Here is a 144,179-nt window from a genome sequence, read left to right on the forward strand (position 1 = left end):
AGAATAAACGTAGAGTAGTGGGCTGTCTAGATAGCTCAGCAGGTAAAAGCATTTGCTGCCAAGCCTGATGACTTGAACTGGAACCTACCTGATGGAAGGAGAGAACTGACCCCTGTAAGTTGTCTGCTGCCCTCCACACATGCTGTGGCACTCATGTGTCCACACACAAAAATAAGACAATATACAAAAAAAGTGAGGTAGTATATACAATTTCTCTTATTTTACTCCTTGTTCCCAAAACTTCACTCTTTCACATCTTTTTTAGGAAGCTCAACTGGACCACTTGCCTCCTTTCCCTACCTCACTGCATACTGACCCCTGTATGAAAACAGCAAAGCGGCCTTCTTTTTCTTTTCTTTCTTTCTTTCCTTCCTTCCTTCCTTCCTTCCTTCCTTCCTTCCTTCCTTCCTTCCTTCCTTCCTTCCTTCCTTCCTTCCTTCCTTTTCTTTCTTTCTCTCTCTCTCTCTCTCTCTCTCTCTCTCTCTCTCTCTCTCTCTCTCTCTCTCTCTCTGGCTAGGCCCACATTTCACTCTGATGTGATTTATACAAACATGTGCACACCAAGCCAGAAGCAGAGCAATACGTCTGTTACAGGAAAGCCAACTTTAAAACCAGCAAGTTATTTATTAAGAAAAATTTATTCATGTTACATACCAAAGATGCCCTCCAGCCTCGTCCTTCCAACCCACCCCCCATTCCCTCCTACAAGAAGGTAAGGCCTCCCATGGGGAGGTACATTAATAGAGGCAGGCCCAAGCCCCTCCCCGTGCCTGAAGGCTGTGCGAGAGGTCTCATCATAGAAGTGGGCTCCAAAAGGCCTGCTGCTCACGCACCAAGGATGGATTCTGATCCTACTGCCAGGGGGCCCTTGAGCAAATCATGCTACACAACTGTTTCCCTATGCAGAGGGCCTCGTCCAGTCCCAGGCAGGCTCCACAGTTGTTGATCTAAATTTTAGAGTTCCCACTAGTTTGGTCTGGTTGTCTCTGTAGGTTTCTCCATCATGATCTTGATGCCCTTGCTCATAGAATCCCTCTTCTCTCTCTTTAACTGGACTCCTCAATCTTGGCCTGGTGTTTGGCTGGGGATCTCTGCATCTGTTTCCATCAGTTACTGGAGAAAGGCTCTCTGATTAACAGTTAGGGTATTCACTGATGTGATTACTGGGGTAAGTCAGTTCAGGCACCCTCTCCACTATTGCTAGTAGTCTAAGCTGGGGTCATCCTTGTAGATTCCTGGGAACTTCCCTAGCACCCGATTTCTCCCTATCCCCATGATGTCTCCCTCTATCATGGTATCTCTTTCATTGCTCTCCCATTCCATCTCTGTTACATGTTAGTTTTTAACTGTGTGTGTGGCATGGATGTCTGAAAATTTCCTCACTAGTACCCAGCTAAGCCTTTGAGAGGTTCTTTCACTGAACCTGGAGCTCACTGAGTCACCTAGACTGGCTGGCCAGCAAGCTCCAGTGACCTTCCTGTCTCCATGTGTCTGTAACACCCCCCAGTACTGGTGTTACAGACACATGGTTCCAGGCCTAGCTTTTACTTGGGAGCTGGGGATCCAAACCCGGGACCTCATGCTTGCACAGAGCACTTTCTGACTGAGCATCTTCACAGTCCCCTAAATGGCATCTTACTCCTTTTATACCTTTCTTGAGATTCAACAATTCATAGCTGAACCATAGTTGCACAAAGGTCGTTTGCACAGACCTAAGTTCAAGTCTTTAACAGAAGACTTGTTTCCTGAAAAGCATGTTTGGGACCAACCAGAAGTTTCAAGCGCTTTCAGTTTTCGTGGCCAGTTTCACAACTGTTGCCCAAATTCCCAGCTCTGACAGCATTATTAGTGAACTAACGGCAATGGTGTTAGGGTTCTTAGACTGGGTCTAATTTCCTTTCTCTGTGCAGACAGCCTCCCCTTTCCACATCAGAGCTAACAACAGAGTAACACAGAGTTCTTCCTTATTATACATAACCCCAAAGAGCAGCCTTTGTTTCTAGAACATTTGGGAGGACCACTTGACAGTTTATCATGAAGAACCATTTATTCGAGGAAAACTGTAGGGCAGGAAACCTATCGAGAACACAGAATTTAGTGAAGGTTGTTTGCATTTTTCTATTTTAATAATAGCTCCTGTAACATTGTAATAATAGTTAAGAATGCCTGGCCTTGGAAAAGTTTTGAACTAATGCAAAATTAACTGACTCTTTGATTAAAAAAAAAAAAAAACCAGTTCATTCACAAATAGAAAGTCCTAGGTAAACATAAAAATGTGTAATTTTAAAAAAGAGCAATCAGAGTTATTTATAATTTATTTTTGAGTGTATCAGTGTATATTTACATGGATGTCCTTGAAGGCCAAAAAAAGGGGGTTGGATCCCTTAAAATTAGCATTATAGGCAGCTTACAAGAGCCTGACATGGGTGCTAGGAACTAAATTTAGATCTTCTGCAAGAGCAGCAAGTACTTTTACCTGCTGAGCTATCTCTCCAGCCTCCCCCCTTCCCTCCCTCTTTCCCTCCCTCCCTCCCTCCATGTGTGTGTGTGTGTGTGTGTGTGTGTGTGTGTATGTGTGTGTGTGTGTGTGTGTGTGTGTGTGTGTGTGTGTGTGTGATGGGCAGGCCTGTGTGTGGAAGTCAGAGAGCAACTTGCAGGAGGCTCCTTCCACCATCTAAGTTGCAGGGTTGAACCCAAGTCATCAGGTGTGGCAGCAGGTAAGTACCTTTCCCAGATGAGCCATCTTCTCTGCCCTAGAACGCACTGCATTAGAATGTTTGATTTTAAAAACTGCTGTTTGGGGGCTGGACAGATGGCTCAGCTGTCAAAAAAGCACTTGCCACTCATCCTGAGGACTTGGGTTTGGTTCCCAGAACCCACATACGGCTCACAACCATTCCTTACTCTAGCTCCAGGGGATGTCGTGCCCTTTCCTGGACTCTGGGGCCACTAGGCACACACATAGTGCATGTGTACACACATAGGCAAAACACTCACATCATTAAATAACTAAATCTTAAAAAACCAAGCAATTTAAATGCTGTTTGATGCTGGGCATGCCTACAATCCCTGCACTAGAGAAGCAGGAGGCTCAGTTCAAAGATACCTTTGACTACACAGCAAGTTCAAGGTCAGGTGGGACCTCATGAGCCCCTATCCCCCAACACCAGAAAGTACAAATAATAAAATAAAATAAAACGGCTGTTTGCAGTTTCAGACAAAGAAGCATTAGATGAATTTTGGGATTATTAGGACAGAATTTCCTACAATTTCTGAAATGTCCCTAAACATATTTCAGCCATTTTATACTCATGCCTATACGAAGCTGTATGCTTGGCATTAACAACTGATTAGAAAATCAAAATACTGATCAGTTCTGAAAAATGAAGATGCTATTCCATAGCATTGGATGTTCAGCTCTCTTCTGTTAAAAATAAGCAAGCAGAGCCGTCTTATTACCATATCAATTTGTACCCATCTTCGATAAACCGTAAAATCATATGTAATACCAAAGAACTGTTTTAAATTAGATGTTATGATTTATCAGTAAATGTTTGGTTTGTATCCTTATTTCATCTGCCTTGGCTTGGGCTCATCAGCTTCTCAGGTGAAAAGGGTGGTGAGCAGAAAAAGCTAGAGAGACACAGCTGGATGTTCTAGCACTGCTGACTTCTCAAAACCACCCACCATCTCTATGGCCTTAGATCTCACTCATTTTCTCTCACCAGTTTAGTAGTTTTCAGTGTACATGTCCAGATTTTCTTATTTTTCTTATTTTTTATTTTTTACATGTCCAGATTTTATTAGAAGTATTCTATAACTTTGGTGGGTTTTATTAGCATTATGAAAGATACTTCTGAAACTTCAAATTTTATGGGTAATATATGAGATGGAAAACATGGTATCCTACAAAACAGCAAAACCCATTGTCTAGTTCAGGTGGGTTCTGGTGCTTTCTGTGGAATTTCCTCTGTAGACAATGGTGTGCCTGGACAGATACTGTTTACTTCTTCATTTGCTATCAGTCTGGCCTTCATTTCTTTTTCTCGGTAGTATCGCACTGTAATACCCAATTGTGTTGATGCAGAACAGCATTGCTAACGACATACATTCTTTCATTATGTACAACGTTAAACATAAAGTGTTCAATCTGACACTAGTATTAATTCATCTACAGATTTTCAATAGGAAATTTTCAATTCTTATTTTATGGAGTTTTTTGCTCATGAATAAATGTTAGGAAGGAAGAAAGGGAAAGAGGGAGGGAGGGAGGGAGGGAGGGAGGGAGGGAGGGAGGGAGGGGAAGAGGGAGGGAGGGAGGGAGGGAGGAAGGAAGGAAGGGAGGGGAAGAGGGAGGGAGGGAGGGGGGGAAGAGGGAGGGAGGGAGGGAGGGAGGAAGGCAGCCATGTACATGATGTTAATATGGTTTGCCCATTGCGGGGGACACCTTAAAGAAGTCAAGGTCTTTTCCAGATTGCTCCTGCAGGTTTGGGGTCCTTCCTAGACTCTATTGAAAAGAACAGGGCTGGGGGGCGGCACAGCGGGTCGAGCACGGGATGCCCGGCGGACTCGCAGCACTCAGCCTGAGACGGGGAGAAGACAAAAGAATGGGCCAACTGGCTAGATAGCCAGGAGCAGAGCTTGCCACGCCAGTTCCTTCAGTGTGTGTTTTCCTTGGATAATTTCTATTTTAATGTGAGAAAAGCCATCCCTCCACTGTCCCGAGGCACCACATCCCCAAACTCTCGGATCTTGTCTATCTATCTTCTAGACAGCAGTTCCCTTTCCAACCGTAACACCCACAATGTGACTCCTGCTGATTCAAGAATCACTTCACTTTCTACATTCTGGCTCAGTTCCCACATATGCTCCCGGAGGTGGAAATGGGTACATTCCCTCTTGAAAGCAAATCAGCAATACAGAACCATCTTTAAAGTGTGTATGCACTCCGAGGGCCTGTCTTCTCTTCTAGCTATAGATCCTAAGGGTAACAAGCCGGCTGAACATTCACACCGAGTTCTTCGTACTAACAGCCTGGCAACTCAGACACCTAACTTCAGGTCTGCCCTGTGACTCCCTGCAGATGGCATGGGAGTGACTACCTTCTACTTGCTGAACTTTTCTTTCTCTACAGTGTCAGGGGTAGCCTGGGCAACAAAGTGAACACACTACTGTCTAGCATAAGGTTACACTTACTTCTTTTGCACATGTGCTCACTATTTAGAAATCATCATTACTTTTAGCTTTTCTGAAAAAAAAATTAATCCATGAGTCTAATAACATTTAGCTCTTTTGCTATAATTGTTGTTAAACTGTGGTGAGATTGGGCATGTTCAGTTCCTAAGAGATTCAGATTGAGAAAAAAGAATGACTCGCAGAACATGACAAATTAAGTAACAGAAGCACCATTTCTTTTTTAAAATCAGGGGAAAAAGTATATTCTCTGAAGCTCCAAATAGTTACTTCTTATTTAAAATGTATGAGATCAGGGCAATAAGATAATGTAGCACAGACTTTAATAAGAGTACAAAGTTCACCCCAGAGGCACACTCTGGGGAGTGTAAATAACCACACAAGTGGCTTTCTGCTTGAAGAATAAAATAAGGCTCTCTCAGAGTACAAATATACAGAAGGAATGATTTAAAACGGGTGCATGACTTACAATCACATTACAGTGTATTAAGCACTCAAAACAGGCATATTAATAAAAAAAGCCAGCTAAAAGGCATTTGGACATACATAACACATTGTACAGTCCACAAAGTTCACGTACAACAGTAATTTTAAGTACTTCATTTCAACACAATAGAAATGAACAGGTAAAGTGATATCTCTCCAAATACTCATTTATATGTATGACAAAAATCAAAGAAACTTTACATTTAAACAAGATTACCTCACTGAGGAAACCCCCACAGTGGACAGGCCAACTGTATGTATACCTAAGACCAACAGCACCGCATAAATAAAACACTGGCCTTTCCCTTCCTATGACCTCCGCGCTACACAATCTTTTCATTACCCAAGTAGGAAAAATTCTCCCACAGTCCCATTCTTCAAAAGGAATCAAGAGAAACCAAACAAAAGGCTCCAAAGTTGGTTTCCCCATCCACCTCAAGTATGGTTTGATGAGGACATAGAATCCCAGCATTTACTGTGCTCCTTTCCAAAGAACAGACACATCAATCGTGATCCACGGGGTTTCTTCATGGGTTCTGTACAGCGGTTGGACAAGAATTACTGCATTTGAGAAGGCACAGATCTGTGATTTAAGGCTTAACTGGTACAGTCACACATGGAACTCTACAAACATGGTCTGGAAATTCTCTTCTATCAAAATGGAATTTACCCCCAAACTAGCTTTCCAATCTACAAATTTCTACTCTAGAAACCACTAAGAGTTTCCATTCCTATGTCCACATGTAGAAAAAAACAAACAAAACAAAACAAAAAACTCCGCCTCTCTTAAGCAGATTTCATTATAAATCAAAATTGCTAACACAAGTGTCAAATTCATAAGTTTAAACATGTCATAGAAATTATGACAGTGTGACTCCCAGGTCTTTAAAAATACCTAAACAAAATTACAGTGGTACAGATTAATTTTTAAAAGATATCTACCACAAACTATGAGCCAATCAGTCATTCATTTGAGTTGCCCCTCTGTGGACACTGCAGGACGCTATATAACTTACTCTGCAAAATAGCTTTTCTTCTTTAAGATAATACACGAACATGAACTTCTTAAAGATGTTGATATATTCATATATAAAATATCTGACATTGATACAAATCATATAAACCTCCCTTGGAAAATTACAGCTGGTCCTCATTTCTAGGACCAAAAGCCTTGAAATTTTATCTTATCAGTGCAAATCTATATTAAATATTTCAAATTATAGAAATAGCCATCAACCCTGAAAATACAAAAAGGATTCCTCAAAAAGGAAAATTACTGTATTTAGAATTATAGAAATGATGTTTCCATACAAACCACCCACCTTCTCATCAAATTTAACAGCTCAATTGTTAGGGTATGAAAAGGGAAAATAAAAGCTATCTGTGCAAGAGCCTCTCCAGGTCGGTCACCTCCCCACTCCCCACTACTTCACTCTCACTAGGTGATCAGTTGTTTAACACTACACTCTCCCTTCTTTTCCAGGTGAGTTTACTGCTCTTCAAGCCAAGACGGGGCGTCCACTCCAGGGGTTTTCAACTTGACATGGAACTGCTTAAGTGTCAGTTCAAGCTGCTTCTGATTGCCGGCAAAGTAGGCAGCCACAGCACTGTGGAACAGGACCAGCTGATTGCGCAACACTTTAACCTGTGGACAGGGCAGAGCGACAGGTCAAGCATTATACCACAGGCAGCAGACCGACCACATGGTGAGATTTCCTCCATCCCTCATTCAGGTGTCACCAAAGAGGCCATTCCAATAATGACAATATCCACATCAAGTACATGATGTCTGTTGAGGTCACCAAGCTCTTAGTGACTTTTTCATTACCTAAAGGGGGCAGGTCCGCTTAAGATGTCTTGTTTTTGCATTGCTGAGGATAGAATCCAAGGACCTGCATTTGGTTAGGGGAGTGCTCTACCAAGGAGCTAATATTCAGGCCCATTAATCATTTCCAAACAACATTATTGAGAATATTAACTAAAAGCACCATTGTATTCCGTCTGGGACTAAGAATATTTAAAACTATGTGAGATACAGAAAGGGAACCATATCTACAAGTACCACACTACAGTACACCAGCTCCAGGGAGAGGCAGCATTAAGACTAAGTTTGGGTAGTGGTACCACAAACCTCTAATCCCAGCACTCAGGAGGCAGAGGCAGGCAGGTTTCTATGAGTTCAAGGCCAGCCTGTTCTACAAAGATAAAGTTCCAGGACAGTCACGACTGCTACAGAGAGAAACCCTGTCTCAAAAAAAAAAAAAAAAAAAAAAAAAGGACTACATTTTACATAAATCTGGGTAGGCTGAATAATTTTAAATGCTACGTTTTTTTTTTTTTGTTGTTTTAAAGAAATCAAAGAACAGCAAATGTTGCCCAGAAAGTCAGTTTATTTGAACGCCATCTCACTTTCCATATACTTCCAACTACTTATTAGTTGTAGTGACACCAAGAACACATCAAAACTGTTTGTAGATTTATTTTTTACCTGTGTGTGTGCATGGGTTTAGTGTGTGCACCTGTGCATGTGGCATGTGGCCACCCTGGGGTGGGGAGGTCAGAAGAGGACTACAGATCCCCTGGTACTGGAGTTACAGGCAGCTCCACTCTTCCAAGAAGAGCAGCAGTACTCCTAACTGCCGAGCCACCCCCAGATCCCAGGAGCTCATTTTAACCCAGTAACACTACACTCAGGAATCTTTCTTGATGAAATACCTTAGGTGTCATAAAGGTTTATGAATTACATTGTTTCCTTCCCTGAAGTTTTATTTATAAAATTCATTCTGATTTACACATCCAGTGTAATATTCACCCAAACTGAAATTCAATAATCTTAATGATGTAAAAGCACCTAAAATATGACCCTAAGTGCAGAAATAGAATATAAAATTTCAAATGTGATATGATAGCTGCATCTTATTATCTGTTTCAGATTTAATCTGATCTGCTCTCAATTAAATCTACTACCACTATGGCTGATAGGTTTCTAGCAGGTGTGCTGTCTGGATTTGATCCCCAGCATCACACACACACACACACACACACACACACACACACACACACACACACACACACCTTTTATGAAAATGAAAGGTAAACATGTAAAGAGCTTGATTAGAGAATATATAAAGAATTCAGTAAGATGTTAACACCCCTACACTCAATAGGCAGAAGACTGAATAGATATTTTATCATATAATACATAAAAAGGCTAAGCACATCGCATGAGTTTGTAAAATGGTAAAGTTTGTCAGTTTCTTAACAGTTAAACATATGATTAACCTGTAATCCAACTAATCCACTCCTAGGCATTTAGCTGAGGGAATGAAAACCTAGGTGCACATGGAAACTTACACAGGGATGCTCAGGGTCAGGCTGGTTAGAATTAGAGTCAGGGGTTGAGTTCTTGTGATAGCTTCACAGTAAAAACAACTCAAATGTCAACCAATAGTAATGAGATGAACTGGAATATTCCCATAAAAAGGAGTAATGTTCAACAGAAAGAACTGAGTATGAAAGAAACCACAAGGGAAGCACACAGGTCGCTTGGGTCCATTTCTATAAACTTTACAAAGCACAGTCTCCCTCTTCGTAAGTAAGGCTTTCACTCCAGTGACCCACCAAGGGCTCTTTAACTCTCCACCCTGCTCTGCTACCCGAAGTACTACTTGGCCTATGTTTCGCATTTTTATTTTGGACGATCCGTGAATTACACAGCAAATCCAGGACTGATGTATTGTGAAAGTCCACTTTCTACAAGGAAGTTCTAACTGGTCACTTTACTGTTGTCCAGGCCACAAGTATTTCTTGTCTTGGAATTTAACTCCTAATACTTTTCAGTCAAAGAGACTGGGGGAAGAGCATGGAACTTAATTCATATACCGAACCTGTAAAGAGCTGTACCAATGGCACCAGGGCAAGGGAACCACACCTGCAGATGTCTAGCTAAGCCAGTGTCCCACGGGTCAGCTCCTTGCCCCAGCCACGGTGACAACAAACTGAGCACACACAGACAGCTGGAGAAGAGAGGGCAGCTCACAAGGCCCCGACCGGGGCATCTGCTGGGTTGAAACCACCTCCCACCCACAGTGGAGCTTAATCCACACAGCCGCAGGGAGCTAGGCTTTGGGGGACCGGACTCTACTTGTGTTTTCACAACAAAACAACAGAATACCCACAACCGCGAAAACAGTCTCCAGAACCGAGGAGGTTGATGTGCGTGCGCCATCTAAAGACAGTGCTCAGCTGTCCCTGCTAAAGACAGTGACAACAGCGCAAAGCTCTGAAGCCGCAATGGAAACGCAACACAAGGCAAAAAGCCTCCCAAATGTAACAAAGGATCGACTTCCATCCTCCTTTACACCACAAACCACTTTTCCCTCCACCACAGTTGTAACCTTTTTGTATGCCAAAACAGGTCAAATTTTTCTGTCAACACTGAGTATTGTAACTTAGATATGTTTAGTTTTGGTAGTAAAGTCTTAAAAATCAGACACAAATTTAAATAAGAACATTAACTCATTTATCCACTCAAAAATTAGTAAATCAAAGTCAAAGCTCAACACATCTATGATTTAAAACACGATGGTTTGCCTTTCTGCTTATCGTTGGCTCTGCATTATGGTACATACTCATACGGTGTACGTTCATATGACGGATATGGCACAGCTGTGTCTGCCATGCTGCAGATGACTCTGGTTATTAGACAAAGAGAGACTGGGCTGGGAAGGTGGCTCAGTGGGAAGAGTGCTCGCTGTGCAAGCATGAAGACATGCATTCAAAACCCAGCACGTATACGAAAAAGAAAGAAAAGGAAAGAAGCAGGGCATGGTGGCATGTACACCTATATATAACCCAATCCTGCGGGCAGTGAGACAGGAGGACTCTGGGGTCTGCTACCCCCAGCCTTGCTTCACTCAGTGAAGAGACCTGTGTTACAAGAACAAGGTAGAGAGCATACAGCAGGACACCCAAGGGCTTCCTCTGGCCGTTGCACGCATGGGCAGCACCACTCCCCACGCCACGCGCACATAAAGAAAAACCACAATCACGTAAAAATAGTAATTAAGGAGTATTAGAAAAGTAGTTGCTAAACAATTTTAAAATAATTAACTTTTACAAAATTTTATTGCAGGCTGAACAACCCATTTTGAAAACAAAAATCCCAAACACTACAACATCTACATTTAAGTGCTGATTATGACACCAGTGAAAAGTCCCATGCTGGACCTCATGTATGATCCAGAGGCAGGGCCACTGAAAGTGGCAGATGAAGTCACCTTCAGGCTACCTGTATAAAGGTATATATGTATGTTTAGAACTGGGTTCCTCCAGCATAACAACTCATATGTATGTATGTATTTACGCGCGCGCGCGCGCGCGCGCACACACACACACACGTAATTATCTCAAAATACAAGAAAATCTAATATCCAAAATACTCTGGTCCAAGCAGATACTAGGAGATGGTATCCACATGGGATATTGGCCTTGTAATGAGTGCACTATAACCATACAACACATTCTAACACTACATGGAAGTAGTAATTTTACATACTATTGTGTTAGTTGAGTAAATTTATTAAATACATTTTGTATTACTTTACTTAACCTGTTTCTTGGGGAGGGGGTGAGCATTGGGGAGTGAACCCAGGGTCTTATGGGTTTTGAGCTAAGCACTCTACCACCGGGTCATGTCTCCAGCCCCTTGAATCTTTCAAAGAAAGAAAAACAAAATGAAAACATCCCAGCTCATAAAGTCAAGAAATGCCTAAGGCTAGACCTCCTGAAGACAGACTGGAGTGTGAAGAACTTGGAAATGTCACACTCCTGGATGGTTGCATGCTCTACACCTACACCTAGTGTAGCCTGCCAGCACTCACGAGACAAGAAGCATTTTAGAAATCTTCTGAGCAAAACTTCAAAGCAGAGCCTGGTGGCGGAGCACGCTCAGGAAGAGCGGAGACACCGGGCCAAGGGTTGCGTAAGGGTTGAAGCACACACAGGCAACTTCCTAACATTATGAGGTAGTACAATATTAACCTGTACGTGCATGTGTAGGTACCCGTGCAGGTATGTACATTTGTGTGTCTGTGTGTGTGCATGTGTGCATGCTTGCATTGCTAGGGATGGAACCCATAGCCTGTGCATGAAGCAAGCCACTGTCTCTAAATTATACCTCATGCCCCAACATTAAAGCTTTTGTAAGTCTTTCCGTACATATAAAGAAGAAGAAAAAATCCACAACTACTTATATCTTTAGAAAAACAGTGGTTAAAAGAATAAACAAAGCAACAAAAGCAGAGACTTAAGAACAAGAATAACTATTACAGGCAAAAAGGAGATGACAAATCTGACCAACTTTTAAAACTTAGCACCAGAAAGAAAGCAATTTAAAACGAATATACTAAATCACTGTGTGCTCAATTACAAGGAACTTTCATGAAGATTTGCTAGTGAACAAACCAGATCAGATCTACACAGAACCACCACAGCACCATCTGCCAGTGACCTAAACATACCATACAATGCTCTGATTGTTAAAGGCCAAAACACACCCAACAGCGACTCCTAAGGCAGAGACCAACCAGGCTCTTAAAGAGCATGCTCAGAGATGAGGCCGAGTGGATAACACCGCCTCCCACTTACAAAGCATCCCGGGAAGATGGACACCATGAGGCTACTGACGTCCTACAGGTGAGTGCTGCCCTGTAGTCAGCAAGGCTGTGAGACCACAGGCCTCAGGCACACCGGGCAGCTGCTCAGCCTGTGAGCTATGCCTCCAGTCTTACACACGCCCCCTCCTTCAGAGAATCAGTTCAACAACAGGTTTCACAGTCAGAGTAAGCTATTAGTCTTAATCAACAGTCCCATTGTGAGGCGCTTCAGAGTCATTACTGGCTCTCCCAGGGAGTCTCGGAAACAGGACTTACATTAAATATACCCAGCTCCTGGGGCAACAGACTAGCGTGAGCATATGCAGAAAGGGTGCAGTAGGCCATTCTGTAAGAGGGACCCAACTACTAGGACACCAATATTAACAACGCCTTTCTCCACACCCCACTATTTCAAAATTGATATCTGTGTTTCCCTTGTCTGTCACCGATCTTTCCAGGAAGACACCAGAAGAACAGGCAGAAGAAGGAAGCCCCCACTTGGCCCTCCACTAGGTTCCAGAAACAACATCATTAGTTCACACGCCTGTCAGGTCAAAGCAACTCTGGGCAGAGAAGGAGAAGTACTATCAAGACATGGGCATGGCACTGGGAAGGGGTGAGAGCAAGGAGACAGTATGATCAAGTGGTGGCAGAAGAGATCATCTCAGTTTTTTGATTCATCGGGTTTAGATGCAGCCTGTAACGACCGATGAGTAGAAGGTTAAAGCTGGAATCTTAGGAGACGGTGGTGGAAGGCCAGTGAAACACTGCCAAAGAGCACCCTGGAAAGAAAGTAACTGAAGGCACCGACGGAAAAGCCCGAGAAGGCCGGACTTCCAATCTGCGAAGGCACATTCTGAGTAGTTTGATCTCGTGCATGTGCGTGCACGCACACACCCCCACACATGTACACAACACACATCCACACACACACATACATCCACACACACATACCACACATCCACACACATGTACACAACACACATCCACACACATCCACACACACATACATCCACACACACACACCACACACACACATACATCCACACACACATGTACCACACACATACATCCACATACATACATCCACACACACACATACCACACATATGTACGTGTACACACACACACACACACACACACACACACACACACACACACGCACACACACGCACACACACACACTTTTGAGTGCTGGCTGGGCATCTGCAGCTCCAGCTTCTCCGGTTGTGGCAGAGCAACTCAAGAGCTCCTATTTTTGAAGCCAGCAATACAACACAGTCAGAACACATCTCAACCAACAAACAAAACCCTGATGAGGAGGTTTTCTCTCCTCGGGCAAAAATGTCTGCTGCCTTCTACACTGTGACTTGCACTGTGAGTGCCCTTCCCTCCCTTCTGACTGCTCTCTGTTGGATGTGATCACATGGATTCTGCCTCCCAAGGTTATCTTCCCGTCTTCTCCCACTATTCTTTCAGGAGCTGTACCCTGAGCAGCACTGAAACGCTGTACTCAACCAAAAGCAGGGCTCTGGAGCCAGTTAGGAGGTTTCAATTCTAGTTTAGCTCTGAGACGTCAGACCAGCCACTAGACCTCTCTTGTCCTAACACAGACCAAGGATAGAGTGTGTGAAGAGACTTCTGAATGCCTCTGAGAAAACTCCAGGAAACGGACAGGAGTCTTGTGACCTCAGTTTAAACACAGAAGTGTTCTTGGAGTGTGCTTTCGTGCCCCTTCCAGGCGTAGTGGCTAGCAATGAGTTTATTTTAGATTAATCATTAAAACTGGCTACTGTTATTTGTTTATATGCCTCCATGGAAAAACATGGTTTTGCCACATACGGCTTAGCTACCAAGTGCAGCTCGCCCTTGTGATTGGACACTTTACTCATGTGACTCCTCTGAATCCTCAGAGTATAAATCATCAGATGCTCTGAATAAAGTTGGCTGTTGCATAAGACTTCAGTCCGCTTCATTTATTGGCTCCGTCCTCCCAGGTTCCACTGCCTCTAGAGCAGCAGACACTCTTTGAAACATGAAAATTGCAGATTACATATACAGAAACATAACATACAAAGCCCTTGTTAACTAGTGTCCTTTGGGCCCAGCGTCCACTGACTGAAAGCTTAGCACTTCACAGACTCACTCACAGAGTATCTCTCTGAGGGCAAAGGAGACCAATAGCCGTGACAACACAACACAAAGCCCTTTAACCAAAGAAGGGCCTGTGACACACGGGGAGGGGGCAGGTGGGGAGGAGGGAAGTGTGCAAGTTGTTACAGGAAATGAAGTTGCGTAAGCCATTCACACGAGCTTCGGAGCTTTTAAAGTTAATTTTCAAGAGGAGTTGGGAGAGTTAGCAGCAGCCTACTAGAGGAATTTGACAATCATAGGCTTGAGAGCACTGGAGTGCTCAGAGGTCCAGAGAGACTGCAGCAGAAATTTCCCAGAAATGATCAGGAAACGCAGTGAAGAGAATCCACTCATCCTTGCTCTATTCCTGACCTCATGTTCAGAATTAATCCTGCCCCTTCAGGTGTTCCTGAATCCAGAATGGAAAACATGTGTGCTGAGGGGTGTCGGCAGGTGCTAAAGGAAGTTAACTCACTCAAGTTCTCGACCAGACAACAGAGCTCACTGAACTACGGACAACACGGGGTGACGAACACACAGAAGGTCTTCCAGAGGAGAAAGCCTGTGCTTCCTGGCGTTTGGACACGCGGCAATACAGAGCCAAGTGAAACAATGGTCCATTCAATTTCACCATTACAGTCACAAAACAGTTTTCCTGAATAGAACATATTATAACATCATGGAAAACTAACTTTAAGAAAAATTATGAACCTGAAGTCTTATAGAAATTACAAAATTCTGATCTCATTTATTGAATGTTTTAATGAAATTTATATTCTTTAAAAGCTGCAAGCAGTTTTATTAAGGAAGAAGTGCTGGAGGCAAAACTCATTGGTAGAGTGCTTGCCTAGCTTGTATAGGGCAGAGAGAGAGAGAGAGAGAGAGAGAGAGAGAGAGAGAGAGAGAGAGAGAGAGAGAGAGAGAGAGAATTAGGATTTATTCATTCTTTCTTTTCTTCTTTTTTTCCCCTCTTGTTTTGTATTAGTTCTGTCTGCATGTGTGCCTATTATATATAGATGGTTGAGTTGCTGGGAACTGGACTCAGGACCTCTGGAAGAACAGCCAGTGCTCTTAACTGCCAAGCCAACTCTCCAGGCCCAGGATTTTAAGTTTATTTGGACAGAAAACCAGAATGCCTTTTAAGTTTAAGAATGTTTTAAAAATCACCCTCATTATCAAGTGACTTTTTGGTCATGCCCAACAAAGCACAGATGAGTCACGGCAGGAGTGCAATGTCAGCATGAAAGTCCCAAGTCACAGCAAGGACCCAGAAAGCTCCCAAGGAGCAAAGTGTCATGAAATGCCACTCTGAAACCCTCACTGGAGATAGGCAACCCAAGAGACAGGAACTAGGAAGACTTGGTCAAGGGCACAGTATCAGTGCTGCCCACCAGCCCCACCGCAGCCCTGACACTGTGGCTCACACTGACCACTTAAATACAACACAGACCACAAAACCTGGCGAGCCAACTTGGGAGATGCTCAAGGCTAGCGGTGTCGGTGAAAAGGGGAGCCGAGGAGCCCACAGACACCGGCCACTTAGACAACAGGTACAGTGCAGCACCATGGTTAAGCAGCATGCACTCTCGTAAGTGAATGCTTTTTCAAGTGGAAAGCTGGAACTACTTCTTCTTCTCTAACATATCCAACAGAAATCTGAAATTCTAACCCCTACCCCACTTCTAAACAAGAAGGATTAGAAGACATACATGTCAATGCATTCCTAGCATTTCAGAGGTGGAGGCAGGAGGGTCAGAAACTCAAGGTCACCCTCCGCTTTATAGACTATGAATTCAAGTTCATGTAGCCACTTGGGCTACATGAGACACTGTCTCAGAAAACCAAACCCCAAATCCTCAGCTCCCAAACCAACCAAACAAAACGCGATGTCCTTGGAAAACATCACTTTATTGGAAATCTGAGCACAGCTGACAAACTGAACTGGTCAGCCGGGGGTGCCGCCACGGCCACAGCTTGCTGTCGTTCCTTCTCATCTTCTACCAACTGCTCTAAGTGGTTCTGGGTAGGTGAGACTTGGCTAAGTCTAATTTCAAAATCAACACACGGCTCACGGTTCATTTTGCTAATGGTTTACAGTCAATTTTGTCTGGTTTCTGAAGAGAGGAGGCGATACCACAACCACACCCCCCACCACTACTTGGGTTTAGAAGAAAAAGCAGTAATGTGGAAGGCATTTAACCACTAACAGAAAACACTACCGCATGTGCAAAGTTTCCTCCATCACACGATTCCTACTTTGTCCTTTAAGAATGACTGAGGTAACTCATGTGCTCGCATCAGCTTACTTTCTATTCTTAGCAAAGAACTGATCAGCAGGTTTTAAAGCAAAGCAGGGAATCACAGGCTCAGGCTATATTTGAAAAATAGAACTCTATTTTTTCAAAATAGACTGATTTTTGAGAAATGGAGCATGTCAGTTACAAGATTTTCTAGCTGTGTATATTTTCCTTTCTCCTTACAAGTAAACTTGCTTTATTTTAAACATCTATGTGTGTGCACACAGCTGCTCCAAGGTAAGGACAACCTACAGGAGTTAATTCTCCTTCCACCATGTGGTCAGTCTCCAGGACTAAACTTTGGTCATTAGGTTTGGATGCCAGCATCCTGACCTGCTGGAACATCTCACCAGCCTAGTACCTACTTTTGAATAGCAGGACTGATATTTTGTTTCTGTGGTTCTTTAGGTGGAATCTCATCATCTCACCACATTGCCCACCCTGGTCTAGAACTCAGGATCCTCCTGCTTCAGCCTCTTGAGTGACTGAGATTATAGCTATACTTGGCTTAGGTAAAACATTTATATGGATTAAAAATTTTAATGGCTGGACATGCTAGCACACACCTTTAATCCCAGCACTTGGGAGGCAGAGGCAGGTGGATCTCTGAATTCAAAACCAGCTTGATCTACAGGGTTAGTTCCAGGACAGCCAGGGCTACACAGAGAAAGTCTGTCTCAATACCCCCACCCCCCACCCCCAATTTAATATGTATCATTTTCACTCCTGTTTCCATCATAGTTTCCCTTTTAAGTAATTGATTCTATTAATATTTCTATTTTTCCTTTATGCAAACAAATAAAACATGATTATGTATTCTTCCTTTGTTTCTTACATTAAGTTATAGTACCAGCCTGGTACAATGGTATACACCTACAATCCAGAAGCATAAGGATCATGAACTGAGGCCAGTCTGAGCTACAACAGGAAGACCCTGAAGGTACCAAGTACAATGGTATTTATACTTAACTCAAGTATGTTCTGGGGCCTTTCCATCAATAGAATCCTTCTTTGTTTCTTATAGTTGTAAAATACTCTAATATTTGAATGAGCTAGTCCTTTACTGGTGGTCTGTCTCTCTCTCTCTCTCTCTCTCTCTCTCTCTCTCTCTCTCTCTCTCTCTCTCTCTCTTCCCCCCTCCCTCCCTCCCTCAGTCTTTTTTTGTTTTGTTTTTTCGAGACAGTGTTCCTCTGTGTAATACTCCTGGCTGTCCTGGAATTCACTCTGTAGACCAGGTTGGCCTCAAACTCACAGAGATCCTCCTGCTCTGCCTCCCGAGTGCTGGGATTAAAAATGTGCATCACTATGCCCAGCTTGGTGATTCTTATCTTTTCAAGTCACAAATAATGCTGCAACAGGCTGGTCCCCTTCCTCCTCCCACCGACAGTCCCGGTTTCATGTCGTGTGGATTCCATCACCTCTTGCAAACACTTATGTTTAGGCCTGTAAATTACTGCTGCTGTCAGCTTTTGTCGGCAGGTTTCTCTATGCAGGGGCTGTAGTTATTACGGAAATTCAAAGAAGGAGAAAATAATCATACAGCTCAGGAAACACCGTGGAAGAAGGGACACAGGAATGCATAAGAACCCAGAAAGGTGTGGATGAGTGTTGTACAGCTACACCCTTCCAGAATGAAAAATTCCTTCCTAGAGAGAGTTCAGAAGGCTCGGGAGGCCCCCAAAAAAGCTACAAGTATTTTAAGTCACTAAACCTTACCACAGAGATATCTGTCTGCATTCACATTCACTGCTTCACTATTCACGACAGCTAAGTACCTAGTGCCCATCAACAGATGAACAGATAAAGAAAATATCATCCTGAGTGAGGTAACCCAAACCCAGAAGGACAAACACGGTATGTACTCACTCATGAGTGGATACTAGATATAAAGCAAAGAACAATCAGACTGCAACCCACAGAACCAGGGAGGCTACATAGCAGGGGGGACCCTAGGATGACTGTGGCTTATAATAAGTTTTGGTTTTACTCAATTACTGGGCAAGCCTCAGTGAAACATTTCACTATTAAGAATTTGTACTGTATCAAGCTGATAATAGAAAAAAAAAAAAAGAAAAAAGAAAAAACAACAACAAAAAAGAAAGATAATGTGGTACCTATATTTGACGGAATTTTATTCAGCTCTAAAAAAAATGGGATCATAATACTTGTAAGACAATGGATGAAAAACCAGAAATCATTAGGTTAAGTAAAACAAGGCAGACTAAGACAAACATTGCATATTCTGTTTTAAGAGGAAGCTAGACTGTAATGTGTGTATACACACACACACACATATATATATATATATGTATATACACACAGGTATAGATACACGTATATACAAATATATGTATACATATATGTATTTACATACATACTTTTAGACTAAGTTGTTTTCTAACACTAGACTATAAGCTCTAAGGAGAGGATTTATATTTATTTTTCATTTACTGGTGACATCAGTATCTGGAACACTACATACTTGAGCAGCATATATTTGCTGTTTGTTCAATGAACAGCGAAGAATAACAGCAACACAAAATTACAAATTACATGATAACATGTGCTCAGAAGGTAAAGATGTATGGATAAGGGAATGTTCGCAGGATCTAAATGTAGGTACATCATTTTTTGACACTTGATGGGTCCTTTTGTGCTCAGCATCACACACTAGTTTGTCTACTGTATTCAGGAATCTTAACTTATTTACTTTTTTACACTCTTTTTTTTTTTTTTTTTTTTTTTTTTTTTTTCCGAGACAGGGTTTCTCTTGTGTAGCTTTGCGCCTTTCCTGGAGCTCACTTGGTAGCCCAGGCTGGCCTCGAACTCACAGAGATCCGCCTGGCTCTGCCTCCCAACTTATTTACTTTTATTTAGAACAAAAAGATTCTTCATCTCCATTTCTTTCTTTTTTTTTTTTTTTTGGTTTTTCGAGACAGGGTTTCTCTGTATAGTTTTGGAGCCTGTCCTGGAACTCGCTCTGTAGACCAGGCTGGCTTCAAACTCACAGAGATCTGCCTGCCTCTGCCTCCCGAGTGCTGGGATTAAAGGTGTGCGCCGCCGCTGCCACCACCACCACCGCCGGCCATCATCTCACTTGACCTATGTGTAAATATACCAAGTATGCATAGTCCAGTTGTAGAAAACAATTTCACAGCGAATAACTGACACAGACACTTTGAAACACTACAAGCTGAAGTTTTTTCTTTCTTTCTCTTTTTTGACAATAGGAAAAACATTCCAAGAATGTACTTGTAGAGTGCTTGCGCAACACGCACCAAGTCCTGGATGCACTCTCCAGTACCACACAAACTCGGGTCAGTGGCACATGCCTAACATCTGACACTCAAGAGGTGAAGGCCTGAGAATCAAAAGGTCAGAGTTACTGTCAACTACATGAATTTGAGGCTTCATTTGGTACTAGTACATACTAGGTAACGGTAAATATGTTCCTAAACTCTGGCTTATATAATCATCATTTTCAATTCAGAAGTCTAGGCTGGAAGCAGACCGTGGCTTAGCAGCAAGAATCTGGCTTTGGATCCTAGCACTGTAAGAAAAAAAATCCAACTAACTAAATCAGAGTATGGCATTCCCCTTCACAGGTATGTGTATTAAGCAAGGGATACACGGTCCCCTAACTTTTCCAGATCCTAAGTTTCACAAGTGCTGCACTTCCTGCCGCCGCCTGGATGTGTCAAGTCAGAGCCGCGCAGTCCCACAGGTGCCGCCTCACACCGTGTGCATTTTCTACTCCGTCAGACACTTTCTAGTTTCCATGCAGTCTTTCTTCTGCCCAACCATTTTATTTGGCCCTCTGAATTTTTCTCTAAAAATTTAAATTCATAATACACAATGAAAAAAGGTGGTAATGTATTAGAAATGAAAGAATATTTTAGTACTAGAAAGGAAATTCTTCCCAGCACTTGGGAGGCAAAGGCAGATGGATCTCTGTGTTTGAGGGCAACCTTGTCTAAGGAGCTAGTTCCAGGACAGCTGGGGCTATGCAGAGAAACCCAGTCTTGAAACACACACACACACACACACACACACACACACACACACACACACACACACACGGAAGGAAGGAAGGAAGGAAGGAAGGAAGGGAGGGAGGGAGGGAGGGAGGGAGGGAGGGAGGGAGGGAGGGAGGGAAGGAAAGAAGGAAGGAAGGAAGGGAGGGAAGGAAAGAAGGAAGGAAGGAAAGAAAAAAGGAAGAGTAATTTTACTTTTCTTAAAAATAAATAAACCCTTACTTTCTGGTTTATACCCCAAACTGTTTTACTGGATTATTTTTCACATTTAACCCCACCCTCAATATAGTCATAGCCTTAAAACACCTATCATGTAAGTGGGATTACTCTTTACCTTCTTCCTCCTAGTGCTGGATTCGGCCTCCAGGGCCTCAAGCACACTAGACAGGCTCTCTACCACTAGCCCCATTCCCAGCCTCACATTACCTTACACCACGTAGCTCACATTCTCAGTGGTTCCAGTGCAGAGTTGTTTAAAACAAACTTAAAGAGTTGCTAGAGCTAATCTGCTTCTTTCCCCAGCAACAGTAGGCTGGGGAGACAGACACAGCCGGAGTGTTCCGAGACAGTAAGCGGTAAGGACACACTCTCTTCTCTCCTGGTGACTCACCTCCTTCCATGGCTCTCCAGTTCCTGCAGTGGACTTCCAATCCAGGGAAGAATGCACACACACGGGGCTGGAGAGATGGCTCAGAGGTTAAGAGCACTGACTGCTGCTCTTCCAGAGGTCCTGAGTTCAATTCCCAGCAACCACATGGTGGCTCACAACCATCTGAAATGAGATCTGGTGCCCTCTTCTGGCCTGCAGTCATACATGCTGTATACATAATAAATAAATAAATCTTAAAAAAAAAAATGCACACACTGTGTTGGTGAATGCCTGCACCATCTCTGAATATCATGAGGGCCTAAAGGAGGGTACAGTACCTATTTCACAGACTTTACAAAGCACCAGAAATGTTGGCTTTCTTTCTGTTTTACTAAAGTGGCCTAATGTTTGGTTTTGAGCTGTGAAAGATAAATGATGGGTAAAGAAGCTGCTTGAGGTCACAAATATCTCAAACTGTGTTAATTAACGTCCAAGAGGAGAGATGCTGATGAGAAGTGAGACACTGCAAGAGTCTAGTGAACTCGGTTCTTCCTGCTATGAACCTGGTGTAGTTAGCAGACCAAAGGCACCACAGAGACCAATACGATTGTGTATGATCTGCGTCATAGGGTGGGAAGGCAGAAACACACACGAAAGTGGAACACAGCTTCTTACTAAAGGCGAATAACGAGCTCAGATGTCTTTTATTACTCTATATTAAGGCATGCACAAATACAGAAGTGTGCAGCAGTACACACTTGTAGTAAGGGATGAGATGGAACACAGGAAGTGAAACCAGGATCTAGTTTGGTTTCCCCTGGGCCAAGAGTGAACAAACTTCAACATAACTGAGTCCAGGAGATCTCTGAACAAGAGCTAAAGGCAACAAATGGACTGTGCTTACTTAGGGCCACAGTGCCTGTGACCTTTGAGCTGAACACATCAGCACTTCTCTCTTGCCCTTAAATCTGAACAATGTACCTCACAGACTCACCTCACAATTTCATTTACAAGTAGACAATTCTTTAAGATAAGCAAACCAGCTTGTATTTTTATTTAATTTTTAAACTTTGTTTAATCTTTTAACCTAGTTGTAGATTATATTCTTTGAGCAGTGTAACTTCAAAAGACAACAAAATTGTTAGGATACTTAAGATGTGCCTCTCTCTTTCCTGATAATCCCACACCCAAGTAGTCTCACATCTTAAATTCCCCTGCCATCCCACACCTGATAAAACCCAAAGTGCGTGCTTCTTTTATCTCTGACAACTACACTTGCTATCTTGACTCACTTCAGCCCTGAATTCATTTTGTTTGTCTGAGATACGGTCTCATGTTGTAGCTCAGACAAACCTTGGACTGAGTATGTGGTACAGACTGACCTTCATGGCCAATCCTCTTGCATCTCGAGGCCCCTCAAACGCTGGAACTGCAGGCGTGTCCAGGTAAATCTTTCCTCTCCTCTGTGCTGGGGATTAGATCCAGGGCCCCAGACTTGCTAGGCAAGCACTCTATTGGTCCTGAAATTCTTTTCAGGTGTGATAATTGAGGACCACTTTATCTGAGTGGTGGTCCCTAAGAGACAAAGCTCCTCAGCTACAGGCTTAGTGTCACTCTGCTGCTGCTCACATACCTATCTGTTCTGTCTTGCCAAAGCACAGCAAGGCTAGACTAAGAGCATACTGTAAATATCTTCATTTCTAAAACAGAGCAAAGAACCTAACCCGGGGCCAGGCTCACAAACACTAACACTAAAACTTAATACCAAGCCACTGGGCTGACTCTCAGTTCCATACTCAAGGACTTTCTGCCTTGGCTTTAAGAACCATTCTAACACCTTACTGTTTGGCCTCTCATTTTAGAAGAGCAGTTGGCTGGGGATGTAACTCAGTTTCAGAGTGCTTGCTTACTGAGAACTATTAGCATAGAAAGCTACAAGCCACAAGAACCAGTAGAGAACGCCCCCCCCCCCCAACCCCGTAGAGAACTACAAAACAAGTCCTTATAACATCAAATTATAAAGCAGCACATTTAGTGATACTGTTCTCTAAAAACACACTGAAGAAATAAAAACCTGCAGTATGTTTTGTTAAAATCCATCTCTTAAATAGATGGTTTACATCTGTGTATAAAAGACCAATTAACCCAGAAGCAGTTTACCAGAAGAACAGAACCGAAGTGAAAGCTGTCACGGAGGCAAACTGCAGGAGAGACAGTCCTTAGGCCTCCCTTTGTTTTCTCACTATTCCAAATAAAAAGGGTGAGAGCCGTCCAACCATACAGCCCTGAGAAGTTCTCTCATGGATCTAAGTCCTATAGATAATGATTACATTAACAGTTTGCTGTGGGATGGTCTGTATGTCAAATCTGTTGCTTTGATTGGTCAATAAATAAAACACTGATTGGCCAGTGGCCAGGCAGGAAGTAGGTGGGACAAGGAGAGAAGAGAATTCTGGGAAGCAGAAGGCTGAGGCAGGGAGACACTGTCAGCTGCCGCCATGACCAGCAGCATGTGAAGATGCCGGTAAGCCACCAGCCACGTGGCAAGGTATAGATTTATGGAAATGGATTAATTTAAGCTATAAGAACAGTTAGCAAGAAGCCTGCCACAGCCATACAGTTTGTAAGCAATATAAGTCTCTGTGTTTACTTGGTTGGGTCTGAGCGGCTGTGGGACTGGCGGGTGACAAAGATTTGTCCTGACTGTGGGCAAGGCAGGAAAACTCTAGCTACAACAGTTTGATAGTACTGCAGTTCACTCTGAAATCTAGCTGATGATAACCATGCTGCTGTGGCCTGAATGTTCTGCCCCTACATTCATTTTGAAATCCTCACCCCAAGGAGATGGCAGGACAGAGGTGCCTCTGGTGGTGTTTGGTCCCAAGTCCACATGAATGAATTAATGCCCTCCTCAAAGAGGCCTGAGACTCCTTCCTCTTCCTACTGGGTAAGGGTGTAACAAGAAAGAGCCATCCGTGAGCCAGAGGCAGGACCTCACCAGACATCAAGTCTGTGGATGCCTTCACCTCAGACCTTCAAGTCTCTAGAGACCAGAGAAACACATTTCTGTTTATAAACTATGTGTCTATGGTGATTGTTCTAAGAGCCTCCAAAGACTAAGACATAATCTCAGAACACAAAACCCATGAGAAGAGGGATAATTTTCTATTATATTTTACAGTAAAAAAGAATGACATTATTCTCCACTAATGCCCAAACCTTTGCCACGGAAGCCCCAACTCTGTTTCTAAACTCTGAACACACAATGGTCAACTTCCTATCATCTCCCCTTCAATATTCCATCCCTGCTTCAAGTTGAACACTGGGTTAAACGAAGGTCCACCTGCACCTTCATCCTACCTGGTTCCCAACCCCATCATGCTGCCACAGAAATGCCCCTATTGACAGCTGGGCTCATGTTACTCAGTATTCCACTTGGCTATAAAAGCTTCCTTACAAGATGGTAAATATCTACTTTATTTTTAAAATTACCTAATTTATCTTTGAGACATGGTCTCTACACAGCTTTGGCTGGCCTTGCTCTGCAGATCATGCTGGCCTCGAATCCACAGGTCCTTCTGCTCTGCTACCCCAGTGCTGGGATTAAGGCATGCACCATGGCCACACCCACATTCTTCCTTAACAAAGTGCTGACTGAGTGCCTAAACTATAACTATCTTTCTGTCACTCCCATCATGAAAATTTTTTCGGTGCTTACAAAATAAAGGCACATTAGTAAGATCCATCTGACTGGCATTTAAAATTTAGAGATGAGCTGGCTGGCTGTGAAGGTGTCAATATACATATTCCTGTAGAGCATGCCTCTTTTTAAGTACTATACCACACAGTAGTAATGTCAACAAATATGCAAATACTGACATAATAGTATCTACCAAAATACTAAACAATGCAAGTGATTCATATGTCTGAGATGGAAATGAACATAATCTTATGAGCCTTAGCTAATGAATGCCTTAAAAGGCTGTGCAATCATGTTGGGCAATCTGCCTGACAATCTACTTAGGTTTCTTTTTCTACCATTGTATTGTTTCCAGGTGAGTATTTTCATCCACAGTTTCTTCAAAAACTGGAGTAACACTTCTAGACTTGGTAGATTCCAAAGAAATATATCATTACTCTGTGGGCTTTATGGTAGCTGTGAGTTTCTAAGGAAACATTAAAGGAAACAAGAAGATAGTAATTCAATATAGCCCTTTGATGTCATGAGGGAGAATATAAATATTAGTTTTCTAGGAGAAGTAAAGAAAAATAATTGCTACAATTTGAATCTTTAATGCCCCCAAAGGACCATGTGTTAGAAGACTGCCAACCTATGTCACTATTGGGGGCTAGAGTGGGGCCTACAGCCAGGCATGGGGCACAAGCCTGCTTAGCTAAAAACTCAGGCACAGAGTTCATCATGAATACAAGGCCAGCTTTTTTTTACACACCAAAACTCTGTCTCATAAATAAAAGCAACAGCTGGGTGTGGTGGCAGATGCATAGGCACGCAGATCTCTGTAAGTTCAAGGCCAGCCTGGTCTATATAGCAAGTTCCAGGACAGCCAGGGCTACACAGTGAGCCCTTATCTCAAACAACAACAAAGTAGAACAAAAACAACCCTACCACAAACAAAGGAAGAAGAACCAATGTGGTGGGGCCTCGTAAGGAAGGAGGATCACCCTGGCTACCACAGGGTGAGCAGTTTTGTTTGCTACGTGCTCCTGCTGGATACACTACCTTATTACTGAAACCTCGGCAACTGTGAGCCAAGGCAACCTTTTCTCTTGAGCGAGCAGCTGTCTCGGGTACACACCACATAACAGACTGACTACATAGCCATTGTAAGAGGGCACCTGGAAGAAGATGGTTGAAGGCCTGTCAAGACTTCAAAGGATGCAAACAGCACTCGAAGAGAACTGTTGCCACGCAAGATCCACCTTCCCAGTGCTGAGCAACACCAACTGTACTATGCTCGTTACTGGCTCTCTCATTTGCAACTACACTCTTCCACATAAAACTCAGAAGACATGTTGAACACAGGAACTCATCTTTCACACAAAGGAAAACTCAAGGGCGGAGGACACAGCTCGGCAGCAGACCACTGACCCACCATGCTCAGGGCTTGGATTCAATCCCTAGCACCCAAGGAAAACAAGCACACAACAAAACCAGGACTGCCTGCTGCCTCCTAAAGCTGGGACTAGAGGCATGGGCCACCAAGCCCGGTAACAGCTCCATTATTTAACTACTTAAAGTACTCGCTACCAACATCAATCTCAATAACGAAGTTTAACACAAGCATTTTTGACTCCCAGTTGTTATATACGAAAGCACAAGATAGTATGGTTGATGATTTTTTTTTTTTTTATTTTGGTTTTTCGAGACAGGGTTTCTCTGTATAGCTTTGCGCCTTTCCTGGAGCTCACTCTGTAGACCAGGCTGGCCTCGAACTCACAAAGATCCGCCTGCCTCTGCCTTCCTAGTGCTGGGATTAAAGGCGTGCGCCACCACTGCCCAGCAATGATTTTTATAAAAGAAAGATAAGTTTATTTTTATTGTACCTATAAACTCAAACTGATTATAAACAAAGTTCCTTCATGCAATTGTCATGAAAAAGTTATTAGAAATAAATACTTTCTACTGATTTTTGTTTTAAGTGATCATTTTAAAATCCATGGAAAGCTGCCAGAAAGCAAAGAAAAACTTTACCTTATTTTCTTCAAGAAATTTCAATTTGACAGAAACATCACTGCGCATTTTATCGTATTTTTCCTTATGTATTTGGAATAGATGCTGTGACTGCTCAATTTTTGGCAGAGTGTTTGCATCACGTGGTCCAAGATTCAGTTCTTCCAAATCAGTTCGATATGCATCATATTCAATTCTGAAAAGAAGAAAATAAATAATGCATACCAGAAAACACTGAAACAGTCTGGAGATGGGCTGGAAAACAGCACTCAGTCTCATATTAATAGTAATACATACGATACACACACACACAGTCTCTACTCGATGTATCTGAAACTAGCACTTCTCTAAAAATAAAGAGCTATTAAGATATAAAAGGGGTGGGGGACCTCAGTGCTAGAGTGCTTCTTTCGAATGTGTGAGATCCTGGCTTTGTTCTCCAGCACTGTCAAATACATGCATGCATACATGTGTAAGTACACAATGCATGCACACACACAGCCCCGAAAGAAGAGCTACTTCTTAATCTCATAGACTATTTCTCCCCAAATACAGTATTAACTGACAAAATTTTCAACATTTAGCAACCACTTAAAAAAAAATGCGACTTCAACTGATGTCAAACCAAGTTCAAAGGTTCCTTAATGCAAACTGGTTAATACTGATGAGACAAAGTCGGTGAGACCAGCCACCTTCAGAATGCCCTAGCAAAACCAGTAAGAAAAGTTACACTGAGGGTTTCCAATGCATGTGGTACATGCACTTTAAAATGTTCCAGGAAAGGCGCAAAGCTACACAGAGAAACCCTGTCTCGAAAAACCAGAAAAAAAAAAGTTCTAATAACTATTTTTAGATAATAAATATTAATTTATTTTACCCAGAACACTGAAAATCCTAGTGCTGCAACCTGTGAAGAATGTAGACAATTGCTAACGAGCTACTTCACATCTGGACACTGAGTCTCGGGAAGCCACCGTGTACGTTTTAGAATCACACTCTATTCACACAGGCCACACTTCAGTGTTTAACAGGCACAGGTGACAGCACAATGCTGGGGTGTTTTGTGTCACAGCAGCCTTTAGAAGGTGACAGTAGCATCTCCTACAGAGCACGATGGCCTGTCTGTGAGATGCTCTGCCTGAATGACTTGGAAACAGCGACCCCGTCAGCCTCACTCCATGATCTCACTAGTGATCTGCACCGCACCTGTCATAGCCCTGTGGAAGTAGAGCGCTGCTGTGGTAAGCAGCGACTGGCCCCGCTGCCTCTGAAGTAGTCAGTACTCAACTGAGAAGGAGCAAGTCACCTCTAATTTAGTTTAAAAAAAAAATCAGAATCACAAAGTTTATGTCCGACAATTAAAGGTCTTTACTCAGATATCAACAGGGTGAGTCACATCTCCCAGTCCAAGAATGAAGAATACTTTTAAGTAATGAACTACATTATATAGCTAACTTGAGAAAGACTATGTCAGTCCCTCACACTAAGCCCAGTTTGTTTATTTATTTTTGGGTTTTTGAGACGGAGTCTCACTGTGTAGCTCTGGCTGTCTTGGAACTTACTATATGTAGTCCAGGATGGCCTTGAACTCACAGAGACCTTGCTTGGGGAAAATAAATTAATGTACTACATACATATGTATGATGTACTAGATAATTTTATGTACAGAAAGCAAGTGTACAAGAGGTAGCTTAACAGAATATCAGCTTTGGGTGTTGATGGTGGGAGACTGGGCCTGCCCAGACTCTGCCTCCCAAGTGCTGGGATTAAAGGCATGCACTACCACACCCAGCCCAAGCCCAGTGTGTTTGTTTGGTTTGGTTTGGTGTTTTAAATTTTTCTAGAGACAGGATTTCTCTGTGTAGGATTTCCTGGCTGTCTTGGAACTCATTCCATAAACCAGGCTGGCCTCAAACTCAGCTAACTGTCTCTCCCTCCCAGGGGCTGGGATTAAAGGCATGTGCTACCATGCCCAGTGTTCAAGCCCAGTTTATTTCTAACGTGTACTAAATTTAACAAACCAGATCTTGCAGGGCCAGTGAGGATCATGTCTGTTCCCTAATAGGCTGACCCATGCAACAATTATCAAGTCAGAACCTTCTGTGTTTTGGGGGAGCTGATAAGTTAATCCTCAAGAAGCTGGTACCCAATTACAACAAAATGTCATGATGCAAATTATCATTACCGACAAGGGGGTTGACTAGATATTTGAGAAAGCATTTCTGAGAACAAAAACACGACATAATTAAAATTTGAAGAATGGTAAAAGCTTATTAGGTTGATGAAATTGGTAGAACGTTCCAAAAAGAGAACAGTGTGGGCACTGGGAGATATTTGTGAATTAATTCTGTGAATTATAATCCAAAATTAGTACACAACAATGGAAGAAATTTCAGTCAAGACAGAAGGTAGGTAGCCCCATGGTCCCTGATGTACAACAGCAAGAACAAGCAGTAAAAAGGCACGGAAGAGCTGCGATTTGCCCTGATTCCACTGTTGAGGGTTCAAGCTGGTTTTCTAATGGTAAGGAAGGGACATGGACTGGAGCAGACTGAAAACTGGGCCAGCCCAGGACTATGGGCAGTAAGAAATGAGTCTGGAAACTAGAATAAAGATAATGGAGGTTAAGACAGACAGAAAAAGTCAATGGGGCAAGACAAACTTGGTAACAATAACAAGTTAGTTAAAGCCAGGGGTTTAGAAGCCAACTACCTTTCACTTGCTCTCATGTCTTTAGTTAGTATTGCATTTTTTTTGTGGTCCCATTTTCCATCTATGAATGGGAACAATTACCACAAAATTTCATACACATATGTATTATATGACATTGGGCAATAATTAAAACCTTTAGAATGCTTAGTAACAGAAAAGGAAGAGCTAAAAGCAAACACAAACAAAAAAGTAGAACCAATCTTGTTAGCATTTAGGCATCTGTACTGGCTTACCCTTAGGGTCCTGACAGGATAGACCTCAGCTGCCAACACTAAGAGCACCCCCGTGCGCATTTGCTGTTTCCTTATGAAAGGTGGGCCTTGCACATCTCCCATCTCTCTCTGTCTCTCTCTCTTCCTCGTCCCCGACTGGTCCTTGCCCCCTTCTCTGCCCCTTCCCCCTCAATAAACCTCCTACATGGGCACTGTTGTATGGTGTGACTCCTTCCTTCCCGCCCTTTTTAAAATACAACAAAACCCCCTTCAAATCCCGGCAGCACTTTTTAAAACAGTAACGATGAACTGAAATATAAGCAAAGTTACACTATTGACCTTGCAGTCTTTACTGTGACACTCATTTTGTAGATGACATCAAAGCAGAAGCTCTTCCCAGCAACTCTCCTCTAAGAGCACTCCTACACCCAAGGGAGGGCAGCCAGCCCTCCAGAGCAACCTGCACTTCCAGATGGCCAGCCTCCGCCTGTTACTCTACGGAGAGCAGGTGTCCACCCTGAAAAGCCTTCATCACAACGGCCTGCCTTCCTGGTGCTGCTGTGGGGAACTGCTGAATGGGCTGTTGGCAGAGGGCTAGGAAGTGCTTGTACACAACGCATATCAGGGGTTAACAGACCACCCAGCATGTGCCTTAATGACCACTTCTAATGCTGATCCAATGGTTGACCCTCGCCGTAAAAGTCAGTAAATTGTGGGTTTAACAAAGAAGAAAACTCTGCTACTTAAAACTTTGTAGTTTGGACTCTTCATCATTAGAAGCCAATGTCCCATTAAGCAAGCCCTCGGCTAAATGATAAACAGAAATCAAACCCCAAGCTAAACTTAAAGAATTTGCTAGTGTAATTTGAATAAAAAAGGATGATTATGGGATGATCTTTGTTGGTTTGTCAAGCACACAAATGAGGTTGTCTGAAAGTTTCCAAATAAGCCAATATACTGTATAATACTGAGATGTGATACCACATTATCCTTTAAGTTACGGTTCTCATTATAATATGTAAAAACTGCTTTTCATTATGAGACAGTGTTGCACGAATCTTAAATGGTCTTATAATTAAAAACCCGGATCCAGATATTAGGGTAAATGATGAAAGATCAGAGAGACAAAGGAACAAGCCACAGCCACTTCTCACCTCACCAACTCCACGAATCCTCTGACTGAATGTCTGAGTCCTCAACCAAAAGGCTTCTGTTTCTGTCTCCTCACGCCTTATAATGCCTTTCTCTGGCCAGCCATATCACTTCCTGTCTCAACCTTCCTAGTGCTGGGATTAAAGGCATGTGACTCCCAAGTCCTGGGGTTACAGGTGTGTGTCACCATTGCCTGGCTCTGTTTTTCTCCTCGAGTGGATCAATTATGTAGCCCAGTGTGGTTTTGAACTCACAGAGATCCACATGGATCTCTGCCTCCCGAGTGCTAGGATTAAAAGTGTGTGCCACCACTGCCTGGCCTCTATGTTTAATCTAGTGGCTGGCTCTGTCCTCTGATCTTCAGGCAAATTTTATTAGAGCACAACAAATTATCACCACAAAACATGAAAATTTTTATGTTTTTAAAAATTACATTATTGTTTTGTTGTGCTAGGAACTGAACTGATGACTGTAAGAGTGCTTGGCAAGACACGATCTTTGAACTACACGTTCTGCCCCGAATTTTACATGAAAAGCTAGAAAGCCAAATGGGCATCTGAAACTACAGGTAAGCACGCCATTCATGCTCTGTGGACTTACTTTCCCCCTCTGTAAATCCAATGTGTTTTCTGTACTTATCTGTGCATGGTGGCACCTGCTAGGAACCCCGGCACTTAGGGGGAGACACGTAAAACAAGAAAATTCTTATTTTCTTAAGTACTAGAAAAGCTGAAAAGACTGAAAATCATCTTAAAATGTTTAAAGATAGAAGAGCGTGCACTGTGAATGATTATGATAGACAATTCAGCAAAGACTGATTAAAGAAGTTAGACAAATGAAGTTTTTATTCATATGCATAATGAATCCTTTGAAAAATACAATGTCTCTGAAAGGATTTAAACAGACTGGAAAATCAATTGCTGTAGATGTTGTTGAAGGGAATTCCATTAAAAGATATATTACTGATAAATGGTTTCAATGTTAGTGAAGGGAGGATAGGTAGATTGCTTCCAATTCTTTTTTCACCATCTGATTTTACCATGTTAATAAATTAAGTTTTATGTTCAAAACTTAAGTGTTCCACATATCTGTTTTTGCCCTGTGTAAAGTATAGACAATGCATACTTAAGGATAAGCACCCAACTACAGAATGGCAAGGTGCTTCGGGAGTTCTCAAAGCACTCCATTAAGCTAGAGCAAGAGGTCAAAAGGTCAAGTTCTCCTACAAGGTAAAACTTAGCACCATCTTGAACCCTACTATGAAAATGGAACAGAAAGTCAGCATTCTAAATACTCAGCGAACACTACCAGAAAATTGGGCTGATAATAAATAATAGTGTCAGGACATAGGGAAAAACCTAGACGTGAAGTTGAAAATGTCATTATGGGTGTGTTACTTTTTAAAGAATTTTTTAGATATTTAAAAGTATTTATTACTACACATTTTGTTCACTTAACAAAACCATGAGATAGGGATATATGTATAAAACAGTACATTGGGAAAATCTGTATTGTAAACAACTACTAAGATAAAGGGAAATATTTATGATAAGGTCAAGTGTGAAAGCATGTGGTAGAGTTTGAACCTGGACAAATGAAAATCAGGAATTGGTACTATGGAAGCAGCATGATGCATCCCAGTGCACGCACAGTGGGATGAACCAATAATATAGTTACAGGTTCACATTAGGTCAGATTCCAGAGTATATACTTGGCAGGACATAGGAAGCTAAAATTGAGAACTCCTCTCTTTCCTCATTTCTAAGTAAATAAGGTTGAGGTATACGACTAAGGCCCGACTGGACATTCCCAATACGAAGTGTTCAGGGCCTTTTGAAAATACTTCTGGAGAAGTGGCTGCACTGAATAACTAGGGCACCGGACCCATATGCTAATTAGACACTTCTGAAGCACTGTTTGGCTTTGGTTCTTGACTATCTTCAAAATCTTGTTCTCCCACTTTGTTATTTCTGAGGACTACCTTCTAACATTCCAGTACCTTCTTTTGTGGAAGTCAAAGAACATTGCTCTGTGGAGGCGGTTTTCTCCTTCCACCTTTACATGGGTCTCAGTACTGAACCAACACAAGGCTTATGTAACAAACACCTTTGTTCACTGAGCCATCTAGCCATCTTTTTTTTCCCCCTAGTACATTCTTTATCTTCCCATATTGCACAGTAGGTTTCTCTTGTTTACAATAAAAAAACTTTAACTAAATACAAGTCATCTGTGAAATGGACAATATAGAAAAAGTCGATACCCACCTGGCATTTTCATACTGTTTTACAGTCATTAGTGTATCTTCAATTGTTTTATTCACCAAGGTGTTCACACTAGCAATGAAAAAATTAATGGCCCCAAGAAGAGTCTCTCCATTTTTAGCCAGCAGCTTCTGGGTATCTGCATTATAGCCAAATTCTTCCTAAAACAAAGATGACATCTTAACTAGTCCACTAATAAATCAGTGGACATGACTTTGAAATCATAAACATATTACCAATGGGGAGAATGTTTGACTCAGAAATCTAGTAAAAGAAGTTTTACTTTTTCTGCTAATCTTTAGATTTCTAAGAATCTAAATCATTGCTAGCTACATAATTACTAAAATCGTAGTAAACCAAAATTATCATTAGCCCAGACACACAGCTAAATCTAAATAATTTTAAAAGCTAAACTATTTTGCACTATAAAGAATATTTTTGTTTCTACATTTTGTTTCTATTACACTGTAAGCACAGCTGTTCGGGAAAATACAGCAGCTTATTAATCAGAGAAGTTAGAACTTTCAGGACCAAATTAGGTAACAATTGGTTAAAACTTTCAGACATAAAATAGATTGCATTCTTTTGTGTGTTTTGATTGAATTTCCTCAAAGTATAAATACAGACAAGACACATTTCTTTGTAAACTTAGGGACCAGGTGCCTTTCAAGCTCAGGTCTATCTGGGCCCACAGCTGAGGGAGATTCACTCAACACCAGCTTCAGTTCATTCTAATAAACTATTTTCAGCTCAGCCAACATTTCAGACAGTTCTTTCATATGTGGCAAGAACACACTCTTCATGCTCAGCAGTCTACGCTTCCCAGTCCACATGGATTACTCAGGAGCACATCTGACCAAATAAAGTAATCCTATTTTACTGTGAGATTATCATTCAACTTGAATTCTCCAGTCTGTTATAAAACACTTCAATTTTGGCTATAAAAAAAAAGGAATATAAAGTTAACTAGAAGATGAAAATTTAATGTAGTACTACAGTTATAATTACATTTCCAGATGATAAATTATTTAATAATTCAGTAAGTATTGGGGGAGTAAAGTTACATTATGCTAAAAAATATTTTCCATTTAAGACAGGTTCATGTACTTTATTCCAGACTCAGTCTTCTAAATTGTGTAGACTGATTACAAATGTAGGAATGTGTAAAAAGAACATTGCACACTTGTTATACTAACATTCAAGTGTCTGAAACAATAGACATATTTCAAGTTCTATTCAAAAGTTCAAGCCAATTGGAGCTAAAGGGCAAGACCCTGTCTCAAAAGAGTCAATCAATGGGGAGACCATCAATCATTCTACCATCACTATAGCATTTCTACAATGAAAGGTAGGACAGCAGGATGCTTCTGACATTTTTACAAACCAAATTATGTATGAAGTATACATAAATGTTACTGCATATAAAACAGTATGGGATAGAACACTTTAACTTCTAGGAAGTGTTAAAATATTATAATTGAATGTACTTATTTTTTGACATTTATAAAGAGGTAAAAGCCCAAATTAAAAATAAATCAGCAAACAAGAGGAAGAGTACTATAAAAACTAGATGGCCAGGCAGGCAGGATGGCATACACCTTTAAGCCCAGCTCTTGGGAGGCAGAGGAGGTTGGATCTCTATGAATTTGGGTCTAGCCTCGTTTACAGAGCTAGTTCTAGGATAGCCAGGGCTACACGGAGAAACCCTGTCTCAAAAAACCCCCAAACGCTACATTTACATAAACCTAATCATTAATCAAAACTAAAGAGCCGTCTTACTTACCGTATAACAGAGCTTGGGACAACACCACCAGGCATGCCAACATGAATGTGGATAGGGGACATGGGCATGGGTGCCAGCATGGAGAGGACATGGATGAGGGACACAGCGGTGGACAAGGATGTGGAGGGGTGGGGTACAGGAACAGGATGATGAAGGGAGAGAAGGTACACATGGCCTCAACCCTACACAAAGAACTACAGGCAACTAAGGAATACAGAGAGAGGGCGGAACAGTCTTCCCCAGGGAAAAGCACCCTAAGTAGTTATCCAAAACCAAATGGCCTGCCCCCAAAACATACATACAAGTAACATTATACAGACAGAACAGGTTATATTTATGTATTTAGGAATACACACACACACACACACACACACACACACACACACAACAACAACAACAACAACAACAACAATTAATGAAAACTGAGGCCATGTCTCTTCACAGCAATAAAAATTCTAACTAAGACACCACCAAAACTCATACATAGTTATGATTCTCTGTAGACTTGAGCAGGCTGGGTAATCTTTTCCCTTCTCTCTCACCAAGAACTTTCTTCTAGAACCTCCAGCTGCATCCATTCCAGGCACAAATAGATCTTTGCATTGACAGAGTCATTTGGGTCTTCTTAAAGATTATATGATAAAAGAATGCCTCAAAATCCCATTTACATTGGGGTTTGAGGATAAAGCTCAGTGTACAGCACATGCCATTGGGTTCAATGTCCAGCCCAAACAAACACAACAATGACAATTTTACTAAGAGTTTAGCCAGTCACATATGGAAAAATTACCTCTCAGAATACTTCTATTAGCACCCTCACACCCATAACCCCTAAGAGTTATTTTAAATAATCTTACGTGGAGTTCTAGAGACTTCAAACTCAGGTCAGCAAATGCATCTCCAAGTTGCTTTTGAGTATGCACCATCTGGAAGAGCTGTGTTGCCAATGTCTGAGCCAGTTTCAGAATGTTTTCATATTTTTTCTTATTGTCTCTTAATATATCAATCTGAGCTTCAAGTTCAAGGTCCACAGTTCTTGAGCCACGGCCTAGTTTCTCAGATATAATTTGTCGGGTACACTAAAAGTAGAAAGATGTACTTTGTTTAGGAAGAAAAAAGAGAACAATAATACAGCAATGCAAAGGACATTACATTGCACGTTCCAGCTCTAAACCTCAAGTGAGCTAGTTTTCAGGCTTGAATACTGTTCCCCTTCCCAGGACCTAGGAAGTACATTTATAAGCGCGTACACACACACACACACACACACACACACACACAATGTTCACAAGCAGGCACTTGGGTCCAGATCTAATAAAGAAATGCTTTTTTTTTTTTTTTTTTAATTTCCCACAACTACAGCAGTAGAAAGAATAAGATACTAATTATGAGGCAAGCTAAGTTTGGATACATTAAATAAACTTTGAAACTAAATTTACAAAGCCTACATGAGGTAACTGTATATTTTTTAAGGAAAATCTAAATAATCAAATAAGAGGACTAGAGGATGTCTCAGTTTTTAAAGAAAGTATACAGTTGTTCCCCATTCCTCCAATATTTGGCCCCAGGAAGTTTCTTAGATAATTCCCGAAACGTTCTGAAGTTAAGACGCACAACTGAAGAGGAGGACACACCACAGCAAGTTTACGGAGGATCTAATTCCTCTGCCTTCCCTCAAAGGCCCAGAAATGGAAGCTACTTATAGTCAGAGGATCAAAGTTTCCCATATAAGAATTCACTTAGGGCATGGGGGTGCGCACCTTTAGTCCTGGCACTATGAGGCAGGGGCAGGCAGAGCTCTGAATCTGAGACCAGCTGATCTATCTACATAGCACGTCCCAACCTACCTACCAAGATCTTGTCCTCCTCACCCCTCAAAAAAATAATTCAGCAGATAATGGCCTCCAAATGAAGCTAACCTGCTAACGAGCTGGAAAGTCTGAAAACAAAAAGGAAACGCTGACCTATGCAGATCTCTAAAGTGAGGAGGGTGGATGAAATGGAATGACACCCAGTCCACAGCACACCAGGAGGCCATACTCTAAACTGAGGAGGGTGGATGAAATGGAATGACACCCAGTCCACAGCACACCAGGAGGCCATACTCTAAACTGAGGAGGGTGGATGAAATGGAACGATACCCAGTCCACGCATACCAGGAGGCCATACTCTGGCTCCTGAGCTGACAAGACAGCCCTGCACTCTGATTACTGAAATGTCACCAGAGCTCTGCTGTGGTGACAAAACAAACACTAGAGGACAGACAAAGAAAGGTTATTAAGACAAAACACAGAAGGAAGCCGAACAGCGAACCAACAGGGGAAAGCGGCCAGCAATGAACGGATGGGGCAATCCCAACAAGAAAAACGGGCCAGAAAGCTGAGAGTCTGGCCTAAAGACAGAAGTGATGGGAGAATGCTAATGGAACTGAGGCAGAGTTTAAAGAAGGACTTTAAAATAGTCTTTCCTAGTCAGGAAAGGTGTCAACTCTGAAAGCTTGAAACTGAGAGAGTCTGTTCATGGGGGGTGGGCAGGGCGCAAATGAAAAAGAAAAATATCTCAAACAGGGCAATACAGCAAAAACCTGCCTCAAAGAGGCAGGAGAGCAGGCAGGATGGACAGATAGACTAAACACACACACCAGAAGGAACTTCCAGTTTAGGTCTCGAACCCATCTTCTCGAATTAATTTCCAGTTACTTACTTTCACCTGAAGAAATAGTTGATATTAGGTTAATAAATACAGGTTAATATCTTTTTTTTTTTTTTTGGTTTTTTTTGAGACAGGGTTTCTCTGTGTAGCTTTGCGCCTTTCCTGGAGCTCACTTGGTAGCCTAGGCTGGCCTCGAACTCACAGAGATCCGCCTGCCTCTGCCTCCCAAGTGCTGGGATTAAAGGCGTGCGCCACCACCGCCCGGCTAACAGGTTAATATCTTTAAAAACAGGTTAATACCCTGTTTTAATTAATTTATTTTTATTAGCCGGTTTTTGTTTCTTTTCCTAGTGTGTAATAGAATGTTTTTGTGAAAATGTCCTTGTTTGTTCTTAAGGAATGAAGCTCGGTGTGGTCGGACAATTACACAAGTGAAAAGAACGGGGATTCCAAAGAGCTGGCCGCACCCTCCCGCAGCTACAGAAGCGCAGGAGACAGACTACTCAGGAGACTCCGGGGAGTTTGGTGTGGAGGGGACCTGCAGACACAAGCCGTAAGGTAATAAAGTCGGTAAGGCAGGAAGGGCATCCCATTCTAGAGACATCGGGGATCTGCTGAGGGAGTTTAAAGGAACAACGACCCACCACACCCGTCCAAGAGAATCGGTGGTGTCCTGTACCAATAGTCAAATAGTAATAAAGATATGGACGAGGACTGTGAGAGCTGGAACAGGAAAGGAAAAGAAAACAAAGGGAGAATCCAGAGGATTTAATGACTGATTAGATATGGAAGATCAACAAGAGGAAGGGATGAGTATTTGCAATTAATAAATAGTTGTATTATGAGAGAACATAAGGCAAGAATCATACACCCCTTCCCTTGAGAACAATGAGGCAAAGACTTTCAAGAAATGCCCTGTGTGAGACGAATGTAGGCATCACTATTGCAGACACCACCAGCATTTCTTAGTTCCTGCGATGACATGCACTAAAAGGACTTTTGGAAAGATTCATACAGCAGATTTGGGGCTGGACAGACGGTTCAGTAGTTAAGAACTCTTGCAGTGGACACCCATATGGTGGCTCATATCCATCTATAACTCCAATTATCTAAGGTCTTCTCCTGACAGGCACATGGCATACACATGGTGCACATATTTATATATAGGCAAAACACTCATACACAAAAAATAAAGTAAATAAATCTAAAACAAATTAAGAAAACTTGTTACAGAGTGCTGGCCTAGCATACACAAGTTCAACTCCCCATAATTCAAGAAAGCTTATATTTTTAACAAAGGGTTTCAGATTGTATTTTAAAAGTATTAATTGGAAGAATAATCTCACCCTGCTTTAGTCTTGAGAAGACATGTTAGAGAAAACTGCTGTGTGTAAAAGTGTAGACAATTTTGACTTGCCAACCTCTAGACCCATAGCCAATTCTAGACACAAAGTATTGTGGCTCATACTGTGGCCTGAGCTGTTGGGATTTTTCATCTTAAGTAAAGTAGTCCATGACTTGTAGCATCTGATCCCCAGTAAAATTCAAAAGTACTAAGTGGATTTGGAGATTGGACAGTCTGAAATGTATTCAATGTGCCATAGACTTAAAAATTGGCTTTTTATTTTACTGAGACCATTAGGGAAATAACCACCAATTACTCCAAAGCAATGCAAACAGCCATATTGAATTTATAATCTGGTGCTGCCTTTATAGTTAAGAATGATTACAAGATCACAGAGTTTCAGACTTTGGAAAACTATTGTGTTATAAAGTATCAAGAAAAGGTCATATTTAAGGGCATGAGCCTGTAGTCCAGGTAACTCAGGAGGCTGAAGTCAAAGGATCCCTTGATCCCAGAAGGGGAGCCCAGACTAGCTAATAAAGTGAGACTGTGTCTCTTAAGAAGAAAATTAATTATCAAAAAAGGAGAGAAATAAGTACATCTAATATAGCTCTGTAGTTAAAGGTATTCTATGAACTCTCATTTGTATGTGTGTGAGACAGAGTCTCCATATACTAGCCTGGAAGTGAGAGAGAGAGAGGGTGAGGGAGAGGGGAGGAGAGGGGGAGGGAGGGAGGGAGGGAGGGAGGGAGGGAGGGAGAGAGGGAGGGAGGGAGGGAGGGAGGGAGGGAGGGAGGGAGGGAGGGAGGGAGGGAGGGAGGGAGAGAGAGAGAGAGAGAGAGAGAGAGAGAGAGAGAGAGAGAGAGAGAGAGAGAGCGCACACGTGAGAGTGTGAGACAGAATCTCCATATGTAGCCTGAAAGTTGCAACAATCCTGCCTTGGCCTCCTAAGTGCTGGAATTATAGGCATGCATGCAGGTTGGGTTTTTTGTTTTCTTTTAAACATGTGTATTTTTTTTTTGTCAGAGTTAAGTGTTTTAGTAAGTCTTTTTTAAATTCTTTTGTACTAAATTTTAAATTATATGTAAAGATAAATAATGGAACAAATATTTATGGAACAAAATTGTATTTCCAAATTGCACATCCATGTTTAGATGGTATTATTTTTCATATCTGTATAAGCTTGATAAATATGATAACGGGAATAACATAAATGAAAAGTCTTAGATACAGTTAGGAATAACATAAATGAAAAGTCTTAGGTACAGTTAGGGTGGAAATATTTAAAAATCACAAACCTTGTATGTGTTGAGACTCCACTTTCTAACAAGTTCTAACTTTTCCATTGCAGGATTTTTAATTTCATCTGCTAGAATAACTGGTCCACCTTTTGTGTGTGTCCTCTGGCCACCTGCATGAACAGAACAAAAGACAAAAGCACAACCCAGATAAACCTAGGGCATGAGAGAAGAAGTGAAACCTGAAAGTGATACGTAAACATAAGGAAACACAAAGGTTCCTACTGCAGGAAGGACTACAGCCTCTAGAATCGTGCAGGCTAATTTCCTAATCACTTACAGATACTTCTGTCCATTAAACAAACATGAGGTTTGTCTCAAAGGAACAAATTCTGCTGCAAACTTACCTGAAAAAAAAAAACAAAAAACAAAGACAACAATGTCTGGTTGGTCTGAGGAGACTGCTTACTCTGTAAAGTACCCGCTGCACAAGATCTGGGACTCATGTTCAGATCCCTAGCACCCACATAAAAAGCTGGGTGTGGTGGTGCAGGTCGGTAACCCCAGCACAGATGGAGGCGAGGGGCTCCCTGGAGCTCACTGGTCAGCTAGCCTAGCTGATTTGATAGGCTATAGGCATAATGAAAGACACTGGCCTCAAAAAGTAAAGAGAGTGACGGTGAAAGACAACCAAGCCTGACCTTGGGACGGCACACGCACACCAAAAATCAGGGTGAGTATAAATTTTCTTCTCCCACTTTAGCTTTTGGTATAGCTTAACAACAGACATAAGAATCAGAGCAATGCAAAAATAAATAAAATAAAATGTTAATGCCATACAAAAAGAAATGTTGAGCTTGTTTTTCTGTTTCTTTTTGTTTCATGTTTTGATTTTGGGAGTGTCTCCTTATGTGGCTCAGGTTAGCCTTGACCTCTATAGCCTCAACCTTCCTAATGCTGAGATTACAGGCAAGCACTACTAAATCCAGCTTCCTTTTCAGTATTTTGTTGCAATCTACAAACTATCTGTATGTGGAGGCTGACAAGGATACACAAGCTTTTCACTTGACCCATTCTCAATAATAACATGGCTGTCAGAGCTCCCTTTCCATTTGCAAAGAGGGCAGAGCTGCAGAGCTGAGAGGTCAGAATCAAACAAGTGGACCTGTACCAACCAGAGAAAACAGAGAATGAGTGAAAACAAGGTGTACTGTTTTAACCTTTAAAAATCATGAAATTTCAGGTTTGAGATGCAACCTAACTGCTTTGAAATGACAAATGATTTTGATTTCTAGAAAATTGATTTATTGTTAGAGAAAGCAGCAGCAGCAGCAGCCATTAACAGCCAGAAGAGCACACGCCTACAAACACAGAGTGAGCAATTAGGAAATGGAGTTAGGCTGGCTTCAGCAGGAGGAGAGGCCCAGTCAGTCAGTCAGTGCAGTGACTACCTGCAGGAACGGTCAGATCACCTCCTGGCTGGGCCAGCTGACTCGCTGCAACCCTGCTGGGAGACAGGACAGATGGCAAGGGCGGCGCCGAGGGACCTGGAAAGGCAGACATTACTGTGAAGATCCACTCCTCCTCCACGTCAGAACAGAGATCTACTGACAATTCCTTTAACATGGTCACACACTGCAATTAAGACTACAATTAATACGCTTGCTCTCCTGCAGGAAAAGACCAATAATAAGACAATGCCAGGGGCTGAGTTCTATGGAAACTTATTATTAACCTATCAAAACTAAACAAAGCACTTCACTATGTCAAAGAACTGGCAAGATCATATCTAAACAAATTTCCCTGGAGTCTGGTATTTTCAAAACCAAATCATGTAAAATCTGGGAGTTAAATGATTCATAGTTTAAGTATATATCTCATAACTTCTCAGTCTTTACTATGAAAAAAAGGCTTAGGTACAGAAAGGAATACAGAAGCATATTTTAATACTTTTTACAAAAATGTGAATGAAGTATGTCCTTCCTAATAATTACAACCTTCATAGGAACTGTTGCCAAATTTTTCCAAACATAAACCAAGTCTGATACAGTGCAGACTACTGCTCTTTGTGTTGGGAATGTTGGGAGCCCACAGCAACTCAGCCACCCTGAGGCATGTTGAAAGGCAGAGGCTCAGGCCCACTGAGCCAGGAACTGCAGTACCACAAGATCCATGGTGAACTCTAGGTACTGGGAAGTTCAAGAACTGGTGCTGTCATGGTTCCCAAGTGATCACGAGAATCATTCCTGGAACTTTAAGAACATATCTGGGACTCTCTCAAGATCTATTGCTTGTCAGTGTGAATGCACCTGCTGTTTTGAAGGCTATTGTGAGATTTTCAAACAGTCGAGTTTGAGAATAAGAGGAAAGAGAGCAATTTTTAAGTAAAACACAACCAAGCTTTAAATTCTAATTCTGGGTATGAAATTCTGGTTCTGTCTATCACATAGTGACAGGAACACTCTGACAATTTACTTACATCTCTGAGGCTCTGTAGTCCTCTACAAAGTAAAAACTGTTCCCTATCAGGCTGATGAGGTGACTCAGCAGGTAGAGGCACTTGCTCCTAAACCTGATGGCCCGAGTTTGGTCCCTGGAATCCATTGAGAAGTAGAAAGCTGAGTCTCACAAACTGTCTTCTGACTTTCACATGCATACACTGTAGCATGCACACCCACACACATATACACACAAAACAAATAAATGCAATTTTTAAAAAGGAATGCTACCGTATATCATTGTTCCTAAGGCAACTATTAAATCAGGCAAAAATAATAATCATTAAAAACATGAGAAATTCTTTCAACATTTAGCCGAGACTATTTTTCTCTACTAATCTGCATATGTGTATCTCTGAGTGTCAACGTGGTAAATTTGCAAACACGCATGCATGAGAGCTGCAGGAGGAACCAGCTCGATCCCTCTGAGCTTTTTTCTCTCACTGAACCTGGAGCCAGGCTGGCAGCCTGCAAGCCCCAGGGACCTTGTCTCTATGCACCATTCCCCCATCTCCCCAGCACTGGAATTACAGGCACCAGAAGCCATGCCTGGCTTTTCACGGGTGCTAGATATTCAAATTTAAATTCTCATGTTTGCAAAGCAAGTGCTCTTACTCACTGATCATCCCTCCAGCTCTAGCTGAGAATATTTTAATGCCTATAATGAACTGTTATTTCAATTACAATCTTCTCCAGTTTTCTGGAAAAAAATGTATATCAAATGTATTCATGACAGGAAAGAATCAATACCCGCTTTACATATAATTAACAAGAGATGTATATATCCCATACACACATAAACAAGATTCTGATGAAGACAGCCTTCAGTTGTAATAGTAAGAAAACCTGCTTACATTGAATTCAAGCATATGACGGACCTAAATAGACTACCACTATCATTTAAAGTAGAGAAATCTGTCTCTTTAAATCTACTGAATTACAAAACTTAAAACTAGACTGGCTGATAGAAATCAACTGGCTTGAACACTCACAATAAAATTTATGAGAAATGAGGCTCAGGAGGTTAAACAGTTTCATATGGGGAAGTTCACAATCTACACTACAAGATCTCCATTATCAAATTAAATACAAAAGCTCTATCTACAAGTTACTTGCTGAGTTGAAAGACATTTCAATAGGCTATCCAGTCTAAAAACCATGTTATACAAAGACCATATCTCTATTATCCAAGGCACCGGGTTCCTATCATAAGGAAGTAGTAAACACAAGGAAACAATGGCTAGAGTTCCATGTCTGATGACCTCAAGAACAGAGCTCCGTTGTTCTGGTTATTACAGTCAGTTCATTAATCTCTGTAAGAAATGATGTCACAACACAACATGACATGTGTATAATATATGTAGCAAATGATACAGCTTCCATACTAAAATGGCAACTGATGAGGTAGGATTTCAACTTGTTCTAGCATGGGCTCTAGAGATCAAACTCAGGTCTCCATCTTATACATCCAGCACTTAACCAACCACATCATCTTCCAAGCCTTAAGACTGTACTTTTTAGTTTAGATTAAACACACACACACACACACACACACACACACACACACACACACACACACACACTTATTTATTGTAGGAGGGATAGGCAATCATGGTGCACATGAGGAGGTCAGAAGAGAGCTTGCAGAAGTTAGCTCTCTCACATCTTCCATGATGTGGGTCTCAGATACAGAACTCAGGGTGTCAGGCTTGGTGGCAAGTGCCTTTACCTGCCGAGACATTTCATTGGCCTCAGACTCTATTTTTTAACAGCCATGTCTTGATTTTTGTTTTCAAGATCTTTACAAATATATACTGCTAAGATGCTGACATATCTCAGGAGGCACAGGCAGGAGGATCGCTGAGTTTGAGGCAAGCCTGGTCTACAGAGCAACAGGACAGTCAGGTTTACATAGAGAAGTCCTGTCTGGTCTTGAGAAGCCAAACACCAAGAACAAAGAAGACACTGCCACGTTTGCTTCCTTTGTACAGAGGAAGGGAAACAGGTCGCTAAGCAGATCGTTCACCCCTCGGCTTACAGTGCGGAATGCACACTGGGTCACTCAGAAGGTCTTTTTCCAAGACCCATGCAGCCAAGAATATATTCAAAATCCAAACTGCTCTTGAATAAAGAGATGGGCGTGGTCTCCTATTCCTTGTTCTCCCTCTCTGTTCTTGATCCAGCTGGGATCTCCTGCTCTCTTTCCCTCAACCCTTGCCGTTCATTGCTCCCACTCATGTCCAGGTTGCTCATGTAGATCTCAGCCATTTCTCCATCATTGGGTGATCCCCGTGTCTTTCTTGGGGTCCTGTTTTCTAGGTAGCCTCCCTGGTGATGTGAGTAGCAGTCCAGTCATCCTTGTTCCACATCTAGTATCCTCCTATGAGTGAGTACATACCATATTTATCTTTCTGAGTCTGGGTTACCTCACTCAGGATGATTTTTTCTAGATCCATCCATTTGCCTGCAAACCTCATGATGTCATTGTTTTTCTCTGCTGAGTAGTATTCCATTTTTTATATGTGCCACAATTTATTTATCCATTTTTCAGTTGAAGGGCATCTAGGTTGTTTCCAGGTTTTGGCTATTACAAACAATGCTGATATAAACATAGCTGAGCAAGTGCTCTTGTAGTATGATTGAGCATTTCTTGGGTATATGCCCAAGAGTGGTATAGCTGGATCTTGGGGAGATTGATTCCCAATTTTCTAAGAAAGCACCATATTGATTTCCAAAGTGGTTGTACAAGCTTGCATTCCCACCAGCAGTGGAGGAGAGTTCCCCGAGTTCTATATCCTCTCCAGCATAATGAGACCATGGTAAATGAAGACCACATGAGAAAAGGAAGAAACAAAGTGCTAAAGAGGCCCACAGAAATCCACAAAGATACCCCCACAAAAGACTGCTGGCAATGGCCGAGAGACAGCCGGGACTGACCTACTCTGGTGATGGGATGGCCAAACACCCTAATAGTTGTGCCAGAAACCCCATCCAAGGACTGAGGAATCTGGATGCAGACAACCACGGCTAGGCCCCGGTGGAGCTCCGGGAGTCTAATTAGCGAGAAAGAGGAGGGTTTATATGAGCGAGAATTGTTGAAACCAAGGTTGGATAAAGCACAGGGACAAATAGCCAAACGAATGGAAACACATGAACTATGAACCAAAGGCTGAGGGGCCCCCAACTGGATCAGGCCCTCTGAATAGGTGAGACAGTTGATTGGCTTGATCTGTTTGGGAGGCATCTAGGCAGTGGTACCAGGTCCTGGGCGCGCTGCATGAGATAGCTGTTTGAAACCTGAGACTTATACAGGGACGCTTGGCTCAATCTGGGAGGAGAGGACTGGACCTGCCCGGACTGAGTCTATCAGGTCGATCTCAGTCCTTGGGGGTGGCCTTGATCTGGAGGTGGTGGGAATGGGGGGTGTGCTGGGGGGAAGGGGAGGGGTGCAGGAAGTGGGAGAACAAGGGAATCTGTGGCTGTTATGTAGAACTGAATAGTATTGTAAAATAAAAGAAAAAAAAAGAGATGAGCAATCATATAAAAAGATAGATTAATGTTATCTGCAAGAGGACTAAGTACTGTCAAGACAAGGAGATCTACTATATGAAACCACAACATTAAAAAAGTTAATACAGTTCACACTAAACATTAACTATAGCTACTTAATTACAGCTCTAGATCCAAATGTCTGGTGGTTTTCTTCTACTCACTTAAAAAAAAATTCTCAGGGAACATCACAGAAGAGTGGGGTGAGGACCAGGGTAAAACAGTACCTTCTGGATAGGACAGGATCGGGACACTCATCAACTCTGGCAGCCAACATTTCAGCTTGAAGGGGAGGAGCTCATGAGCTCTAACCCCTAGCTATGGGCGGTTGATGCTGGGGAAGGGACAGTCCAAATTCTTCAGACCGTGGGCCCTGGCAGGTTGACCATGCACCAGTGGATGGTCCCACACCCATGTGAATATGAGCAGCACATTCTGGACTAAGTGTTTTGTTTGTTTGTTTGTTTGTTTTTATAAAGGCGAAGTTGGGAGAGGGTGAAGGGAATCTGGGAAAGTTAGGATAAGGAGTAAGGGAGAAGATGATCAAAATCTATTGTATGCATGTATGAAATATCAAAGAATTAATGAAAGTATTACACTAAAAACCCACTGAAAATGTTATAGGCAAGGTCATGAACAAAAGATTTTCCCTTTGCATTAAATATAGATACATATTTGCATATACATGTGCATATATACTTCTCAGATTATGTTCAGGAAAAAGTTATGGCAGGTCTAATTGCCTGTCCTTAAAAAGGCTGTTTATAAGACTGGCCTTTGTCCAGATCCTGGCAAGCTGACTTAAAAAAAAAATTTTCCTCCAGAAGTCTTGGGCCCAGGTCCTAAATTGTTCACACAAACAGTGTGGTTGAGGTTGAATGTCTACAGACTTCTGTTAAGTCTAGAATATTGATGGTGCTCACAGGAAGTCTGTGTGTGGAGTCCTAATAAAAGTCCTGTACACTAAGTGCTCAATGAGCTTCCCTCAGTAGCCACACTTTAGGTACGTTGTCACAACTCACAATGAAAGAGCTAAGTAGTCCTTGTGCACTGGCACTAGAAGACCCTTTGAAGATGTTGCCTTACTGACTGCTTGTAGTTGTCCCTGGAATAAGCCACAATGTAAGTATCGGCCGAGACTGAACATCAAGATGATCTTGGAGATCTCCTACATGCCAGGCACAGGAAAATAAAAGCTCCATTTTCTTATTGTTTTTTTTTTTTTTTTTTTTGAAATATGTAGTCTGCATTTATATAAATCAATACAGTTATAATTTTTGTGGTTACAACCAAAAGTATCTAAGTTAACCTCTTGAAATAATTTTAGAGCTTGATTTCACAATATTTTAAAGTGATTACTAGAAAGTGTTCCCAAGTAGTAACCTGAAGGAAGGGGTGCGCATGAGTGGCAGGACATGTGCCTAGTGTGTGAGGCACAGGCTGCCCTTGGAACGGTAAGAGTAAAAGTATACTGATACAGTCATATAAAGACTGGTGAAATCATTCTTAAATTATTTAAACTGAAGAGAAAGATGATTGTTTATGATCGCTTTTCATCACAGATTTAAAGAGCTCAAGGCTTGTCTTCTTTAACAGAAGCTGCACTTAGTGAACCTCCCCTCTTCCACTTCAGCCGTCTTTACAATGTGTGGGATCTTACCTTGCGATGCTCCTGCTTCAATAACCCCCTCTTTGGTACTGTCAAAGCCATGGGATGTAATTTGAGTTTCTGAGAGTCCAAGTCCAGACGGTAATGAACGCTTCAAATCCTTAGTAACATTGGAATAAAAGAAGAAAAAAAAACTTGGTAAAAGATCTCACATCACATAATATTTCAGAATTGTACCTTTAACTACATTTTATGATCTTTTTCTCTTTCTACAGATTATCCTTAAATTGACATGGCATTCTGTGATGATCAAATACAACACACCTTTACACTGATCACAGTTTAAGGTATATGGACACAGAAGGTTGGAGAGATGGGAATGAGGGTAAAGCAGGATGCATCTCAGTCTAACTAACAAAGACCCTTGTGGAGGAGGAGCGGGAAACTCTGGGCAGTCATGATCACGTTATTGTCAAAGCAGGAGGGCAGCAAGGAAGCTTCCAGGATCAAATGCAGCTGAAGTCTGCACTGAGAGATGGGTGAGCAGGAAGAAGAAGAACAGACAAAATAGGACATTTACTTCTAATTGAATTAAAAAAGGAGTTCTGACGAGTAGATGTGCTTGATTTGGTGAAAGAACTAATTTAAGAATATTAATGTGACACATGTAAGGACAGCTTAAAAGAATTAGAAGCTGAAGTCAACACCAATCATAAACTAGAGACCATTATATCTCATCTAAGGCTAACCTAAAGATAGAGAAGTAGAACAACCTCCCCCACAAAATGAAATTCAGGAATAAGTAAAATTAAAACATGATGAAAATCTGCCCCACATTCAGTATCACAGTAAGTGGGATGGATATCTGCTATATACAAGTGGCATCACAGACCATTTAGAAGTTAATTTTCATGAACACAACATGACAGGCAGGAGTGATATAAGTCAGTGGTAAACCCACAGCTGATTTTCAGCAACTCTCTCTACTCTGCTACTGGAATAAAAATACTGTAGCACAGGTTCAGTGACATCTGTGACAACAACATGATTTGCAGACAGCACTTGGAATGCTTGCTGAAGAACTTTCTGAATCTTGAGATTCCTCTAGCCCTTAAATGTACCCACTAAGTTTTTCTCGCTCAAGGCATTAGCAAGTCTCAACTCATTTTCTTGAATTTTTCCACTGTTACCAATGTGGAACTTGGCAACATATACAAAGTGTCCAAAATATAATTAATATGCTAAGTTTATCATCCTTACACTGCTGGGGAAAAGCATTTGCTCCACATCTATTTTGAGAACTAAAAACATTTCCTGAGGACAGACTTCTATGGAACTCTCTTCTCTGGTGACCAAGCATGAACTCGTGCCTTTCTCTACATTGAGATCACCTCTCAAAGAATCCTGGGATTCCATTAAGATTGAGTACCGGGTCTAAAACCTGACTGGCTATACCACTAATGTCCTTAGTGTAACCCTAAGCATTTAAAGAAATACAAGATTTAAAATTTATTTTTATTCTAGAGACAGGACTTTGCTACTCCACCTCATGTTGACCTTGAACCTGCAACCCTTCTACTTCAGCCTCTGGAGTGCTGGAGCTATACCTGTGTCACTATATCTGGCTTACCATACATGATTTGTAACTAAACACACAGGAATTGAAGCTATTCCCAACTGGGGATATTCCTGCTTTAGTATTGCTTATGATTATCCTTTTATACTCTGCTAAACCAATTTAATAACTGAAATATTACAATTCTCATTCTCTCTCTCTCTCTCTCTCTCTCTCTCTCTCTCTCTCTCTCTCTCTCTCTCTCTCTCTCTCTCTGGGGCAGGGGGGAGTTCAAGAAAGGGTTTCTCTGTGAGCCCTGGCTATCCTGGAACTCACTTTGTAGACCAGGCTGGCCTTGAACTCTCAGAGATCTGCTTGCCTCTGCCTCCCAAGTGCTGGGATTAAAGGTGTGCACCACCACCGCCTGGTTTAAATACATTTTTAAGATTTCCCCTAGATCCTAACTTCCCAAGAACAGAAAACTAAATATGCACCAATTGACTTCATACTGTTTTTATAGCATTTGTAGGCTGTATATAAACCTAAACTTCTCCCTTACTGTAATAGTGATTGTATGCTTTACTTTTAAGGCATCTCTGCTTAGTTTTGAAACACTCTGTTCTACTTATTCAACCTTAAATCTCGTAACTTTCTAGCTAGACCAGTAACTGAGTGATTTATCTCAATACATTAGGTGGAGGGAGCATGTCTGGGAACAGTTTCTTAATCCTTCAGTCCTCAACCTTGGCATTTCACCACACTAGTGTCTTCACTGGTATTATAACAAGGTGTGTCTCAAGTGATTTGTTACTAATAATGCCTAAAACAAAAACATTTATCAACTTCTGTGTGAAGAATATTTATATTGTGGTAGGGTCGAGGTTATCTCTACATTATAATATGCTTTCTAGACTGAGAGATGCAGGCAGAATACCTCAGAAAGAAAACAAAACTGTTCAGCACTTTGGTTATCAGTAAAGAGCTAGTTCTGATACCAAGTGGATTTATTACTTTAAAAAATAGCAATAATCAGTTTGATGTAATGGCTACAACATTTGCTCTGAGTCCAGTAAGATAAGCCTACACTGGGAACCTGGCTTAGTCACTTAATCACCATGTGATCCCAGACAGCTTCTCTAACTTGTTGAGTTTCTTTATTATAAAATGGAGATAATTGAGGGTTAATAATGCTTATTTCACAGACAACACACAAAGAGCACGTAGGACAATACCCTCTTGCACTAATTTATAAACAGAACTCTGTTGAATGTTTGAAGTGGGATCAATAGAAGATTATATATGTTTCATATAATTTAGGATGAGTGATTTTTACTTTAAGAATGACAAAGACAGTACAAGACACCAAAGTCATTAGTGTATCTCCTTATCATCCTCACAAACATGGAATTATAAGCACTCATCCTTGACCCATCGTTAAGTAATACACTTAACAATGCCATCTTAATTATATTAGGGCATGCCTATATTTAAAACTACCATATAATTAACTTCTAATATTCACCGACTCCACATAAGACACCTACAAAGAGCTTTTAAGTCTGAGAGCCTGGAGTTTTAGAACGTTGCACACTAGACGGGTGCAGTGGCACACACTTGTTAAGTCCAGCTGCTTGGGAGTCAGAAATAGGGCACACTTGAGCCCAGGGATTTGATGGCAAGAACACACCTCAAAGACAAAATAATAAATGAAAGCACACACTTAGAATATAAAATGATAATATATGTAACAGAAACTGCCTATGAATACAAAAATATAAGAAAGTCAGTCTTTAAAGGGTAGGCGTTCATTTTATACTAAAAATAAATGTATAGAGAGCAAACAAAAGAAGAGGAAGAGGCAGATCATGAATTTCAATAAAAGTAACTTAATTCATAGGGATGGCACTGAGCTATACCTTCTACATATGTTTTAGAAATCCCTTCTTTATGTTTTCCCTTTCCCATACAGTATAGGATTAAAATTTAAAGACTCAGAACTCACTTTTTTATTTATCATAATTTTCTGCTATTTTAACATCCCTATTGAATTTGACACAAGTCATCCACTTCATTTCCACAGTCTCTCTATTTTTTTTCACCTTGCATAAATCATAACAACTTTTTAGAGATGTATCTTTCAGTGAAGATAAGCTCACCTTAGGAAAAATATGAGGACTTAAAAAAAAAATCTAATCACTTAATTTGGACTGCCACCTTGGTTCCTAGAAATTTCAGCAGAAGGGTTTTAACAAAATTCCCTGGGTGTCAAGGGATATAAAAGCACAAAGAAGGACTGAAGTATCTCTGAGACACAGGTTGATCATTCTGAATCCAAATTCCCCAAATACGAAATGTCTTCAAAAACCATAAACTTCTTTAGTACCAACAAGCTAAATGTTCCCGACCGGTGCATGGAAATCTCACACAAAATGGCCTTTAGGTTATATGCATAAGGAATACAGGAAACATAAATGAATGCTATGAGGAGACTCGATCCTCAAGACTCTGTGTGTGTGTGTGTGTGTGTGTGTGTGTGTGTGTGTGTGTGTGTGTGTGTGCGCGCTCGCACAGGCAAATATTTCCAAATCTAAACCTCTGGGCATGTCTTCCAAGGAGTCCCCAGATTTGTTAATTGAGGTGTGAAGACTCACAGGTAATGCTGGTGGCATCATTCTGTGGGTTAGGGTCTCACACTGAATAAAAAAGAAAGAAAGGAAGAAAAATGAGCTGAGCACCAGCATCCATCACTCTCTGCAAGGTGACCAGCTGCCTCAAGATTCTGCTGCCATGACTTCTCTGTACTGACCGACTGTACTCTAAACTGTGAGCCTAATAGACACTCCCTTCCTAGAACAAGTACCTAACATGAGTGGTATACAAAGTGCATACGCAGGCACACTGGGGCAGCTGAACTCACCTGAAAGAACATTAGCCACGTGAATCATTTTCTTATAAAAGAACACTGTGTAAATTCTCACAAAGAAATAGTAGAGTAGAGTGCTGGGTATAAGGTGAAGTAGTAGGGACTACATAGATAGGATAGATATCTCTGATTATATACACTTTTAAATGACAGAAACGCCATCTACCTTATTACCAATGGCCTCCAGCCTGACAATGTTAGTACTTCATGGTGGCCAGGGTTCCTTGACTCAACAAGCAACAATCCTTCAAGAAACAAAGCTCTTGTCAATATATGGAAAAAGTGCAGCATCTGAACTGAAGCGGTACAAAATTCTGAAAAGGGACTAGTAGCTTGATGGTACAAAACAACTGGGGATGTAAGAGAGGAATGGATAACTTGTGAGATAATACTCAAAAGTCAGAGTGTGTCAACTTGTCTATTGGGGGGGGGGCATTATATTTCCTAAAGTAATACAATATAGGCTCACAGTGTACAAAATTTTCAAATGTGTCTTTTGCACATAATTTTTTTGTGCTTAGTTATAAGATATTGCATAGCTTAGTAACTTGTTGAATGTATGTGACTGTATTTATTTCTATTTTTACAAAGTCTATTTCAGAAATAATTAGTCCATTCATAACCAACACTAAATCCACACTTTACATTTTTATGTTGCTGACATTCAATTCAAAACTTAAAATGGCTTAAGTCTCAACTCTACTGAAACAATAGGTCAATACTGAAGTACTTAATACACTTAAAAATAATTTTCAATTAGCCTATAAGCAAATATGATACTTTAACAAAAACTTCAAATAAGGTTCCTATGTATTTTTTAGTACATTTTAAATAATACAAAATCAGACTATTTAGATTTCACAAAGCTGTGAAGGAGTGTTCATTTTAAGCCATGGGAACTTGCCTCCATTTTTCATATTTTAATACTGGTTAGAAAATGAAAGAATGCAAATTTTTTAAAGTTTTTTTTTTTGTTTTTTTTTTTTTTTGGTGTGTGTCTATCTGTCTGTGTGAGTGGCTGTGTGTGTGTCAGGGTGCCTGTGGAAGGTAGAGACACCTAGGAGCTCTTAGAGCTGGAGTTACAGGTATCTGTAAGCTGCTGACAAGGGTGCTGGAATCCCAACTTCAGTCCTCACATAGAGAGCAGCCAGAGCTGAGCCCTTTCTTCAATCTCAAAATGAAATTTAAAACCTAAACCCCTATTTGAAACTTGGCATAACTAGCTATTTTTGAACAACAGTGTGAAACAAGCATATCTAAGAACACAAAGTATTTGACAAATGTTTTAAAATCGACATCCTTGATGATGTGCATGATACTGGAACACGTGAGGAGAACTGCAGCAGAATTACTTGTCCCTTATTCTGCTAGAAGAAAAATATTAATGAGGGACTATTTCTCAACCAACATAGTGCATCCTTCAAGTATTTTATGAACCACAGTAGCTCCTTCTCTTGTTTCCTTACACTATATTCTGATTTCCAATTGTCTATCTTTAAACAGTCTGGTGTTCATCAACGGTTCTACTTTCTCTACCAGAGCCTAGGTCTTACCTCTCTTGTCTTGGTGACTATTCTTGTGTTCCTTGTCTCTTGTCCTGTCAGCCCTGCAATGGAATCTTTACACTGTAGTGAGAAACAACTTTCTTTGCCCTTCTCCCCCAATCCCCGCCCTCTTTTTCCACAGGTCTGACTATGCATCCATAGAGTGACCTTGAATTTGCTAAGAAGCCCAGGCTCACTTCCCACTCACGATCCTTCTGCCTCTGCCTCCCAGGATTGGGATCTAAGGTGTGTACCACCATGTTCATCTCAGACACAACTTTCTAAAATGTGAATGTGGTTGGGATAACCCATTTTTATACTTTTTTGTGGCTCTGCACTGCCTTTTTCATAAGTTAGTTTCTTAACATGGGTATAAGATTTTGCAGGGACTACAGTCCACATTATCTATCTGTGTCATTTCTCATACACTTTATGCACCCCCCTCCTCCAGCACACACACATTCTCTACTTTGGCCACCTTCTTCAGACTCTTTACCAGTGCTTCTGAAGGGAATATTCCTCAGCCTTCTTCATCTGTCTATCTTATCTTTCAGCTCTCAGTTTGATCAGCAATTTCTCAGGCAATATTTCCTCTAACCATATATAAGCATGTTTTATTTGACCAAGTCTATCATTTTTTCCCCACACATTATTAAAAAAAATCAACAAAGACTACATATCCACAAAAGCAAACAACAGCCCAATCAGCACAATTAAGGGTGCACGATGCAGTCAATCTGAAAGTATAATACCTCTCTCCCACCGCTCTCACAAAAGTAAGCATTCATTCATAAAAAAAAATTTACAAAATACCTCTATTACACACCTAGCATTTTTTTGAATAAGGATTCTTACCCCTCACTGCAATTACAACCAAATCACATGGGCTTCTGGAATAGCTATGTAATGCTAGTTACTCCATCTGGACATCCAGGATCCTCTGCCTGTTGTAAAATAAAGCAGTGAGAGCCAAAGGTCTCTAAGAAGTTCCTACTGAACTAGTATTCTGTAATTTAAGTTCTGAAGACCCTAGATTATACCCCCTAAATTTAAATGGAAAATTTGATAGTTTAGTATATGTATATAATTTTCTAAGGACTTCAGAGATGGGAAACTTCTGAACTATATGTTTTTGCTTGGGACATTCCACAGGAAAAGTTCCATTTCAGCTATATCTAACAAGGAAATTTCCCTAATCTGACAGTTACAGCTGAATTGACAAGAAGTTTCAACTGTGTATAATTCATGTTTGCTTCTCTTTAATTCAAGGTACAACTTGCAAATGTCTAGTCATTATTTAACAAACATGATAATAATATGCATCACATTTCATTTTTGCTTTCTATTTTGTTTTCTGTTGTTTTGAAACAGTCCTATATTTTCCAGCCTAGCCTTGACCTTATTGTGTAGCAGAGAATGACCCTGACCCTACGACCTCCACCCCCTAAGCTGAGATTATCAGGTTTATACCTCTTCACTGTTTAGTAGTTTTTTTTTAACAGCATCCATTGTAAATAATACACAGCTCAGAAGTTGAAGAGTAACCTGACTTCTGTGAAGATTAAACTTTAAAGAACAAAAAACTATTTTACTTTGAAAAAACATAGTATCTTTACTGAGGGATGGAGGAAGCACCTGAGATACACAATCACTGTCACCCTTTCTAGAGGTACTTATACGTGAGCCAAGGACTACAGTGCTGGGAAAGGAGTTTCTAATGTTGGCATTTCCATTATAATCTCTACAGACATGTGAATGTGGAGGACTGTCTACAAAGCAGGCTAAAGAAGTCAGATTAAAAACACAAACATCTGCAGTGAGAAACAAAAACATCAACTTGGATAGCTTTTACAATTTCATTGCTTGTGCCACAGTGACACCTGCTGGCCAAACAAATCATTGCAACTCAGGAAGTTACCACTTGGAGTTCAGGGGACTATCCTTTTCAAGTAACATAGCTACTATGTAAAAGGTGCTACAAAGTTTTAAATGAACAGACATGAGGGAAGAAGTATGTATGTATTTCTGAAATCTTTTAGGAATTCAGACACATGAGACTGTTTTAATATTCCATAAACATCTATAGTCTAATACCAGTCAATACATTTGACACTTCGTCCTCGATAAAATTTCATCTTTGTTAAAAGAAAAGATTCAAGGTTAAACCCAACTTCCTGTTCATTAACTAGGAAAATGAAATGAGAAAGTGACTAATGTTTAGGTTAAGATATACCTAATGGATCTTGAGTATAAATATATTGGCATACAGTCAAAAGATGCTTTTGAACTATTGTTTCCACTCTTGAAGAAAAGCACACAACTAAGATTAACTTTAATTAAAGGATACCAAATATGTAAGAGACCCATTGTCTTAGTTAGGGTTTCTATTGCTGTGAAGAGACACCATGACACCTTATTAGTGGCAACTCTTATAAGGAAAACATTTAATTGAGGGGGCTCACTTAGAGCTTCAGAGGTTCAGCCCATTATCATCATGGGGAGCATGGCAGCATGTGGTGCTGGAGCTGAGCGTCCTACATCTTGCAGGCAACAGGAAGTCAACTGAGACACTGAGAGGGATACTGACCATAAGAAACCTCAAAGCCCGCCCCCACAGTGACACACTTCCTCCAACAAGGGCATACCCACTTCAACAAAGCCACACCTCCTGATAGTGCCACTCCCTGTGAGATTATGTGGCCAATTACATTCAAATTACCATATACACGACACACACATTTTCACTAAGAGCAGGTACAAACAGAAACAAGCATTATGGTGTTGAATTTCTTGATGGGATGAGGTAGGATGCACTGGTTTAAGTATATTATTGCTTCTCTGGGGGCATCACCACTAATAAAAGTCCACACTGAATATGGAGAGGTCTCCAACACAAACACCTTTTTCCTTTCACTGCCTTCTAAGATGAAGTGAAACAACACCGTAGGACAATCCCCAAAAAGGAGAATCTGATAGTAACGAAGAGTCAACTTTCAAATCAGCGAGTTGTTTGCTTTGCCTGCATAAGGAACGTACTTCATCAGCACTACTCAACGGCAAGAGGTAATGTACAAAGTAACCCTGAAGAAGATTCTCACTGGAGCAATGAGCTGCCAGATATCCAGGTTGGAGCTGGTAGTTTTACCCATCTTCTGTATTACAATGAGATAATATGGTGCTGTTTCAAGGACAGACCAAGAAATAAGGCAGAGTTCAAAACCAGAGCCACATAAATGACCTAGATTTATATTAATAGCAAAAGCCCATAGTAGAAGAGTTCCCTGTCTATATAAAATTTTATAATACTTTTTATTTAATATATATTCTATTTAGTATATACTTAGTATATTTAAAATGTATTTAGTATATATTTGAAAGTATAAAGTCTCACATAAGAACAAATTTATTAATATATAATTTACAAAACTGTAAATAATAAAAATGTAAAGTATCCATGAGTAATAATGTACTGTGAAATAACTACAACCAAGCTAATTAACATATTAACATATCTATCACCTTAGTTGCCTGTGTGAGCGTGTGTGTGTGTGTGTGTGTGTGTGTGTGTGTGTGTGTGTGTCTTGAAGTGCCCTAGATCTTAGCAAATTTCAAGTATGTAATACACTATTAACTGTGTTATGCATTGTGTCTTCAGAACATACTCAAAATCTAAAGCTAACTGCCACCCAGCACCTGCCCATCCTCCCCATCCACCCTCCTATTCTTTTTCTGTTTGGAGGGTTTTAAAAATAACAACAAAAAGAGACTCTCACTACAAAAAATGAGATCATACATATTCCCTTTCTGCATCTGGCTTAACTTACTTAGCAGAGATATCTTCCATGTTAACCCATGCTATCACAAAGTGCAAGACTCACATTCCTTCATTCTCATATTCATATTCATATTCTCCCTCACCATTTCTCTCTCTTTTGTTTGAAACAGAGATTCACATTGCAGCTTAGACTGGCCTAGGACTCTGAGTCTCAAGCATCAGTCCTCTGTTTTTCATATTTTAACGATGATATTCCTTTGTGTGTATATACATGTGTGCTTGTGCACAAAGCTATCTGTATTTTCTGCCCCTGTTTAACCATAACAGATACCTAGGTTATTTCTGTATCCTGGCTACTGAGAACAACATAAACAACTGTAATTTTATTTCTTTTGATTATACACCCAGAAATGAGATTGTCTCTTTTCTACTTCTACTATCCTAGAACTGTTCTGTTTTTAATTTTTCAACGAATCTCTATACTGTTTCTTTTTATTTTATTATTATTATTATTTTTTTATAATAGCTGTTTACATTTCCACTATGGTGGTTCGAATGAGAATGGCTTGGGAAGGATTAGGAGGTGTGGCCTTCTGGGAGAGGTGTGTAACTGGGGGCAGGCTTTGAGATTTCAAAAATGCCACACTGTTCCCAGTTAGCTCTTTCTGTCTCCTACTTATGGATAAGGATATAAGCTCTCAGCTACTGCTCCAGCACCATGTCTGTCTGCCTGCTGCCATGCTCCCTTCCATGATGATTATGGATTCACCCTCTGAAGGCCAAAAAACTTTTCTATAAGTTGCCTTGGTTTAGGTATCTTAGCATGCAATAGAAATGTAATTAAAACATCCACCTATTATGTTTAAGGGTTATCCACAATATCCCCAATATTTGCTTCACATTTATGTACTGTCTTTAAAAGTGAAAGAGAGACAGAGAAAGACACACATGGAGAAAGAAAGACAGAGACAGACAGACAGACAGAGGATGAGAATGAAAACGAGTAACCGCTAGGCAAGTGCTCTAATACCGAAAGTGCCCCCATTTTTTTGCCTTCTGATAAAAGCTACTCTAATAAGTATGAGATGGTAATTCACCGTGGTTCTAACTTGCAGTTTCCTGGTGGTCAGTGACGTTGACCTACATTTTATCTTTGTCGACTGGCAGGCAGTCTTTTTGGGAAACGGTGACAGTTGTATCTCAGCAGTAGAGTACTTGCCTAGCATACATTAGGCTCTGGGGTTTCACCCTTGGCACAAGAAATAAGGAAGAGGGGGCAGAGAAAGACAGAAAACAAAGTTTACTCAGGTGCTTTGCTCATTTTTTAATTGGGTTGTCTGCTATTGACACTTTGGACATTAGCTGCATTGAATATATCGCTTGTAAGTATTTTTTCCCATTCTGTAGTTTTCTTTTCATTCTGTTTATTGGCTCTTTTGCTATGCAGAAATTTTTGAGTTTGCTAGAGTTGTTTATTTTTGCTTTCAACGTTATACCAAAGAACTCACGGCTAAAACTTTCTGTATGCTTCCTTCTAGAGATTATATAGTGTCCAGCAGAAAGTCTTTAATCCATCATGAGCTAATTTCTATGTAAGATAAAGATTCCATTTCCTTGCTCACTTTTTGTCTTGTTTTAGACAGTCTGATTCTATAGTCCAGGCTGACTTTCAACTTCAGTAACCTTCCTAGCCCAGCCTTCCAAATACCAAGATGACAGGTATGGACTTCCACAACCAGCCTTGTTTTCCACGGACAGAAAACAAGGCCTTTTAGCAGATGGTGCTGGAGTAATTGTATAATATTAATTTAGAAGGGGAGGAACAAACTGTGGCTTCTATTTCAGATCACATTCAAAGTTAAAGTTAATTCAAGATAAACCACACACCTAAGCATGAGAAGCAAAATACAACTTATAAAAGAAAGTTTGTTCATGATACTAGATTTCTTAAATGGGATAGCAAGGGAAAGACTGATAAATTTGACTCATTAAAATGATCAATTTCTGGCAAAAGGGGGTAGAGTACAACTGTTAAGACTGAACGGGACAACTACAAGGGCCTTAGTCGGCAACCTTGCTCACTAAAAGATACCACTAGGGTGAATATGACCAAAATACATTATATTTACATATGAAATTGTCCAATGAAAGCCTCTGTTTTGTAAAAGTAATATATAACATGCTTATATTTATAGAGTACAAAAGCCTGTGGTGGAAGGAAGCTACTATCTACCTATGTAGTAGGTACATCCAAACAGGGAACTTACACCCAGAATATAAATTTCTACAAATCACTGAGAAAAAAGTTCACACCTAATTAACTAGAAAAGTCACTTCACAAAAGACAACATCCAAATGGTGAGTCCAGCTGCTCAACAGCATTAGTCATCAGAGAACTGCATACCAGGTTATCACTATACCTCTGTAAGAATGGCTAATGTGGAATTATCCACCAAACACCAAGAGCTAGCACAGATGCTGACAACTAGAACGGTCATTCACTGCTAGTGGAGCTGTCGACTGGCTCAGCGGCTTGTCACACTGGAGTGGAAAGGCGGCTTTATTCATAATGGACCAGGACTGGACACATCCCAGCTTCCCACCAACCAAATTACAAAGAGAAAATTATTATAACACAATTAAAAGAACAAAAGACTGCTATACGCAACAATACAAATGAGTTTCACAGATGTTTAGTGGAAGTGAGTTCACAAACTCTAGACTGATAATCCACTGATAATAAAAAAAGGACAATGAAAAGCAGTCCATGTTTGGCATGCTTACACATCTTACATTTGGGAGACTGAGGCAGGGGGGTCACAAGTTTGAAGCCAACCTAGGATACATAAGAAGACCCTGTCTCAGCCGGGCGGTGGTGGCGCACGCCTTTAGTCCCAGCACTCGGGAGGCAGAGCCAGGTGGATCTCTGTGAGTTCGAGGCCAGCCTGGGCTACCAAGTGAGTCCCAGGAAAGGCGCAAAGCTACACAGAGAAACCCTGTCTCGAAAAACCAAAAAAAAAAAAAAGAAGACCCTGTCTCTAAACAACAAGCTAAATGAAGAAATAACTAAGTAGAACAATCTAGACATATTTACATTAGTGGTAGTCACCCTGAAAAGGAGAAGGCATACTGCCTAGCAACAGGCAATGAGGACATGGTCTGAGTTCCTGGATACTCTGAATCTTTATTCAGTGGTGGTTTCATAGAGCTTCACATTTCACACTGGTGCTTCTTTCCCTGTGTATAAGCTATACACAGGAATTTTAAGAAAAAGAATAGGCTAAAGCTGGTGTCTTTTCCAACACTGAACCTAACTTCAATTGTTTTTCCCTCGAGACAGGGTTTCTCTGTGTAGCCCTGGCTTTCCTGGAATCACTCTGTAGATCAGGCTGGTCTTGAACTCACAGAGATCCACCTGCCTCTGCCTCCCAAGTGCTGGGATTAAAGTCGTGTGCCATCACTGCCCAGCTCTAACTTTTTGCACTGGGGATGAATTCAAAGCACACACTCCACCACTGAGGTAATCCTAACACATGCTGTATATGGTGCATTTTCACTGCTTACAGGTCTTCAGCTTTCACTAGATATTTCTGCTGTCTGTTTGTTTGTGTTGAGACAGAATCTTACTCTGTAGCCCTGGCTAGCCTATAACTTACTGTGTCGATAAGCTAGCCTAGAACTCGCAGCAATCCTCCTGCACCTCCTCCCAAGTGCTGTTATGGTCGGTCCACCTTCAGATAGTCTTTTAGGGTGTCAATTCTCTGGTGGTAGGTATTTTTTTCATTACTATATTCCCAGTGTCTTGTGTGGCACATAGCAGTTACTTAATAAATATTCACAGAATAAATGTGCTAAAGTAGTTATCAAAATTTAGAAGAAAAATGATTAAAATTTTGTTACAATGAGTATTTGAACTAATAGATATTTTTTAAGTAACTGGTAGCAGTAATTTGAGTTTCCTTATTGTGTAGTTTTATCTTGGAGGTAAATGATTTCATTGTATGCTCAGAATTTGATTCTTCCTTCAACTACTCTATTTTTGGACTATACATGCCCAATTAAAGTACTTGAAAGTGAAATAAATAACTAGTGTAAATGTGGTCTGTCCCTGGTGAAATTTATGCTGCCAAGGTAGTAGTAGTCTTCAAAGTGAGGCTTCTAAAAGACATGAATGGCTTTTCTCATGAGACTGGGTTCATTCTCTCAAAAACAGGCTGTTCTGTGTATTCCTATTCACCTCTCGCAGACGCCCTTTCCCCATGTGATATCAGGTTACAGCATGACGCAGCCACCTGACCTTGAACTTCCCTGCCTCTACAACTGTCAATTACACAAACCTCTTTTCTTTATAGTCATCCTCAAGTCCTCTGTCCTGGCAACAGAAAACACTAAGATGAATCTCAGGCTTGACAACTATCACAGAGCGCTATCTAAAATAGAAGTTCCCAACCAGAAGGGAGTTTCTCCCCAGCCTCACAGACACAGCCATATATGAAGCTCATCTGCTCATTAGAAAAGAAAGGCACCATGAGCAGGTAGCAGGGAAAGGTCAAGGCTGTGCTAACCCATTACAAAGCATAGGCCCCACAACAGAGAATTAGTTGACACAGCTAAAATATCACACAAAGATTTCATTCTTAAATGGAAAGCTGAAGCCTGTCTGAGCTATAAAATAATTTCAGAACTTTTCAACCACTAGTTTTTCAATCATGCACATGCACAGGCACACACATACACACACTCACACAGAGCTGGGCATGCTGGTGTGTACATTTAATCCCAGAACTCAGGAGGCAGAAGCAAGCATATCCCTCTGAGTTCAAGGCCAGCTTGGTCTACATAGTGATTTTCAGGATAGCCAGAGATACATAGTGAGACCCTGTCTAAAAAAACAAAGAACAAATCTAAAAAACAAAACAACCTTTTCAAGACCACAGAAACCATATTTTTAGTTAAAGTTGTATACTCTTATCAAATGTCATTAGAAGAATGTTTAATCCCCAAAATAACAAGTATCACTTTCATTTCTGCCCTTATAAGGCATATTACTCATCTCACCTACTATTAATATCCTAAAGAGAGTAAATATTTTTATTATAGAAACAGAAACACTCTCAAGGTTACACTGTTAGAAATGACACAGCTGAAATTTGAACTCAGATTATTTCCAATCTCATATTCCTTTAAAATCATTAAACTGAATTCCAAATTTGGAGGCAGAGCAAAATTAAATACCCTAGGCTATGGTTGGAACTCAGTGGTAGAGTGTATGCTAAGCTTCACAAGGTCCCAGGTCCAATCCCAGCACACACCCATATGAAAAAATGCACCTTAGATTTCAGTTTCTTTCTGAATCAATTATGCCATTTTCGGGATGTTAACTATTTTGGTGGTTTGAATGAGTCATGCATAGGTTCATGTATTTGAACACTTGGTCCCCAGCTGATGGCGCTGTTTGGGGAGTCAGAGCCTCGATGGAGGAAGTATGCCATTGGGGATAGGCTTTGAGAGTTCATAGCCTCACTACATTTCCTGTCCTCAATTTATGCTTCCTGTGTGTGGACAGAAATCTGATCAGCCAGCTTCCTGCTCCTATCTCTATGCCATGACTTCCCACCTACTATGGACTCTCTGGAACCAGAGCCAAAATAGCCCCTCTTCCATAAGCCACTTTTGGTTATGGTATTTTATCACAGCAACCAAAAAGTAACTAAAACAACAGCAAAATCAAGAACAGCTACTTAGGAATTATGTACTTTTAAAAAAAGCATTAGATGATATGAAATTTTAAAAGGACATATTAATATTCATAAATAATATTTAAAAGGATAAAATACTACTCTAGTATTTTTCCTTATGAAGAGTAAAAAAGCTACGTAAAATTATATGCCAAAATTGTAAGATAAACTGTCATTCTGGTTAATGGCATGAAAGTTTAGTTAATAGTTTTGTTGCCTATTACTAAGCTAAATAGCAAAGCTTATGGCCCTGAAGCCTTGGCAAATCAATGTCACAGCCTATCCAGTATTCCTTATAACAACCTCAGATTATTGGCAAAAACTTGTCATGATTCTTTGCATTAATAGAAAGTAAAGTGCTCTTACCCTGTGATAGCCATGTTCATGGGAGTCATCAACTTCTCCATTACTAGTTACCGGAATTTCCGCTGCAGAGTTTTTGGGAGACTCTTGAGCCATGTCAGACTCCTAAATTAAAAAAAAAAAATTAAAGAGAAGAGAAAAAGCCATATAAATACCAAACTATAAGAGGTACATTTTAAAGACTGTATTCACATACACTTACTACCTAGCAGACTAATATTTTTATAACTCGATAAATTTTTATATATATATATATATATGTTTTGCATGTTTTATGCATGTGTGTATAAATAGTCAACATGATGACAATACAATAAAAAAACCACACCTGGCTGCTTTTACTGCATTCAATCTAAATTCCCTGATTTAAAGAAAAGTTACATATGACAAGTACTGGGGGCATCATCCTTGCCTCTTAGAATTATGATACACTACCTCTCATAATAGAAGAAATACGACAGAAACCATGCTTGGTGTGTAACTTACACACACACAGTCTACCTGTCCTATTTAATGGGCTTCAAAGTGAGCTTCTGTCTACAGGAAAAGGCTGTTTGTTTGTTTGGTTTGGTTTTCGAGACAAGGTTTCTCTGTATAACAGCCCGGGCTGTCCTGAAACTCTCTGTAGACCAGGCTGGCCTCAAAGTCACAGAAATCCTCCTGCCTCTGCCTTCCAAGTGCTGGGATTACCGGTGTGTACCACCACACTCGGCCTCAAAAAGTTTTTTTAATATAACAAAAAGTTTTAAATATGTGTACCAGGAGAACTGAAGCTTTATCCACCAGCTTTATAATTCTAAAAGCAAAGTAACAGTGAAAATAGACTCCTTAGTTTTATAACTATATGAAGTATACTTGTTCAGATTAAATTATAAGAGAACATCAATTATTTCTGTCAAAACATTTCTATTTCAGTAATGATTTTAGCTTTTCTGACAAATTAATGTGAGAATTTCATACAAAGAATCTTCAAATTACTTTCTCCAACTCTAAATTTTTAAAACCTTCAAAGTAAACAAAGTTTATTCAACTTGCCATAGAGAACCAGTGACCTTTCCTTCTCCATTTTTAGTCACTGATGTCTTTAAAAGTGCTACATATGCCTTAAATTAACAATGATAGCTACTAAGATAATGGCACTGAAATAAGTACTTGTCAGAGGTGGAATAAGTAGCTCCCAATGTAAATGTGTTTCAATGCTAACACCTGAATCTAGCTACTGTCCAAACTCCACTGCATGTGTGTTTAATCTACAGACTTGAATCAAAAAAATGCAATTAAGAAATGATCAGCAAGACTCTAGGATTGATAACACTGAAAAAAAATTCACTGAGCATCCTCTGGAAGAATTGTTTTGTTTTTTTGTTTTGTTTTGTTTTTAAGAGATTCAAAACAAAACCTACTGGGTTCTCACTGCAAGGGTCCCATTCTCTAGGACATCACCAACCTAAAAGAGCTCCATTTCCTATTCTCAGTTGTCCAGGTGGGTGGAGGAAGCCTGACCCAACTTGAATGTGGGACTCATGAAAATAGTCTTAAGGGGCTAGCTGCCTCTTTCCACCTACAACCAGCTCATCATTTCTCTCATCTTTCACCAAGGAGAGTGCTTTCTCCCAAATATCTGCTCTCCTACTTCCCCGTAAGTGCACAGTAGCACCCATCAACTACAGTGGACCAGTGCAGAGTACAGACATCCTCGAGCAATAACCAATCCAAAGACATAATGTGGAATGACCCAACATCAGACTCTAAGGTTGTCGGGCCCCCTTACATAGCAGAAAAAGGATTCCTCTGTCCTCTGGTGATCAAATGGCCTTCATGGCAACTCAACACTCACAGGTGCCACCCAAAGGGCTAAACTTCCTGCTGTCTCCCAACTTGTGGCAGCATAGCTTCCTTTCCCCAAATTGGCAGAACTACTGAAGGAGCAATGACCCTCATACTCAGACTGTACTCTGAAGTATGCATGGTCAATAAATGATGTTTTACACAGAATGAGAATAGAAAAGTCCAACTACCTGTCTTCTCTCCATCTCTATGTGTATATTTACACACACACACACACACACACACACACACACACATCACACAGAATCTCGAATACAAATTTGGACAATCTCCTTGACTTTTAGCTAGGAACATGTACAGAAAGCTGGCCTTTTTAAGCTAGTGGAAATTTAAGGAAAAGGGAAGGTGAAAGAGCATCCAGGAAAGGATAGATCTAGTAAGTAAGGGAATCTATTTCTATCTACATCTCCAACCCTTGAATTTTATTGGGATGAATGGACCCAAAGGAGTTCAACCAAAGAGCAAAGATCTAAATAGAAGAATCACCATAAAGAAACAGTTTGTAATGAAAGCCAAAATGAGAAAATTACTCACTAAAACAAAGTAAATAGTATTAAAAGAGAAACCAACAGCCTAGACTCCACAGCCTAATGCTCCTTTCTCAGGCACTGTCCTGTTGCTGTGAAGATACACCATGACCAAGGCAACGCTTATTTAAAAAAAAAAAAAAAAGCATTTAACTGGGGGCTTGCTTACAGTCTCAGAGGGTTAGTCTGTTATCATGGCAGGGAGCACAATGGAACACTGGCAGGCACAGTGCTGGAGAAGTAGCTGAGATCCTGATCCACAGGCAGAGAGAGAAACACTGGGCCTGGCACGGGCTTTTGAAACCTCAAAGCCCACCCTCAGTGACTTCCTCCAACAAGGCCATACCTCCTAATCCTTCTAATCCTTTCAAACAGTACCACTCCCTGGTGATCAAGCTTTCAAATACATGAGCTGATGGGGGCCATTCTTATTCAAACCACTACAGTTCCCAGTGTCCAGAATACAAGTCAAAACATAAAATAAACCAAGAAAATGAAATATATTCCCAAGGAAAATCCAATCTAGTCTGAGATGATGAACTAATGAAGATCTAGAAGCTATTATTTTCAATTATATAAAATGACAGTTTTGGCCGGGCGGTGGTGGCGCACGCCTTTAGTCCCAGCACTCGGGAGGCAGAGGCAGGCGAATCTCTGTGAGTTCGAGGCCAGCCTGGGCTACCAAGTGAGTCCCAGGAAAGGCGCAAAGCTACACAGAGAAACCCTGTCTTGAAAAACCAAAAAAAAAAAAAAAAGACAGTTTTTTTTCCTGTTGTTCTTTTTTTTTTCCTGTTTTTTGTTTCTCTGAGACAAGTTCTCATGTAACCCAGGCTGTATTTAATTGGGGTTGACTTCTAATTATCTTGTCTCCACCTTCCAAATATTGAGATAATAGGCATGTGCCATGACATCTAACCAAAAATGAAGTATTTTCAATGACTGAAAATCTCATTGACAGGAAAAAGGAAAAAAAAAAAAAAAGGCAAATCAAAAAATGAACCCCTGGTGTGGTGGTAGCGCAGGCCTTTAATCCCAGCACTTAGGAGGTGAGGTCAGCCTGGTCTATAGAGTGAGTTCCAGGATAGCCAGGACTACACACAGAGAAATCATGTCCCAAAAAAAGAACCCCTGAGATGGGCTGCCACTTGGTGGCAGAGAACTTGCTTGCTATGATAGTTAAACTGACAGTGACCTAGGAGTCACGCCTCTGGGCATGAATGTAAGGGTTTACATGTAAACTGATTAGGTAAACTGAAATGGGGAGATAGACCATTATTCCAGGGGCTGAGGTTCTGTACTGAGTGAAAAGGAGAAAAGGAGCTAAGCACTAATATTTATCACTCTCTCCCTCCTGACTATGGACACAATGTTGCCTATCACTCCTTCCACCACGATGAACCACATCTCCTTGAAAAATAAGCTAAAATAAACCCAATCTTGTTGGATTGTTACTGTTAGTTTATTTTTGTGGTGTCCATACTAACTGAGGCGATTTCTCAACTTCTGATATGATCTCACTGAATTCAGAGCAAGAGATGTTCCATACAATATCATAACATCATACTATTGAAATATTATAACACAAATAACTCGAGCATATATAAAGGGAAAATATTTAGGAACTAGTAAGTTTTGTATTACCTTTGCTTTAAAGCCATGTTTATTTAGTTGTAAGTTTAAAGAATTATTTTTATTTTTTTATTTACATGTAGTTCTGTGTGCATTTTTGCCATACATATGTGGGTGCCCATGGAGGTCTGAGGAAGAAATCAGATCCCCTGGATCTGGAATTACAGGTAGTTTTGGGTCCTCTAATGTGGGTGCTGAGAACTAGATTCAGTTCCTCTGGAAGAGCAGCAAATGTTAATTACTGAGACATCTCTCCAGACCCTAATCTTTTTTTTTTTTTTAAGATTTATTTATTTATTATGTATACAATGTTCTGCCTGCATGTATGTCTACAGGCCAGAAGAGGGCACCAGATCTCATTACAGGTGGTTATGAGCCACCATGTGGTTGCCGGAAATTGAACTCAGGACCTCTGGAAGAACAGTCAGTGCTCTTAACCTGAGCCATCTCTCCAGCCCTCCAGACCCTGATCTTAAATTCATACAGTTGAAACTTTTAAAGTAACAGCTGGTCTGCAGATTCTTAAAAAATTGATAATCAAATTTGCAGGCCAGTGCAGTCCACTGAATCAATTTGAGGTGAGGGAATTAGTATGAGGCACATACTTTATCCAGCTGGAGTGCAGGGAACAACCCTTTAAAAACCAGTATGCGTGTTTGGAGACAAATAAAAAGCTGATCACTCTTCTCACTTTCCATTTTATAAGGTATGACTGAGATAAGGGTTTCCTTAGCACTGGTTTGGGGTTTTTTTGTTTGTGTTTTTTTTTTTGGGGGGGGGTAGGGAATTTGAGACAGGATTTCTCTGTGTAACCCTGGCTGTTCTGAAACTCACTCTGTAGACCAGGCTGGCCACCTGTCTGTCTCCCAAGTGCTAGGATTAAAGGTGTGTTCCACCATTGCCCGGCAAGCACTGTTATTTCAGTAACCTAGAGCTGTTCTGTCCACTGAGCTTTCATCCTCTCCAATTTATACAGTGAAGACCATAGCAAATGGGAAGAATCTCCACTGGCTCCTCCCACCATACCTCCTCACTTCCTCCACTGCCTCCAGGACCACAGTTTCCTCCATGTTCCCAATAACACCAAGGTTTCCACTCTTCACTGGACCATAGTTAGAAGGTTGCAGGTTATAATTTCTCAAATCACTGTAATTTCCACTTCTGTAATTTTCTCTTCTATAGTTGTCATAACCACAGCCATAACCCCCAAATCTGGCTGCCATATCCAGGTCCTTCACCACCACATCCTCCTCTTCTTCCTCCAAAACTTGTACCTTCAGGCACACCTCCATACCCATTATAGCCACCCCCAAACCTACATCCACTTTTATACCCATCATACTCTGCACCCCCACAAGCACACACAAATTGCTTCCTGGTCCTGATCCTAAATTTCCACAGCCACCACAAGAACCCCCAAACCTCCACTTCCACTCCTAGAACTTGAGACTTCCTGCATTTCTTACCTAGACAATATTTTCCTTACTTCCGCATTTTTGACCCTGATGGTTTGATACTTTTGCAATACAATTTATCCACAGGATCATGATCGTAAGATGTAACAAAGCCAAGGCCTCACTTCCTTCCAGACTGCCTATTAGTAATTATTTCAATAGTATCAATGTTTCCATATTCAAAGTAATCTCTAAGGTGGTGTTCTTTGGGATCTTCCTTAATCCCACCACCAAACAGCTACTTCACAGTCACAAGGGGTCCAGGTTTTCCATAATCCTCTCTTGATATGGAATGTTTGACTCAACTACTCTCCCATCTATTGAAGGAGGCTTGGCAGTCAAGGCAGTATCAACCTTGGCCAGGGATGAGAAAGTCACAAAATCAAATCATCTTATCCTTTGCTTGAAGGATGTCTCATAACCAGTCTGTGAACTTTCCCCACTGATCCTAGCAGCTCCTTAAATGTTCTTCTGTTGGTTTCAAAATGTAAGTCACCAATGAAGAGTTTACAGAACAGTTCCTTTTCTGTTTCCTCTCCAAAAGAGCCATTTTAAAAGTTTTCTCCAATGCAGACTCTTGTTTTTAGCCTGATTTCCAGCAACAGAGCAAGATGAGAAAGACTTCCACACACGGGCACAGGACTCGCCATGATGCTGTAGTGAGAACTTCCATTGTTCAAGAAACTTTTGCTGAGAGCACCTGCATACAGCACATAAGACCACAGCACACAAGACCGCCTCTCTAATTTCTATTTCACCATTTCTTTTCTGTTCCTTTGGAGACAGGGTTTCTCTTTGTAACCCTCACTGTCCTGGAATTTGCTCTGTAGACCAGGCTGGCTTGAGATCCACCTACCTCTGCCTCCCAAGTGCTGAAATTAAAGATATGGACCACCAAGCCTGGCTCCTATTTCACCATTTTTTAATGTTAAAGGAATGATTTTTCTTGGAGGTCTAAAATCCACCCACAGCAACTATCTGGCAGGGTCTGTGGTGTCTTCTGATCACTCTGTCTACAGGGTCTGTGGTGTGATCTGATCACTCTGTCCACAGGGTCTGTGGTGTCATCTGATCACTCTGTCCACAGGGTCTGTGGTGTCTTCTGATCACTGTCCACAGGGTCTGTGGTGTCATCTGATCACTGTCCACAGGGTCTGTGGTGTCTTCTGATCACTGTCCACAGGGTCTGTGGTGTCTTCTGATCACTCTGCACACAGGGTCTGTGGTGTCATCTGATCACTTTGCCTACCTATTAGAGACTGATTTGCAGCTCAACAACCCAGTAGCAAAATAACTTTGTCATCTTGCAAAATGTTTTACCAACAAAAAGAAAATAACGGGCCGGGCGGTGGTGGTGCACGCCTTTAATCCCAGCACTCGGGAGGCAGAGCCAGGTGGATCTCTGTGAGTTCAAGGCCAGCCTGGTCTCCAAAGCAAGTTCCAGGAAAGGCGCAAAGCTACACAGAGAAACCCTGTCTTGAAAAACCAAAAAAAAAAAAAAGAAAGAAAATAACAACACTTCTCTACCACTATAAAAATGGCTGCAGCAGCCTAAATGCCATTTACATATATCCCATTTCATCCACAGTCTGAGAATCCCAAGTAATGCCTCCAAGTGAGAATCCAAACATGGAAATCTGGAAATAGTGGCAGGTGCACTCAATCACAGAGGAAGAAATCCCAACTACCCATCTTAGATCTTTGAAATAGCAATGGAGGCATAACTGGTTTGCCAAATCAGCCTTCAGCTAAGGATTTCTCATTTGTTTATTTTTGGCTGGCCTCTCAATGTTCCTCTCAATGTTAGGAAAGCCTCCATACTGTAAGCCTTCAGGAAAAGAAAGCTTTGGGAAGTCTCTTTCTTTGAGTACCTGAGTTGGAGCTGGTTTTAGACTCAACAGCAGATAAATGGAAGATGGTCCTTTAGTACCTTTATGAATGTTTCGGTAGCAACTCTGAAATGGTTTACCAACTACAGATATCAGAATGAAGAAGCCAGTTTCCTAGCTTAATGGATCCTTATTCTAATACCAACAGGAGTCACTGTTAAAGTGATCTTTACTGGGTCTTCACTAAAAGTCAGCACTGAACTAAGAGCATCACATGAATTATTTCACTTAATACTCACAACTGCCTATAAGATAAATGTAATGTTCTCAACTTCACAGATGAGGACATTACGGCTTATAAAGATTAAGAAATTAAATTAAACAATGCACACCCTTCTGCAAATGAAGCCCTGTAAGAGAAAGAACTAACAATGAGTATTGACCATATGTCAGATGCCATTCTATGTGCATGTCACACAATAAATGTCTGAATTCTCTCTGCTTCATGTGTATCAATACATATGACCTTAGAGATAACTACCCTCTGGCCTCAGTACCATCATTCCTGCTTTTAGGAAATCTGGCAAGGTCCACTAGACATGGATGAACTTGGATTCAAATCTGGCATTCTGATTTGAGACTTTAACCTCCCGATACACTAACTATGTCTTCAAGGATGGCTGAAATTAAATGGTGAATTAAAATATCTAATCAAACACATCAACAATGCCAAGGTTGAGAAATTGGGTAGACAGCCTGGTGGGTAAAGTCTTCAGACTAGCAGGCTGAAGTCAGCATCTGCTCACGGTTTCTTATAAAGGCAGCCCATCGCAGCTGCCTTAGAGAGAGAGGACACACCCCATGCCTTCATGAGCCAAGCAGTTCTCCAACAAGCTTTCTGGGCACAACAAAAACACCATGGCTCCAGAAAATGACTTAGCTAGTTCCGGGTCACTTCTCCAACTGCTTCTCAGGCCACAATCTCCCCTAAATCTCTTGACACTCTCGAGCCAACTAACTTCATCTCTACCCTAGGAACACAGAGTAACTCTCCTATCAGTGTAACATTTAGTCTATACCCTTTCTACAGCTGCCAAAACCAAGGGTTAAAATGTTCCTGTAATACTGTTCTGGCTTATTTAATTTTCCAAATCCTGAAAACAGACCTTGATGTGACAACAGGCTTTCCATTTGACAATTGGGCATTTATGGGTAGACTGTCATAGGAACAAGAAGTGTCATTAACCAAGTGCATCCAAAGGCCAAAAGATTGTCTTAATACGGCAAAAGAAAGACATATTAGAAACAAGTTATGCCCAGGAAACTTTAATTTCTAAAACATGCTTATAAAACCCTAGAATCTTTACAGAATCTTTACAGAAAAGCTCCATAGCCTTGCCAATTACATAAGGCACTTATCACTGTTTAACAGCAGTTTAGTATAGTTAACTTAATTAGCAGTTCAATTTCAACCCAGTTTACCACTGAGCAAACAAAATTAAAGGTATAATAATAAGTTGAAAGTTTCCCCAGATGTTTCTTAAATCTACCATATTTTTATAAAGTTCTTTGAAAATGCAATAGAATGTACCCAAAAATATTTCAATGTTTAGGGCATTGCTTATATTCAGTACATATTTTTTCTGCTTTCCAGTAGTTATATTTCCTACCAGTTTTGTAGGATTAAATTCTTAATTTCAGTCAATTCTAGATTTTTTTTTTTAAAAAAAAGAAGTGAATAAAATAGGCAGAGAGCAAAGAGAGAAAGTGCAAATATTCCAGCCCAATTGTTCTGGTTCTGGCTTCAGACAGGAGGGTCGCAGTGCTGAGTGAACTAATTATACATCTCAAGACAGGCCATATTTTGTTCCAATACCAAAAGTACAAATGCCTTTTGTGTCAAATAAAATTATTCAGATTTTTGTTTGCCCATACAAAGACAAAGCAATTCTAATAAGCTCATAATTTAAATACTTTCTGAAATTTCCTCCACTGTTAGTACAAATACAACTTATTAAAATGATGAATGTAAGGCAGGGCAAGGTGGCACATGCCTTTAATCCCAGCACTCAGGAAGCAAAGGCAGACGAATTTCTGTGAGTTCCTGGCCAGCCTGGTCTACAGAGCGAGTTCCAGTACAGGCTCCAAAACTACATTAAGGAACCCTGTCTCAAAAACAAAAAACAAAACAAAAAAAAGAATATAAGTATGGCTCAGCATCAATTCAGTATGGCTCCAAAGTATTAGGCAAAACAACATGCTAAATGAAACTGAAGGAGGACCTGTTCAAGTACTAAGGGTACCAACCTGCGGTCCAGCTCTGCCCTGTCCATAATTCACAGACGTCACTTCACCCCTGTAATCTCCCCTTCCCTCACTACAGGGAGGTTACTAGGGCTCCTGAGATGGCTCAGCAGGTAAGGAACTTGCCACCAAGCCTGTGTATGATCCTTGGGTCCCACATTGTAGAGAGAGAAGAAACCCCCATTAGTTGTTCTCTGACTTTACACGTGTTGTGGCTGGAGCACACACGCACAAGCACACAAAATAAATTAAAATGTAATAAACATGGTAATTATTAAACATCCCACACGTCACATAGGCATTGGGTACATCAAGTGTAAGGGCCGGGAATGTAGCTCAGTAGCAGAACATTTGCCTTGCATGCACAAGGCCCTGAGTTCAATCCCCAGCATCACAAAACAAGGAAACAGATAACAGTGGTAGAGAATCAAATATGAAATAATATATACCATGAACACTACATTAAGATATTACAATCACACTCAGCTCAAGACCAACAGACAAATACAGGAGTAGCTCTATCAACACTAGCGTTTCCAAAAACTGAAAAACCTCTGAGCACCAACATGATGCTTCACACTGATTTTATGCGACAGATTCTAGTCAAAAAACAGGTTACCTGTACAAAGTCTATGTGAAACACAAATGAATTCTGTGGTTAAATGTGGGATCAACCCCTAAGATATATATCATTACATATCTATAAATATACTCAAAAAAGTGAAACTGAGATCTGGAAACATTTCTGATCCTCAGAAACATTAATCCAAAAATAATTTCTAAGAGATATTCATATAAGAGATTTGACCCGACTTTACCAGAGTATATTCATCTCTGTCAGTGGGGGCATTCTATACTTTACTACAACTGACCATAATCAAGACAGAGCTAAATTACAGATACAATGTAAATGTGTGTAGTTTATTTCCTCCTTGTCTTTTAAGTCATTCTGATAATTCCATGGCTTCAAAAGACAGAGGACTCTTGACCCTATTATTATAAATGAAGAAAACAGATGTATTAAATGCAGGTAATTACTGAATCTGAGTGAGCATATGGAAATTTATTTACTACTTTGTCATTTTTTTTGCATTTGTTACAAATCAGTGTTTGAACCCATTGCTCTCAACTCCCCACTACCCCAGCACTGTTTTAACTCCCCATCTAACTACTCATCTTTCTCCGGTCACTGTCATGTCCACTCTGCTCCAGTCTTAGCCGTAGCTCCCTCCTGAACATACTCCTTTCCTTCTTTCACACCCATTTACAGCCCCGGAACCTCTCCCTTGTTCCTCAAACACACCAATCTTATTTTTGGCTTTTGCTGTTTCCCCTGCCTGCCTATAAAATAAAAGCCAGCTCCTCAACTTGACACTCAAAATCCTTCCAATTATTTTCTCTCCACTAATTATGCTTTAGATTTGTTAAATCAAATTCACTCTCCACATACCTATTTCCCAATTTCCTCTCCCTGTCTTTAGAAAGGACATCACTCACATGCTCAATTCTATACACATTCCAAGAGTGTAATGCCATTGTCACTAATATTCCTGATGATATTCCTCTAAACTGCCACAACCTTTAATCTGTGTCACTCTATAGGCACTATTATCTTGCAATTTCTTTCTAAATTTCATTGATTGATCAACGTATACCTTGAATGAAAGGCCTACACTCAATTTACTGTTTAGACCTCAGAATTACGCAAAAGAAGAATACAAATATTTGTGCATTTTCTTGAGTACTAGAAGTTGTTATATAGAGTTGCTAAACTAAGAGGAAGGCAGAAAGAACTCAGGCTACAATCCCAGAACAACAAAACATAACTGATTTGATTCCTTTGCTGTTATTCTAGAAATATGCCATGTTTGTTTTCCCAGTTTCTTGCTTCTATCTTTTCTTTTTTCTATTTAGTTTCTTCAGTTTACTCAACTTTTTCACTTTCATTTGAGTTCCAGTCGTAGTGATGGTTCTTAATAACTCTGTTAACCTTTCCAATATGCAAAGTCTTGATGTGTAAATGTGGGAGGAAAACCTAAGGAGAGTATATACATAAACCTAGTACAATGCCTGGCATCTGAAAGTCTTTCAGAGAATGGTACAACTGGACCACTGCTGTGCCCAGCTCATTCCACCAAGCAGAAAGAGCTCCAATTCTAGCCACACTGTTTCAAGACAGTATTTCATTCTAAATTATGAACTTTTAAAGTTACAAAAGAGTTCCAAATCATACTTTAACTATAAACTCCTATAATGCTTTTAAGCCAGAGTGTAAATTCAGCTTATATTTACACAGTAAGACTTTTAAAAATTATTATTATTATTACTGCCTTCTCTCTGGAGGCCGACTACTTGGGTATGACTACTACACACCAAGAATACTTAAGGAGTTAATGTTAGTTTACTCTGAACAATCCATTACTTGGCAGTGGCTTCCTTCAGATCACTATCATCCAAACTCCACTGTCTACTGAGCAGGGAATTTCTACTTCACCATCTCTCAGAGTACCATCCACATACAAGAATCTCAGTGGCAAGCAGCAAACAGAACAATACTTGCATGAACTGTCATGAACCCATCACTGGCTGGGCTACAAATCTTCCCTATAGCTTGCACACACCTGACTTCCCCTGATCATCTCTCAATGATATATATTCAGATATAATCACAGAAAACCAAACCATGAGCAGGAGTATACAAAATATAGTACATATACACACAGTATATACTATATACATAATATAGTACATATGTACATGATATAGTACATAATACAGACATACTACAGTACACATAGTTCTCTACTCTCTCAGGACTACATATAACTATAGCACAGCTTTGTCAGATGATGAACAGCCAAGTTATCTTAAACAACAAAGAACTTTCACCAAATCAGACTTGGTGCTACAGACCTATAATGTCAGCAACTCAGAAGGCTGAGGATCCCAAGTTCAAGGACAGCCTGGAATACATGGCAAAACCCAGTGAAATAAAGAGGGGAGAGGGAAGGAGGAGAAAAAGGAGGGGAAGGTGAAAAGGAAGGAATATCTTAATCTTATACAAATAATATATATTTCCCAAGTAGAATTGATCACCATTGATGTTTAGCTTAAGAGTCAATTATCGCTTGGGTGGTGGTAGGTCACACCTTTAATTCTAGCACTCAGAAGGAAGAAGCAGGTGGATCTCTGAGTTCAAGGCCAGCTTGGTCTAGAGAGGGAGTTCTAAGACAGCCAGGCCTACACAGAGAAACCCTGTCTTGAAAAACAAAACCAAATAAAACCAACCAAGAAAACAAACAGGAAGTCAAAGTTCTATATGACAACATGTCACACAAAGGTCTGGGAATAGTTGAGTGGTACACAATGCAGCAGTTACTACCTAGCATACAACAGGCCCTGGATGTAATCCTCACTACTGAAAAAAAAAGAGGAGGAAAAACAAAGAATATTTATTGCATAAATTCAGGATATCCAGGCCTCACTGAAGGATGAATGAGTCTTTACAAGTGGCAGACTGGTACAGGAACACTGAATTTGGTCTCAACGGGCCCCCTGGTGTATTTTTGCCTTAGCAAGTCCTATAAGTCGGTAGTCACCTGTCTTTTGTCTGTCTTAAAGTTAACTTTATTTAACCAAAACAACAGGGAAAAAAACAACAAATGCTTAATATGATTTTGTGCCAAAAAACAGCTCTACTGACTTGAATGCAATTAAAAAAAAAGTTTAATCTTTCCCCCCTCTTAATGAGCTATATAAATGAACCCATTTAATGAATCCTCTTTCTTTTCTTTCCTTCCTTTTCTTCCTAACTAATCTTTTTCCCTAGTTTAATGAGCTACAATAGTGAACCTTACAGTGTTTCATCACAATCAATTATAGAATCTTCAAAAAGGAAAAAAAACAAACCAACCCACAAATAAGACCCATTATCTACTATCACTGTAGGTTCACTGGGTCTCAAGTACAAAACTCAGTAGTTGAAAAGCTCTCTTCCTGGATTCAGATGCTCACTTGCCGAGTGAGGACTCATGGGAGTAGGTAAGACAAAACGTGAGCCATCGACGGTAACGAATACTACAAGTATTTTGATAGAAACTTTGAACACTGCTCTGTTGTATTTCATATTATACATATTAAATCAAACCCTGTACAGTGTTTGTTAGAGTGAATATCTTCATCTAATTATGTGATGTTTTTATTTACATGAGTTCATTTCAATAAAGCAATTTTATTTTACTTTTTTAGTTATCCTTTAAAGCTTCAGGTCATGAAAAGCAAGTCTAACTTACTCCTTATTACAAAGAAAGGCCTTGTTTTATCTTGTCACTACTTGTGAGAGTTTATCACTGAATGGTATGTCTCTTGACAACTCATCAGTCTGGACAGTCTGAGACCTTATTAAGACAGGCGATAAAACACCACCCCCAGTCACCTCAACTTTAGACTGGACTTCTTCTGTGGCTGCCGGAGCTGTACCAAGAGCTGTAGCATCACTGCTGCAGTCAGACATACCTAAAAGTGAAATGTGTCAGGCACACAGGAAAACAGTTGGTTAAAGGAGTGGTATCATCCCACCGACATTCTTATAAATATTTCATAGCATCATAAACTTATTTGTGATCAGAATCGTTTTACAAAACTATCTGCATTTCTATGAGTTACCTATTGATTACACAGGTAAATGCTTCTAAAAAAATCAGAAAGGGGCCGGGCGGTGGTGGCGCACACCTTTAATCCCATCACTCGGGAGACAGAGCCAGGTGAATCTCTGTGAGTTCGAGGCCAGCCTGGGCTACCAAGTGAGTTCCAAGAAAGGCGCAAAGCTACATAGAGAAACCCTGTCTCGAAAAACCAAAAAAAAAAAAAAAAAAAAAAAAACCAAAAAAAAAAAAAAACAGAAAGGGCACTTAAATAGAATGAAGAAAACAATTTTATAAAAACATATATAAAACACTTTAAAAGACTGTCAACTTGATCTGGCAGATAAAAACTGATCAAAGATGTCTAAAGCCAAAATGTTAGTGACCTGTGATCTCCCAGAGCAAAGCTGCAAACCAGATTCTGGAGAAGTAACCTTTAATCCTGGTAACTGATGTGACTGCGCACTGTCTAAGTGAGACACAGTTCTCAGATTCATCTGATAAAAGCTTAATTAGAAGTTACTCCTGCTTCTAATTTATCCAGTAATACATGGAGAACATCACTACATAACAGAGCTCGGGTAAGCACACACAAGAGATTCCAGAAGTACTCTCAACCTAATCAAAGAGACAGAGAATTGCAAGACATCATGCTCGGCACTATAGTGCAAGACATGTGTTTCTACTCTCAAAATAGACCGGAAAGAACATTTTTACTGCTTACAAACAGAATCTAATAACACATTAAGAAAACAATACAAATATGATGGAGTGGGATTTAGCCCATGAACATACGATTGGTTCAATTATAAAAATCTATTAATATATACTGTCCTCATAAATTTAACAGGGTAAACATACAGTTTTTTCCATAACCACTGAGATGGAGTATGGCTGACAAACTGAAACACCCATTCAAAACTAAGTACTCAAAGAGATAGACATACAACTGATTGTCTCTCAGTATATGTGTGTGGTGTGTGCTCTAAATCGTATTTAATAAAGAAAAAAGAGTCATTTGCACTAAGATTGGGAATAAAGCAAAAATTTCCACCATCTTCACTATTATCCAACACTGTACTAGAAGTACTGACCAATCCAACCAGCTAAGAGAAATCAGAGTGATAATAAAGAGCTTTATTTGCAAACAACAGGACAGTACATGCCAGGGGCATGTACGACAAAGAATTAATGATAAAACTAATTCAAAAAGAAAAGAATTCATTGAAGTAGCAGGATAGGAAATAGCCTGCATATACGACAATAATCAGTGGACCAAATGACAGAAAAAAAAAAATCCCATTTGTAACAACAACAAGACTAAATAGTAAAAATAAGCAATATATAAACCTATATGAGAAAAAGATGAAAGGCCAACTAGGCAAATGCAGATATCCCCTCTTCTTGGACAGAATGACAAACACTGATAGAAAAATACACACACTGCAGCGTTCTTTGCAACCATCAGACACTGGAAACCACCTATGACTGTACATAGAAAGTGAATAAATGCACTATGTCTAAACCAGGCAAGTCCAACCTTTGACATCGTGATAGTTACCATTCACAAGGGTAATGCTCAAGAACCCTGTGGCTGACGCTAAAAGGGAAAAACCCATGCTATTCTACATTTACAGTCTTATGTTGGCCACATTTATAGCTATCCTTGGCAGTATTTGGCCCATAAGCATTAGGTTAGACATGTCTGAAACTATGTAACTGCTCATTGAAAAAACCCAAGTCTGACAAGCTATGGTTTGCTACCTTTATCTAAGAATGAAGGGGGAATAGAGGAACGCACAAGAAGCAGAAGTCTGAAACAAAGAAGACAGTTTATCTCCAGGGACAGGTGAGAAAATGGCGGAGTGGAGTAGAAGAGGGGAAGAATGGGAACCCCGGAGCTAGCAGGATGAAGAAGGACTGACACTCCTTTAGTTGCGGTTTCTAAAACTAACTCTTAGAGCTACAATAGTGTTCACATGTCCATGAAAAATAGTACTAATGGAAGCTGTAACTAACCAGGGTGGGGTGGGAACTGCAATCCTAACACACCAATCTGTGTTGTAACTAAGGGGGGAAAGGAAATCAAACCCAACACACAGATGGGCACACAGCAAACATCTGTAACCCCACACATGGGAGGGGCAGCACTTCAAGGCTAGACTCAGCTCCGCAGAGAGGCTGAGGCCACCCCAAGGGATATATAAAAATCTGCTTTGTTTAAAGAAAGGGGGGTGTGGTGGCTCACACCTTTAATTCCAGCACTGCAGAGGCAGAGGCAGTCGGATCTCTGAGTTCCAGGACAGCCAAAGCTACACAGACAAAAAAAGCTAATGACCTGCAATTTGTGCTGTGTAGCACAGACATTTATGCACGTGTATATGTGTGTGTTTATGGTACATACCTCTAATGCAAGCATGCTGGATAATCATCAATTCAAGCCTCACCAGCTTAGACTAGTGAGACCCTATCTTAAAAAAAAAAAGGTAAGACATACATTTTCTGCTAGTGGCATAGCTCAAGTGATAGTCTGTACTTTGAACTAGCAAGGCCATGCATAAAGTAAATGCCTACCTGCTCTGACAAAAAAGATATACCTTTCCTGATCTTTATACAAATTCGGCTATTTTTAACACTGTCTTTAAAACAGAATGATAAATTACTACTATAAAATTAATGTTCATGTCCTCACAGGCCAGTCATGCTGTAGGCCAAAATGTCTGTTATTTCTCAGGCTCATCCTCTATAACCAGCCACAGGTATTCATTAGCTAATGAGTATAAGGAATAAACCCCTACAAAATAAATTACTAATTAGCATTTATGAAAATGCATATAGTATTGATTGAAGTTTATAAGTCAATTACAGCTATTTGAGATTCTTTAGCTTTTACTATAAAAATCATTTGATTTCTATAAATGGAAGAAAGTAACATATTCAGAGGGAAGCCATATAAAAAATTTAATGTGGGAGGAATTTAATGAGGGGAATTCTGTGCCCTACAACTTTTACACACAATAGAAGCTAAAGAAAACAGAGCAATAGGTACTTGATCTGCCAGATTCCCCACAAATAAGAAGCAAGACTAAGCGGAGAACAATGAAAAAAGCAAAATCCCAGCAGTCACAGTCTCTATGGTGGCCCTGAGTCTAAAGACTCCAGAGTTTAGTATTAAAGATCTGTGAGACAAGAGCTGTTAAACAGATATTCTAATTTGAGTTTTTCAAACTAGAATGCCACATATCACAGGAGCTCTGAAACAATACGCCTGAGCTGAAGACAGACAAGGTAGATATAAATAGGACATACATGGTATATCATACTGAATATGAATTTAGATTCTTCTTTTAGTGAAGTAAGTATATAATGGAATCTAAAGCAAAATTCACTTGAATAATACACATGCCTTTAAAGAAATTTACAGATTTTTAAAATAATAATGATAGTTCAACCAGGCATGGTGGTTCATACCTGTAATCTCAGCACTTGAGAGGTGGAGGCAAGAGGATCAGGATTTCAAAGTCATCCTCAGTCACACAGTGAGTTCAAGGCTAGCCTGGGCAATATGAGATCTTAACACAAAAAGCTTTTTTAAAAAATTTAAAATGCAAGTCTTCAAAACAATGTCTTAAAAGTTCTTCTTTGTAGGCATACTCTACTAAAGAGCGCTGCAAATGAGGCCAAGGAGGAATGGGCGTATTGTAGAACACTAGGGTAGAAAGCACCAAGACTTGGGTTTGCTTGGATCTAACGTTGCTTCATTTCTTCACAATGTTTGCTGTTTGTCATTCCAGAGACTGGTAACCATGATAATGATAAGTGGCTCAATTTCTTTGAGAATTTTTTTCTCATTCAGGTAAGTCTTGTTTTGATGTCACAATTCAATGTTAATCTTCATGATGAACTAATTTATAATTTAAGAAATGAAACAACTCCATTAATTAACTCTATATATTTAGAGTTGTTTAGAGATGAAAATAATACCCAAAACATAGAAGTTTCCCTGTCAAAACAACTTAAAATAATTGTCTTCTATGACAGTTTCCCAAAAACAAAGCAAAAATCCTTTCCTCACAGCCCAATGAAAATTATATTGAATGGAAAATGATTTTCCATACGTGTTCAAAGCATATTATATTCCTTTTCATAAACTGAATAACCAAATAAAAAGAAATAATATTCCTACCTTTATATCAACAACTATCTGGTAACTGTTTTGATAGCTCTTTATCTTGATAGGCACCATTCTTTTTAGATACTAATAAATTGAGTTCAGGTTGCTTATTAAGATAAATGTATTAGTCTAGAGCTTCAGAAGTAGAAAGCTTTGACTAATTACAGTTAATTTTTAATTATATGTCATAAAGAGAAACAACTGATAAGTTAACCTAACAGATAGTCAACAACAGCTATCCCTTTCACCACAACTAATCTTTAAAACAGGTAATAAAAACTATTTAGAAAGTCTCCCCCCCCCCCTTGTGTTACAGAGAAACTGATGCAACATAGTGCTCTCAAAGTTACATTACTATCTGAAGAGGAAACGAGCTGTAAATAAATGCTACATTATCCAGTTTAGTGTGGCCTCTTTCTTCACAGATGGCTAGCTGGGTTCCAGCATGTCAGCAGTTAGTGGCCAACCAAGAACCAATAATACCAGTGTTTGCGTTTGCTGTACCTGATTTCATTACAAGATCCAACAACTTACTTGTTACTTGTTATTATAGATATAAACTGCTTTTCTGCCTTAGTAATTGATAATCGGTAAGTTACTAAGTTCCCCCAAATAAACCACCTCAAAATTCACAGGTAAAGTTTTATCAGTAGAAAAGTGTTCATGGTAAGCACAGCTTAATATAGACACAGATCATCATTTATAAAATGTCTGTATATATTCTTGTGCATATACAAGTCAGCACACACACATATATTTCCTTGCTCTATCTCCTGAGAAGCCCTAAAGGCAATGACACTCAATGCCCTCAGCAATGACAGCACACACAGCCCAGAAGACTAATTGCATTTTCTACTAAAAAGAATGGAGGCTCCTGGGAGAATGGATAGTTCTAGGACCAGGGAAGGTTATCTGTTAGATGAGCGAGGAGCATCTTGTAGAATAAAAATTAAAACCAAATGAACAACCACAATAAATGCTGGGGCGGGGGGGGGAGCAATCTTCATAATGACAAGGGTATTTCAAGAAATCAATTAAAAGGCTGGAATGACTATCTGCATTAAAAAAAAAAAACACTGCAGACACTTGCCAGGTAGTGGTAATGCCCACCTTAATCCCAGCACTTAGGCAGAGGCAGGCAAATATGAGTTTGAGGCCAGCCTGATCTACAGAGTGAGTTCCAGGACAGTCAGGGCTACACAGAGAAAACCTGATTTGGAAAAAAAAAAAAAGAAAGAAAAAAAGAAAGAAAAAAAGCACTGCTGAATTATAACCAAAAGTGCAAACCATGTACTCATTGGTCAAAACAGTTTGGAGAGACAGTTGAGCTGTTACGAGAGTGTGTTTTACTCTCTCTCACACAGGACTGGAGATCGATTCCCAACACCTATGTCGGGTAGCTTACAACAACCTGTAACTCCAGCTCTAGGGTGAATGAAGTCTCTGGGCATCTGTGCTGCACTCATGTGCACATACCTGTACACACACACACACACACACACACACACAATTTAAAATAATAAATTTGATATAAATGACTGGATGAATCAGTAAATAGAAGAGGAATGTCCCTTTTACAGATTATTTCCAAAAAGTTTTTATGAAGACACCCTCCACTCCTGCTTTAGGAAGTAAAGCATAATTCTCCACTATCTTTGCAGCACACAAAAAGATTTTCTTGGAGCTGGAAAGATGGCTCAGAGATTAAGGGTACTGACTGAGCTGGGCGGTGGTGGCTCACGCCTTTAATCCCAGCACTCATGAGGCAGAGGCAGGTGGACCTCTGTGAGTTTGAGGCCAGTCTGAGCTACCAAGTGAGTTCCAGGAAAGGTGCAAAGCTACACAGAGAAACCCTGTCTTGAAAAAAAAAAAAAAAAAAAGAGTACTGACTGGTCTTCCAGAGGTCCTAAGTTCAATTCCCAGCAACCACATAGTGGCTCACAACCATCTGTAATGAGATCTGGTGCCCTCTTCTGGCCTGCAGGCATACGTGCAGGCAGAACACTGTATACATAATAAATTAAAAAAAAAAAAAAGATTTTCTTCTGTAAAAGGCAGTATTCAAAGGGAAGGGCTTAAAAAGAGTAAGTCCACAGGGAACGAATCTGGCAAAGTGAGGCTGACTGTCAGAAAGGTTAGCACCAACAGTGCAGTTACAACGACAATCAGGAATGGCACTGTCACTCTGGGATTCTCTCCATGCTAATCATTAGGAAAACACCAGATAAATCCCCACAGATGGATGTACAGGATACCTTCAAACAATAATCCACAAAACTATCAACTCATCAAAAACAAGGAAATCTGAGAAACTGTCTATGCCAAGAACACCTGATGGCTGGATGGGACAGAAAAAAAAACACAAGGAAAAACTGACACAATGTGAATAAATGTGTCACACTAATGAAATATGTTAATAAGGAAAGCTGGGGATGGAATATCCAGATACCTCTATATACACACACACACACACACACACACGCGCACGCACGCACGCACACAAAAAAAGTAAATGAACTGATCTAAATAAAATAAATAAAGTGATCTAAAATTTTTTTTTAAGGACCAAAAGAGGCCAGCTTGGTAGAGCAGAACTTCTCAGACCATGATTCAAGATTAGGCTGAAAAATGGTCACTGTTAAGGAATTCTCTTTTTACTCTAAAAGCAATGCAAAGTCACTACAGGGCTGGGGGAAAGGGAGAGAGTGACAATCAGTATGTTCATAATAAATCAACGCTCTCAGGAAGGATAAAAGATTGAAAATAAGTCAAAAGCAGACAAAAATGAAGGCTCTATACAAAGTGATAGTGTGCAAACTAAAGCAGTGAGTGGAAGTAGGGAAAACATATTCAAGAACCTTTATAAGAAAAATTAATACCTGTTCATACATTTGATATCATCAAGGAGAAGATGTAAGGATTGTTCCACATTTTCAAGATTTTATATGTACAGACAATGTCATTACTCAGTGAAAACGGAAAAAAAGAGAAGAGAAGCGATGTTTTTGGGAGGAGAGGAAAGAAGAGAAATGCATCCAGTTTTGGATATAACAGATCTGAGACATCTTTAAGTCTCAATGAAAGGCATCAACCAGATACAAGATGTACAGACCTACAGCTCAAGGCAAACAGGAAATGCACATGCCCTTGGGAAAGCTGACAGCATTATCCTAGAAAAGGAGCTAACAGCAGTACTCCCAGTATGCAAGAAGATCATTAGATAGACTTTGACCATCTGGATTTAGTTAAAAAGCCAAGAGAGAACACGGCTATGTTTTGTCAGCTAAAACAAAAACTGCTAAGTACCACAGGGAGGCAGAAAAGTTTCCTATCTTGGTTCAGTAGTATACTAATTATGTAACAAATTACAGTAGTTCAACATTTTAGCCAGGCTGGAAAATACTGTTAGAAATGTTCTAAATCTGTACTGTCGTAAAAGGCAGGCACCAGCACAAGTGACCACTGGGCACTGACGTGTGGTTGGTACAACTGAGTGAATTTTATCTAATTTCAAATAACCCAAACAGCCACAGGTTAGAGGGTATGGTGTTAGAATGAAGAGGTTTAGAGCTTCCTTGTGTTATTTTCATTTGATCCAACTATATATTGAATTAACTGGGAGGGGACCTGAGACCTGGAGGTGGGAGTGGGAAACTGGGAGTAGAAGACATTTTCATTCCATCTGCTTATCATTTAGTTGGAAATTTCATTTCAAGACTATACAGTATAAGGCTGGAGAGAAGGCTCAGCAGGTAGACTTCCGTTTTATAGGCTTTTTTGTACATCCCCAAAGTAGCAGCACTACAGTCTGACTTCCAGACAGTCATCATCCACCCAACCTCACCATGCTCCACAGCCCCTGGAGTAACTCAGTGTTCAAAGTCTACCAACAGTGCTAGTTTCCACCACGGCTGTATGAACTTAAGTACTCTGCTGAATTGATTCCTTCCACTATCCCAAATGATCATTCTGAAGTTTATGGTTCCAAACTCACTGTGCCAACGTTCGTTTCCATTCATTCTTACAGGTCATAAAACATACAATCCAGCAAACTTGTATCCATCTCCACAAAAAAGCCCTATCAGCTATTCCAATCTATAGGCCTTCTTCAAACTCTCCTTTTCATCATATGTTTCAATATGACATTCAACAAGGTGTCCATCCACTAAAGAGTAATAGAGGAAAAGATCTTTGTTTTGATGTCTAATATATAGTCAAGGTATTTCCAATTCATTCCAAAACTTTTATAATGGAAGTATCCTAGACTCTATCTACAGTTACATACCTAAGGTCAAATCCTGGCTCCACCAGAATTATTCTAAGCAAATTATCTTAGTCTGTTGGTCATTTAGTTTCACTCTTCATCAGTCACTGTGGTTCTCAACCTTCCTAATGCCGCAACCTTTTAACAGTTCCTCATGTTGTGGGGACAAAAATTATTTTCGTTGCTGCTTCATAACTGTCATTTTGCTGTTATGAATCATAATGTAAATATCTGTGTTTTCCAATGGCCTTAGGTGGCCCCAAAGGGGTCATGATCCACAGGTTGAGAACTGCTGATCTATAAATGGTGAGGGGGGAGCAACCTTATAAGATTGCTGGAAGGATAGGATAGTCACCGAAAGCACTTGGCATCATGTACACAGTAAGCAGATAAATGTGCCTCTCACTGTGGTGCTAGACGGAATATATCTTCTAAACTTGCCCTTATCTTACTAGCAACTAGCTTAGCATTGACTGCTCCACCAAGTGAGGACACCATACTGAGGGAAAATCATGTTATTGTTTGAACAGAAGAAATTGGTTACTTTAGACAAATTAGGATGAGCTGTGCAAGTACATTGTATGAAGTGAGCTTCAAAATTCACAACTTCAACTTCCAAACAATCAAATCAGTAAGTAAATATGCACCCCAAGACTTACATTAAGCTTGGAAAGATCCTAAGAAATAATTTACAAGAAAGAAATAATAATTAACATACATAACATAGAATGAAGAGAAAGGGGTGTGGAAATTACCACAGCCATACAGACTACATAAAACATCTGCCCTTCCTTAGGGAAGCCCAAGCCCAGGGCAGACATTTCCAGTTAAAACAGGACAAGGGAAGCGAAGGACAGCTAGCATCACTATGCTTTATTCTGAGTTATACCCAGTGGGTTGACGATACTTAGGATGCATTAGATAATGACAAACACATCAGTTTATAAATTCTCTGTATTAGCCAAGCAATGGGCATACCCAGCTATCCCCAAAAAGAAACCTCAAAACCACAAATCAGGAACCACCTTGGTTCCTTCTGTGGGTCCAGGAAGGAATTTAGAAACACTGCAGTTTGAAGTGGTGAGATTTCGGTACCAGGCTGCAATCCCTGAACTCTCCTCTCCTTAGCCCCCCAAAAGCCATTTGCAATTTGGGAAAACAACAGCTCCACCAGTAAACCGTTTCCATTCGCTTCAACAAGACACCAGACCAGGGCTTTCTAGTACTGCTGGGCATTATACATGTTTCCTAAGAATCTGATAAAAAAACAAACAAACAAGCAAAAAAAATGCATTTGCCCAGAACAGACACCAGACCGGTGCTTTCTAGTATTGCTGGGCATTATACATGTTTCTTAGGAATCTGATAAAAACAAACAAACAAAAAAAAAATGCATTTGCCCAGAACACACACATACAAACTTTGCACATAATTTCTGGGGTGGGGATAGGAAATCACTAATACCTGGATTGAGAACCCAAACCAGGATTAAGGCAAGGATAACCCAAGAAAAGTAACATCTTATCAAAAAGGAAACAAGCCGGTGGTGGAGGAGCACACTAGGGAGGCAGAGCCAGGAGGATTTCTGTGAGTTTGAGACCAGCCTAATCTACAGAGGGAGATCCAGGACAGGCACCAAAACTACACGGAGAAACCCTGTCTCGAAAAAAAACCCAAAACAAACAAACAAACAAACAAACAAAGGAATCAAAATAGCTCAGGCAGAGCCTTTAACTAAAAAAAATGCAAGTGGAAATAAGCCTTTTTCCTATATACTAAGTGTTAGACTTTGTTAGTCAGGAGACAGTGTTGGTCATGTTTAACAAGAAAAGCAAAAATTAAAAGCAAATGAAAACAGAACAACCAGAAGTATAATAGTCGCAGTACTTGCTCTGAACTAGCAGCAAATGGCCAACTCCTGCAGCCTCCCGAGAACTGATCAACGTCATCAATCTGGTACACCTTTCTTTGTCAACGAAGTTAATTAAAAGGCAAATGTGAACACACCCTCTCAGTTGTGAAAGCAACACGTTGGTGAAAAGCCCTGCAATTCTTTTTTTTTTTTTTCTGATCAGATAAGAACCAAGTAAGTATAGTTCAGGAAAAAATAAAGGAGGGACGAACAAAATCCTGAAAGGGTGGCTTAAAGGATATGCAGGAAGTGTAAAGTACAAACTTTTTGAGATCAGAGGGCTCAAGAGGAAGATTAGAACAACGCCAAGGAAGCAATAACAGGGAAGAAAGTCTAGAATCTAAACACAGTTAGAAAAGAAGAAAGAGGAGGAGGAGGAAGAGGAGGAGGAGGAGGAGGAGGAGGAGGAGGAGGAGGAGGAGGAGGAGGAGGAGGAGGAGGAGGAGGAAGAAGAAGAAGAAGAAGAAGAAGAAGAAGAAGAAGAAGAAGAAGAAGAAGAAGAAGAAGAAGAAGAAGAAGAAGAAGAAGAAGAAGAAAACTTCCTTTCCTAGACGCGTCAAGAGCAGTAACTTGGCCGTGAGGAAGGCACCAGACGGCAGGGCCCCAATTTCCTTCTCCGAACTCCAGCATTCCTCGGACGCCCTCACCAGCACTCAGGCTTGGGACGTTTCAGGCAGGGCGCCTCCCTGCACCGGCGTCAGGCTACCTCTCCGTGGGACAGTCGCCACCTCCTCCCTTCCCTCCCTCTCGCAGCGGGAGAGAGGAAGTGGGGGGCGCAGGGAAGAGGGGAGAGGAAGGCGGCCCCCTCGGACAGGGTCCAGAAAGACGCGGACTCCGCCACCTCTTCCCACCCAGAGCCGGCTGAGCCGAGCGGGTGCCGCCCGCTTCACTCGGGACCCAGTCAGAGGGACAGCAGGGACCCAGGGGCGGACTTGGCTGCTCCCGGGGGTGTGCAAGTGCCCGGGAGCAAGTTGGTGGCGCGAGAAGCCGGAGGCGACGCGTCCGCCGTCGAGCACGCCACCTCGACCCCATCCTTCCCGCCGCGGCTCCGCCCTCACCTGTCTGTCAGCGGGGGAGCCGGCCGCGCTCGGTCGCGGGCTCTCCCGGTCGCCGCACTCGGGAATCGCGTCAGGCCGGGGGCGGAAAGTGAGCGGAAGCGCCGCGACCCGGAGCTTTTCCTTCGTCCCCTCCCCCTCGCGCCTCGGTTGCTCCGGGGCGGGGAAGCAGATGCCGCTGTCACAGGCTCCGGGCGACTCAACCGCCGGGGGACACTTGCACCCGCGACCTCTCAACCCGGCCTCCGGCGCCTGCACCCCAGCCTCGGAGCCGGAAGTGAGAGGACCGGAAGTGCGGGGTCTTGGGCCCTGGACAGCCTCTGGCTTTCTCTCTCCAGCAGCCAAGCCGGGCGCCGCCACGTCTCTATGGTGCGCGCGCGTCTCTCCAGGGGCTGGGTCCTCCCGGCTCCGCCCCCGGGCTACGGCCCCGGCGACTACATCCGGGAACCGGCACGGGCCGTTGCCGGGGTAACTGGGCTGCGGCGTGGAGTAGAGCGGCTGGTTCGAGTTGGTGAGGTGCAGCCGGCTCTTCGGCCCGGTGTCTCCTGTCCTTTTCCCACGCTCACACCCGCTGCCCGGAGGGTGGGGATGGCCGTATCTCACCGCCACAGCACCACCGAGGAGCCGAAGCTTGGTCAGCCACCGGAGAGAACGGAGAAGGTCATTCCAGCCGCGCGGACGGGACGCGGAAGGGATGGAGCGAAGATAAGCCGCAAGCCGGGAGCAGCACGGAAGCCTGACCCTCGTTTTCCCCGCCGCGATCACCGCACTCATGCCAATCGCCGCAGAAAGTGAGCGCACGATGGTAGCTCTGTTTCTGTGCCCTCCTGCCCTGCTCTGTGTCTCTGACAGTGGACCCATAGTACTTTTCTTTGCGGCTCCTCTTTTGCCAGCAACCGAGTTTTGCTTTCCTGCTTATCCCCATCATCTCTTAAGTAGATCGCCGCTCAACTATCCCTTCTCCTAGAGCGCTTCTTGGTCGTTTCCTACCTTCCTTTGGGGGTACCTCCAAGAATCCTCCCTCCCCAGCATAAACTGGAAGGAAAGTGATTTCCAGCGGTCCAGAGCACATTTTCAGGGAGTTCAGCATTCCTGTGCGGTGCCTTGCCCAGGCTTGTTAAAAGTGACACTATGTAAATGCACTAATACACTTCAAACCTAAGTAACAATATTGTCTTAGATCTCTAGCATGTCAACTCTCACAAAGACAGTGCTGACATCCCCAAACATAAATCCTGTATAAAGGGCCCTTCCGTTCTGAGTAACTCCTCTCACTGTGTAGGAACTGAATAGGACATATAGCTAAGTGCAAATGTTATCTACAGGGCTTCTGGGGTGACTTGAAAAAATCTGTCTCTTAATGTCCAGTTGTGGATGAATGGTGTAGACAATTAGTACTTAACAGAACTGGGTGCCTCCTTAAGGATCCCTGAAGATGTCTCTTTTATTTATTTCTTTCTTTTTGTGTTACTTGAGATCAATTTTTTTGATATCAACTGAAAAACTTTTAAACCCATGTCTACTGAAATGGAGATTTATTTTCCCTTCCTTCCTTTTTCCTCCCTGTCTTCTTTCTCTCCTTTTTTCTTATTTTCTCCCCTTTTTGCCCCAAAGAATTCTGCCTGCCCATTCTGCTTATGAAAACTAGAAGATTCCTACTCCTCTCAACTGATCAGAGAGGTAAGATAAAAAGGATTTGCTGTCACAGACTAACTTGACACGGAGATAATGTATTCATTCACCTTTTTCAAAGTTAGACACTCTCTATTCCCTGAGCTTGAGGAGAACTTTAGTAGACTGCCTGTCTTTCACTTTGTAATCAGGAAGGGAAGAAGAGAACAGATTAGTGGCTAATGCTTTTACTCCATTTTGCATTAAATAAGTGTCAGATTTAGATTTTGAATGTTGCATACTGCTTATCAATGCTATTTTCTCAAGAACAAGTAATTGCTATGTCCAGATCTTGTCTCTGAGAATTCTAATAATGTGTCAAAAATCCCAGCACTCTTCATCAGTAGCTTTCTCTTCGTGGAGAGATATGTAGGTTACTGATCACACAGTGTAATCTTCAGGAAATAAAGGCTTTAATAGAGGGTACTGCATATCGGGACATATCAAGAAGCTCCCAGGTGGTCAGGGTGAAATGTAAAGGTGTTAGACTTTTCAGAAGCTTCCTAATAGGTACTTGTACAACTTCACTCACTTATGTATAAAGTACACCAGATGAGCTTAGTGGTGTTAGGCTTTACCTAGAGGAGTCATTTACTCGTTTGTTATTTCATTAGATCATTTGTTGTTCTTGATAACAGGGGAGCCTTCTCATATGACTGTTGCTTTTCCACGCTAAGCCTCCGATTGGCCTTGGTGGCACTCTGGATGAACCTGACCTCCCTACTTGGCATGCAAGGCTTCCAGAGGTCTGGTCCCAAGCTTGCTTTCTGTTGTGTGACCCTTCAACCCAATCAGTACTCGATATATCCTGAGTCAGCGTGCCCATTTAGTCAAGTACCATCCATCTCCGCCTGGGGATGAAGGTGTGACTACACAGAGCTGCTTAGTATGTGCCTAGCCCTGGGACTTCTGGTGCATCTGTTTTCGCTGTCCAGTCTTCTCTGCAGAAATGTCTTCACGCTCATTCCCACTCATCCTTGACACTGACTCAACTCCTGCTTCCATTAGAAACCCAGTTTTGTCCTCCCTGTGAAGGTTCATTGTTGCCATCCCTGCACCACGGCCCTTAATTTGAACCCCTGTTGGTCTGCCCTGTACTGCTGACTTCATATATGTTTCCCCTAGTCCAAACAAAAAACCAGAAGACCCAACTTAAGGTTATCAGGCTTGTACCGCAAGTCTTTAGCAGCTGAGCCATTTCATTGGCTCCCTTTTCCTTTTTGGCAGACTGAACTTTGGACTCATTTTTATCCTTTGATAACTACCAGGAAGTTAATACTACTTGAGTTGTAGGAATGTGTTCTGTGTTGCACAGCAGGAAACTTCCAGAAGACCAGTAGCTGCTGTCGTTAAGTGTTGTGATATGGGCAGGTTTACGTGGGCATGGTTGCCATCTAGGAGTGAAAGACAAAAGTGAGTGCTTTTCAGTTTGGGAAGTGTTGGGTCTTCGCAGAGAGCTGTGAACTCCCGATAGGAACAGAAGAATGTGCTACTCCCCAGATTTTCTGAATGGGAAGACTGCCAGTGTTATGTCTCCCAATGCTTCCGTTTTCTTGTACAATCTGGTACAAATAAAACACTAGAATTTTAAAAAAGGAGAGAGGAAATGTGGGTGGGGAGGCTGAACTTACAATTCATTTACTAACAGGAACATTCAGTATTTCTGGTGAAAGGCTGGTGTTTCACCAAAAGACTTTTATCCATATTTTTTCTTCATTTATATAACAATTGTTATTAAGAATCTGTAGTTCACCCAAGTAATGTAATTTTCAGTATTTTCTGGCATATAGATTCATATTTTGCTTTTTAAACTTATGTCATAGAATTTTCTTCATGCCATTAAATATTATCTTTCCAGCCAGGAATGATGGTTTATACCTGTAACCTCAAGCTATAGAGGAGGCCAAAACTATAAGTTTGAGGTTAGCCTGGGCTATAGAGTAAGACTCTGTCTCAGAAAAAAAAATCACTTAGTGGTACAGTAGTGTTTCAATATATAGATATTTCTTAATTTATTTAATTAGCCCTTTTGTGGTACATTTAGATTTTTCCAGTTCTGTCTGTAATATATAACCCAAAGAATACTATGTGCCATGGAGAATCTAGGCTGACCTCCAATGACTTCCACCTTGTATTATTCCCTTCCTGTAAACATGATGGGATAACATTTCCAAAATCATGTAATATTACCTGCAAGGGGATTTTTACAGGTGTAATTAAGGTAGCTAATTAGTTAGCTTTGAGTTACTTAGCTAATCTGGGTGAGTGTAACTAACGTGACCCATGAACCCTTTAAAAGTAGTTAGGAGAGGAAGTCAAAGAAAGTCAGAGCGTACAAGGGCCTGGACAAGAGAGTATTCTCTGTCGTGAAGACTAAAGACAAGGACATGATGGAGGGCGGAGGGCTGTGAGTGCAGAGAGTGATCTGGTAACAGCCACCAAATAAATGCTGGGGGCTTCAGTCCTACACAGCAAGGAATGACCTCAGTGAGACTGGGCGCTCATTCTTTCTCAGAGCCTCTCCATAAGAGACTAGCATCCTGATCTCTGCATTGTGAGACCCTAAAGACCAAGTGAGTTCCCTGGACTTCTGACCCATACACATAGGAGATCATAAATGGTTGCTGGGCTGGTTTGGAGTACTTACTGCTCTTGAGAGAGGGCCTTGTAGACCCTTGTAAAGGCTCAGCTCCCAGCACCCACATGGCTCACAGTTACCTGGAACTCCAATTCCAGACAGAATTGTAGATACAGACTTTCTAGATTAAGAGGTTATTGTTTAAAGCTTTTCCTCTCGTATTGCTAATTTGCCTTCCATAAGCTTTGTACCAATTCTGTGCCTCCTAAGAACCTATGTAACAATATCCTGGACAACACTAGATGCTACCATTCTCATAGGGAAAACCAGAAACATGAAAGAGGACTCGTATTATTCTTATCACTTGTAGGATTCTTTAGGGAAAGGCCTATTACTTAGTTTAATTGTTGGCATTGAGAAAATATTTTCTAACTCATAGGACAGCATTTTTCGGCTTAATATGTTCAAAGGGGAAATGAATTCTGAGCTTATTAAAAGGATGAGCATTCAGTGAATATTAGTTACTGCCATTATTTCTTGCAAAAACCAACACCAGCCATTATTCTATGGGAGGTGGGATAACATCCATTTTATTAATTAGGTAGTACCGTGTTTGTACTTTTCTAGGGGAAAGGTCTAGTTTGTCTGGCTTACATCACATATTTGATTGTTTTAGGAATTTGTTGTATTTTGCTATGGAAATTTGACTTTTGTTGTTGAAGGAAATGATACTGTTGAATATCTTCCTAATTAAAGGTACTGATCAAGATGACCTGGTCTCTGTGATTGTGTATACGAGCGTAATGTTCATTATCTGAAGTGCTTCACACAAGTATTTCAGAGTGTGAGTCTTTTATTCGGAATATTTGCATAGATTCTACAGGGTGAACATCCTTAATCTGTAAATGTGCTGGATTTAAGATTTAGAGATTAGAGATTTTCAATCTGGTTTTTTTTTAATTGCTTTAGTTAGGATGAACAAAGAGAGGAAATTCAAGTTATCACTTCTGTAGCCATTGTTTATTTTTTTGACACATAAAATAAGGTGGGAGGGAGGGAGATGTTTTCTGAATGCTAATATCAAACTAATAAGAGCAAAATGTTTACCTAAAAGACAGTCAACAGATTTATAAGAGAATATGCAAAGAGTCCCCATATAAATGAACAATGTTCTAGGAGTTGAGAGGACTCAGTCAAATCCTGTTTACTTAGAAAGCCTAGCTTTCCCTAACAGTTAGCTAAAGATGCCATGGCTGTTCACAGCATCCATAATGATCCATTCTTCCATAGGAACATGATATTGCCTTTAAAGTATGTGTAGTTAGGGCCGGAGAGGTGGATCGGTAGTTAAGAACACTTGTTCTTACATAGGACCCAGGTTTGGTCCCCAGCACCCATGGCAGCTAACCATCTGTAACCCCAGTCCCAGGGGACCCAGTGCCTCTTCTGACCTCCGCAGACTCCTGGGCCCATGCATACACATAAAATAAACAATTTTAAAGTTGTAAGTTCTATGTGGGTACTATAGGTGCTGACTTGGATTGGTGCAGGGAACACAGAATGTAAATTATGGTCAGGGAAGGCCTTATCAATATGATTCAAGTATACTCTAATATAAAGAATAAAATATAGACTGGACATTAAAAAGACTAGATTCTGAACTGCGTTCCAATCACCTTATAACTGTGTGATTGTTAAAACTCAGTTTTACCTTCCTCCTTAGTTACTTGGCATATAGGCAGCAAAGAGATTTGAAAACCAAAGCCTTGTTGATGTTATTATTAAGACCTTTTTGCAACATCAATTTAAAAAAAAAACCTATGCTGTAATTCCTGTTATTCAAAATTACTCCTCTAAGTTAGAAAACAGGGGCAGAAGAATTTTAACAAGATTATGTGAGCTGGGCACATCTGCAATCCCAACACTCAAGAAGCTGAGTTATGCAGATTATGAGTTCAAGGTCAGCCTAGACTTTGTAGAAAGATCCTATCTAAAAAACAAGCAAAAAGATATAGCTTGTTGTCTGGGAATCCTGGAGACACAGCAAGAAGACTAGGGTTTCCACATAATAATGTCCACTTACCACATTAGCTTCTTGTTATCTTGGCTACAGCATGTCCAGAACAGATAGATTCTGGCAAGAGAGCTAGTGTCTGGGAAGTGACGGTGAGTCTGTCTGGAGCTGTTGTGGAATATTACTTTAACTGTGTAAAGATGTGTTGCATTTGTTTATGCTGTATTTGTTTAAAGATGTATTACATTTGTTTCACCTTGCCTGACTAAGCCACCTGACTAGTCTAGTAAAATGGTGAACCAATAGCTAGGCAATAGAGGGATAGGCAGGGCTAGAGGGCAGAGAGAACGAGGAGGAGGAGGAATCTAGTAGGGGGTTGGAAGGATGAGAAGAGAAGAGAAGAAGGGAAGAGGAAGAGAAGAGAAGAGAAGAGAAGAGAAGAGAAGAGAAGAGAAGAGAAGAGAAGAGAAGAGAAGAGAAGAGAAGAGAAGAGAAGAGAAGAGAAGAGAGAGGGCATGTGAGGGAGAGGGGAGGAAGATGCCCCAGGCCAGCAGCCAGGCAGCAGCCAGCCAGGCAGACACGGAATAGGACATACAGAATGAAAGGTAAAAAGCCCCGAGGCAAACACAGATGAAGAGAAACAAGTTAATATAAGTTATAAGAGCTAGTGGGACAAGCCTAAGCTAAGGCCGAGCATTCATAATTAATGATAAGTCTTCGTGTCATGATTTGAGGGCAGACGGTCCACGAAAGCCTGCTACATGGAGTCCTGTGGCTGTTCTCACTGCTGCTGCTTGAAAAGAATGAGGCTTGGCAAGGAGGAGGACTGACTGGCTAAGAGTGCTTGCTGCTCAAGCATGAAGACCTGTGTTGGAGCCCTAGCGCCTACCTAATACGCCATGCAATGGCTGCATTCACCTGTAACTTCAGTGCTTGGGGTGGGTGTGGAGACAGACGGCCAGCCTAGATGAAAATGGCGAGCTCCAGGTTCAATAAGAGACTTTGTCTCAAGTAAAAAAAAGGACACCCAACGCCCCCCCCCCCCCGACACACACACAGAGCACTGTTTCCACTCTATTTTTGTTATACATGTCCCCAAATCTGCAATTTACAGATGAAATGATGAAATGATCAGCCCACTCGTTGGGGACTTGAACAAGTGCTGCTGGGCACGGTGGTTGCACACTGTTAAATCTAGCCAGTGCTTTAGCGGCTGAGAGAGGATGGCAAGTCCAAGACCAGCCTGGTCTGTATGCGAGGGTGTGTGTGTGCTTGCGCGTGCGCATGTGTGTGTGCATGCGTGTGTGTGTGTGTGTGTGTGTGTGTGTGTGTGTGTGTGTGTGTGCGCGTGCAAGCGCGTGCGTGCGTGTGTGCTCTTGTCTCCCTTGTGCTCTCACTGAGTGTTACTGAGTGTGCAACAACTCTCTGAAGTCAGTCCTGCAGTTTTCTCCCTTTTACAGATAAAGAGCTGAGGCTTTTAAGTTAGGTGACCCAGGACCACTAAGTACTAAGTGGCAGGCACTTGTCAAGATCCATCTTGCACCAAAGCCCTTGTCTTGATACTATGGCTAGTCACTTTTCCACACATCGACAGCAGAGGGCCTGAGAGGGCAGGAACCACGGTCATTCCACTTCCTCTTTTAGTCTGGATACTTTTCTACGTTATATCCTCCTAATAATGTGTTTATTATGATGCATGTTCTCAAGCAACACTGACCTGTGTACAGTCAGGTTCTGTACTAAATTGATGTGAAAATTATTGGATTGTTTAGCTTTGAGGGAGATTAGGGTTTAGATTTTTTTAATGGAATTATCAAGCACTTGATTTAGTATTTCAATGAAGCAGACTCCTATGAAGAAGTCTGTCTCCCATGTGCTATTAAAAATTGACTGTCTATTTTTCCTCTTAGAGGAGTCAGAGGCTACAGCCTGACCTCATGGAGAAAACAGCCACCAAGGATCTCTCCAGGATCGTTTTTAGTTCTTTAATTTTGGCAAGCACACATTTTCAAAGCAGATTAAATTTGTCTGATTTATTTTAGAAGTATGTATTTCAAAGCACAGGGAGGCTCCAGACCCACAAAGCAGAGCTGGGGAGGTTTCGTGGAGAGCCGTTCAGGAGGTAAGTGTTCACCTGCAAACATTGGTCGCTGCGTTTCAGAAACTTCTTCCCACCCGTTTCTTAGTCGCACAGAGTGGCACAGTATTTTCTTGATATCCAGTTGACATATTGCTAAAATGCTACCTTTCCCCCTGTCATTTTCAAGAAAGAAGTAGAAGGAGCATGCCACTTTTTTTTTTCCTGTAACTTTGAAGAAACTAGAACTTCACAGGTGATGTTTGGCATGGACACTTTTGAAAGTTTGTTTCTTCTTATCTTTGAGGCTGGCTGTGGAGAATTAGTAAAAGGTTGAAGCATGCATGGATAAAATGGATCGTCTTAAAGGATTGCAGCTCCAAAAATACATCAGCAGGACTGGGCAGGTCTGACATAATGAGCTTCCTATTTTAGCTTGACTTCTGGAACTCTGAAGAACTATAAATTGAGCCACACAAGACCCAAGGAAGGAGGTGCCTCTTTTAGTCGCATATAGAATTTTCTTCAGGCTCTGAAAAGATATGTCTAGTTGTTGGTTTCCTAAAGAATTAGACTGTTGATACCTACCAGCTTCAATACAGGAAATGACAGATAGGAAGCCCTGGTCCATACTGTACTGAAAACCGAATTTGATTACAGAAACTCGTACCTGGAGGTCAGAGACGAGGTCCTCACGAGCAGCAGCTGAGATGGCAGAGGCTCCTGCAGATGCCGTGACTCAGCCAGTAACAGTGAAGAAAAAGAAGAGTCTCTCCATTGAGGAAAAGATTGACATCATCAACGCAGTGGAGAGTGGCAAGAAGAAGGCAGAGATCGCAGCTGAGTATGGAATAAAGAAAAATTCATTGTCTTCCATTATGAAAAACAAAGACAAAGTTCTGGAAGCCTTTGAATCTTTGCGATTTGATCCAAAGAGAAAAAGGCTGAGGACAGCATTTTATACGGATCTGGAAGAGGCATTGATGAGATGGTATCGGATTGCCCAGTGTCTCAATGTTCCAGTGAATGGTCCAATGTTGCGTCTAAAAGCCAATGATTTTGCCCAGAAGCTGGGACACAATGATTTTAAGTGCAGCAATGGTTGGCTGGATCGTTTTAAGTCCAGGTATGGCTTAGTATTCCGAGCACAACCTGTAGAAGCCACGGGTATATCTATAGACCCTGCCACTGTCTGGTACCAAAACGTGCTTCCTTACTACTTAAATGATTATCATCCTAAAAACGTGTTCAATGTCAAAGAGACTGGGCTGCTTTATCGAATGTTACCTACAAATACATTTGCATTTAAAGGAGAAACCTGTTCAATTGGAAAGCTGTGCAAAGACAGGATAACGCTGGCAGTAGGTTCAAATATGGACGGCACAGAGAAGCTTCCCTTGCTTATTATCGGCAAAAACCGAACTCCACGTTGTTTCAAAGGTATCAAATCACTGCCGGTGTATTATGAGGCTAACAAAATGGCATGGATGACTGCAGCCATATTTGAACAGTGGATGCAGAAGCTTGATGAGAAATTTCAAGCCCAGCAACGAAGAGTGGTGATTTTTGTTGATTCTTTTCCAGCACACCCAGAAGTGAAGAACCTGAAGTCCATTGAGTTAGCATTCTTCCCATCGTGCTTGTCTTCCGGGTTTGTAGCCATGAAACAAGGTGTTATTAAGAGCCTTAAAATCAAGTATCGGCATTGTCTTATCAAGAAATTCTTAAGTTCTGTTGAAAGTAGCAAAGAATTTACATTTTCTCTGCTAGATGCTGTTGATACACTGCATCTCTGCTGGAGAGCTGTAACCCCAGAGACCATTGTTAAAAGCTATGAAGAAGCAGGATTCAGGTCTCCACAGGGGGAAAATGACCTGCCAAATGCACAGAGTGACACTGCTCTTGACCTGGCTGCCCATGCTCTGGGGGCAGGAGTGGAGTTTCCTGAGGGCTTGTCCATAGAGGAATACGCTGCCCTGGATGAGGATCTGGAGACTTGTGAAACCACCCCAAATGATGAAGCTGAGTGGACCAAAGAAAGTAAACAAGATGAAACTGGATTTTTTGCTTCTGATGAAGAGGAGGAGGACAGCGGAGCTCCAGAAGTGGACCTTCCCTTACCATCCAAGAATGAAGCAATGGAAGCTGTAGGCACTCTTAAAAGGTTTCTTAGAAGTCACGATATGAACGACGAACTTCACAATTCTTTAGCAGACCTTGAAAACTTTATTAACACTTTGTCATCTAAATAGTAATGTATTGTACATCTGCGGAGCAGGAACTTTTCCTGGTGTATCTTATTGCACAAGGAACATAAAAGGAAAGTGTCAATTAATTGAATAAGAAAAGAGCAGCAGCCTTTGATTTGAATAGCAAAGCTCCCTGTTAATTAATGACTAAGTGAAACTGCGGAATTCTGCTTAGCAGGTTTGGGGAGAATAAAACTGTCTTCAGAGGCTTTGTACTTGAAAGAGACAGGGTGTGTTTGAAAGAACTCTTCAGCTGGCTAACTCACATGCATGAAGTTGCTGGTTTCTGTTTTCTCTGTTTTTAAGTTCAGATCATGTTCTAGAATATTTTAGTTTATCTATATAGTTTAAGAAACAAATAGCTTGCTTATTTTTATAAAGTTACACACACACACACACACACACACACACACACACACACACACACACACACCCCATCTGTATCCTAATGAGTTCTTTTATTCTCTTTTGTTTTTTTGGTTGGTTTTTAAAGACAGAGTCTCACTATGTAGTCCAAGCTGGCCTCAAACTCATGGCAATGCTCCTGCCTCAGACTCTCAAATTCTGAGATTGTAGGTGTAAGCCAACATGCACAGTTCTAATTAAAGTTTTGAGTATCAAAGTAGTGTAAAATTTTGCTACAATTAGTTAATCTTCCTGATTGAAAAATATTCTGAAAATACATTCTAATCTGCCTGTGCACCAAGATGGCACACAATGTAACTTTTGCTGCTTTCAAGCAACTTTGTCAAATTAAGTCAAATGAAAAGTAGTTGCTCTGTAGGGCTTCCTGTCATCTGTCACCAGGAGATATGGGTCCTTCTGTTATATATATACACACACACTTGTGTGCTTGTTTAGTGGGAAAACACTTGAAGGAAACACTTATTAAATTCATATATTAGAATAGGGTTAACTCTTGAGCCAATTGAAGGTGCACAGAGTTACCAAAAATTATGGTGCTTGGTTTTTTTTTTTAAATTATAACAGCTCAACTTTTAATCTAAATTTTGTTCTTGATTTTATTGAATTTTATTTTCGGCAATTGTGATAATTAGTTATCTTCCTCCAATTTTCCTTTCTCCAACAATTTTTATTAAAATTGTTAGAGAAAGTTTTATCTATATGTTGCATTAAAATAACTGTAGGAAATTACCTAATCACCATCTAAAAATAGTCATTGAGCAAAATTTTAGCAATGTGTCAGTTTTTCCTAGTGTTCAGTTTTAAGGAGCATGTTATAACTTATTAGACCTAATTTAGGTTCTGTTGTATTTTACAAAAATACAAAGCATAATGATTTGTTGTGAACTATTAATCTGCCAAAAGATCATACACTTAGAAGAAAATAATTTAACACAGCATTTTTATTTTCTATTATTGATTTGCTCGGCTCTGAGGATTTAGTAATAGTTGAGCCTTACAATGTATTAATATTTTAAAGGTTTCTTTTATTATTAAGCATGGACTATTTAAATTAAAAGCATTTTGTGATTTGATATGTAATTTTAATTTGGCTCAATCATGGACCTAAAGGAGTTCTTGAGAGCCCATTTGTCCCTCAAGAGAAAATTACTTACAGTTAATCTGGTTTTAAAATAAATGGTTTTGTTCCCATTGTTTTGGCTTTATAAACTCTTGCTGTCTCAACAGTGTTTTTTACTTCTTATTAACCAAGAACAAACCTTGGGTTGCATTTCGGGCATTTTTCACTGTGCGTCCCTCCTGAACTAGTTAGTGGAAGGTTTGGTTCAGGCTAACACAGGAGGGGGTGTAGGGTGTGTAACCAGCGTTTGGGGGTTCCTGTTGCCTGCCTGACTCCTGTGTAGACTGAGCCCCCACTGCAAACCTTCTTTTCACTGTCTAGGAGGCAGATCAGCTGGGAGGGGTAAGTAAGGAGAGAGGAAAAGTAAAGGAAAGCCATCCAGACAGACACTTCCCAGTTAAGAGGAGCCCATCTACTGGACCAGATGATGGAAGGCAGAGTCGGGAAGCAAACTTCTGCTTTCAGGGTCATGGGCAGCAGAGAGCTGGGCTCCCCGAAGTAAACAAAGTAAACAGCCCTGAGGGAGTCAGTCAGCAGGAGGCTGTGGCCACTGGGTAAAACGACCCTGGAGCCCTTTCCAAATAAAGCAGGGGCTGTGGCACAGTGAGAGCTGGTGACGTACGTGCTGGATAATGTACTATAAATGGCACGGTCCTCTTCAAGCGTTCACCTAACAGAGCTCAAACGGTCACCTCCTTGAGGAGACAGCTCCTCTGCGATATGTTAGGAAGAACCAAAGGACCCGGGCCCCACTTTGTTCCGTGCTTACTTATTTTGTTCTTAGTTGTCAACTTTCAGCAACTTGTTGAAAGTTGGGACAGTTATATAGTTTTTTCATATCGCCAGAGAATACTGAGTGCAGAGCAGGCTCCTGGTGCGGTCATGTGCTTGTCGGCTGTAAGAACTAAATGAGGAGTTCCCGATAGTCTTGCTTCCTACGCTGAAGGAAGCGGGAGAACAGGGCGTCTGTGTGGCCCTGACTTCCTCTTTGTGAGCCCCGAAACCCTTGGTGAATGCACTGTCACCGTGGTAGGCCGTCGACTGACGCCACACCTATGTTCCTCAAGGCAAAGGTGATAACTCAGCACTGTGAGAGAACCACTTTTGAGCTGCCATGGGAGCAAATGAGGAACCCTTCCCCAAAGAGGATCCGGAAGCCCACCTTTCATGCCCCAGAGTGCTTTCTGAGGTGCTGTTTGCTCCATACCATGTATCCACTAGTCTGCCGTGTTGTTGAGCCCCATCTATTTATAGCAAATCCTATACCTGCCCCTCGAGGTAATGCTGGGAGATGTATGAATAATACGGTATCTGAATGACTGCCAGAAGAAAAGTATGGCCTGAACCAAAAGACAATTACATAAGTGGAAAGATTAAGCTTGATTTCTACTGATGGAAAAAGAGGCCTTGTGAGCAGGTAGAACTCGTTTTAAAAGCGTACTTCTTCATTCCTGAACTATGTGCACATTATGCAAGTCAGACCTCCCATCCAAGTGAGGAACCTTTTAGAATGTCTGTTTGAACTTGAGCTGTACAATTTTAGCTTTAAATCCTATTGGGTTGTTTTCATTTTGTTTTTTGTTTTTATTATTATTATTATTATTATTATTATTATTCCAGATTCAACCACTGTTTTCCAGACCCAATTATCCTGTTAAAGAAACATATTAACCCTTTAGAAGAACAGATCGATTTTCCCTTCTTTTCAGTTACTGGGGTAAGGAATCTTACAAATATTACAAAGTTCAAACCTGGTGACTAAAGATTGTAATAAGAGGGGATGCCTGATAATTAGAAAGGGTTTATCCTGCTCATGGTGCTAGGCACTGAAAGTTTAATGATGAGAACAGAAAACAAAATCCTTTTGTCGTAGCATTGGCAGGTTAGTTGTGGGAACCCATTTTCAGGTTCCTAGTGGCTTTACCCAGCAGGTCTGCATAGAAAGGATGATTAGGGCCACAGGCCTGAGTGCAGGTGTCTGAGATGGTCTGCACTTGGCTGTGCTGGGGGGGAGGTCTTTTGCTCCACCCCTTGGTGTTTCTATAAATACCTTAGGGCAGAGACAGTCTGGGCCTGTTGGAATAGGTTCCAGGCACTCACAGGGCTATCCTGCATTTTCTATCTGTTTATCTCCGCACTCTAAATCCTTCTAATATTTCCTACTCCTCTCACTCAAGAACACTCTGGGGGAATGTGGGGGTGGTGGGTAGCTCTCCCTCAGTAAAGGAAGCAGGCACTATTTCGTAATAACAGGAACCTGCTAAGCATGATGTCTGTGACTACAGAATCAGACAATGTGGCCTTTAACCTGGTCCTGAGGTTAGGGTAGGAGTTAGCTGAGTGTCCAGTGCCGAAACCCGAGATTTGGACTCTCAGGATAGATTAGAGTTTACTAGCAAGTTGAAGAAGAGGGGGAGATCATTGTGTGTCAGGCTCAGGGAGGATGCCTGCCGTCAGCTAAGGGGCTGAAGGAAGCACGCGGAGGAAGAAGTGGCTAGAGGTGGAAGAGGCCTGCCCTTGGCGTGATCAGCTGGGTTAGGGTTCAATAAAGAGCCATTTTATATACGGGAATGGGAAGGAAGAAAAGCTTTTCCATCTTTGTTTTTGAAAGTGCTGACCATAAGCAGAATCATGGGCCTCAGAACAGAGGTAGAATGTTAGAGAAGGAGACTCTGGGGAAAGTGGCCTATCCTCTGAGCCAAGCTGCTGCCGCCTTGAGGATACGCTTGAAAAAAGGGTCATCCTAGCTGGACTTCCTAACACCCCCCCCCCCACACACACCATCATGGAGAGGTATGGAGAGTGGACCCTCGCCTGAGTATCCGGCTGTTCCCTACTGAATATCGCACAACACTGCCTTAACTGCGCGTGGCCTTAGGGAGGGCTAGATAGAGTATGTCGGCTGGGGAAGACGAGGAGAAGCTCCATCGAGGCAGCCACGGAGAAGCCATCATCCTTGCTGGGTAAAAGCTTTCCAGATGTGTGTGGCCTTTTATTGGGGTGGGGGGTACCCACACTCCTGTAAATAACCCATTACCTATGCTGGTAAGGAAGCCCAATAGATTCATTGGTTCTCAGAGTGAATTTGGGCACAGAGTGAATTATTTTGTTTCTGGGACCGTAGAAGGAGGGACAGACGTTGTTTCCCCCAGGAAAGAATTTCAGCAACACCTCCCAATGTACAAAACGATTCCTTCCCATTGTAGGGGGAAATAGCGGGAGAAAGGGACTGCCAGTGGACAGACAGGCCTCTCCACACACCTCAGGAGAGCTGACAGACATCGGTTCTTGCTAGGCCTTTAACCCTGAGTAAACAGCTAAAGGAGTTGGCGCAAACATTTCACACACGAATGAAGATTCCAGTCAAGGTCACTGTGCAGGCCCAGGGATGGTGGGAACTGAGTTGGTGATGTAGTGGTCCAGCACCCCTGGGATGACCAGCTGCCAGTGCCTGGTCTTGGGCTTGGATTAATGCTGGTCCATCACAGCATGCCCAGGAAGACTTCTCTTGACAGTAATAAATACATACATATATACATAAATACTATTTTAGTAGTAGTCATTATTACTGATCATTGCTGAAGTGGCATTTTGATGGTTTTTTTTATAGATTTATTTATTATGTATACAATATGCCTGCAGGCCAGAACAGGGCACCAGATCTCATTATCAATGGTTGTGAGCCACCATGTGGTTGCTGGGAATTGAACTCAGGACCTCTAGAAGAACAGCCAGTGCTCTTAACCTCTGAGCCATCTCTCCAGCCCCATTTTGATGTTTTTTGATGACACATTAAACCAGCTTTTAAAAATGACTTTTATTGGTGGTCTGTATCATCTTCCCTGCTCTGCCCTCATCCCACTAACTAACAAGATGCCTAACTTCTCTCTCTTTTTTTTTTTTTTTTTTTTTGAGACAGGGTTCTCTGTGTAGCTTTGTGCCTTTCCTGGAACTCACTTGGTAGCCCAGGCTGGCCTCGAACTCACAGAGACCCACCTGGCCCTGCCTCCCGAGTGCTGGGATTAAAGGCGTGCGCCACCACCGCCCCGGCAATGCCTAACTTAAACAACCTTATTCCACATACTGTCCCTAGGTATCGGATCGCTCTTTCAATGTTGATTTTCTGTGGGAACCTTCACAAGCTTAGGCAGCCTTTCTTCTTTCTACAAGGTGTGTAGCAGACACTCTGCTGAGCAGTTTGCAAAACTCCCTGAGCCTGGAAAAAGCTGCAGCTCCTAATTAACTGCCCAGAGAACTGTCTCACAGTGTAAGAACCAATCAAATGCTTCTGGTGGGTTTTGTAGGACCGGAGGGAGACAGTGCATCCTTAATGAACCAAACTAAAACGCTGACGCTTTTCCATGACTTGCAGCCCCACTCCTGTGAGGACTGCAGCTGTCTCCAGCTCTCAAGAGCAATTCTGGAAACTTTGTCCTGTCCCATGGACCCTGAAGTCATTAGATAAGGTTAGCTTGTAGACACTGCCTGTATTTATTTTGGGGGTGCCTTTATTTTTTGAGGGGGTTAACTTTGAGACCATTAAAAGAGAGAGGGGTTTTTGTTTTGCTTTGTAACGTGAAAAAAAATGCTTTGAAACTTGAAACACACTTGGAATAAGAGTGTTCTCACCTGTTAAACTCAAGACGAGCAGGTGGGGCGTCCTGTCTTACGCCGTGGAGAATACAAGGAAAGCTTCAGGTTTTCCCCAAAGGAAAGAGGTATAGAAAGTTAAAACTGGAGGAGACTCATTTATGTTTTCTCTCAGTGCTGGGGACTGAATACAGACCCCGCACGTGTTAATCAAGCACCTACAACAGAGCTGCAGCCCAGGCCTAGGGAGTTCCCCTTAAGAAATTACCTCATGTGATTAGGGGTAAGAGTACTTGCCCCGTGTTCACAGAGCACCGAGTTCCATCCTCAGCATAATAAATATGTAAACAGAAAGAGAAATAATAAAGGGAAGAGAAAACTGCTCCTCTTCCTGCCATTCACAAACTCTCCCATTGTAAAAGTTACACAGAACGTTCACACAGGTGAACACATAGCCCGAGCCGCCATTCTGCCTCCCACCGCTCTGGTTTTAAATGCCCTGGTGTGACTAGCAGAAGCTTGCAGAGAACTGCTGAATAGACTTCCTTGTCTACACCGGTGTTTGAGCTAAGCCTTCTTTGGCACATTCCCTTTTCCTTTCTCCTTCGCCTGCTATTTTTGATAATGTTATTTTTAATAGCTTGCTAGTATATTTTTACGAGGACTCCTCTTGCCAAATCCAATTAAAAGGACTGTCTGGGGCCTTGTGCTTTCTGGAAGCTGAACAGAGAGTCTGGGATTTAACACCAAGCTGGATCTCCATAATAAGGACTTGCTCATGTGACACTCCCAGATGCTGTCATTTCGAAAAGCATCAGAAATAAAGCACTAAAATGGGTAGGTCACAGGTAGGGGGCCACGTCCCTCTGATAAATAGCATGCCTTCTGTATTCATTGAAAGAACACAATTCAACCATAGGACCAGCATTAGTAGCTATCCCAGGATAGAGATGACTGCCACAGACACACAAACCTTTTGGGAGGGCCTTCTCTGCTGATGCGACATGTCTCGAAGCTTCCAGAGGAGCCAGACTTGTATCTATCTCAGTTTATCATCTAACTGGGAAGGCAGAGTAAACAGTCCACTCGGTCAGCTGTTTCAAGCCAGGGTGGCAGATGGAGTCCAGGAACCTAGGGCCGAGTTTGCCGTGAGCTCTCACAGTGAGGAAGCTTCCTGAAAGCATCAGGCCAGGCCAAGTGGGGCATACAGGGTACTAACGCCAGGCAAAGGCCCCATGCAGGCGTTCAAGGCACTTCAGAAGGATTTTTACAGGGTTTTGTTTATATTTTCTGTGTCATACAGAACAAGTAGAGTGTATGTTCTCCTTAAAGTTTCCAAGTGTAGATCATAGGAAGGGAGTCATGGTGTCACCTGGGGCTTGTCTGTGTTGTAGGTAAATCGCTTCAGCTTCACCCTTGGTTTCATGGAGCACCGAAAAGTGGAGGGAGGTGGGGGACACGACACATACCCATTCCAAGTGAGCATGTGACCTTCACAAAGCTACACAGACAAGAAAGGAAAGTCAGGCCTGAGCTCAGGCCTTTTAAATATATCTAGGGTGGAGTGGGATGAGAGGATTAAGTTGAAAATAACAGGGTCCAGAAGAGCAAGGAGGTCAGGAGAACTGTTCGGGGGAGCGGCAAATTTATATTAAGCATTTTGGAGGAGTAGCTGGAAGACAAGACGGCTCATGTTACTTCTTGTTCCTTGTCTGAGCAGCAGCAAGCTTCCTCAGAGGCCACAACCTCTGTGGAGAAGAGCTGCAAGAAGAAGGCCGATCCCCCGACTCAACTTGGCTTTCCAGTAACTCAGTCTCACCCTGATTTTAGTATTAATAACTCGACAATAAGCATAAATGTGATTCTAAGTGTGTCAGTTCGGCTTCTCCAGAGGAGCAGAGCCAATGGGGTGAATGTGTGTCGGTGATAGACTACCTGTGTTGACGCCTGCGGTGTGTCTGGCGCTGAGCTTAACATTTTATGTAAACTGAGGTATGTCACATCCTAATAGTAATACTATCATTTTACAAAGCGTGCATGGTGTTTCTTAATTTTAGAATTGATACACATTGTTTACATGTTTATCTGGGTGACTTGTGATGGATATATTACATAATGATTATGACAGGTACTGACTTGATTTTGTAGGGAGAAAAACCAGTTCATGTTCAGGGCAGGATGTAAGCTTTTTACAGAGAGTCAGACAGTCCCTCTCCTCCCCTCCCCTCCCCTCCCCTCCCCTCCCCTCCCCTCCCCTCCCCTCCCCTCTCCTCTCCTCTCCTCTCCTCCCCTCCCTTCCCCTCCCCTCTCCTCTCCTCTCCTCTCCTTACCTTTTCTCTCCTCCCCTCCCTTCCCTTCCCCCACCCCTCCCCTCCCCTCCCCTCTCCTCCCTTCCCCACTCCCCTCCACTCCTTCCCCTCTCCTCTCCCGCTTCACAGGACACAAGTGAAGCCATTGTAGTTGAAGGACAGGCTCTTGGTTTTTTGTGTGGACAGTCTGTTTCATTAACACTTTCGATTGCTTATTTAACCAACACCCATGTATTAACTACTATGTGTTAGATACCCTTTAAAGCATTTTACAAATACCCTTCTTAGGTCTCAGTCTGAGTCTCTATTGGCCACTTGTGACTTGGATAATGAAGTCAAATTGATAACTTCTCTAGGTTTCCATTTCTGTATCTGTTATCTGCTAAGAGAATAAGAAAACCTCATAAGCCGCAGGAATCAAATGAATCATATGCCAGTGCTTTAGAAATGGCAAAACAAAAAAGTTCATCATTACCATTGTGTGATGGTGACACAAACTGGTTGTTGTCAGTCTACTGGAGAGTTTGGCATTCTCCTTTTTGGAACTGCCGATCTGTGGTGACTGGAGGTGACTCAGACAAGCCTAAGCTATAGGAATGAAGACAGAGAGCTGGAAACTGTATCTCAGGTTGGGAAGAGTGTGAAATATGAACACATCACTATAGTCAGTCTAGGGTGGGGTAGGGATTGATACTGTAATCTGGCAAAGGTTTAGTCCACAGATGAGTCTGGGTCCTCACCCTTCCGACCTCAGCTTGGTGACTGCTTCCTTGGTGACCTGAAGCCTCGCATCACGTACAGGATTCCTCTGTGTGGGTCCACAGTGTTCTTATCCTCTCATCTCCCACTCTTCATTTGCCGTGCTGGGAAACGAACCCACAGCCCCACACATACTAGGCAAGAGCTCTACCACTGAGCTATGGCCACAACCCTTTGGATCCATTTTCAATGACTGTTCTTTTCTAGATCTTCAGCCACGCCCACTGGCTGGAAGAAACAAGGCCACACCTGACTTTTTCATCCTTGCTTCTTTTGCAGTTAACATACTGGCTCCTAGTCAGACTTCAATCAATACCTGTTGGGAAAAATTGATTTTGCATCTGAACTAAAGAGGCAGGGGCGACATGTAACTCTAGTACATGTGTAGAGGACTTCAGAACGTATTCAGCTGAGACCGTGTATCTCTTATTGTTAGTAGAAAACTCCACTCTGGTATTCTGAACGTGCATTCCTGAGCTGACCTTGGGAGCAGCCAAGCATTCAAAATCACCAACGAATGTTCAGAAAATCGTCTGTCAATGGCTGAGTCCTAGATGACTTTGCCCACATCCCTCAAGGGCCTTTATGTATCTGACTGTCCTTGACCGTGTGTGTGTCTGTAATAAGCTGGAATTCAGTTTGGGGATTTGAGTGTTGGTGTGACAGATTGATGCTCTCTTTTAATAATTCAGCCTCTGAAGTATAGACTAGCTTGGAAGAGTCTGCAAGAGAAGCCCAGCTGGGTTGTATTATTGAACTTGCTCAGGGCACACAAATATCCTTGTCAGTCTCAGAAGGGCCAGGGAGCATCCTGTTCAATGAAAAATTTCAGACATTGCAAAGAGACAAAGTGGCATTGAGAATGAAATGAACTGTCATCCACAATGAAATGGGATGTCTGAAAAAGGAAAGAGGGACAGACAAGGATGATAGAGCTGACAGTCATGGGCAGACAGCCGCTTAGCATAAGTTAATTTCGCAGCCAGCCCAGTCCAGGATTCATATATCTGGCTTCCACTGTGACACATGAGACCCGGACAAGATGGTGGCGGGCAGAGGGTACAAAGGCCATTTCTGTACGAGTTTCAGAAGCATAATAAAGACCAGGGAGAAACAGTATTTTCTTCATCTTTTCAAGATTCTTGCCACCTTTGTGCCCAAAGCAGCTCCTTCCCTAGGAAGAAGGGCCAATGCATTTGGGCAACGTTGGCTAGGTGTCTGCACAGTGCGGACCGAGGTTTCCTTTGGAGTCGGCCGGATGTGCATGTTCCTGTACTCACACGCGTGAAGCATATGGTGAAGTTTCTCCTGTGAGCTGTGTAGAGAGTAAGTCAGTCGTGATCCGGGCATCTCTGAGAATAGGATTCTGCAGCGGATGTCAGTGAATAAAGCTTCCGGTTAGAACTCGAACATTTAAAATGCAAAGGTAAAACCCAGAGTTGTTGGTTTCTAAAATCTTGAGAGCCGCAGAAAGTCTAACAGGCTGAAGCACTTTCCTGGTTAGAGCAGTTGACAAAATGATTCCCGCTAAGGCGCCTGAAACTTTGGTCTCCCCCCCCACCCCCCCCAGCATCCAGGGAGCAAAGCACAGGGGCAGTTGCTCAAAGAAACACCAAGGATGGTGCATGCCTGTAGTTCCTGTAGGAGGCCAAGGCAGGAAGGGCCTGGGCTAGCCTGTGCTACATAGTGAGACCCTTTCTAAAAAAGTGACGCCAAAACATCAAAGAGGTGGGTTGGTGAGATGGCTTAGCAAGTAAAGGCACTTGCTGCTGAGCCTGGTAACCTGAATTCAATTCCCGGTACCCACGTGGAAGAAGGAGAAAACTTACCCCTCTGTCCTCTGACCTACACATGCGCGCGCACACACCGTGGCGTGCATGCATCGCCCCCTCCCCACACAAAATAAAGTATTAAAAATGTACACATGATCAAAACTTGGCAGAGAAGGTCCTCGGTCACCCGATCGAGGAGAAGGGTGGGGCACCTGCCAGAAGGAAGCAGAGTCCTTTGCCACCTGGAAGTGACAGCAGTGACTTCCAGCGACTGCTTTGCTGACCAGGCTTTGTCAAATGGTGATCTGGTAAGGGTCCAGAGAGAGAAACAAACGAGCCAGTGCCTGGGCAGAAAAGCCGTGTCCAGTCTGGGTACAGTGTCCCCTGGGCAGTTATTTGGTGTCCAGTCGCAGCCCTGCTACCTGCCTGATCTACGGAGCCTAGTGGCATGGGGTGGGGTGGGGGTGTAGGAGAGGCTCCTGAGAATGTCTTGCTTACTGACTGCTGCCTCTGACAGAAGTAGAAAGAGTAGAAACTTGATTTAAAATGTGTCTGTGCATCCTGGAAATGCTGGGTTTAGATGTAAAATGGCATCCATCCCATCAATGCACTCTAGGAATTTCCCGGGTAAAGGAAATCTGCAGCGTGCTTCCTCTAAAGTGCAAACCTTGTTATTTTAAAGCAAAATGTGATTACATTTTAACCAATATAGTCTTCAAGTCTGACGTTTAGGGGACAGGTGGTAAAATAATAGTAAAAACAGATTCAATTTGTTTCTGTGGCTGTTCTGCACTCCATGGCAGTACACAGTGAGTCACTGAGATACCAAACGTGTATTAAAGGCCCACACCTCTGATACCAGCATTCAGGAGGACAAGGTGGAATGATCTCTGAGTAAGGGGCTACATGGTGAGACATTCTCTCTCTCTCTCTCTCTCTCTCTCTCTCTCTCTATATATATATATATATATATATATATATATATATGTATTTATGTAACTAAATATATAGTTATAACTATATATATTTAGTAAACTTTTTTAAGAAAGCAACTAAAATTTGCTTTCATAACTTGTAAGGTGAGAATCTATTTTTACTTTATTATATCTACTATTATTTTTACTATATAAGAAAATACTTGATGTGCAAAAAATGAAAAGGGCCTGACATAAAGGACAGTGGGCCAGTGCATGCCTCTCATCCCAACTGCTTGAAAGGCTGAAGTTTGAGGGTCATGAGTTTGAGGCCATCCCGGGCAAATTAGTGAGCCCATATAGATATAGATACAGATATATAATATGTAGATGTAGATATCTATACTATATAGAGAATATATATTTGTATTGTATTTAATATATTATACATTAAACACATCTATATTATATATATAATATATAGATATAGATACAGATATATAAAGATAGGTAGCTAGGAAGGAAGGGAGGAAGGAGAGAGTGGGAGAAAAGAAGAGAGGAAGGGCAATTGGTAATTAGCTAACAAATACAGTGAAGTATATTTTTATAAATATATACAATATTTGCATGTAGAAGTTACAATATAAAATTCTATTTAAAGAACATTAAATTATATATAATTAATAGTTTAATGAACATTTTCAGCTTATGGATATATATTCAAAAGGACATCACAAAACTGTGGTGGTATTGTGTTCCCCAAAATATTGTGTACTCTAATAAATTTATCTGGGGTCAGAGAACAGACAGCCACTAGATACAAAGGCTAGGAAATGGTGGCACTCACACCTTTAATCCTAGCATTCCAGAGATAGAAATCCCTCTGGATCTCTGTGAGTTCAAGGCCACATTGGAAACAGCCAGGCATGGTGACACATGCCTTTAATCCCAGAAAGCCAGCCTTTAATCCCAGGGAGTGGTGGTAGAAAGCAGAAAGATATATAAGGCGTGAGGACCAGAAACTAGAAGATTTTGGCTGGTTAGGCATTTGGCTGGTTAAACATTCGGCTAGTTAAGCTTTCAGGTTTTGAAGCAGCACAGTTCAGCTGGGATTTATTCCGGATGAGGACTCAGAGGCTTCCAGTCTGAGGAAACAGGACCAGCTGAAAAACTGGTGAGGTGAGATAGCTGTGGCTTGTTCTGTCTCTCTGATCTGCCAGCATTGACCCCGATAACTGGCCTCGGGCTTGATTTTATTAATAAGAACCTTTAAGATTCCTGCTACACAAAACATAAATGTTCAATTTATTCTTCTGTTTCTTTTTATCATCCATTTCTAAATTCAGCTTCTTATAGGTCAGTTAACAGAAACCAAAGGAGAGGTGGGGGCGGGGGGTTGAGCCCAGTGTAGTGGGAGGGCCTGCCTTCGGTCCTTATTATAAAGGTGAACATACACAGGAGCATGATAGCATCTCCTTTATTTAACATTCTGGGTGGAAACCTTGTGAATCCCCTGTGGCTCTGATACCACCCTTACTCCTCACTGGGACCTGGAGAATGTGGGGAGAAGTGTCTACTCAGTGATCCCTCAAAGCTGGTGAGGGGAAGCCAGAGGCCTGTGCTCTGCTTTCCCATTAGTGCCTACGTGGACTCAGGACTAATTCAATGTGTTTACATTTGGGAGATGCGCTTATGCTTGGGTCTTCTCCAAGAGGCTCACTTTTGAGTCTTCATTGGTCAGCACTGTGATGGTGAATACTCACTGCCAACTTGCCTAGACTTAGGATCACCTAGGAGAGACACCTCTGAGCATGTCTGTGAGGGGCTTTCCAGGGAGCCTTAACTGAAGAGGGAATGCCTCCCCTGAATGCAGCTAGCTCCATCCCATAAACTGGGGTCCTGAACGAAATAAAAAGGACAAAAAGAAGAAAGCAGTCTGAGTGCCAGCATCCACCTCTGCTTCCCTACTACAGGTACATCATGACAGATGGCTCTGTTACTTTTCTATTGCTGTGCTAAGACGCCACGACCAAGGCAACTTATAGAAGAAAGAATTTATTGGGATTTCCAGTTCAGAGGGTGAGTCCATGACCATCAGGGTGGGGAGCATGGTGGCAGGCAGGCAGGCATGGTGCTAGAGCAGTAGCTGGGAGCTTACATTGATCCACAAGCATGAGGCAGAGAGAGAGACTGGGAATATCATGAGCTTTTGAAACCTCAAAGCCCAACCCCTGTAACACACCTCCTCCAACAATGCCACACCTCCTAATCCTTCCCAAGCAGTTTCACCAACTGGAGAGCAAGCATTCAAGTAGGTGAGCCTCTGGGGCCATTCTCATTCTAGCCACCACAACAGGCTGCCTCACAGTCCTCTTGCCACAGTCACTGCCATGCTTACCCCACCGTGACAGACAGTGTTCCCTCAAATCATGAACCCAAATAAATTCTTTCATCCTTAAGTCACTTTTGACTGGTCTTTTGTCACAGCCGTGAGAAAAGTAACCAGGCACTTGCTGGTGATCATTACAACTACTGGCCCATTGCAGACCATCTCTTCTCTGTGATTCAACAGCGTTGTAGCCCACTTCAGGTTATTTGTTTCCTTGGAGATCCTCCAACTAATGTAAAAAGAGGAAAAAAGCCTGTCCTCTGTCCTTCCCAAACTGCTGCCTTCTGGGTAGCACTGCAGAAGGGAAGGATGAAACCTGCTGTCGTAGGCTGTTCTCTCCCCCCAGGTCCCCTGTCCCATCCCTACACTCCCCCTCATTCCTCCTCCACTACGATTCGGTGCACAAGGAGAGCCTGTAAATATCCCTACAGCAAGACCTCTGGAGCCGCCGAGCTGCAGGGTGATACAGGAGGGTGCGCTCCTCGGGTGATGGCTCATCCAGAAACACTTAATGTTTGAACAGTTGGTACACAGTACAGATGGATGTCAATTGATGTCTGCCCGCCCCGCTGTGTGACAGCCCTGAATGACCTGGCCCCCAGAAACCCAGCCCCCACCCCCGCTCATTGAAAGAATTTCATTTGTCCTGTTTTACCTTGCCGCATTAAAATGACTCATAATGACTGTCCACTACATAATCATTTAAATGGCTTTACTTAGGCTTTCTCTTCACGGTGACCACCTGTAGGACACTGGGCAAATGAATTAATCTGTAACCGTTTCCTCCTGCAGAGTCACAGTTGAGCCATCTCCTGCAGGTGGGGGAGATGTGAGTTCAAGACTAAGGCAGCAGGTCTCAGCCTGTGGGTCACAATCCTTTTGAGGGTCAAATGACCCTTTCCCAGGGGTCACCTAAGACCATCTGCATATCAGATATTTACATTATGACTCATAACAGCAGAAAAATTACAGTTAAGAAGTAGCAACAGGGGCTGGAGAGATGGCTCAGAGGTTAAGAGCACTGGCTGTTCTTCCAGAGGTCCTGAGTTCAATTCCCAGCAACCACATGGTGGCTCACAACCATCTACAATGAGATCTGGCGCCCTCTTCTGGCCTGCAGGCCGAACACTCACTGTATACATAATAAATAAATCTTAAAAAAAAAAAAAAAAAGTAGCAACAAAGTAATTTTATGGTTGGGGGTCACCACAACATGAGGAACTGTATTAATTAGAGGGTCGCAGCATTAGGAAGGTTGAGGACCACCAGCCTAAGGGGTGGCTGGAGCAGTATTCAGCGTGAGAGGCCACTGCGTAAGCAGCTACCCAGTCTAGGGAGTCAAAGGTGAAGCTTGGGGCTCTAATGAAAATGTCAGCCTCAAGGGTGAACAGAGAAAAGACCGTTGTTTGTTTGTTTTTGGAGGATATTTACACCTTCAGATACGGACAGCTACCAAAAGCAAAACCATCATTGTAATTTTTACTGTATATGCCTTCTAAAAACTTCTGACTTTCTGAGTTGTCAAACATCTTGTGCCTTCGTTTCTTGTCATTTTTTTAAACACTGTTTCTTTTAGCCAGATGTGAAGACATTGTTAGCTTGGAATGCCATTTATTTGTTTATCTTTCAGTTCTGGCACAGGAACCCATGCTGTGCAGCTCCAGCATCCACACTGCCCCGCACCCCGGCCTCTAGAAGGGGTTTTCGAAAAGTGCAGTGCATGTCCAGGGGCTCCTTCTCCGAAGGGTCCACCAATTTGATAAAGAGTGACCACATTTGGATGAGCACATAGGGGCAGTCATCCCAGATGCCCAGGACTGCCACTTCTCCTGAACCAATTTGTAGTTGGAGCCTTTGCTAATTTAAGGAGTTATGCATATTCATAAATTAAGTTTCTGACTTACCATATTTGTTTTTTTTTTAATTTGCATGCATGTGTGTTTGTCTGAATGTGTATACACTACGTGCAGTGTCTGAGACCAGAAGAGGGACTGGATCCCTTGGACCTGGAGCTACATACAGACAGTTGTGAACTTCGGTGTGGGTGCTGGGAACTGAATCCTAACCCTCTGCAAGAGGGGCACGTGCTCTAACTGCTGAGCCACCTCTCCAGCCCCAGCATACCCATGTTCAAAAGGGCCGTGCTAAGGTTAGAAACACAGACTTGGCGGTCAGGAACACAGACTGGCTCTCAGTTGTGCTTTGCCTCTTCCTCATCTGTTGTCCACTTGGATAGTTATCTGCCTCCTTATTGGGACAACAGAGATGGTAATTGTTCTTACCTTTGGGATAAAGCGTTAGTAGGTTGGCCTGGTACGGAACAAGTGCTCAAAAAGATAACTGTCACGTTGAAGGAACCTCTCGGGCTTTCAAATTGGTGCGTTCTAGTTAGCGCCAATGGACAACTTAACACAGCTGGTGGTCACCTGAGAAAGAAGTCCTCAACCAAGAAACTACCTGGATCAGATAGGCGGGTGGTCATGTCTGGGGGCGGGGCTTGTCTTGGCTGTTCATTGGTGTAGAGGGGCCCCGCCCTCTGTGGGCAGCACCATTCCCTAGGCTGGTGTTCCTAGGCTGAATCAGAAAGCTAGACAGGCATGAGCCTGTTAGTGAGCCGGCAAGCAGCAGCTCCTGTGGTTTCTGCATCAAGCTGCTGTAGGAGTTTTTATCCTGACTTCCCTAAATGATGAACTGTCTGTCACCTGTAAGCTGAAAAAATGCTCTCTTCCCCTAAGTTGCTTTTGGTTAGAGTGTTTTATCGCGACAACAGAAAGAGAAGAAGAACACAGCACCGCTTAGATCTGTCACTCAGAGAGTCTTTTGTTATTTTGGTATTTTATTTGTCAACTTTCTAGACAGTAGCTTCTCCTTGTCTTCCTCCTCTTGAACCTATTCTCTCGGGAAAGCATGCCTCCCTCCTTGTTTATGCTGGGTGCCCGTCTTGGAGTTCGTCTCCATGACATCTTCATGGAAGGGATGCGACCCGGAATTGTCAAGAAGACTGAAGAAGGCATTAAGGCCCGCTGGTTGTATCAACTCTGCGGTGACTAGGTGCTGCATCGGGTAGCGCCCTCTCCCTAACACTAGGGGTCACTGTTAAAGCAGCATTTCAAGAGCTGGCTCCTTTTCCAGCAGCACATTTGAGAAAGTCCTTCAGAGCACAGATGTTATTCATGGAGTCTGGGGGCAACAGCTGGGTTTTTGTCAGGCTCCTACGCTGACATTCACTCGTAATCTCTTCTTGTCTCTCACCTCTAGAAAACAATCCCGTTTTCCCGGAGGGGGTGAGACCTCTGCCTGAGAAGATCTGGAGTTCAAAAGCTGGCTCTGGCCTGGACTGCTGACTCCAAACCAGCCTCTTCACCTCCGAGCGCCCCCCACTCCAGCCCCGGTGAGCCCTTTTCTAGGGCACCCTCTATTCTAAACATGTTAAACAGCGCCCTCTCCCCTCCATACCTCAGACCCTCTCCCTTTTCAGCTTTCTTCCTGGGGATGACCTGAAACCTTGAGGCCTTCCTTCACTAAGTCCTGGTGGGTTTGCTTCCTATTATTTTTTGAATCTCTCTTCTTCCGTAAAGTTGTATAACAGTGCTCACTCACAACAGAGAACTTCAGAGGTTAGAGCACACATACCTGCCTCACCTTCACCGGTTTCTCAGCCTCGAAATCTTCTTTTAAAGTCACATTTTGATCATTTTAGTACCCGTCTCATCCCTACTCTCCCTAATATTAACTTTTCTTTGAATTTTGTCAATTTTAAGCTATGCACAAATGGTCTTCCCAATGCCTCAGCCTCCTTTGTAGCTATCCTGTCTTCCCCTTGACCTCAGTCAATTAATCCTGTCATAGTCTGGGCAGTCTAAAGGAACCTCCCTCCTGAGGCAAATGCTTTATATCCAGCCAGAGCCACAGGGGCTACAGAGCCCCGGGAATGTGACCAGCATCAGTGAGTAGCTGAGATGTAAACTCTTATTTAATGTTTGGCTCATACAACATAGAGCACCAATCTGTGTGTGTTCTTGCTCTGTCCCAGTTCTGTAGCTGCAGACCTATAGATTCTCCTCCTGCCTCAGTTTCTGTCTCTACAAGGTCATTTTCATCAACTTTCTCCCTCCTTCCCCGCCCCCCACTCTGTGCATGGTGTATGTGTGTATGCTGTATGCATGGTGTATGTGTGGTGTGTGTGTGTGTGTGTGTGTGTGTATGTGGTATGAGTGTGTAGTGTATGTGTCTGGTATGTGTGTGTGGTGGGTGTGAGTGTGGGTGTGGTATGTGTATGTGGTATGAGTGTGTGGTGTATGTGTCTGGTAAGTATGTGTGTGTGTGTGCACTGTGTGGTGTGTGTATGTGGTGTGTGTGTATGTGTGTGGTGTGTGGTGGGGGGGAGGGGCATTGGGGGGAGGTCAGAGGACAGCCCATTGGTCCTCACCTCTCCACCTTGTTTTTGATGGTCTCCTCATTGGTAAGTAGGCCTGACTGGCTGATTTGCAGGCTTCTAGAGATCACGCTGTTTCCCACAGGGTGCTGGGATGGTCTGCAGCGCGTGTTACTGTGTCCAGCTTTGGCCTCCGTATCTGAAATCAGATCATCAGGCCTGCACAGCAGGACTTTTACCTCCGAGCCTTCTCCCCAGCCCCACCGCCCATCTTAACAAAACCTCTCCTCGCTCTGCTTCCATATCTGGTCGTCCCTGATGTACCCCAACTTCTTAAAAGAAAATCTATGCTCACAGAAAAACAGGTCATCTCCCCATCGTCTCTTGAATGTCCACTTGGAGTCTGCTCCTCACAAGGAACCTCTATAGTGCCAAGGTGAGGCTGTCTCTGAGGTCCGCCTCCAGGAGCACCTCACAGTTACCGTCAAGCTCACCTTCTCTCAGCCTTCTTCGGCTCTGGGCTTCCTCCTGCCTTGTCTCTGGTAACATTCTCTCCTCGTCGACCCTGCGACCTCTGCATGTTGGACTGCCAGAAGCTTAGCCCATTTTCTGTATTTACCTGTGCCCTAGGTGATCTAACTTGGGCTTGGGGCTTTAACCCTTCCCAGATGTTGACCATTTCTGCATTTTTATCTCCGGTGCTGACCTCTCCTGCAGAGTCCAGGCCAAAATACCAATGGCAACTGGACACGTCCAATCTGTCTTCTCATCTCAGTTAGAGGGACTCCATCTTCCCTCTGCTCAGCTCCCACCTGAGACCAGTTTGTCTTCCCCTCCCATCCTTCCCCTGCCTCCCCCACCCCATGCATCCTATCAGGTCTATCAACAAATGAGGCTGGCCCTGTCCCCACATTATTACCAGAGACTTGGCCGATTCTCAGCCCTTCACTGCAGCCACCTCGCCATGAGCCATCATCATTTTCGCCCCCCTCTGGGGTCACAGTAGTTGTCCCCAATCCCGCCTTGCCTCTCAGTCTATTCTCAGAACTCAGTTGGAGTGACCCTGCTTGAACTTGGGTCAGATCTTATGCCACTCTTGTGCTTGGGACACAAGGTTGGCTCCTGTCTCAGCTGGAATTAAAGCTGAAGTTCCTAGTGTGACCTTCAAGGTCCAAGAAGTTGGGGGCTCCCTTGCCTGTACCTCATATCCAACAGATCCTCTGCCATTCACTCCAGGCTGACCAAGCTGGCTCCCCACCACCTGCAGAACCAGAAATGACTTCACAGATACCGCTGTCCTTGCCAGGGATGGTCTTAGACCAGGGATCTTTGGTCTTGTTCTCTTGCTTCCTGCTGGTTCTCTGCTCACATGTGATCTTCTGGTGTGGCCTCACTTGTTTTTTATAATGTTAATATAAAAACATTGTGCCCTCTCCCAGAGTTCTTTCCCCTTTCCTGCCTTGTCTTTTCTTTTTCTTCTTAGCACTTAGCATCATCTGTCATCCCACTGACTTGGTTTTGTCTTGTTTCTCGTCTTTCTGCACCAGTACAAGGTAAGCACCATGAGTCTAAGGATTTCTGGGGGTTTTATTTACTGCTGTGTCTCATGACTTGGATCAGCATCTGGCATGTTTGTTGAATACACTAAAAGCAATTTGTTCAGTGTCCTTATAATAGCAACTACCACAGGGTAATAGTTTGGTTCATTTTAGCTGCTATTTTTATTAATTAATTTATTATTTATTTTCCCGGCCCAATCACATTTTCCCCTCCTTCCCTCCTCTCCTCCTCGTCTCTCCCCACAACCTCATCCTCCTCACCCTCCACTCCTACTCCATTCTCCTCAGGAAAGGGCAGGACTCCCATGAATATCAACCAGCCATGGCATATCAAGTTGCAGTAAGACTAGGCTGGATGAGGCAACCCAGTAGGAGCAAAGGGTCCCCAGAGCAGGTAACAGAGTCAGAGACAGCCCCTGCTCCCTCAGCTAGGAGCCCCATAAGAAAATCAAGCTACACAGCTGTAACATATGTGCAGAGGGCCTAGATCAGTCCCATGTAAGCTCTCTGGTTGGCTCAGTCTCTGGGAGCCCCTATGAGCCCAGGTTAGTTGATTCTGTGGGTTTTCTTGTGGTGTCCTTGACCCCTCTGGCTCCCACAATCTTTTCTCCCCCTTTCACAGGGTTCCCCAGGACCTGCCTAATGTTTGGCTGTGGGTCTCTGCACCTGTTTCCATCAGTTGCTGGGTGAAGCCTCTCTGGTGACAATTGGGCTAGGCACCAATCTATGAGTATTTAGCTGGTTATTTTTTTATTATTATTGCTCTAATTTTCATTATCACTTTGTCATTCCTGGACGGACGGACGGACACACACACACACACACACACACACACACACACACACACACACACAGTCCACCCCAATAGCAGCTTCCTCACTTTGGGTCCTCATCATCTCATACTTAGACCATCTCAGAAATCTGAACAGTTGTCTTCCCATCACTGATTTTGCCTCCTTTAGACCCACACCACCTTCTAGAAACAAATTTGATCCTTTCATAGTCCGGTCAAAAACTCTTTAGCAGGCCTCCACTGCTTTCAGATGAAGCCACAGCATTCATGTGACAGAATGACTCACCTCCCTACGCTTCAGCCCTCCATTCCCTTTATGTACTCAAACCCCAAGATACCCGCCCTTTCCCAGCGCTGTGGCCCTCTCTGCCAAGAACACCCTGCCCACTCCTGCACCTGCTCAGCTCCCTATTGCAGGGAAGCTTTCCTCCTCTGCAGGGCACACCTCTTCCTGCTGCCTCTGCAAGCTTCTGCCTCAGCATCATTGGGGACCTTTATGCATTTATACTGTTGTTTAGTTAGGGTTTCTATTGCTGTGAAAAGACACCATGACCATGGCAACTCTCATAAAGGAAAATATTTAATTGAGGTGGCAGCTTACAGTTCAGAGATCCGATCCACTATCATCATGGTGATGAGCACAGCAGTTGGAAGTATGATGGCATGCAGGCAGACGTGCTAGAGAAGGAGCTGAGAGTTCTTACATCTTGACTCACAGACAACCAGGAAGTGGTCTGAGACACTGGGCTTGGCTTGGGCATATATGAGACCTCAGAGCTCTCCTCCACAGTGATAAATTTACTCCATCAAGGCCATGCCTCTTAACAGTACCACTCATCTCTTCCTTCCTTCCTTCCTTCCTTCCTTCCTTCCTTCCTTCCTTCCTTCCTTCCTTCCTTCCTTCCTTCCTTCCTTCCCTCTTCCCTCCTTCCATCTTTCCTTTGTGATCCTGAGGACTGAACCCAAGTCTTTATATATGTGAAAGAAGCAAGTACTCTATCCCCAAGCTACATTTCCAGTCATCTGTTTTATTTTAAAATCCGAGGGCAAAGTTGTAAAGAGTATCTAATACAGCCTTTACATATGCGTTTATGTTTATATGTATTGAATATATAACCTAATTACACAGTGTATCAAAAAGCAGTATGAGCACCAACTCTATGTTCAGAAGCACTTTAAAGACTGAACACAACACTTCAGAGAAGTGGAAGATCCTTGGGCTTCTTCCTCTGTCCCTCCTCCCTGCAACTGTTTATTTTCTTGTCCATCTAGGGACTGCCAAAGGCTGTCCCTGCAGCCACAGCCTGGGTCTACTTGTCACATGTTATTCTAAACTTTTCTCCTGTAATTCCCTCACCCTCAGACTCCATTCTCACTTCCCTAAGCCATTATGCCTCCCAGAGTATTTACATGCTAATCTAGGAGCTACCCAAAGTGCCCAGCCTCCTTCACCATGACTTTCCCACAATGTGAGTCTTGGTGGAAAGTAGGACTGTCACCTGTCACCATATACAGCTTTGGCTGCTGGGTCTGCTGCCCAGATGCTCTTGGTTCCTGCTTCATTTCTTGATCAGGTTACCCTGCCCTCTGACAATTACGTGGATTGCCCTGTAACTTTCCAATAAAATTTTCCTTGTAGTTTAAGCAAATGTTTATTGAGCACTTAGTATGAGACAAGCAAGGCTAAGGCTTTACACAAATTACCTTGTTCAGTCCTCAGAAGGGCGCAGTGAAAATGTGCTATTATCAGCACTCTGCAGAGCTGGCACTAAACGCGCGAAGGGGTTCAATGCTTTGTCTTAGAGGTCCCAGGGCTTAGGAACCAGAGGTGCAATTTAAACGGAAGAAACCTGACTCCAGAGCCCTCGAGCTCATCACGGTAGCTCACTCTGCTGTCCCCTCCATCCGTGCCTCCAAAAGCTCAGTTCTCCCGGAAGCCTCCTCAGGGGCCTCTCACTCCTTCTCAGCTCCACGGCGGTGCTCACTGTTGATGCCTGGCTTCCCTGTGCTGACCAAGATGGTCAGCAGCGCTCACGCTCTCGGCCACCTGTACTCTTGCCATCTAGTAGCTCCAGGTCAGCCTTTCTCAGTCTGTTTCTACTCCTCGAGCAGTCTCATCAGTGCTCTGGAATGTCTCTTTGCTCCGAAGATGGGGGCTAGGTGGGTGTTTCTAAGAGCCATACTTCTGTGGCAGATTAATACAGCCTAGGGACTCATGGGGGAGGGGCGCTCAATTACTCTCTTGCTGATTTTGTAGTTCTTATTTCACAGGTAATGGGCTTAGGACCAGCCCATGCTAGGGTCAACATAGTTCTGTGTCTTATAATTGGGCCAAGTGAATAAGCCCATGGGGGGCGTCTATGTTTTCACTTGGGCCAATGGAGAAATCACCTACAGCGTGGCTGCACCATGCATTAGAAGGTTTAGTAAGTAAACCCGATGATTGACTCAAGAGACATCTGATCATTTTTCTTTTCTTCTTCTTTTTTTAAAACAGAATTTTGTTATGTACCTTTGACTAGCTTGGCACTTGTATCCCAGGCTGCCTTTAAACTCACGGCAGTCCCCCTGCCTCAGTCTCCTGGATGCTGGGATTGCAGGTGTGTACCACCATGCCTGGCATAATCATTTCCTCCTAACAAAATCAGATGACGCAGCCAGATCTAGTAGAAGCCTGCAATCCCAGCTACTTGAGAGGTGGATTCAAACAGATCTCAAGTTCAGTGCCTACCTGGGCTACACGGCACGTTGGTTAGTTTCTAAGATGTGGTTTGAGTACTGTGAAAAAAGGACTTGTTCCAGCCCTGGAGGCACAAGAGGCAGAGGTGAAGACCCATGAAAAGGGGCTGAGGGTGGCTTAGTGTGGAATGCTTGCCTAGAGTGTGTGGGAGACCCTGAATTCCACCCTCAATACCAGAAGGGAGAGAGGGAGGGAGGGAGGGAGGGAGGGAGGGTGGGCAAGCAGGCAAACAGGCAGGGCAGCCTCTAAGCAAAATAAACAACCAACTCAAATTTTCACTTTATTCCGTGGTGATCTTAGACCCTTTCGCGTGTGCCTGTGTTAGTTAGTGGGGGGCCAAAGGAGGCTGTCAGGTGTCCTGCTCCCTCACTCTCCACTGCATTCCCCGGAGACAAATTCTTCCCCAGAAGCTGGAGTGAGGCTGCTGACCAGCAAGTTCCCAGAGACCCTCCTGTCTCTGTCTCCCCTAGCACTCCAGCTGGACCCACACCCGGGCCAACTCAGGCTCTCAGGCCTGTGCAGCAGCACATGCTCCTACCTCTGAGCCGAGTCTCCTGCCCCTTCAGAGACTTTTTAAGCCAGCCGGTGTGGTGGGTCTTCACGCCGTTCTTAAGGCTTGTGGGGCAGCTATCTGTGAGAGGTTAGGTTTGTTTTGAGTAGTTGGATTTGTCATTGTTATGCTCCCTGGGACCCTAGCCCTTGGATACTGGCCAGTTTCCCTAGTCCATGTGGGAGAGAAGCTACGAACCTCACTTCTTTGGGATTTTGAGGGATGATGTTTTTCCACGCTGAGGCTGTGACCCAGAGTTTTGTATGTGCTAGGCAAGCGCTCTGCCGCTGGGCTGCATCCCAGCCTAACAGAAACACTTGTGCTGCCTGTGTGCCTCAGTTTACAATTGCTACCTACAGCAGAGGTGCTTTCCTGTGCATTCGCCACGCGACCAGACTGATGCCTGGCCTGGAGGGGCACCGCCGTCTTTCCTAATTCTGTAGTTTGGGTGAGTCTAGCATTGATCCGAGGCCAAGAGCCACTTGAGGATTTTTACTTCTGTAAGCAGGGTGTGGTGTCTCAGACTGTAATCCCAGCCCTCGGGAGGGGGAGCAGAGGATCCTGGATTCAAGGTCATCATTGACCTGAGTTTGAGACCAGCCTGGACTACGTGAGAGCTTCTTTCTCTAAATATGTTCACACACACACACACACACACACACACACACACACACACACACAGAGAGAGAGAGAGAGAGAGACTTGCCAAGATTAAAGTACTTGTGTTCTTTTGCCTAAACAGGTGGAATTTTTCCTTTAATTTTTTTTATTATTTTAGCTTACTGGCGAAGAGAAACCTGGGAATGATTTGACATGTTTTTACCGTGTCTTCCTGGCTTTGAAGAATAATATAAAAAGCTCAAAACTTTGAGGCTTCTGGCTCCTCAGATGCTTGCAGGGCTGCTCCTAGCATACGGGCCAGTGTCTTGTCTACAAATCCCGCGTACGTGGCACAAGTCATTTTCCTGACAATCTCAGGGCGTTTTCGGATGAGCAGACGCACGAATTTCCGCAAGCCTGGTAACCCACCTCGAGGGTCTGCCAGCACCACACGCGGTGCCGTGCCGTGCTTCTGAAGCCGGCTGTTCAACAAGCATGCCCAGCCCCTCTGGCGCATACTCCACTCCGGGATTTAAGGTCTGTAAGCATCATTTCATTGGACCTTCCACCAGTTGTTTTCTCTTTCATTTGCTTCTTTTTCTTTTTTTTTTTCTTGGCAGCAGAATTGGCTGTCTGCTAAAAATGATGAAAAAGAGAATAGCCCTGGATTTCCATGTGCTCAACCAAATCAGCATTCCATGCGAGTCAGTGTAAATCTTCCTTTAAAGCAGGCCTGCTGTTCCACGTTTCCAGATAGAAAACTAATAACAAGAAAATCAGTAGGCAGCTTAGACCTGAGCGTTAAGGGACCAACTCCGACAGTCAGGCCACCCCACTGGGGCAACTGGTGAGGGGCTTGAGTGGCATTTTAACTCTGTCACTGTTGAATCCCTGCTTCTGAGGAGAAATGATGACTGACTAAGAATAAATCCTGCCAATACCACCACCACCTGCACCTTCATGCACATCTTTAAGAGGGTCCACAGGGGAAACAAAGGAGGGGGTCCCATCCCAACCCTGCTTTTGCAACATGATTTGAAAAGGAGAAACGTGTGCCCTCTGCCCGCCCCCCTGTGTCTCCCCAGGTGCTTACCAGAGGGTGATCCACAGCACCACCCTCTGCCCTATTTGAAGCATCTCACCTCCTGTGAAGACGATCACTCTGTTGGGCTGCCCCCCCCCCCCCGCCCCGGGCTTCATTTTCTCCCTTTGAGCCAGCAATGTGCAAGAGAGAAAGAGAAACAGATCCCAGAGGGCGGCGGGGCTGCATCATTTACTTACACATCGCCACCCATCGTGCCGCCGCCGCAGGCTTGGAGCTCTGACTTCAGCGGGAGCTCCTCCAGGTTCGGGGCTGCAGTGGTTCTAGCTATAAACGGAAGTGGGGAGCTCAGCGGGGCCTGGCAGGACAGGATTGGAAATCCCAGCTACTCGGGAGACAGAGACAGGGCCTAAGCTCAACGCTGTGAAGCAAGCTTGAGGGCAGTTCAGGCAACTTAACCGAGCAAGCGGTTCTGTTCCCGCCAGGCCCGTGTTTCACGTGACTTCGAGTATACTGATGACATACGATTTCTTTCTAAAGCAAACGAACCCCCCCCCCCTCCCGCACCCCCGCTCCAAACAGCAAGAACAAGAAGGGCTGGAGCAGGCGTGCACTGGCAGAGTCCTGGCATACTATTGGCAAGGCCCTGGTTCCATCCCGTGTACTGTACTGCAGGGAGGGAGGGAGGGGTGGGCTGGGCTGAGGGGAATGCGGAGAAAGGAAACAAAAGACGAGGCTCCTCCTCCCATAGGACTCAAATCCTAATGCAGAGAAAACATAAGCCAGTGCAGGGCGAGTTCACAGGCTGATAAGTAGGTAAGGAAATAAAGTCGCCTTTCTAAGAGATGCTTGTCCGGTTTTAAACTCTAAATTGTGTTTAGACCCCGCCACCACCAGCTGCCTGACTGGTGTACAGTGGTCAAAGTCTTGTTCTTATGGTTTCAGTAGCGAAATGTTCTTCCCCCAGATTCCCAAATAACTCATCTTAATAGAGGTACTTCCCCAGCCACCCCAAGAACCCTGCCCCCAACTCCTGCATCATTTCTCAGTATAGCAGTTGTTTACTTGAGATATGCTGCTGTGGTCTACATGTATGCACCTACCTTATCCGTGTGCTGAATCCCAACCCTAGCGCCTGGCTTTCATATGTGGAGCTTCTGAGGGGAGATGGGAAGTAGTTGCTCTTGGTACTGATTTAACTGTTCATTTTGGTCATTTGGTTATGGTTATGTTCTTAATGCCCTTGTCTTTTCAAGATACACACGGAAATATTTGCGGGTGAAATGACAGAGTGTTCGGAGAGCAGAATCACCTCGGGGCTGGCACAGGAGGGATTATTAAGCGGTTTTATCTATTTTTGCATATGTTCAAAATCCTTCATAATAAAGTTTCTAAAAAACCATCGGCTAAAGTAGTATTGGATTATAACCTAAGGGATAAAATAAATTTCCAGGAGTCAACAGAGCTGTGAACAAATGGGAAAGGAAGAGACAAAGCTCCCATGTGTGACTCCACGAAACTAGCATCAGCGTGGCCTGTAAGGAGGAGGAGCACAGACCTCCACTTCCCAAAGGCAGGCTACACAGAGTGATTGCCTTCCAGAGCGCAGTGCAAAAGCAGAGAAGAAAAGAGAAAGGATGAGCACACCGGAGCCAGGCGATCACAGCGAAGGTCAACGGTGAGTTGTATTGACAGCATGTGCCCTTGATACATCCCGAAAATATACCAGCTCTGTCTAACCTTGGGGGGAACTATCAGACAAACTGAAATTGAAGCACACTCTATAAAAATGCCTGACCAAGTCTCCTCCAAGCTGTCAAGATCATCAAAAATATGAACCGTCTGAGAAACTGTCACAGCAAACAGGAGTCTCAGGAAACAAAGCAAATAAATGCAATACATCCTGAATGAGACCCTGAAATGGAAAATGGATGGTACATAAAAACTAAAAAAAAAAAAAAAAAAAAAAAAAGGTGAATGATGGACCAGCTTCAGTTAATCATAATGTATGAATCTTCTTTTATGGTTTGGAGAGAGGAAATGAAAGGGGGAAATGGTGTAATTATATCATAACCTAAAGTGGTTTTTTAAATTGTTTTTTTCATTGCAGCACATGTGTGGAGGTAGGAGGCTAACCTGCAGAGATCGATTCTCTCCTTCCATCTTTAGATGGGTTCTGAGGATCAAACTCAGGTCGCCAGCCTTGCAGGAGAAGCTGAACCATTGTAATGTGACTCTATTCCGGGGAGAACAGTGTCTATTCACATCAGATAAGAAAGGGAACAGACCAAAGTATGGTTACCACCTGGTCCACCTTGGTGACCCACAAGTTTTATTGGGGCTACTAGAAGAAATATGGGTGAGAGATTTCTTATAGAAGCAGAAATGACTCCAAGACAATTGCATCACCAAAGCCTACCCCAGTATAGGTGACAGCTCACCAAAGGTAGAGTCCTGGAGGGTGCTGCACAGCCTGCAGACAGCTCAGCAGGTTGGAGGAGAGTGTCCTGTGCAGCTGGGTCGGTCTGTCTCTTCCAGGCTGCTTGGCTGATCTCTGCTTTTTTTCCTTTCATCTCTACTTGTCTGAGAGTGTCTCTCAGCTGTCCTTACTGCTTATACATACTTGAGAAGGGAGGGGCTCAGTGAATCTGATCAGTTTCAGGGAATTTTTCTGAGACTAGTGAGTTGTTTACTTCCTGAGCTTCACCTGTGTTTAGATCATCCAGACTTTCTCCCCCACCCCTTTAACAAATCTCACGTCTTAGCAAGCTCCCCTCCAAGAAGGAAAGATTCTTGATCTCAGAGAAAACTGCCACACAACAGCCATCTGGCTGGCCCCAAATATGCCTTAAAAGTATATATACAATAGTTTTGTTTTGTTTTTTTTTTTTAGAATTTCATGTGTGCATACAGTGTGTTTTGATCATACTCATCCCCAGTGACTATTCTTTAATTATAAAAGATAACATATTAATGGAAGATATTAGTAATAAGAGATAATATTGGCAATGTAGATCAGTGGGCAAATGCTTGTCTAGCATACACGGGGCCCTGGGATCTACCCTCAGCTCAATAAACAGACGACTAAACAAGAGCCAGGTGAATGAGAACTCTGTACTATTTCACACTAATTCTGCAAATCTGCGTGTCTCAAATGGAAAATGAATTTTAAAAAAGAAAACCATCAGCACAAGACCAGATGATTCTGAGGCTCCTATCCCTCCAGTGATCCCTCGATCCCCACAACCAATTCTTTAGCAAATGACTGATAAGGATGTCTGTGTGATAAAGATTAGCAAGATTAGAAAGCTTGAAGTCGACCCTCTGCTGGCATTCCTGATTTCCTACACTGAAGCCCCCTGTCTTGGAGAAGGAAGAGGCAGAATACTGCAAATCTGAGATTCAGGGTGGTTTCTACCTCAGGGGAACAGATAAAGCAGCTGTTTGTCTCTTCCTAACTGTGGGCTTCAGCGGGGTTGAGAGGAAGAAAATTGTTACCAACACAATGCCATTTTCTAAGATTTCAGCACATCTCTCTCATGATCAAAAGAAGATATTCTCTTAGAATACGCTCTAGAACAGTGGTTCTCAACCTACGGGTCTCAACCCCTTTGGGGGGAGTCAAACAACCCTTTCATAGGGGTTATCTAAGACCATCAGAAAACACAGATATTTGCATTATGATTCATAATAGTAGCAAAATTACAGTTATGAAGTAGCAATGAAAATAATCTTATGGTTGGGGGTCACCACACCATGAGGAACCATATTAAGGTGTTGCAGCATTAGGAAGGTTGAGAACCACTGCTCTAGAAAGACCTTGGTAATAATTTTGGTTTGTATTCTTTGTTGTTGTTGTTGAGGGCTGGAGAGATGGTTCAGTTGTTAAGAGGGCTTGCTGCTCTCCGTGAGGAACTGAGGTTTGTTCCCAGCATCTATTTCAGTGGCTCCCGACTGCCTCTAAGTCCAGTTCCAAGGGATCCAATGCCCTCTTCTGGCCTCCCCAGGCATCTGTACATGAGTAGTGCAGACATGATACATCCAGGCTTACACACATGCACGTGAAATAAATAATCGTTTTTTAAAAGAACGGAGATTGTAAACCCTACTCAAGAGGCAGAGGTTGGAGAACCTTAAGGGCAAGGTCAGCCTGGAGAACTTAGCAAGACCCTGTCTCACAATGAAGGTCTAAGGAGAATGGAACTCGGCGGGCAGCACTTGCTAAGCATGACAAAGTCCCTTCTTAGACTCTTAGTCACCAGTGGCTGAGGCCCAACAGAAGCCAGTAAAGACCAGGGAAGGGAAATGGCCGCTGGCGCCCTGGGGTTTTCTCTGCTGAGAGTCCAGCATTCCTACCCAGTTGAGAAGCTGCTGCAAGAACCTTTTGAGCAGGGACTGCCATTTCTGAGTGACAGCTCAAACACGGGGATTAAAACAGTCAGGGAGCCGTGCCAAAGGCCAGGGTGTGTGTTGTAAAGCCTGGAACCTTCGATTTTAACCTTACCAGCACTCTTTCTCATCTGCCAATCTGAACACCTTACAACATTTACGGAAGGAAAGTCCTTAGGATGAGATAAATAAGAAAATAAGCTCCACTTTTTAAAAAAAAATGTTGAGTTTTTTATTTGCATTATTTTTAAATTTAGCATACAAATACCAAGTCTCTTTAATATTTTCATACCTGTCTGTCAGTGCCCTTTATCTTGTTCATTTCCCTCTTCCCTGTCATCTGTCCCACCTCCATCCTTACCTGGCTCTTCCTTTTCCCTAAATGGTTTTCTCTTCGGCCATCATGCAACAGGCACTCCTTTACTCTCTGTCTGTTCTGCCTCCTCCTCTTCCTTCTTATCTCTTTCTCCCCAATCACAGTACACACACACACACACACACAGACACACACACACACACACACACACACACACACAGAAAGACACACACACACTCAAACATACACAGATACACATACACACACAGACACACACTCAGACACACACCGATACACATACACACACAGAAACACACACAGATACACACATACACACACTCAGACACACACAGATACACATACACACACAGATACACACATACACACACTCAGACACACACAGATACACACACAGAGAGACAGACACACACACGGATACACACACACAGACGCACACAGATACACACACAGAGAGACAGACACACACACAGATACACACACACAGACGCACACAGATACACACACATACACACACACAGACACACACAGATATACACATAGCGCACACAGATATACACACACACATACACACACAGGTTTAAATCTAGCTTCTTCAAACGTGGTAATTGCCTTTCTGTGTCTGACTCATTTTACTTAATTTCCATTTCCTTCCATTTTCCTAAAAATGTCCTCATTTCATTTTTTTCATTAGATCAATTTATATTTTCTTACTTAATTTTTCAACTTTGGCTATTCTTTGAGCCTGATTGTTGGTTACACCTTCCCCCCTTTATTTTTATAAAGACCACAAAAAGCTCATGTTTTGTTATTGCTAGGACATTTAAGTGCATCTCTTTTGAAAGGATTTTGCGACTAACTTTGTAGCCTAGGTTGGCTTCAAGATCATGGCAATCCTTCTAGCTCAGCCTCCCAAATTCTAGGATTACAGGTATGGGCCACACACCTCACTAGCACATCTTTTAAATACCTGTACTCAATTCTGTCTCTTACACTGTGAACTTTTCTTTCTTAATAAATCCCAACTTTGCCTCTTATGCATTCACCCTGAAACCATTTCCAACCCCAGCTTCCTCTGAGTAGAGAACTCCTGAGCCTGGTGACTGTGACAACTGTCTTGCCAGAGACTTCCCATCATCCCGCAGGAATTCTGCGGGGCTTGGACAATAACCCCTTTAGGACCTCAGCAGCCAGGGAGAGGGTGGTCTCTGGGTGGGGTGCCACTACAGGGACAGGGTTCGCAAGTGCATTGGAAGGTGGCTGCTTTCTTAAAGAAATGAACTGTGGGAAATTTGAACTGGTCCCTCCACGTGTTTAGAAGCCTATGGGTTTCTTTCCCCTGAATGTATCCATTGGAGACTATGGAGAGAGAAGGGAAGCGTCCAGGTTCGCCCAGGTTGTAACCCCTCAGCTCCCACTCAGAACAGCAACGGAACTCCCTCACCTGGAGCAGGCAGACTCTGAGATGGGAAATAATGCCTCAAGCATGTGGGAAATGAAAGTCCTTGGGCCACAATAACCTCCTGCTCCTAGGAGATCTATCCAACAGGACTGTGTCTTTTTGTTTTTTCCCCAAAGAGGGCTATCTACTGCCTGCAAAGTAGATATCGAACTAGGTAATCAACCAAATTGTGGGATTTAGTTTTCTGCAGTTTTTCTCACTTGATCAGAAAGTCATTAACAACATTGTTTGAAACAAGTAAAAAAAAAAAGTATAAGTGGGTATTTACCTGCTCTAGAGGTAGGGCAAAGCTTTATAAGCGTGGTGTTGAATATAGAACATCAGGAGTGAGGGAGATGGCTCAGCAGATCAAGGTGCTTGCTGTCATGCCTAATGACCTGAGTTTGATCCCTGGGACACACATGGTGCAAGGAGAGAATGGATTCTCATAGCTTGTCCTCTGAGCTCTACAAGCATACCATAATGTACTCACTCACATGTACACACGTACACACACACACACACACACACACACACACACACACACACACGAGAGAGAGAGAGAGAGAGAGAGAGAGAGAGAGAGAGAGAGAGAGAGAGAGAGAGTTTAAATTCTAAAAATGCATTTAAAAAAGTTAGGTCCCATAAGCTAACTGAGAACACACAATCCTGCCACCTGAGCCTTGTGAGGGCTAAGACTGCAGCTGTGTGCCACCACTTTCCATTCCAAAATCATAATTTAAAAAAGAGAGCTGGTCATAGTGGTGCATGCCTTTAATCCCAGCAATCTGGAGGCAGAGACAGGCAGATTTCTGAGTTTGAGGCCAGTCTAGTTTATAGAATGAGTTCCAGGACAGCCAGGGCTATACAGAGAAATTCTGCCTAGAAAAACCAAAACAAAAAAAAAAAAAAAAAAAAAAAACCAAATTTACTATAAAAAGTTAAATAGCCAGTGCTTTTTTAATAATTATGTTAAAGTGGTAAATATGAATATGTGTATGTGTATGGAAACAATCCCCAGGGACCATTTTGTTGTTGTTTTTTCGAGACAGGGTTTCTCTGTGTAGCTTTGGTGCCTGTCCTGGATCTCACTCTGTAGACCAGGCTGGCCTCCAACTCACAGAGATCCGCCTGGCTCTGCCTCCTGAGTGCTGGGATTAAAGGCATTGACCACCACCCAGGGACCATTTGGCTGTAAATTAGTCACAAAGAAAAACAATACCCAATAATGTTACATTAGTTACTCTTCTCATTGCCCATTCTCTTACGTCTACTCATTCTCAGACAAAAAGCAACTTAAGGGTCTGTTCTGGCTCCCAGTTTGAAGGGATGCAGTTCATCATGGGAAACAGTGTAGCCGTGAGAGCCGTGGGCCAGGGGCGTGGTGCCAGGGTCACAGGAGGCTGCTCACATTGCATCTACAGCCAGGGAGCAGAGAGAGATGGAGCTGGTGAGGTTGGCTTCCTCTCTCGCCCCCTTTTTAGGCAGTCTAGGACTCCAGCGCACATTGGCAGTAGAGGCTTGTGTTTTCCCTCCTAGTTTAAACCTCTGAAAACTCCATCACAGCCACACCTGAAGTGTCTCCAAATCCTCCACAAGTGGAAAGAGTTCGTTAAAAAGTATTAGTTCTGTGAACACAGAATAGTATATTGCTAGGTTTCTGAAATTTGTCAATATGTGTCGAAAACCTTCAGTGTAGTATATCACAAGGAAATCATCAGATACATGCTTTCAAGTATGTACTCAAGGCTTTTCAGCTTAGTCTTGCTTGTGATAGCAAAAAGTTGAGTCAAGGTGATATCCCACAATAGACAGCGATTTGTACCGTGGAATGGGCTAAGAGCGTGGGCACTTGACTGTGGAGTTCTCAGCCTGAGTCCCCACTTAAGGGCAATGTGACTCCTGCTCATTTTCTCCTCTGTAAAATGAAGATAACTTACAGCATCTACCTCATTAAGTTGTCGTGAGGAATGAACTCCTTTGTAGGAACTGCCTGCTACATTTTAAGCGTTCATCTGTTATGCTGCTTTCTGGGCATAGGCCATGGCCAGGAAATGTCTTATAAGAAAACCTCTAAAAATATGGAGAAATAAATGTGATATATTAAATGAAATAAAGGAGGAGGTTACAGAAGAGCGTCTGCAACATCGGCAATTTAGTAAATGCATAAACTATGGGCAAATTCACAACACTGGCAATAGACCAGATGGAAGTATTCAGATCTGAGTGGTGGAGTTTTGGGGAGATTTTTATATCTTCTTGTTTTTACTATCTTACCAATCTCAAATATAACAATAATTTTGTTCTTAATCAGGAATTTTAAAAATGAATCTCTTTTAAAATGTCTGTGACTTGATTGTGGGCCTGCTGCAGGGTTCTCTGTCTGACTATGGCAAGGGGAGGTGGGACACTCTTCTGTTCATGTGTCCACTTCATTTCACCTTGACGTCATCCCTTGCTCTCCCCCTCGGTGACTCAAGGCTGGGCCCTTCTCTGGCCTGATGCAGCAGATGAAGCTGGTGGGATTCTGGGTCCTGGGACATCCCTGTGCAGGGCAGTGGCATCATGGGTAAATACACAGTGTCTTCTCAGCTTGAACTACCATCATTCGTTTTTCCTTTTGCTACCAACATTCTCGGTGTTGGGGGAGGCATCAGGGGTCAGAGAGATGGATCTGTGGGTAAGAGTGCTTGATGCATGAACAGGACTGAGTTTGGACCCCAGCATTTACATAAAAAGCTGGGTGTGGCTGTGTTACCACAGCACTGTGGGGAGCAGAGACAGGGATACCTCTGGAGTTTCTTGGCTGCTAGAATGGGGCCAGGATCAGTGAAAAACAATGTCTTAAAAGAATAAGGTGTAGGGTAATACAGCAGGACACAGCACTTTTCCAAATTTCATAATGACTTCTAAGTCAGGATGACTTCTAGTTCTCAAGTCTGCTCCCCATTCCCACTTAGTTCTCATGCAGAGTAGTAGCCAGGGCTGGTGTCTAGCCACTGGGCATCAGAAGGTCTCAACTCAAATTCTCCCTAGAACTAGAATTAAAGTCACATTTCCTAGTTACAAACCCTCATTTTTTTCTGGCCATGGTGAATAGCAAGAATCCATATAGGAGAGCTCCAGACTGGCGTTCTTGTAAAGTCTTTACATGTTCTGTATGTGACTTACTGCCCCAAACTGGCAGATAGAGACCCCTCCCCCAGCCATGTCTGAGAGAGAGAGAGAGAGAGAGAGAGAGAGAGAGAGAGAGAGAGAGAGAGAGCAAGCTGAAGGGCAAAGAGGTCTGAGGTTGGAGTGTAGGAGCCCACAGAGGCTACCTATTAAGATTTTACTCAGGATCAGAGAATCTGAGCTTGCTTTACCCAGCAGGGCTGCACAAGGATATGATTTGGCCACGGACATGTTTACCAGGTGTCTAGAAGGGTCTACACTTGGCTGTACAGTGTGCTTTGATCTTGTAAGGGGGAGGTCTTTTGCCTCTCCCCTTGGCATATTATAAAGAGCCCTTTTGAATAAGCCTCCGGGCTGTTGGGTATTGACCCAGGCCTTCCCGAAGCTATCCTGTGTCTCTGTCTTCCTTCTCATCATCTAGGTCTATCTTTCTACTTGATATTTCCTCATTCCTCTCTCCTCCACCCAAGAACCCTTCAAAAAGTGGGAGCAGGTCAGAGCTGGACTCCCACAGACTCCCACATTGGAGGAGGTCAGCAGAAGCCAGACAGTGAGGTAAACAACTAGAACAGGTCTTTCTCTTTTTCTTTGGCTGAAAGCAAACACCATCTAGGCGTGCCTCTATCTGAGTCACAGTGAGATGGTTTCAGTCTCTTGTACAGATTTCTGTCTTCTTCATCTCTTGTTTCTGTAGATGTGGTGGACAACCCAGTGAATGAAGAATAAGTGAGTGGATAGAGAGAAAGATGACTGGCTGGAGAATTTGGAGTGCAAGGTCGACTTGCCTGAATTCCCTCATCTGTCTGTCTGTTCCTTGAAGTTGGCCAGGCAGAAGGCCCCCACTCGCCCAGGCTCTTCATATCAACCCCTCCCCTCCCAGCCCTGAAGCTGAGGCCAGAGGAAGCTGTCTGGTGCAAGGGAGCCAAGCTACAATTTCCTTTTTAAAAGACATGAGTTAAAAGGGTGTTTTCCAAATAGAGTCACACGGGAGAAGGAAAACAGAAAACTAGTGAAAATTTCCCAGCAAATCCTCTATCTAGAGTGTGGGCATCCAGTGGGCTGGGGTTCGGCAGCAGTCAGCCCTGGCGGAGGGTGTGTGGCTCCTTTGCTCTCAGGGACTCTGGTATTCCAGACTAGGAAAACCAGTTTCTGGAGATCTTTGGGTTTGGCTGAGTGCATTGCAAGCCAAAGTATGCCATGGAAGCTGGGCATTAGGCCACCAAGTCATCCCTTCCAGGGCCTGTTATTCTGACCAGGGCTACTGACCTCCCACACAGGAGTGCTCCATGGGATTGAGATGGCTTCCAACTCATGATCCTCCTGAGCCAGCCTCCCCAGCGCTGGGATTACAGGTGTGCAGCACCAGGCACGTGTGCTTGAATTCTCTTGCTGCTTCTAGTCTAGTAACGGCTTCCTCCAGCTCCCCCGACCTGTTGCTGAGAATGGAACCCAGGGCCCAGCAGGCGTGTGCCGGACCTCAGCCTTCCTGTCTCAGTCTCTCCTCATCCCCGCTCCATTGCTTCCTTCTGCCCCTGAATACCCACATGCCAGCAGGCTCTTTTAGAACACCCTAAACTGGGGCTGGGCAGATGGCTCAGATGTTAAGAGAGCTTGCTGCTCCATCAGGAGGACTCAGATGCAGATCCTAGCACCACACAAGGTGACTCACAAAACCTGTAGCTCCAGTTCTAAGGAAAAAATGCCAGACACCCTCTTCTGGCCTCCTCAGCATGTGTGTGTGCACGTGCTTAAACTGAAATTTAAAAAATCCTCAGTTGTTCTCACCTTGAACTATCAGAAGTCATTTTTTCCTTTTACCATCAACATTTCCAACAAAATAAAACATTACATTTGAAATCCTACCCCTCTCTTCAAATAGACCTCACCCCTGTCCTCATATAGACCCCACCCCATCCTCATATAGACCCCACCCCATCTCATATAGACCCCACCCCATCCTCATATAGACCCACCCCATCCTCATATAGACCCCACCCCATCCTCATATAGACTCCACCCCATCTCATAGACTCCACCCCATCTCATATAGACCCACCCCATCCTCATATAGACCCCACCCCATCCTCATATAGACCCCACCCCATCTCATATAGACCCCACCCCATCCTCATATAGACTCCACCCCTGTCTTAATATAGACCCCACCCCTGTCTTCATATAGACCCCACCCCTGTCCTCATATAGACCCCACCCCTGTCCTCATATAGACCCCACCTCATCTCATATAGACCCCACCCCTGTCCTCATATAGACCCCACCCCATCTCATATAGACCCCACCTCATCCTCATATAGACCCCACCCCATCCTCATATAGACCCCACCTCATCCTCATATAGACCCCACCCCATCCTCTTGATAGACCCCACCCCTGTCCTCATAACCATGTTCCTTTCCCCTTTCTCTAATACTTCTTGACTGAAATTGCTCCAAATAAATTTTCCTAGATTTCAGGGTAACTTCTAAGTTACCAAATCTGCCACTTCCACCTGTTACCCCCTTCCTGACTCCTGATGACACATGGCAGTGATGACAACTATCCTCACTCAGGGCAGCTGGCTTTCACACCGTCTGTCCCTGGACAGTTCCCGCTTTCTTCCTCCATCTCCTTCTCTGTTCTCTCTCACTGTCTTTCTGTGTGTCTGTGTGTGCATGTGTGCGTCTGTCTGTCTGATCTTTCCTGTTTGCAGGAGTCAGGCATTTCTAAGGGGACAGGGCCACAAGAGGTCACAAGTCTCATTCTCACTGTCGCCTGCAGAGCCTGGCACATCACAAGCACTCAAAAGACACTGTGGCCACCCGAGAAGAGCCTCCTCACTCCATGCCCCAATCCCCAGTCCTCCTGTCCTTCCCAGAGCTTTCCTTGCAAGGAAATAAAAAGTCCATGGGGGGCTGTGGGCACGCCTGGGCACCTACCTGCTCTGGCCCACAGCCTGAGGGAAATGGGTTTCATCACAGGAACAGTTTGTGTTGGCTGCAAAAAGCCCTGGCACCAGGAAACGGAACTTCAACCTTTCATGGCTTGAGTGACTGGGCCATAGTCATCAGAGTTGTTTTCTGGGCTTCATTTCCACTCTCCTTACATAATCACATTGTTGGTGGGAGTTCTCAGAACTGTTCTGGTCTGAGAGTTGCCCGATCGACAAATCCAGTTTGCTTCTTCTTTGTACAGATAAACTTTTTGGTACAATAGGCCTAAGAGGTTTTCTGTTTTTTAAAGATGATTTTTCTATCTATCATCTATCTATCTATCTATCTATCTATCTATCTATCTATCTATCTATCTATCTATCTATCTATCTATCTATCTATTGTGTATGTGTGTGTGTGCACACGCACGCACACGAGTGCGTGTCCCACGTGGGTGCATGCCCTTGGAGGCCAGAAGAGGCTGAGTCAGATCTTCTGGAGCTGGAGTTAACAGGTGGCTGTGAGCCGCCTGATGTGGGTGCTGGGAACCAGACTTGGAATCTTTGCAGGAATGGTAAGTCCTCTTACCCACTGCTCCACTCTGCTCCAGCCTGCAGCCTGAGGGCTTCCTTTTCACCAGCAGGCCTGCCATCTCTGCTGACACAGGGAGGGGGTTGCCTTCAGAGAACACAGCAGAAAGGGGTCTTCCCCCTGCCTGGCCCTGTCCTGCATAGTTCCAGCAGGTAGGAAGGACAGTATTGAACTTGAGGACCCCATGTTCCTGCTTGCTTGTCTGTGAAACAGATACAGAGGCACCCTATGGGTCCCTCGGGGTCCGTCTGCAAGAGGCACTGTTTCCAGTGCTCCAGACCAAAGTCCCTGGGGGACAGCTTCATCTGAGTGGCTCAGTTTATAATGCAGCCTAAATTAGCATTTGGGAACTGCCACTCTCCCAGGAAGTCTCAGAGTGGGAGCCCAATCACTGCTCTCGTAAAGCAGACGCCCAGTCCCTGCTTCCTTCCACACTCCTGCCCTCCGGCTTTCACACCTCACTGGATGTGGCATTCTAGCCTACTGCCTCACGGACTCCAGCAGGTGTTTTCTATCTGTAGCCAAGAGCCACGGCTAACCTCTTGTGGCTGCAGATAGCCAGGAATGTGGCCCAGCACAAAGTGAAAACAGATTCAAAACGTTATGAGATTTTTTTTTTTTTTGTAGTATTTTTTGTGACTGGTTTCATGGTTACAGAGCATGAACTTGGTAGGTGATGAAGTTGTTTCGCAATGTCAGAAGGTTGGGGCACGCCTGAATCTCCTCCATCCCAGCATACTGCCCTTGAGTCAGCCTCAAAGGAACATCACGATTCTGCCTCCGACCAGCTACAAATATAGTTCAAGGAGTATCAGGATCCAGGCCTTGTCTTATTAAACCTCCCTCCTACCACTTCTGTCCCTCCAGACAGCAGCGAGCGAGTTCCTTCCCCAAAGACACAGTGGGCGTCCCCTCCCCATTTGCTCCAGTCACTATTGTACTGGGATTGTCCTCTCTGACCCGTCCCCAGAAATCTGTCATTCAGGTGTCCTAAGCACCACCAGCTGCAGGCTGCCGCTTTCTGTCCCCTAACACATGCAGAATGCTCCTCCAGGATAGGAATGAGTACACACATCAGCTCTCCCGGGAGAGAAGGGGCTGTATCCATGGTGCCTTGCAAATTACAGGAGATAAACATTCATTTGCATGATTAAATGAATCACCTTATCAAAGCCCTATACCGGGCATCCTTGATTTCCGCAGGTCCCATTATCAGCTCATTTCCTGCCTGGAAAGGTCAATGATGGTTGGTCCCTGGGAAGAAAGATTCCCTCAGTGTCAGCCCAGGGAATTTAACACTTACTGTGCCAGCGGGCCTGACAAGGACTTTGGAACATTGTCCTTGGGATCAGATTTTAAACCCACAGCATATCTGATGTTCACCATTCCTTGGGGTCCCACAGGATCAAAATTTGGAAAATAATTGATTCCTCCTCATCACCAGTGCCTTGGCTTCCTTTTGTCTCGCTCAGCTCCATGTCTCTCTAAAGCAGGCTCCTGCAGAATCTCAGCCGCAAGCTGTCTTTTCTGGGGACCAAAATGCAAGGTAGAGAAAGGAGAGAAGCAGCAGCAGTTTTGTGTGCTGGAATCTTCCAGCCTCGGGAGTGTCTTGGAACGTTCTAGGGCCCTGGTAGTTAGCAGTAGCTACAGGGCATCTCTGAGAGAGAGGAAAGTCTGCATTAGCCTGCACTTAGCGGAGCTTTATAAGTAGCCGTTAAATGCTTGTTCAAAAGCAATCATTAATTAAGCAGCCATGACTGGCCCCTCATCAGAGCATGGCCTGAAGTTGAGTAATGCTGAACCTTCCTGGACCTGGCTAGCGATGGGCAGGTGTGGATCCCTCAAGCCTAAAAGAATGGAACTCTTCCTTCCACAAGCTCCTCTAGTGATTTGTATCTACGTCAAAGATTAAAGTTAAGGCCTCTTAAAAACAGATTCCAAGAGCCAGTGTCATAAAAAGAGCTGTCCCTTGTCCTCTGCCCTGCAGAGACTCCTGTCTCAAAGTACAAACGGCCTCTTCCGAAGCCTTCTTCCATCTCAGGCCTCCTCTGGTGCCCTCCTCCTGGGGCAGCTGTGACCTGAGAGGATGCTGGGGTCAAGGTGCAGAGGAGGTGATGAAAAGGAGGGATGGGGGGGTAGAGGGACTCTATGAAGATGAAGGCTCTTTTTACACCGACTGCATCTGTGACAGTCCGGGAGTCATCACAGCCCACACAGAGAATAGCTCCGCTGTCTTCCCAGGCCGCCATCTTGGTTGGCTGGCAAGCAGGCTGCTCCCATCTTGGAACACTTTTAGAGTTTCACCCATGATGAACTGATAAACATTTTGAGGTGCAACCCTGTGACGTACAGCATACAACGAGAATGGAGTGAAACATTAATGCATGCACCAACGTTAATGCATGCAACAGCACGCCTCACGGTAGGCATGTTTTTTTTCAAAAGCAGGTAATACAAATTTTTTTTTCTAGATTTCTTTTTTTCCTCTCTCTCTCTCTCTCTCTCTCTCTCTCTCTCTCTCTCTCTCTCTCTCTCTCTCTCTCTCTAGCAGGGTCTCACAATGTAGCTCTGGCTGGTCTAGAACTCAATATGCAGACCAGGTTAGTCTCGAACTCATAGGGACCCACCTGTTTTTGACTCCCAAGTGCTAGGAATAAAAGTGTATGCTACCAGGCCTGGCTGAATATACACGTGATGGCATTTTATTCAGCCATAAGAAAATAAAATTATGTCATTTACAGGAAAACAAATAGAACTGGAGATCATTGTGTTAAATGGAATAAGCCAGTCTCAGTAAGACAAATATATCTTCTATCCTATGCAGAATCTAGACATATATGAATGGATACATTAATACATGCATGTACCAGGGACATAAAAGTAGAAGGAAGGATACATTGGAAGAGGGGTATAAAGGAAGAGGAGAGATGAAATGAGAGGTTAATGGGGGCAAAGAAAGACAAAATCTTATGTCTTCCTTCATGCAGAATCTAGACTTTCTCCCCCACCTGCCGTGTGTGTGTGTGTGTGTGTGTGTGTGTGTGTGTGTGTGTGTGTGTGTGTAGGACACACACACACAAAAGCAAAAGAGTTGGGCATTGGGAAAGGGAGGTCAGCAAGACTGGAGAGTAGGAGCAGGGACATTAGTGGGTGGGGGAACATGACCAAGGTAAAATGATATATATGTATGGGAACATCACAATGAAACCCATTGTTTTGTACATTAACGACAACAACAACAAACTGATGGAAAAAGAATCTGTGCACTGAGATATTGGGAGCTGGGGGGAGAGCCAGCTCCCGAGCACAAGGGGGTTCACTGCAGTGTGGGAAGGCAGCGGGACTCTCTCGAGGGAATCTGCAGGTGCACATACACAGGCAAAGGTGGTCCCGGGGGAGCGGAGATGTATGGCGTTTTGTGTGCAGAAGGTTCACGTTTTGCTATTCTAGGAGAGCACCAGGGAGACTGTTTCCTCAGGCCTCCCAGGAAAAGTAGGAATCATAGTGGGCCTTCTAGACGTGAAACACGAAAAGCGTGATGCAGAAAGCAGACTGTGAGTCGAAAATGGCACCTTGGTCTCCAGAGTCTAGATTCTTGTCAAGTAACTCCATCTTCTTGCATCCCCTCCCTCCGTGGAAGTGATGTGTGGGACAGCTGGAGTGGGTCCCCAAACTTCAGCTGTGTTTAGAAAACACCAAGGCTGTGTCAAGAGATGGCATCTGTGGTGCTGACTAGACCTCCCACCCCCCACCCCCGCCAGGCTGGTTATTTCTGGGGTCCTGCCCTGCCCTCATGTCTATGGCTTGGGTCAATGCTGACCCTCTGAGCAAAGGTAGAAGACAAAGGAGAGTCACAGGAAAGAAGTTCTTGTGATAGAGACAAGGGACATGCCATGCCACCCAAGCCACCTGGAAGAAGCCAACAGTATGCCCAGACAAGAGACAGGAGCATGGGAAACATTAGTCTGGAGTCTGTACTGTGGCTTCCTTGGGAAGGCGTGGCAGATGAACCACTTGGGATGCTCTGATTAGCGTGGTTTGGGGGTGCTGTGGGCTCTTTGCTTTGTCTGTTGCCTCAGCCTGAGCTGGCAGAAGTACAAGTACAGGGTCTCCTAGGAAGGAGTCTGCCTCTAGATTGGTTGATTTGTCTTTGAAGGGTATGCATCCTCCCCACAAGAGGTTCTTGCTACCTCTAAGAATCAGCTGCTCCCCTTTTTAGCGGATGTCTCTCTGGCCAGAAAAATTAAGATGTCAAAACACCAGAATATACAAAAAAATAAATATTTGCAGCACAGAATGGAACACTTAGCCTGCTGCCAAAGACTTGAACCTAAATATGAATTTGAGTCTCAATAGGAAGGCAGGCTGTTGTTGTTTTTGCTTTTTTGGGGACCCACCACCCAGCTCCCAAATAAATTACACACAGAGACTTATTTTTAATTATAAATGTCCGGCTTTAGTTTGGCTTGTTTCTTGTCAGCTTTGGGGGGGTTTGTTGTTGTTGTTTTGAGACAGGGTTTCTCTGTGTGCATCCCTGGCTGTCCTGGAACTCACTTTGTAGACCAGGCTGGCTTCGAACTCACAGAGATCTACTTGCCTTTGCCTCCTAAGGGCTGGGATTAAAGGCATAAGCCACAATGCCTGGCTCTTGTCAGATTTTCTTAACATAAATTATACTAATTTTGGCCTCTGGGATTTTACCTTTCTTTATTTCTGTATTGTAAGGATTTGGTCCTTAATTACGTCATCAGCCTTCGATGGCGTCCCAGCCTAAAAAGCGGGTGGGCGCTCTGTCTCTCTCCTCTCCCCTCCTCCCATCGGCCCCCTCTCCCTTCCCCCTCTGTCTGTCTGTCTCTGTCTCTCTCTCTCTGTCTCCCCCCCCCCATAAAGCTCTAAAAAGGTAACCATGGCTATGATTCTTTCAATCAGCACGCTCCTTCGCTGGCACAGCTGCCGTAGGCAGCGACCAGCCATGAGGGGCAGCGCTGTGGAATAACCAACATGTATACCTTTCTTTCTTACTCTGTTGTTGGTTGTATAGCTGGGTGGTTGGGTGGCTGGCCCCTAAAGTACTCCTCTTCCTCTGGTTCCTTCTTTCTTCTTTCGCTCCTAGATCTCCCAGATTTCTCCTTCTATATATTATCTCTGCCTGGCAGCCACGCCTG

At 42.7% G+C, this 144,179-nt stretch overlaps 2 protein-coding genes and 1 pseudogene across 6 annotated transcripts; 1 reads left to right on the forward strand and 2 right to left on the reverse strand.

Moving 5' to 3' along the window:
- Positions 1-5,499: 5,499 nt before the first annotated feature.
- Positions 5,500-89,767, reverse strand: Arfip1 (ARF interacting protein 1). Of its 5 annotated transcripts, XM_016003831.3 has the most exons (10): positions 89,632-89,767; positions 78,016-78,095; positions 63,993-64,094; positions 48,143-48,251; positions 41,887-41,982; positions 40,496-40,608; positions 36,058-36,279; positions 33,421-33,578; positions 27,102-27,276; positions 5,500-7,324 (listed from the first exon to the last, which is right to left on the reverse strand). In XM_016003831.3, exons 2-10 carry the CDS (start codon positions 78,091-78,093, stop codon positions 7,169-7,171), a joined length of 1,209 nt encoding a protein of 402 aa, XP_015859317.1. In that variant the 5' UTR covers positions 78,094-78,095; positions 89,632-89,767; the 3' UTR covers positions 5,500-7,168. The 5 variants fall into 5 exon arrangements, with proteins under 5 accessions (XP_015859317.1, XP_042135153.1, XP_006985385.1 ...); XM_042279219.2 differs by lacking the exon at positions 41,887-41,982; XM_006985323.4 differs by lacking the exon at positions 78,016-78,095 and having other exon boundaries at positions 89,632-89,766.
- LOC102927041 (heterogeneous nuclear ribonucleoproteins A2/B1-like) lies at positions 69,029-70,097 on the reverse strand (annotated as a pseudogene).
- An 8,811-nt stretch (positions 89,768-98,578) lies between the features above and the next one.
- Tigd4 (tigger transposable element derived 4) lies at positions 98,579-101,852 on the forward strand. Its single transcript, XM_042279215.2, has one exon. The coding sequence runs from the start codon at positions 98,679-98,681 to the stop codon at positions 100,218-100,220; it is 1,542 nt and encodes a 513-aa protein (XP_042135149.2). The 5' UTR covers positions 98,579-98,678; the 3' UTR covers positions 100,221-101,852.
- The last annotated feature ends 42,327 nt before the right edge of the window (positions 101,853-144,179 follow it).

Source organism: Peromyscus maniculatus, chromosome 6 (assembly GCF_049852395.1).
Source record: "Peromyscus maniculatus bairdii isolate BWxNUB_F1_BW_parent chromosome 6, HU_Pman_BW_mat_3.1, whole genome shotgun sequence".
Taxonomy (NCBI): domain Eukaryota; kingdom Metazoa; phylum Chordata; class Mammalia; order Rodentia; family Cricetidae; genus Peromyscus; species Peromyscus maniculatus.

What these genes read in the sequence shown, in the direction of transcription:
- Arfip1 (XM_016003831.3), bottom strand. Translation starts at nt 78,093, where the DNA reads ATGTCTGACTGCAGCAGTGATGCTACAGCTCTTGGTACAGCTCCGGCA. An exon ending in ATGAACATGGCTATCACAGG is followed by an intron (nt 48,252 to 63,992) that starts GTAAGAGCACTT and finishes AATGTTACTAAG; the next exon opens with GATTTGAAGCGTTCATTACC. An exon ending in TGAAGCAGGAGCATCGCAAG is followed by an intron (nt 41,983 to 48,142) that starts GTAAGATCCCAC and finishes CTGCCTTTCCAG; the next exon opens with GTCCCTCGGCGCCGCCCTTG.
- Tigd4 (XM_042279215.2), top strand. Translation starts at nt 98,679, where the DNA reads ATGGCAGAGGCTCCTGCAGATGCCGTGACTCAGCCAGTAACAGTGAAG.